The sequence below is a fragment of the Stenella coeruleoalba genome (genome assembly GCF_951394435.1).
Source record: "Stenella coeruleoalba genome assembly, chromosome: 2".
In the NCBI taxonomy this organism is placed as follows: Eukaryota; Metazoa; Chordata; class Mammalia; order Artiodactyla; family Delphinidae; genus Stenella; species Stenella coeruleoalba.
The window spans coordinates 120,116,855-120,261,033 of NC_137147.1; the positions used below are offsets into that span (position 1 = coordinate 120,116,855).

A 144,179-nucleotide genomic window follows, 5' to 3' on the forward strand; every position below is an offset into this window, starting at 1 on the left:
GGAGCGAGCGGGACTATCCCACCCTGAGGCCAAAGCGTCTGTCTGCTTTGTGTTGAGGGAGCCCTGGCTCAGCTCTCTGGTTAACTGGTTTGGGGGGTGGGTGGGGGAGAGGATGCTTTAAAGGAGCTCGCGGGGTCCTGAAGTGCGGGGGCTTCCCTTCCCTCTCTCCCTAGTTTGCTCCAAAGAGTCTCAGTTGGAGAGGCCTGAAATAAAGTAAAGGAGGAGCTGGGGGGTGGGGACCGAAAAGGGTCAGCGGAGGCAGCACGAATATCCCTTGTGCTGTGGCAGAGAATACGAGCCCCCCACGCGGAAGGGGGGTGGGGTGCAGGGAAAGGGGAAGCCCAGGGAACTGCGAGGCGAGCCAGGACTTCTCCGCTCCGCAGCAGTCGGAGACTTCCCGCGGCTGCCGCCTTGCTCCCCACCAGGCAGCCCTGGCTAATAACGCCCAGGCTCTGTGTCCCCGCCCGCCCCATCTCTCCTAGCTCCATCCCTCTGCCTTACTAGCCCCCTCCCCACCTCTTCCTTCCTTCCTGCAAATGGGTGTTAACGTAGGTCTTTATGTTCTGTCTATAACTAGGATGTAATCACGCGCCCCATGCCTCTCTCTAAAAGCATTTAATAAATGTCTATTAAAGCGCTACATATGTAAGATGAATTTAGTGGCGCGGCTGCCTCCCTGAATCCGAACGGTAATGATGGATTTATCAACGGGGATTCGCCTTCAGCCCAGCAAGGGAGGTTTACTCAGCAAATATGTCGTTGAGCACCCACCCAAATACAACCATTTGACCCCCTGCAGGCGTTACCCACCTCACCCCTTCCGGCCCCTGCCTGGTGGGCCAGGGTTGCCCCGGGGCCAGCGACGGCCCGAGGACCAGAGGGGCACCGCCCCTCTCCTGGCCTCTCGCCCCCTCCTCTGCCTCCTCTCGGCCTGCGGGTCTCATCTTTTGGCGAGTGGGAGACCTGGCTTGAAGGTTTAGATGTGGGCAGTGGGTGATAGCAATATTAGAGCACATGACGAAGCGTGGGCTGTCTTGGTGTTGCCGACTCACATCAGTGGGCGCCTTCGCGCTCCTGTTGGTTTTTAGGGGGTAGCAGTTGTTCCTGAGAGTGGGCTCTTGAGCACTCAGGCTTTGACCAAATCTTAGGTTGTGAGATCCTCGCTGGGCCCCCAGCCCATCCCTGGGCAGCATTCTAGGCGAGATGGCTCGAGGACAGAGACCTCGGCCCCCAGGCCCTCCGAGGGCCCTAAGTGTGTCCAGAGTGGGTGCCTCTAGTGCCCACATTCTCCAGGCTCCCCGGACCCGGCCAAACCAAACTAGAGGCGGCTATTTTCCAAGGTTAGGGTGTAGCCCCCAAGGCAGAGGACAAAACTTCCAAGTCTCTTCCCCTAAACAGATCTGGCCTCTCTCCCACCTGCCCTGGCAGGGCCCACCGGCCATTTTAAAGTTTCTGTGGCTGTGGATTTTATAGAATTTGGTTTGGACTGTGATTATTAACGCGCACAAACCCCGGTGACCACCACTTCTTTCTTTTTGTCTTTTATCTTTCTTTGCGAGGGGGAGGAAAGTGCTGGCCTGTTCCGTCAAGCCCAGTTCGCATTTGCTTTGGCCTCTGATTTCTTTCTTCTTTGGAAATTTCATTGAGATGTCTCTGTACTTCGCTTGTCAGTTATCTTTGTTCCTTTTAAATAAAGGGCTTTTAAATGGACTTATTGCTCCCAGCGTGGGTTCCTCTCTCTAAATGTTAGAAAATTGTGCCATCTACCCGCTATGCTGAGTACTGTCACACTCGGAGACCTCGGGGACCTCCGGGCCGGCTTCAATGCAGCGGTGTCAGGGGCCGCGGGCGGCAGGAGGAGGGGTGGCTCACGTGGATTTTTTACAGATCTCCGCCTGCAGTCGGCCCGCGTGGCCACGGCAGGGCACGACCAGCAACGCGCGCAGCCGCCGGCTTGATGGCGGCCGCGAACTTGGCGGCTGCGGCTGATCCGGCACCACATCACAGGCGTGGCTGGGACTCTTCCCTTCTCAGAGATGCCCCGGGCCGCGAAGGGGAGCGCCGGGGCTGCTTTTAGACCCGAACAGCCGCTGGGGGTCGGGGATAACAGTGGACAATGTGGGGGGAGGCTACCAGGGAGGGGCCGAGGGGGGGACTTGGCCACGCCGCTTTGGAGCGCTCCTACCCGCCTCCAGCCCTGCTGTCTCCCTCGGGGAAGCCGGGCCGAGGCCTGCGGAGAGTCACAGCCGCCAACTGGCTTCCCAGCCTGGGTGAGCGAGAGGAGGGCTCGGGCCAGGCAGTTCGGTTGCAACTTTCAGCTCTGTCTTCTGGAAGGCCACAACTTGCTTTGCTTTAGGGGAGTGTAGTTTAGTTGGACCAAGTTTGAACGAATCAGAGGTCTGACGTGGGGTCTCCTCGCCCCGACCCCTTCTCTGCAAAACATCCCACCCGCAACCGCAGGTTCTTTTTGAATGAGTTAGAATGGATTAACAGTTCCGATTTTATTATGTGGCTACCCCTCTCAGATGCCTTTCTTTTTTTAAAAAACCCATTAAAAGTATTAGCTAAGATCTTCAAGTGTCATTTGGGTATTTATGCTTGTGTGTGGGAGGGGGTGGGGAAATCTCCGATACGGTTTATGACTTTTATTACATGTTTCACACTGTTCGAGAAATGGAGTTTTAAACAACATACAATTAAATCTATATTGCTCTTTGGAGAAGGGCCAAGGAACTCGACAGTCAATTAGTTTAGATCTTTTGATACTTGTTGCTAAAATCAAAGTGTGAAACTACAACCCCAATGTAGAGCTGCTTCCCCATTTTCCTAAGGTCGTGGAGCTACCACATAAGAAATGGCAGTGGCTTTTTTCCACCCCGGGTTGTTTTTCCTGATAATTCTGCACAGATTATTCTTTTAAAAAATCAGACTATTTTCTATGTTTTTCCCCCATTTCTCTCATCTCCTGACTTTATCAGCCCGATTTAGTTTTTAAAAATACATTTACTTTTAATTTGTATTATTTGAAAGTGAATTTTCCATTCACCCTCTCTCTCATCCCTCCTCTCCTTGCCTGACAGTAAGAAGGGAAGCCAGGTTGTTTAATAACCACAATAATACAGTGGTTTCCAGACAAAGGCAAAATTAAATTCCTTATAACCACAACAGGACGAGAATCGGGGATTCATTCTCCACCCCCACCCCCCCACCCCCGCTTTCTCTCATCTCTGTCTCTTTCAATAAGCAGTTTAGGAAATAATCTGCATTGAACAGAAACTGCTTCCTCCTTGAAAATGTCACCGTTCCCACCTCCCTGACTCTCTCTGGGCCAATCCCCTTGACTGCCTGGTGGCAGTCTGCCTGTCCTTGGCCCGAGCAGGGGCTGATGGGGGTGGGGGCGCCTATGGAGACAGAGCATCACGAGAAAGCGGTGGGGTCCAGCTCGCCTGTACCGGGCCGCTGAGGCAGGGCTGCTAGCAAGTTCCAAATAGGGGCTTGCGAATTGATTAGATAATTCTTACTTCCCCTCAGCATCTTCTCCCTATAGACACCCAGGTTTTCAAAATGAGGGGGAGGGGTCTGAGGTCTCATATCTGTCCCCCCATTTTCTTCTCCATTTTCCAGGCTGGGTTGCCCTTTCACCAGCTTCATCACTGATTTTAATACCCTGTGGCTTTGGGACTGAACAGGCCAGTCATTGAACTGTCATCTCCACCAGGTTAGAACATCCAGAACCTCCTCTCTTCTCCAAAAGAAAGGTTCTGAACCGAGTGAAGTGATTGGGTGGAATGTCATTAGCCTCTCTCCAGAAGCCTTCCTTTTCCTCCCAGGGAATGAGGACTCCCGGGTGGGGAGGAACTTTGCCTCCACCAGTGCTGTGGCCTTGCAGGGTCTGGGCCTCGAGTTTCCACCCCGTCTTGTGCCCATCCCTATGCTGTGGCCCTAATTGTAAGGAAGGTCTGGGAAACATTTTCTCTGCTAATTTTATATTTCCCCTTTCCCCCTTGCAACATTAAACATAATTTTGCGCTGTCACTGTCACTAAGATTGTGGTTTGTTGATGTCTCTACTTGGAAACATGACCCCTTCGCCTCCAACAGGGAGTCCTCCCTGTGCAGCTTCTGGGAGGCCCCTTCTCCATCCGGGACTTCAGGGTTTCTGGAAAACCCTGAGAGAGAGAGAGAGAGAGAGAGAGAGAGAGAGAGAGAGCGAGCACGGGAGAGAACTGCAACAAAGGCCAGAAGGGTCCCTACCAGAACCCCACAATCATTTCAAATCCCCTTTCCCTATGACAGCAGGGGCCAATGTGTTTTTGATGTGCGTTTGGTTGTTGGCTTGTTTGTTTAATAAAATCTGTGTGTGTGTGTGTGTGTGTGTGTTTTAATGTCTCAGTGTCTGTGATGTGTAACCATAGCCACTCCACTTTAAAAATTTCCCTTCAAATTTCTTTTTTGCTTGTTTGTTTTTGTGTCTGTCCTCTTCAACCTCTCTCTGTTCTTTATCCCCCCACGCCCATATATTTTCTTTGCCTAAGCAATAATCCCCTGGCCCAGTGACCACGTTCCTGGAGATAAAATCCATTTATCCCTTGTGTTGCTTCACCAACGCCCAGTTATCCGGGGCATTTGGTGACAGACTGGAGCAAGAGAGATGAAGATATTTTTTATTTTGCAGGCCCTGCTCCTTTCTTTAATGTGCCAGCCTGGAGGGGCTTGGGAGTTAAGCAAATGCACCAGGGTCTATGGGTTTGATCTCTGTGCCTGGTTGTGGTTCTGGTTGCTTCTCATCTGTTTTCCTTTTCTTTGGAAGAGCTGCTAGCTACTCTGCACTTTCCACAACAGTGTTTCAGAGCCTGTGTGCACCAAGGCTGGTGAGTTTCAGGGCGATTATCTCATTTCGCTGGTGCAGAGTGAAGCGGCTTGCAGCCCCTGGGTCAGGCATTCAGCGGAGGGCCCATGTCACAGACCCAACCCGAAGGTTAATTTTCCCTCATTAGCATGTCCATAGTTTGCTTCTAGCCCAGGATCTCAGGTCCTTGCTGTGTCACCTCCCTGCTCCCCTCTCAAAGTCCCTGGTATATTCTGTCTCTCTCCTGGACCCTTCTTCACAACCTTACATTCTGCCAGGTTCCTACTGGGTTCATAGACTCTAATCACTGAAAACCCATTTCATCAATTTTCAGTTTGTCTATTTTTATTCTAGAGCCTCTTTCCTCCATCCACCTCTCTCTCTCTCTTTCTCTCTCTCCTCCATGCACTTCATTTACAAAGTATTCTGCTTTATTTGAATTAGTTCACTTCTCCTCTTTTACTTTCTCTCCCCCCCCCACCCCTTATCCTTTGATTCACTGCTAGTAAAAGCAAAAGATACAAAATGGCCAAGTTCAGCTGCATGTGCGTGGGGGGAGCCAACCATCCCAGCCACCTAAAGTGAAGCTGGAGGTTTCTAATGACAGAAGAAACAACAAAGAAAAGAGAATTGCATTTGCAGCTTAAGTGGGGGCGAGTGTGTTTGTGTGTCTATATCTGTGTGTGTTTTTAAGATTTTTTTAAACTGCTTTTGTGCTGACTTGACAGAGGCGTTTGCCGAAGCTAGTCACAGTATAGGAACTTTGAGTTAACCTCTTATATCAAATGAATCTTCTCATTTAGAGACCAATACATCTCAATCTCTAGCTACGTTGTGTAGACCCAGCCTGAGCTCAATGATACAAGACTGGGGCTTATAATAAAGACCAGATAAAGTTTGCCAAAGTTATTTTTTCCCCTCCATCCTTTTTTAACTAATCTAAAAAATTCCCCCATCTAACAAATAAAAGTTCGAGGAAGTAGCAGCTTTTCCTCAGTGAGCAGAAGGTTGGGGATTTCTTTACCTTTTCACAGCAAGCCTGTTGACTGAAGTGGTTTTCCAAGCTCAGACGCTGAAATGATTTATAGTTTTTCAACGTCATTATTTTGGTGTGTTGTTTAGGTGGGGCTGAGACAATCTAATAATCAATGTAAGGCTGGGGGGAGGGGATTGCCTGTGACCAAGAGGAGAGTTAACACCAGAAACATGAAAGCCAGTCCGGTCTCCAGGGATGGAATTTGGGAAAGAGCCTGCACACGTCTGCTCCTGGGCTATAAAGAAATACATTGTTAACAACAACAAAACAGACAATGCCCTGAGCTCTGCCTTGATTCAGAGCTGAGCTACTTTCAAGATTTTTTAGCAGCACTGTTCATTTTGATGGGGTTTCTGGGCCATTTGAAATTCAACCTTTAGCCAGCCTGCTCATGGGGTATGGTTACAGAATTCATTTTCTGATTTACTACCCCTCCTCCTATATTTTCTTTATTTCCTGATGGCCTCCCATGAGGCTAATTTTTTTCCTTTCTTTTATATTTTCCAGTTTTGTTCTCCCCACAAACGACTCAGTGTTTTTCCTGTTTCTACTGATCACTCATTTGCTTCCTTTCTTTCCTTCCTCAAGAGACAGAGGAAAATAAAAAGCATGGGAGGGGGATTTCCAAATCGTTCCTCTCTAAGTGTTATTAATTACTGTTACAAGGCAGGCGATTCTTAACTAATAACAAAGTTGTAAATTATCCCTGACTTTCAAATATTTCTCATTTGTCAGCTCTGATTGACTTGATTAATATTCCGTTCTTTGAAATAATTTTAGCCACACTTACAATCAGCTCTACTCATGAAGCACTGAGCAGATCATCACCCCTGCACAGGACCCTGTCCCTCTGGTTTTACTTTTCAAGTGAAGTGTTGGTTTTCATCCTGAGGTCCATGATTCTGCCTGCAAAGCAGTGCTGGAAAGGCTCACGGGTAGTTAAACTGCAGAAATTGAGTGGATGGGGTACCTGCGTATGTTCAATGATTATATGTAATTTTGAAAACATTGTTGGGGAAATTAATTGTATTGAAAGAACCAAAAAACTTCATTTCCTAGGTCTCCTAAACATTTTTTTCCCCCCAGATTCAAGGCTGAAGGAATGGATGTTTAAAGGATGCCTAAACCCGGGACATTCACCCAAGCTAAGACCTATTTCTCCTTATTCTCCTCCATACCATTTCTAAGAAAGAGCTGGTCTACTCCTAGCTCACCTAATCAGAGATGGGAATTACTGATGGGGAAAAAAGGTGTATGTTGGGAGTGGGGGGCAGAAAAGGTCAAAAGGGCTCCCGGGACAGGAGCACTCTGAAAACCCCACCTTTGGGAAAGGGGGGTTATATTTTCCAAAGGTCTTTTTCCCTTGCACCATCATATCCAGAATGCGATTTTTGAAGCTATCAATACCTGCTGCCTCCAATACCTCTGGAGTTTTAATCTTAATTATATTATTAAGTGAAGTACTGTGCTGTCAAGGAATTGAACATGATTTATGACGTCTGCCTATTAAAGAATCGATTGTGAATATCGCTACCATCATCTGTCAATATTCTTAGGCCGGGGGTATTTCTCGCTCCACGGTTGTTATTTGTAATACCGAAATGATAGACTGCAGGATAAGGCTATTTCTTCTTCGCAGGACTAGCTTTCCAGGTGCGGCGGGGAGTGAGCGTGCGGAGACAGGAAACTCCGCGCGGCCCACCACTTCTCTCACCCAGGGAGAGTTTTAAGTGTTTTTTTTTTTTTTTTTTTTCTTAATGTGAAAACCAGTGAATTCTCCTTCGGGCGCGTAGTAGAAGAAGGAAAGCCAGAGTCGTTTTTAGGGAAAGAAATAACCTCTGCAGGTCGATATCAGGAGCGAGCATTTCCGAGCTGCCAGGTGATTTGCAATGAGACCAGAAGCAAAAAAACAGCGACGAGGGAGCCCCTTTATAGGAGAATGGCTGGATGGGGGCTGGTGGAGCGGGCTAGGGCAGATACCCGGGTCGTGGCTATGCCCTTGGACTCGGAGGTGTTCAATTCCTGGGATCAATCAAGGCTCTCTACTACGAGCCACCCCTACCACGACACTTCCACCTGCTCCCGGATGCTCTGCATAGGTGGAGGCGGGTGCGAAACGCGCAGCGGCTGAGCCCGGAGGAGCCTGAGCGCGGAGGCCTTTTGTCTCCAGACAGAGAGCAGCGCCTGCTTTTTTCCACCCTCGCGGGGCACGGCACGGGGTCATCGGCGAGTCTCAGCCCCTGTTTTAGGGGGATGGGAGGGAGAGGCCATGCATGGCGCCAAAGTCCGGTTCCCGGAGAGGCCTCGGAGCGGAGGCTGGAGCACCCGTGCGGCGTGGGGCGTGGAGAGCAGCCCGAGCGCGGCCAGGGGGCGGCACGGCCTGCGCCCCGTTCCTGCCCTGGGGCCCGCACCGGGCCGCGAGGGCTGCGGAGGCCCCGGAGCCGGTGCAGTGTCCCCGGCCCCGCGAGGGAGGCGCACCTCGCCTGGAGCAGCGCCGCCGCGCCCTGGGCCTGGGCGGGAGGAGGAAGCGCGGAACACGGGGCCTCGGGCTTGGCTGTGGGCCTGGTCTCGGCGGGCCCAGCACTCGCCCTGACCCTCGCCTGGCCTTCGCCGTCCTCACGGCCCAGTCGACTTGCCTCCAGAGTTCCAGCGGGAACAAATGAGCACATCACTGAAACTGTTGGTATTCCTTTTCCCCGGCCAGAGATTTGGGGCCCACACCGTGCGTGGCCACGCGGGGCAGGCCGGATATGGGAAGAGGACCACAGACAGGGAGGGAGGATGCCATGACCCGGCTCCTGGCAGCCCGCAGTGCCCCCTTCTCACCGGGCAGAAAACGGATTGCGGGGCAGAAACCTCTATCCTCAGCCATGGGATCCCACCTAACTGGCTACCTGCCTGCTCCCTCCCGGCTTCCCTGCTCTGAGGCCTACCCTTGGCCACGATGGTGTATCCTCGGCCAAGGGTAGGCCTCCCTGGGGGGATGGACACGATGTCTGGTACATAGTAAGCACTCAATAAATGTTAGCTGTGGTTCTTATTATGAGGCTCATCCGGTTTCCTCCGTGAGCATCTCCTCTCTCCTACACGTTGATCCCAGATCAACCACCGCATAGCTGCGGTCCCCAAGCCCCCAACACGTGCCTAGGTGTCCACCAGCTGCTTCTGCCCCCTCTAAGCCCCAAAGGCACAGCCCTCCACCCCTAACATACAGGGAGAAAACCCGAGGCCCCTGCCCTTCCTCCCCCAGCGTGTTTGTTCAGGCCTGGACCACTGTGAATGGAAGACACGGAGGCCTGAAGCAAGTGTTAGCAGGTTTCTAATGCGCCCTGCCCCGGTCAGCGCCAAGGGAAGGGAATGTCTGTTAAATAAGAACTTCCTGGGAAAGGGGGTAGTGGTTTGTTTTTTGAAAGCAAACAAGAAAAAAGAAAAGACACTTCAGTGTGGGGTTTGGGAGGAGCAAGGGCAGGCCGAGACAGGGGGAGCAATAGTAGCTGGGTCAGAAGCATCGGAATGACACCTTTTTCTTCCAGAAACAAGTTCTTGGGTAAGCCTTTAATCGGCCTAGGCCGAGGGGAATAAGTTGTCATAGACAGGCCACTAAATATACATAGGACGCCTTGAGGCCGGAATTTATCTTAAGACCTCAAATAAATATCACCCCGCCTTCTAGATTCTTCTTATTATCAGTAATACTCCGAATATTGTCGTTATTGTTTTGCAAACGACGTTTCGGTCCCGGACAGCCCCTGAATCCTCAGCAGGAGCCACGCCCAGGACGGCGATCACCTGCAGCGCTGGGGCTGGGACTTTGCCCCCATCATCGTCCCTGCCCTCCTCCCCACTCCCCTTAGGCTGATTGATATTCTTGGATGTGGACCCCTTTGAAAAGGACAAATGTCAATACAGACCATCCATCCCCTCTTGCTTTCTAATTGTGTGTCGGAGCGAGGAGGGACCCAGGCGCAGGCCCAGCGGCGCGTGTTACGCGGCCTGCGTTGTACTGTAATCACCAAAACCTTGGCCTAATTTACAGCTAATAGATCTCGAGCTAGGGAGTCGGGAAGAAATCAGTGGCCCAAGGAGCTGATTTAAGCTTTGGAAGGATCGGAAATTAAGAGACTGGAAGGAGGATGTGATTCATATTATTCTCTCCCCCTCCCCCTCCCACACAGGACCAGGCGTCTCCCGGCTCGGCTTTTGGGGATGCAGCCCTTAGCTCTCCGCGGCCTGTGTCCCTGTCGCTCGCTTCCCTCGATCGGGACCACTGTGCGTCTGGGGCGCCCTTCCGTGCGCTCAGACCCCGCGCCCTCCGCCTGGCTTCTCCCAGCCCCCGAGAGGAGGCGCTGGCGCCCGGGTCGGCCTCTGATCCCTCCCAGCCGGCGTCCCGGAGCCCCCATTCACAAAGCCCCGCTTGGAGGAGACGACACACACACGCACACACACACACACGCACGCACACGCACACGCACACAGCGAAGAGGGGAGCTTGATCTTGTCTCATTGGTGTCTCGGGCCTGAAAGGAAAATCGTTTGGGTAAACAGCCAAGCTTCCAGGCTTAACGCCCGGCTCCCGCCTCCGCCCCCTCCCCCTCCCCCCTCCGCCTCCCCCACTCCCCTTCCACCCCACCCGCCACCCACACTCCGCGCCGCAGCCGGGCCCCGAGCGAGCTCCGCGCGGCGGGCCGGGAGCCCAGGGCTCCCGGGTTCAAAGGGCCGCGGCCCTGAGGGGATGCCCTTCTCGCTGTGCCCCGGGGGGCAGAAGCAGACTGCAGGGCGGTGGGACCGGCCCGGGCCACGGTAGGAACCGCGAAACCTCCCGCTTCCCTAAATAGAGCTGGTCCCGCGGGAGGGCGCCGGGGAGTTCGGAGCCCGGAGGGACCTTTTCGCCAAGACCAAGCGGAGGCCGACCCCCGGGCCCAAGCTGGGCCTGGGCGGCCCCGGCGGGTACCCTGAGCCCCGGCAGGCGTTCCCAGGCAGGTGTGCAAGTGTGTGCACGACCGCGGGCGGGGGCGGTGACCCTCTGCAGGCCGCGTGGCGCTCCGCACACCCCGGGGTGATTACCGGGTCCCCACCTCCCTCCAAACGGGGCGGCTCCTGGAAAAGCCTTTAATCTGATATGAAGCGTTTTCCGAAGTTAGATTCTTTCCGAAAGGAGAGTTCTTCACTTAACTGACTGTAAACATAATGAATAGTTATTAACATGCAAAAAAAAAAAAAAAGCAACCTTTGTGGTGTTTAAAAGGTTACTGCTCTCTCCCTAGCTCATACTCTCAAGCATGGAAAGAACCTTGAAATCTGAAAATATTCTGATTAGATTATTAGACTTGATTATACGGTGACCCCCCCTTCTTCTAATGAAATTCCTCTCTCTTCTCCTTTCCTCTCTCTCTTGTTCTCTCTCTCTCTTTCTCCTTCTCCCAGTCTCAATCTTGCTCTAATCCAGGAGTCATTAGCAACACCCTCTGGCTACATGTTTTGCATCAGTGAAACATTGTGACATAGTTGTAATACAAACTCTGTCGCCTTGCACTGCATCTTGCGGTAGGAAGTGTAATAGCAATAAAAATCATTTTTCATCTCTAGGCATTATTCGGTGGAAAAAACAAACCCCAGAAAATCTTAATGTGAGAAGTGGAGGGGGTGGAGGAGAGAGAAATGAAAGGAGGGAAGAGAAGGAGGGAGGGAGAAAGAGAGAGAGAAGAAAAACCTTTCCAATTTAGACTGCTCGAAACTAGAGACACATCGATTCAAGCATATTATTTTCTCTGCTTTCCTCTTCTCTGGTTTTGTCCCTGGTCCCCATGGCTGTCCCTCAGTGGACCCCTGGACCCTCTCAGGAATTGCCTCTTAGTTCCCAGGATATCTCAGCAACTCCCTTCTCCCCCAGCACAGCATCCCTTTGGGCGAGAAAGCCCCAGGACTCCCAGGGTCTGGGCCACCCCTTCTCAACTGTCTGGGGTGAGGAATCCTTATTCAAATCCTGCTAAGAAATTGGGGCCTCTTTCCTGTATTGTATCTCAGGAATGTTTCCTTGCCTGATGAAGAAGGGACAAACCACCCAGCAAGCCAACCTGTCTATTTTCCTGACGCAGCCCTATAATTTCTGAGCAAGGGCTCTCTGAGAGCCTCCTAATCTTCAGTGAGGAGTACTGCCTCCTTTGCCTGCTGGCCCTTTGGGAACTCACCCTGCCAACTTAGGGAGGGCAGAGTTTCAGAGAAATGGTCTCTATGTTGGATTTGCTTAGGCAGGGAAATGCAGGGGCTTACACACCACCACGTGCACACTCCCCCACCCCGCCCACACCATAGTTCCCAGTTCAGCAATCATTCCATATGGGATCCGCCGAGTTCCTTTAAACAAAAACAAACTTGCGTCAAAACTAAATTAGAAAAAGTTTCTGTACCTGCCTGAAAACAAAGAAAACACACAAATTTTATCAACATAAGGTATACACTCTATTTTTAACAGGAAAAATCTTTTTTGTGTGTGAAAATATTTTACTATAACCCTATCTCTGGGACAGTGCACTTTGAAAACAAATTGAACAAATTCACATATGAGTTAAATTTTCTGTATATTTTTAGTTTTGTGGGCTTAAGAGTAGGGCAAAACTCCTAAGTTACCAACTGGATAAAATAGGGTCAAACTTGCACCTTAGAGAGAAATGCTGTGTGATTTGTAACTCTTGCCGTTCCTGTTTTCACTGGCCCACAGGTGTACAAGTTAGGGGCTGCATTTTGTGGTTATTTTGTCAGCAGAGCCAAGGGCTGCAGGGAACAAGTCCCAGTAGGCTGGCGACTGGCATGGCGCAGCCCCCCTGATGTCCGTCTGATCAGAATGAGTGGATTTCGGTGGAACTCGTAATTGGGAAGGGATGACTTCATAAGCACCCGCCTCATGGGAGATATCTGCATTGGCCACAGCTGAGTGGCCCGAAACACACGGCGGCCCCAACCCGTGGCAACCCGTGGCCTCCGAGAGGACATCGCTCATTTATTTTATCTTTTCTATGAAAGCAGCATCACAATTTAGACTTGGAGATATTGTACTTATATATTTGTTCCTCTTTCTCCTGTTATTTGCCCTTTATCCCAGTGCAGACATTACGGGATATGTCGGTCACAGATCACGGGTTTTAATTGGTGGGAAGAAGGCCTGCGCGTTTCGGCTTCTCTTAAGGTTTAGATGAAGGAAAAACTCCGGTGACGGTCAAGTTAGGCAGGAGGCTGGGCGGCATGTCCGCGTAATTCCAGTTTCTGCAGCGAGGTGGCGCTCCAGGGTACGGCAGCGCGCCGGGCTGTCCGGCGCCGAGCGGCGTGGCCGCGTTCCCGCAGTGAGTCGGCGGCCACCGAGCATCGTTCACGCCGGCTTCCTTTCGCCTCGGCGTCAAAAGTCGGGGAGCGCTCAGACCCGCTAGGCCGACCTGTCCTCGGGGTGGGCGAAGGCCCGAGGCCACGACGGGGAAGCTGGCGGCGGCAGGGAACGCGGCGGGACCCAGGCCGGGGCACATTCCGGGCGCCTTGGCTCCGGGGAATCTCTGAAGTCCGTATTCGCGGTGGGACCCGGGCGGGGCCGGTGCAAGGGTGCGGGGCCCGCAAAGCCCGGGGACCACGCGCGGGGTCAGCCTTGGTCCAGTCGTGGAAGGCCGAACCCAAACACACCGAAGGAGTCGCCCAGCTCCTTCTCCCCGGGCTCGGGAGACTTCGCTTCTTTTTTCTCTCCCCCTGCTTTTTTTAAAATTAATATAAAATAAAGGAAAGAAAATCTAATGCATTCGTTATTGGTTTGTCCCCAAACTAGGTAGTTTTCCAGTTTGATAGGTTTTTCTTTTTCCTTTCCTTTCCTTCTCATTCTTTACATTTTTCCCTTTCGTCCCCCCCCCCCCGTTTTTCTTTCTTTTCTTTCTTTATTCTTTTTAAAACCTACTTCTGAGAGCTGGTACCTTGTGGGTGGGTGAGTGAGAGAGAGGAAGAGAGAGAGAGAGAGATTAACACCAGCCCTGGAATACCCAGAATTGGGCAAATGGCAGCGAAATTGAAGAAGAAACTATTTTGATTTATTGAACTACTTCCATACATGCGATTTCATTTTCACACAATTGCCTTCCGTGGGTATCTCACAAGCTCTAAGTCAAAGACGACTGGGAGGAAATGCTTTTCACCCTGTCACTCTCAACTTGTGGTTGTTGGGCCCATTACGACCAGTTTGGAAAAAATACTAGAAATAATAATACTAATAAATAGTCACGATGAACAGCATTTCCATCCTGCATGAACTTTCTCCTACGTAGCTCTGTGCCTGGATCTCTGGGACCCGGGCGACACGCGCAGCCATTTAGGCTGGGCCCTCTTTTCAACAGTTTGATCCACTGGAGGGCCCTGCCTCGAGAGCTGCCCCCTTACCCGGTGGCTTTGGGTGCCCGGCCTGGGCCCTGGCCGCCACCGGGAAGCTTTCCTGAGGCTGCACCCGGTCACTGACTTGTCACCAGCTGCACTTCTTCTTTTAGTCCGTACTTTTGGCCACCTCACCTTCCTTGAAGTTTCCTGGTATAAACGCAGGAAATTTCGGCATTAGGAGTCTGCAGAAACTCAGAGGGTCAGGTCATGAGGAATGTTAACGTGGCGACCAAGGATTATAAACATGATCTAAAAGTCTCTTCCAATTCATTTCTTCAAGTATTTATTTGAGTTAAGCGATGAAAAGTGACAGTTGTGAAATAGACAGCTTTTAAAAGTAATGAAGTCAGATGAGGATTTAACCTGTCGATTGCTATAAATCAACTTTGAAAAAGACAAATTAAGAATATTACTTGGGCGCCTAACCGCCAGCATTCGCTGTGCGGGCTGCAGACCCTGAAATCTGCTTGCTATTGCCCTGGGAGCAGCGGCCCCGCAAGGCTCTGAGATTGGAGCTTGGCCCTTGGGTGACTGAGCGGTCCTGGGACTTGCGCTGCCTGAACATGACATTTTGGCAGAGGTGGGTGTCCACTTCCCCTCGGACTTGGGCAGATTTGGGCCACCGCAGTGTGTCTTGGGCAGGTGACCCCAGCCCTCAGCACAGCTGGAAGTTCAGAGGGGCCGCCACCCACAGTAAATGCCATGATATAGATGGGCGCTTAGCCCAGCTCCCCGCCCAGCTGAGGGTGCCAACTTCCTCCAGCCGAGCGGAGAAAGACCGGGGCCTGCCTGACCCCCAACCCTGGCCTGCCTTAACTAACCCTTTGGAAATGGCGGCAGAGGCAGGGAGGAAGGTGAGGAAGAAGAGCAGGAAACTAAATTTCCCAGGGGCCCAGGGATCCTGGGGGTGGGGTGGGGAGGGGAGGGGAGGGAGGTGCTTCGGGTTCTCAGTGACATCAAATGGCCTTATCTACAAGGGAACCCAGAAAAGAAAGGGACCGAGACAGGCATCCGGAGGTCTTGTGATGGGGAGAACGATCTTAGTTCTCCACCTGCCCCAGTCAAGGGGTTCAGATATGGCTTCTAAGGAAGGTGAACTGGTGGGGTGTTTTGAAATAAACTGGACACAATTTCTTGGAGATCTTAAGTTTCCCACAACTGCAATTTTAGTCAAAGCCAGGCTTGGGGGGACAGTCCCCTTCCCAGTGACTTCACCCCCAGGTCCCCATCCCACCCCAAGTCTGAAGGAGCATGCCCGGAGCTTCTGGCCCTCTGGGTTAGCTAGGGTCTCTTTCCTCCAACACTTCTCCCAGATGAGGAGGGCATAGAGGTTCCCCCCTTTTCCTTTGCCCCTCTCCGACGTTGCTTCTTGGAGAAGTCGGGCATCCGATATCCTCCCGGGAGAGGCGCCGCTCTGCTGGAGCACCAGCAACAGGTCCTATGCACTTTATCCCCTGAGTCCTCCACCTCTTTCCCTCTCCATCCTCACTTCTTGGGTCAACTGAGAAGAGGGAGTACCTCTCTTTTGCTCTGTCCTGGGACCACCGAGCGCAACCCAAGGAAAGTGAGGAGACGGCGCCCGAGTTTGGGGGCAAGTGCCAGGCCACTTGGCTCTTAGAGACGTTCTGTTGCCCCCGCCTTAGCCCTGCTCTGAATTCTGACTCTAGGCTGGAGGCTGTGACTCAGAGGACTGAGGATGAGACCCAGGAGAAAGTGATTGGGAGAGAGCGCGAAGAGGACCACACCCTCCCCAGGGACAGTCACTAGCGACGTGGGGGCAAGTTGGGCTGGTGGCTCCACTCGGCCCATCGTGGCCTGCGACGCCACCTCGCGGCCTGGGGGCCTGCTGCCGACCTCGTGCAGCGTCCTCTCCCCCTTCAGGTCGATTTCCCTTCTCTACAGACCGCGACTCGGGGAAGGAGGCGCCCCACCCGGGCGCACAGGGCTCCCGCACTTCCCGCGCCCAGCCCGCCCTCCGGGTCAGCCGGGCTGGAACCCGGCGGCTGGGACCCCGCCGTCGGCTGCGCGGCCACCACCCTCCGCCCGCCCCGCTGGCGCCAGGGTTCCCAGTGTCCCAGGCTGGGGCATGAGGGGCACAGGGCACGTCCGGACCCGCCGGGGTGGAGGGTGGAGAGCGGGGACGGCAACTTCCAGTTTCCGGCCGGGCGGAGGGAAACTCGTCGGAGGGGGCAGGTAGAGACTCCTCCTCCACTCCGCCCCGAGGCAGCCGGACGCGGCGAGCAGCGCTTCTCCGCCCGCCCGAGCGTTTCCATAAATCAGGCTGCTGGCAGGCTGCTAATTAGCTCAGGCCGAAAAGAATAGGAAGAGGGAGAGTCCAGTAGCGCTCGCTGGGGTGGGGTGGGAGCTCAGTAGGTGGGAGATCAGAATTTCCCGGGGACCAACAGGAGAGTCCTTGGGACACGTCAGCAGCCCCCGCGGAGGCCACTGCAGGTCACTCCCTCCGCCCCCCACCCCCAGCCAAGGCCTCCAAGCTGGGCCTCCAGATCACCAGCCCCCAGCACTGAGCGCACCTCGATGTTCGACCCGGCCCGCCCACCCACGCCGACTCCCCCTCTACCCCTCGCTGAGCCAGCCCCGCGCTAATTAACTCTCCCCTCACCCCCTGCAATATCGCAGGACTTTCACAACTCATCCCCGAATGTTTCCTCAAGGAGGGTCAGTCACCTCAAGGCTTTTGGAATAACGGGGTTCTCCCAGGGATGGAGGATGGTGTGGGATAGGATGTTGTAAACCTGTTCTTCCTCGCCCAATGAAAAGGCTAGACGGGTCATTCAAGATTAGAAATAACAGTAAAGTTGGATTATTGATTTCCATGTAAATCCAGAGCAGAGGACGCAGCGAGTGAGAGCAATTACTGTTTATTTTCTCTCTTTTCCTCCACTACCCTTCTCCCGGTCCGCCTGGCTCTGGTCCCCCCGCCACCCCCCCCCCCAGTCCTCCCCGCCCTCCGCCGGGAAGGGACTCTGCGATGACATCACCGCGGAGACGCGCGGCCTCCCCGCCCCCGGCCCCGGGACCCCAGAGCGGAGATTGACAGGTGTCGCTCGCAAGGACAATGCTTTCCAGGTGTCACCATCACAGTCTCAGCCCTCTCAACCTGCCCTTTCTACCCCCTTCACTTCCAACTCTGCTGCCCCTCTATTTCTCCTCAGAGAGAAGCCCTCTCATCCGCCCCCCCCCCCCCCCCCCCGCTCCAGCTCCTCGCATCTGGGCAACGGGGCCCGGGTCTGGAGATGCGGGCAGGGGTGGCGGGGTCTCTGCCTGCTGCCTGCCGCGGGGCGGCTGGGAGATGCCAAGACCATCAGTAAGGGGCCAGGCGGCGATAGCCCGAGTGGGCAAAGAGGGAACGTGTGTGTATTTTAAAGGAACCAGAGCGGTCTCTGGACTTCCCTGCCTTCGCTCTCCATCCTCTCCCCCACCCCGACAGACACACACACATAATATAACAGACGCGAAGATAATCCTGCCATCTGGCAAATCCCAAATTTGGCGACCAAGCTCTGAAAGCCACGGCGAAGTGTCATCCTGGGAGTAGATGCCTAGTCCTGCCCGGCTCTCCGGAGCTGGGACGAGGGCTCTGAGGTCTGCGCCTGCACCTGCCCGTACCTCGGCTGGATCCTCTATCCCTGCCCGGACCCCACAGATTTTGTGAAGTTTTCCTTCCTCAGTGGACAGAGGCTCTGGGGGTCGGGAATGAGGACGCAGGAATTTTGCCCCCCCCCCCCCCCCAGTTCCCACCAATACTGCTTCAATGAGCTAAAACCCAAATTCGGCTTCATTATGTAACACCAAATGTAATTTATAGCTGGGCAGCCAGTCGGCGGCGATTTAGATCATTTGGTGATAAGGATCACACTTATTAGATTTCTTCAAAGCCGATGGGGGTTTTCTTTTTTTTTTTAAAGGAGGGCATTTGTGCTAAATTGCCCAGTGCTGGTGTGATAACTGTCAAAAGTTTGACATCAAAAGAGCTAATATTATTCAGTTACTAGAGAAGCTGTCTGTCTAAATAAGAATATCTTAATTACTGCATGACAAAGGTAGGAAGGGGTCGGATCTGAAAAGGGGAGAGGCATTCAGCCACTCCTTTTGATGCTCTATCTATATTAGACCAATGTGCCGCTCTTAATCAGGCCTAGTCCGATTTCTTCTCCTCTCCCCGTCGGTCCTCTGAACTTTATAACTATATGTAAACACGTTGTCAGTGGGGACATAATCTCAGGTTCTTATTAGAAGAAATTTCCATCCTTTCCCGTTCTAGATTAGCAGTGGAGTCCCTCCATCAATGAAGGGACTAAGGTTTCGTGGACAATAATGTGGCAATTGTTGATGGTTTGTGACCCATAAAATGTGGAGGTGACTGTTCTGGCTTTGGTATGTAATTATGCAAAACACTTACCATAAAGGCTTGCCATTCGATCTAATGGCAGTCCCTGCGGTCTATTTCAAAAAGGGAGGGTCTATGTACAGAGAGAGAAAAGTAACATTTGTTTTAACACAGGTTTTATGGGGGGGATAGATAAATACAAACACATCGCAACGCCGCCCAAAGTATTTTTTCGAGTCAAATTAAAATAATTACGAGGGGATTTAATAAGTTAATCATAGCAACACGGCCCATCCAAACACAGAGGGAGGGTCGTTCAGGCTTCAGCCCACCACCTCCCCGACCTGGGACTGGGTTTGTGGGTGGCGATTCACCTCCTGCTCATGCAGGGTGGTGTGCAACTCTGTCTCAGCTCAGTCCACCTGGGCGACTGGCTAGGATCTAAAGCTCAGTCTGGGGCTGAGATTGGGGGAGGGGTGGGCTAAGTCCCCACCCCCAAATCTTTTCCACAGAATTATTTGACAGAAGGCATTTTAATAAACCAGTTCTCTCCCAAGAAGCCCTCCCCCACATTCCCTTTGCCTCTAGTGCCCTCAAGCCCCCAGGATTTAGGGGCCCACAGAAAGGCTGGTGGCAGGGGATGCCGGGGCAGGAAGGGGTGCCCGGCTGATTTGGGTAAGATGTCTAAACGCAGCGTCCAAGCTCAGGGTCGTCAGCTCGGGGGCCGACTTCCAGCAGCTAAAGCAGCACCTTTCCAAGCCACCTGAGGGTTTTTCTTTTCTTTCTTTCTTTCTTTCTTTCTTTCTTTCTTTCTTTCTTTCTTTCTTTCTTTCTTTCTTTCTTTCTTTCTCTCTTTCTTTCTTTCTTTTCTTTCTTTCTTTCTTTCATAATAGAAGGAATTAAAAAGGGCTTGAAGGAGGAGAGGTGGAATGAGATGGGAGGGTGGTCACCGGTCCCGACCCAGCCCTAGCCGCTGGCTAAAAAGCAAGCGTTTCTCTGTAATACCACGGGCCCCCACCCTGCCTGGAGAGGAACCCCCCGCACTCGGATCGGCTCTGCGTCCAGCTCGGCGGCCTCGCTGCCCGCCGCGCAGTGACGTTGCAGTGTGAGCCCGGCAGAGGCAGGCAACAGGGGATTTTTTCAAGGGGAAATGATGATTAAAAGGGAGAATCATCTAAATATCAAAGTGACATATGGGGAGACCTGGAAAAAATATTTAAGCTATTGAAAAGCAAATAAAGAAGCAGGCACTTAGGCTGGGAAATTAAATGTTATGTTTAAGATGGTGCTTTTGTGCGGGCTTGAAGATTTCCGATTCATGTACACATAATAAACACTCAGGTTTGTCATCTGGAGGTGCAAATCTGAAAGATATTCCAACAAATGAAGTGCTGGCAGAGAGAGGAATAAAGAGATCGGCGCCTGTCAGGGGTCAGGCAGCCTGAGATTGCTTCTAGAGATCTTTTGAAAATTTCACACGATTGAAGGCTTAGGGGCTTCACTGTGCTTGCATTTCAAACTCAGATCAGTGGGATCACAATCAAAAATAGAGGTCTGGAAAATTTTGATGCAAAGATGGCCACGGGCTGCAGCATTTCGCTCACTAGCTCACTCTCTCTCTCCTTTTTTTTTTTTTTTTTTCTTTCCAAGACAGACACCCTGACATGGCTGTGATCCTTTGGATGACAGAGTTGTCAGAAAAGAAAGAGAAAATTGCATCTTGTCTCGTAACTTCCTTTCAGTCAAAGGAATTTAGGATCTTATTTCCAATAACAGAGAAAAATGATTATTTTCTGGCAGGCAAAGGACTCTAGCTCAGAAGAGTTTTGGATTTCATGATTAGTTATTTACTCCTAGACATTTAGGTCTGGGGTCTCCTCTTCATTTATCCAGAGTATTAAGATGATTTCTCATTCAGCTTGTGTTCCTACATTATATTAAAATTTCTTACCACTGTCAATCTTATGCAAGTTCGGGTGGATAAACAAAAGTATATACTTACACATACATATGTATATGCACACACAACTGTAATTGTTAAACCTGGAGACTGGCCTAGCTGCTTCATATTTTGTGGGATTTCGTGCTCACTCATATTTCGTCCACCCCTCAAGATGTCAGCACTTTCTGATTCAAACAGGACACAGGAAAATCAACTGTCTCTGTGATTGATCCATGGCGGGCAGGGGGAGAAAATAAAGGAACTGGGGAGGGTGGGTTCTATGAGAACAGTTCTAAGGAACTCTGAAATGGGACCAGGCTGAGTAGATGCAAAGAAGCTGGTTTGACAGGGCTGTAGAAGACTTTGCGAACAAGCATAAATAATGCCAATTATGCTAAAGTTGGAGCCATCTAAAATCAATTTCTATTAGTTGGGCAGACTTTAGGAAGAGAAAAAAAACAAGGACTAATTAATCATCAATTTGCCAATTTTAATTTTTACCTAGCTGTGTTAGACAAACGACAATGTACTTTGGGGAAATAATCTAAATTATAGTTGGGTTTCATTAAGTCTGAGACCAGGATGAGCAGAAATTAGATTGCTGAGAACTTCTCTGAAGGGCATGTATTAAGAGCAGTGATCCCACAGTGGAGGAAGAGACCGGAATAAAGAATGTCTCCTTATCCCTGAATTATGGAGTCAAACCACTTAAGAATGTGTGTTCTTTAACAGGTGGGCAGACAGGGAAAACTGTAAGAGTTGCTCTAACTGGTTTCACAAGTTCAAATCCTTGATTCCTCTAGTTTCTGTAAATTGGAGCAGCCGCTGCCAGCGCCTTGGAGTTGGGGAGTGGCGGCAGGACCCGGGAGGCCGCTGGGCCGGTGGGACAGGCCTCAGCTGTGGAAGCTTTCTCTCCTATGCCAGGCCGAGGGGGAGAACTTGGCTTCTGGAGCCCCGGATTTAGTGATTACAGAAGGAAGGCGGGGAAAAGTAGACTGCCCCTCAGACCTCACATTTAGAGCCTTAGCAGACACCCAAGTTGCCAGGGCAGAACGTCCCACTCTGGAGGTTTAAGGAGGGAGTGGCCCCATGTCGACAGGGCAGCCGCTACTCTCAGATCAGCTTCTCCACTATATATATTTTCCAGACCCACAGTAAAGGAATAGACAGCAGGTCCTAAGTATAACTTTTAAAAACTTGAGCAGAGATGCAAACGAAGGGGAGCCTTCTCTTTGCAAGAGGGCCACCCACTGGGCTCTCAATCTCGCTCTTTTTCTGTCTTCTACGAGGGACCAAGGCCCCCAGCTGGGCTTTAAAAGCGGGGTTTTGCACAGTGAATACGGTGGGGCCTATCCTGGCTCCCAGGAAAATCGCTTAGAGTAAAAAAGGGCAGGCGGGATAACGGGCAGAAAGCAGGGGAGGCAGGAGGGGATCCTTGGCCGAATGGAAACTGTGCCGCCTCCGAGCCGGAGCCGCGCGCAGGCCCCAGCGGGGAGGGGCACAGCGGGGCGAGGATTCGGCGGAGATCAACGCCACCGTGGGCGCGCCGAGTGCCCGCGATAGCCCCTGCGTCAGGCTGGAGAGGGTTCGAGGCTCCTCCGGTGGGACGTGGGAGTTCTTGGGGTAACCTTCCCTGCAGAATGTAGAGCTGGCAGGAGGCTCCATAAAAACAAACAAACAAACAAAAAACATCATGAAGATGCGGTCTTGAGGGCCGCCTGCTTTGCCCACAACAGAGGGGTTTTCTCGGGCCTGAAGGGGAGGTGAAACTCATGCATCTCGGATCCCACCTGGGACCCGCGAGGAATGCCCCTTCTGCAACCTATTAACCAGGAACTCCGGGACGGGGTGGGGGGGAGGTGGAAGAGGGCGACAACTCCAAGTGAAAGGCTGCGGGTGACCTCCCGGTCCTCATGTTCTACCATCTCCAGTCCTGGGAGCTGAGGACACGAGTAACCTTCTCGCCGTCCTATTCTCGCCTTGAAAAAAAAAAAAAAAAAAAGAGTGAGGTCACAGGGGAGAACGGCAAAGTGGAGGTCAGAGGCTTCAGGGAGCTTGAAAGGAACCCGTGCCTCTAGGTTTTAAAGCATACTAAGCCGAAAACAGCCCAAGCGCCTCTGGCAGCCCATGGGCCAGAGCTCGGTATGTCTAGGACAGCGCGGGCGCCGAGCACTCTGCTCCCGAAGCGTCCCGGGCCAACCCCTGGGCTGGGCCCCGCGCGCCTCTGCCTGTCCGGCCTTGAGTCAGGAGACCCTGAGTGCACCCCTCTTCTCAGCTTCTGGATCCCTTCGGACAGGGTGGCTGTGGGGGGCGCTGCCAAAGGCAGGGAGAGCGCGGGGCTCAGGTGGACAGCTCCGCGGCACTGGAGGTTGGGCGCCCACGGCCGGGGCCCCATTCCAACCCCTAAGCCGCACGCTCTGCCCGCTCCAGGAGTGAGACATGCAAACATTCCCGGGCCTAGCCGAATGCTGGAGAGGGGAAAAATGGAGCGACCAGAGACATCTTCCGGCTGTGTTACCACTGGCGCGGAAAACTGAGCGTTTCCAACGTTGGAAACCTCCCGTGTGCTGGGAGAGACCGGCCTCGCGGGGCGGCGAGAAAGCAGTCGAATTCCGTCATTGCCATCTTGACCTTTTCTAAAATGATGTTTTTTTAAAAAATTATGAAACTAAGAACTCCAGGCGAGGCAACTCCTTTCTTCCCGTTTTGATACGACATCCACTAAATAAAATCCGCTTTTAAGCCGTTTATACTCTAACTTCAAAGGAACACATGTTAATTTTACCTTTATTTAAATTATTGCCCGGCTGACTTGTGAGGGGTTCTTCCCCTCCTCCAGCCCTCCCTCTAGATTTTAACATATGGAGTACTGTAATGATTCAGCACCACTCTGAAAAGCAGGCAGCTTTTTTGTTGATATCATTAATTAATATCACTTTTGTTGAGATTGTTAATTTCATGGAACCCTCTTTAAAGTTTAGCCTGAAATGCACGTGCCAGGACACAAATGGCGAGTGTGTCGGTTATCTCCAATGACCTCTAAGTGGCGACACACCAGGAACAGACCCGACGTCTCCCTGGGTCTCCATGGTCTGCTCCTGCAGACCATGCCATGTGGGATTTCGTGGCACGATCTCCTGGTGCCCATGGCTCCTTGATCTAAGCCCAGGCATGAATATTTTTACGCTAAGCACGCCCAGGTGACCACACTCCCAGGTGGTTTGCCACTTGGGACTAAAACTCTGTTCCTTGAAGGCAAGGGCTGTAGACGTGGAGGGAAACACGGGGAACTTCAGGCGACCTTTTTGACACCACGTCCAGTTTCTAGGATCTCGTGCCAATTTCTCAGTGTGTTTCTGTCCAGATAGACTAAGTTCTTTGAGTTAATTAACCTGTGGTCCAGCTACGATTAATACAGAGCGAAGAAAAGACGGAAAGAGGGGGAATTAGAAAGAGGAGAGGGAAATAAATAGCGTGCCTTTAGCGGCATTCCTTTATACCGGTCGGCCACAGTTAGTTACCGACTTTCCAGCCGCGAGGACGCTATGCGCCATTTACTGTAATTGAATTGCTGTTATAACACCTTTCAGAGGGACAGCAATGCGTTTCAAAAAAGTTGCGCGCGCGGCCTGAGGCTGCCTGTCCTCCTCCTGCCGTCGTCGGCCGCCCGCCAGGCAGAGCTGCCCCTCGGGGATTGGGGACACAGGGCTCGATGTGCCCCCGGGCGGAGCTGGAGGAACCCGGCCCCTGGTGAATCCAGCCCAGGGCGTCCGTAGCCCGGCAGATACTCTGGGACTCTGGGGATACAGGGGACCCCGAGAGAGCCGGAACCCGAAGCCTAAACTGAATAAGGGATGAGGCATAGGACCTGGAATTGCAGAAACTGGGGAAATCAGTATGCGTCGGGGGTAATCTCCGAGCCACCAAGGCCTCTGCCCTCACTCTTCCATTGGATTTGGATTCTCCGGCGCTGCCCGGGGTGCTTAGACGGCACTACCTTCCCCTCCCCCATCCCCCAGACTTGGCCTGGCCTCTCTGGGGACCTGCTTGCCCTGAGGAAAGAGGAAAGTTTCCTGCCCAGGGCTAGGAACCAGAGGTTGGGGCCGGGTGCTGAGATGCCCTGTCGTGTGTCCCCCCCACCCCCACTCCGACTCTGATAGACCTCCCCAGCCTCGGATTTTGGCCACGAGGTTCTGGGCAAAGCCTCGAAGGCAGCAGGATTCATCACCTCGGTCTCTTGGCAAAAGCCTCTGGCTTCCTTCCTCGTCTCCCCTATCCCTCAGCAGTGTCCTTGCTGAGACCTCAGGCCCAGCCAATTCTTTTCTCCAGTACCCCTCACTCCCTGCTGGCCCGCTCTTGGGCTCCACACAGCTTTCTAGGCGCAGAGAGCAAACTTTATTCATATGCGTATCCCTCCCAGCCCCAGGACAGCCAAGGTCTCCCAGCCTTCAGCGCAGCCTTTGGCTTGGTCTCCAGGAGAGTAGCAGGTTGAGAGAGAGAAATGTATGTGAGTGTGTGTGTGTAAGGGGAGTGCAAGGGGATCTCCCCACCCTACCGCCCCGAGTAAGATCTCTATGGCTAGTTTAAAGAGGCTAGGAAAAGAGAAAGGTGAAAACTAGAGGCTAGACTGTGTTTCACAGGCCCTGGGAGGTGAACAGAGTACTTCTGGGACCAGAGCACTCGGTGGCGAGAATAACCCGCGGATCTGAGCATCCTCAGACTCATCTATACGGGTCAGCCAGGGAAGCTGAGGCTCCCCCAACCACCCAGCGCCGTACGGGCGAGGATCAGTGAGGCTCAAAGAACTGTCCAAGGAGGATTGGGACGGAAACCAGAGGGCAGAACAGGGTAGAAGGAGCAACTGCTCGAGGGGAGAAGGAACGCCCTGGGGTTTGGCCCTCAGCGACAGAGTGGGGAAGCCTTATGGCCTTCGTTTGGGGTACACCTAACCGGTGTGTGTGTGTGTGTGTGTGTGTCCCTGCATACGCGAGGTGGTGGTGGTGAGAGGGAGACACTGGGGGGGCAGGGGGAAGGGGTGGCTTGGCATGCACGCACATCAGTGTGACTCCAGTTGACCTTGTCTTTTCCTGGGGGATCTCTAGCTTCCTCCGGGGCTTGCTAGACATAAAGTTTTCTTCGGAACCAAAAAGTCTATTGTTCTCGGAGGCATCCAGCAATGAGAGCAAGCATGTGCTCTGCGGCCCTGAGAGCTGGGGTGCATTCACCCCTTCCCCCACCCACGCACAACACCTCACCGCCTACGTCTGCTTTTCTGCAAAACCAAGTTCTTTGCCTTTCCGGTGTGGCCAGGAGATGGGATGGGGAGGATACCTTGCCCTTGGTCTCCCGTGGCCTCCTGAACAATTAGGGGTGGAGTTAGGGAGGGCGATACAATCTGCAAGAACTCTGCAAAGTGACTTTAATGGGGAGGCCTCGGGAATGTTGGGGGTAAATTGCCTCAAGGCTCAGTTGAGAACAGGAGAAAAAAGCAGGTCCCATCCGCCGGTATCTGGACCCAGTTTTCTTTGCCGGGAACCGAGGTCTCTTCGGTTTGCGCTTCGGAGTCTTGGAGACAGAACAGGTTCGCGCCTGCCTCGCTCCGCTTCTTGGCGAGGGCGAGGAGGTCGCCCCAGGGAGAGAGGACTACAGAGCGCGTTTAGGAGTCAAGGGCAAAACCTCATTCCGCTCACCCACTAAGGGTGCTAAGGGACGCAAGGAGGGTTAGTAGCAAGGCTTGAGGTGTGGTGGTCTGGCTGGTATGAGACTCCCCTTCACTTGGCACTGCAGCCAAGGCTGGGCTTGTGAGCGACTCGGCTCCCGTTCCATTGCTGGGCTCCATGTACTCCCGCAGCCCTGACAAAATCCACATCCTTGCAGTTTTGACGTTCCCATTCCTAGACCTTGCTCAGGGGTGATTTTCGCCGGGTATTAACCTTTGCGCAACAAAGTTGATTGCCAACAGCTAGAAAGATTCTTTAGGAAGAGACATGGACAGAAATAGAAATAAGAGGACTGAAGTGAGCCATGAGCCCTGCACGAGGCTAAGAACCTTACTGCGTTATCTCTTTACATCCTCACAACGCTGCCCCCCCTCCCCCCACCGCCAGACATAGGTGCTACCCTTTTCTCCTTTTTGCTGCTGAAGTAGCTGAGCTTCAAGGAAGTTAAGAACCCTTACTAAGTTTAGCCAGCTAGCAACAGGCCAGGCCTGGATGGAACCAGGCCAACTTTTCTGGAAACCTGCTTCCATCCCAGACTGGACTCAGGAGAGAAACCTGCTCACTTGGAGGGCTAAATGGAACTTCTCTCTGGGACAAAGTGGTGCTTTTCCCTGGAGATCTGTCCCAGCCCGTAGGGAGCCAGGAAAGGGTTTTCTAGCAGGCACCAGCCAGTGGACCACTCAGTTGAGAAGTAGCAAGCGAATGGGCCAGCAATTTCCCTCCATGGCACAGCCTGCTGCTTCCAGGGCTGCGAGTCAGTATGACCCTGCATTTCCTGTATTTCAGAAATGAACCAGAGATGAGGGCTTCCCTGGTGGCGCAGTGGTTGGGAGTCTGCCTGCCAATACAGGGGATATGGGTTCAAGACCTGGTCTGGGAAGATCCCACATGCCGCGGAGCAACTAAGCCTGTGCACCACAACTACTGAGCCTGTGCTCTAGAGTCTGCGAGCCACAACTACTGAGCCCACGTGCCACATCTACTGAAGCCGGCGCGCTCTAGAGCCCGTGCTCCGCAACAGGAGAAGCCACTGCAATGAAAAGCCCACGCACTGCCACGAAGAGTAACCCCCGCGCTGCATCTAGAAAAAGCCCACGCACAGCAACAAAGACCCAACAGCCAAAAATAATAAATAAATAAATTTATCAAAAAAAAAAAAAGAAATGAACCAGAGATGCTTACTGTGTCATGTGTCCCCCCCACAAAAGAAGCACGGGATAATTATTCCTTTTTAAGAGCCCATTAAAAGAGCATTTCAATTTGTAAGGGGGGTGGGGGAGAGGGAGAAAGGAAAGAAAGCACCTGTGACACTGGGGCATATTTATCCTGGAAGATGAGCACAGACTGGCTGCAGCAAACAGTGAGATTTGCCACAACAGAATAAACAGTTCCATTTCAAACATTCTGACATGCTTCCTGTTCTGATGGGGAGAGATGCTGATGCAAACACAGTCAAGAGAACTTCCCTTTTACTAAGAAGTCCCATTCCCCACAGGACCCTAGGAAAATGTTCTCAGGGTAGAGCAGACAGTCGTCCATTTACATCACCAGAAGTACCTGTTTGCAGGTGCTAAGGGACGCAAGGAGGGCATCTCCCTGCTTTTTCCTTTTAATCTATTTCCATGGTCTTTTCATGGAGTTCATGAGGAATCAAACCTTAGCACTGCTTTTTTTTTTTTTCAACTAGGAAAGCAGATTATGCCTTAAGCATAACCGCAGCAGACTTATGTCGTAGTGATGATAGAGAATCATTAATTTTCCTACCAAACTGGTGTGGGTAGTATTTGACCTAACCTTTTTTCTTTTCTTTTTTAGTTTTTCTTTTTTTCAATTTTCTCATGAGGGTGAAGTGAATTTAAGAAAATACTCTCCTTAGAATCTCTCTCTCTCTCTCTCTCTCTCTCTCTCTCTCTCTTTCAATATACATATACATGTTACATCTCCATGAGTCTACGCATCTAATAGTTTTAAGGCTGATGTGGGAAAAAAAAAATCAGTGTACCTAGTTAGCCATTTTTTAAAACTTCAAAACACCGGAATGACAGATAGTATTCAAGTCTTCAACTCATAGGAAGGAACCACCTGTGTGTGTTACTCATTTGGAAGGAGGTGGCCTGTTTGGGTCAGCCAGTCCTAGGGGAATATTATAAGTCAAGATCAGCTGCGCCTACCTGGTGACACCCCAAACCTATTCTGCGTTTAGAGCTTCCTAGCTTGGGAGGTGGGTCATGCATGTTGGGAAGAGGTGGAAGTGTGGGTGAGGCTGTGGGTATAGCATGGAGAATACAGGAATCTAGTAAGAGGGGGAAGAGTGATTATATTCCTGCTCTCCATGGAAACTTTCTCACTTATGCATTTATTTAACACCCACTTATTGAGTAGGTAGGATGTTCCCAGCATGGTACAAGGCACTTGTGGACACAAAGATTAGTAAGTCATGGGCCCTGGCCTCTAAGAGTTTTTAAGTCTGTGGGAGAGAGGCAAGCAAACATGACATACTACTCTCTGATAACGGGTACAAGGAGCTTTGGAAGCTTGAAAGAGGGTCGGAGAACTGCTTGGGAAAGATGTCAGAGAGAAGGTGATTTGATCTGGGACTCAGAAGGTGTGGGAGGTGGGGCAGAGAAAGGTGAGGAGGAGAGAGAAATGGGAACTCTAGCTGGAGGGGGCACAGAGTAAAGGTAGGGAAGGTCAGACCAGGTTCTTATGCCTCTGGGGGGACAATCAAGTTCATTGTTCCCTGGATTATTGGGGCTTGTGTAAAGAAGACGAGATTACTCACATAGTTTTTTTTTTTTTTTTTTTACATCTTTATTGGAGTATAATTGCTTTACAATGGTGTATTAGTTTCTGCTTTATAACAAAGTGAATCGGTTATACATATACATATGTTCCCATATCTCTTCCCTCTTGCGTCTCCCTCCCTCCCTCTCTATCCCACCCCTCTAGGTGGTCACAAAGCACGGAGCTGATCTTCCTGTGCTATGCGGCTGCTTTCCACTAGCTATCTATTTTACGTTTGGTAGTGTATACATGTCCATGCCACTCTCTCGCTTTGTCACAGCTTACCCTTCCCCCTCCCCATATCCTCAAGTCCATTCTCTAGTAGGTCTGTGTCTTTATTCCTGTCTTACCCCTAGGTTCTTCATGACATTTTTTTCCCTTAAATTTCATATATATGCGTTAGCATACGGTATTTGTCTTTCTCTTTCTGACTTACTTCACTCTGTATGACAGACTCTAGGTCCATTCACTTCATTACAAATAGCTCAATTTCATTTCTTTTTATGGCTGAGTAATATTCCATTGTATATATGTGCCACATCTTCTTTATCCATTCATCCAATGATGGACACTTAGGTTGTTTCCATCTCCTGGCTATTGTAAATAGAGCTGCAATAAACATTTTGGTACATGACTCTTTTTTTTTTTTTTTTTTTTTGGTGCATGACTCTTTTTGAATTATGGTTTTCTCAGGGTATATGCCCAGTAGTGGGATTGCTGGGTCATATGGTAGTTCTATTTGTAGTTTTTTAAGGAACCTCCATGCTGTTCTCCATAGTGGCTGTATCAATTTACATTCCCACCAGCAGTGCAAGAGTTTTCCCTTTTCTCCACACCCTCCCCAGCATCTATTGTTTCTAGATTTTTTGATGATGGCCATTCTGACTGGTGTGAGATGATATCTCATTGTAGTTTTGATTTGCATTTCTCTAATGATTAATGATGTTGAGCATTCTTTCATGTGTTTGTTGGCAGTCTCTATATCTTCTTTGGAGAAATGTCTATTTAGGTCTTCTGCCCATTTTTGGATTGGGCTGTTTGTTTTTTTGTTATTGAGCTGCATGAGCTGCTTGTAAATTTTGGAGATTAATCTTTTGTCAGTTGCTTCATCTGCAAATATTTTCTCCCATTCTGAGGGTTGTCTTTTGGTCTTGTTTATGGTTTCCTTTGCTGTGCAAAAGCTTTGAAGTTTCATTAGGTCCCATTTCAGAATGTATTCTTAACTTTGCACGTGTGCCAGAAGTATGGGTACCATTGGCTTCCTCTTCAGTGCTTATGCTTCTCTCAGAACAGATGAAACCTGCTGTTTTGGTTAGTGCTATGCGTCTCTCTCTCTCTCCCTTGGGGCTGGAAGCCCCTCGGAGGCTGAGAGTAGAACTGTATCATTTATGTTCCCGGTTCCTGGCACAGTGCCAGGCACATAATAACAGCTCAGTCCATTCTCAATGAATGAGTGCTGCAAGTGTAAGAATGTTGGCTTTTAGTTTGTGTTCATGATTGTTAGAGAACATCTCTTTATGTTTATCATTTTGGGTTTTTAATTGTGATTGCATAGAGTAATCACAGTTACAACTAGTTCTCATAAAATCTAGTTCTTATTCATGGTGGGACTAGCCTGTTTAAGTGAAAGGCATGAGCACAATAGTTTTTAAACTGTATCCCCTGCCTTGACCTTGAGCAGTCACCTCCAAGACACTCAAGAGCCACAAGTTTGAAAACCATCATACTAGAAGCTTCAAATCAATGTTGTCCAATTTGCTGCTCTAGTTATTCTCAGCATGATTGTTAGGCTTAACTGTGCTTCCTATTGTAGTCTTCCTACCATTCAGAACCATAGTAAAATTTCATACAACCAAAACTCACTTTTTGCATACGTTTTGCTGTTGTTGTTGTCATTTTATGTATAATTTAGACATTGGCCAAGATACTTTCTTAGTTGGACTAAAGTGAGGTTAAGAAGATACCTTCTTCTTCCTAAGACTTCTATGTAACTTTTGGATGACCTAAGGAATGGCAATAATCTGGGTTCTTAAAAGTCAGTATCTTATGGCCACTTACCCAGGGAGAGGACAAGATCTATGTTGGAAGAGGGATTAATCTAAGATGTTTTGATGCCCTTCTTTTGTACCACTGCTCTGTGTTAACATTTTCCAACATAGGCACCAATTAGATCTTGGAAACAAGCATGAAGAAAAGCATAAAATGAGATCAAAACATGATCAGCTCCCTCTGAATTCTACCTTATGTTTTAGCAAGTCTATTGGCTCCTTGGCTTGGAGTAATTTCAAATTCCCACTGGCTTAGTGGCAAGATATCTTCTCATTCTTTTCTAAAAACACTATTCCTTAAAAAACAATTCCTGCCCACCACCTTCTCTCTCTTGTGAATTCTCTTTTTAGAATTCAAATTGCAAAGAAATTCAGAAGTGAAGTAGAATACATTTTTGAGTTCTGTGTTCATTTTTGTTCCTAGCTCTAGGGAGCAGTAGAATTTTTCAGTAAAGAAGTTTATGGTTTTTGTTTGCTTTGAGTTGAGGAGGCCATGTTAACCTTGATAATCATCTCAGAGATGCTGTGTCTTGGTATCCAGACAGCTGAGGTACTGTACAAGTATTAGCCAACCATGGGTACAAGACTCAAAAAAAGGCAAAACTTTGAGGGCTGTGGGCCTCTCGAGGCAAGGACAGAGTCAAACACTTCTATAGCAATATCAAAATATGATTTCCAGAGAGCCCATGATGAGATATTCAAATGGGATTGGATGATACAAATGCAAAAGATGGGGAATCCAGCTTTAGGTCAATTGCCAACCCTACTGCACTCTAGTGGCTCTGTGAAGACTATAAAAAGTAGAGACTTCACTTTTGGGATTCTGATAGGAAACCAATATAGTAACCTCTCCCATCTTGGAGAATTGTACTCATGCCCACATGCCTACACCTAGTGATCTTGAAGCAGGGTTTCAGTTCCCGGCCAGTGATTGAGGTCAGGTCCCAGCGGTGAGAGCACCGAATCCTAACCACTAGACCAGTGGTCAGTGACAAGGCTCTGGTCCTACGACTTTGCAGAAAAAGAATTCCCACAAAGACAGAAAGTAATGAAACAAGTTACGTATTTATTAAGAGAAAAAAAGAGTACAGTATGTGTGGATAGACACACAGGCGGGCTCAGAGAGAGTGGCGCCCTCGTGGCAGTTTAAATCACTTATATGGTGCATTTCTTCTGAGTTTCCTTTGGCCAATCATTTTAATTTGCCTGGTTCAAAGTCCATACTTGGTATATCTTGGGAACTTCCCATGTGTGCATGTGCATCTCTTAACCAAGATGGATCCTACTGAAGAGACCTATGAGTAGACTTAGCCACTTAGCATCACTCCCCTTTTGACTTCCAAGGAGCCTTTCTGCGCATGTGTAGTTGGGGGTGTCTCCTGACTTCGAGAATGAGGGATATGTGGCCTTTTATCTTCTATCTGGGCAGGGCCCAACCTCCTCTCTCAATTGTCCTGTTATTCTGGTCTTGAAGTATTGGTCCATAGTGAATGAACTCCAACTGTTTGCCCCAAGGGCCCATCTATCTCCTGCTTCACTAGGAATCTAAATATTATTACAACTAATGTATCATCAATTTATTATTCTCAATGCATATATTTCTAAGAAATATTAAGAAAGGAAATTATAAATTTATAGATTAAAGAGATAAAAATTATTTGAATTTAAAACCTGGGATGCTAGTACATTTTCTTTTGTTTAAAGTACGGCTGCCTCAAATGAACCTATCTATGAAACAGACATAGGCTCACAGACATAGAGAGCAGACTTGTGGTTGCCAAGGGGAGAGTCAGGGGTGGAGGGACTGGGGGTTTGGGATTAGTAGATGAAAACTATTACATATAGAGTGGTCCTACTGTGTAGCACAGGCAATTATATTCAATATCCTGGGATAAATCATAATGGAAAATAATATAAAAAAGAAAATATATATGTGTATAACTGAGTCACTTTGCTGTACAGCAGAAATTAATGCAACATTGTAAATCAACTATACTTCAATAAAATAAATTAAAAAAATAATAAAGCATGGCTGCCTGTGCCATCTTTACTCACTCGAGATGGCCTGTAATAATCTTCCACGGTAGCCAATGAAAAAGTTCTTCCTGTGTTGCCAATTTAGTGAGCATAAATTACTGGGAACTTTATATGGAATAAATTATGTTCTTAAGCCTTCTCAGATGTGCAGCCAATAGAGATTTTAAAGCAGAAAACAAAATGCAAAATTTAACTTAAAGGGGTATTTATTGTGTTTGGAACTCTCTCTGGAGTTGTTTCCTCTCTACCTCTGTGAGGGGATTACAGGGGGTACCTTCCGACCTGAGGCTTTCTTAGCCACACGAGGCTCTTCAGAAACCTGCACGTGGTTTGCTTCTTAGATTTAAATAAAGTGACAAGGAATATTGCAATGCTGATGTGGCAGCGGGCCCGAGGAGAAAAATGAAGAACTCCGTTTGAGTCACAGACAGGACAAACAGGGAAGGTGTCACTGACCCCAAATGTGCCATTACCCGACTTACATGCTTTAGTTGAGAACCCTGTGCTACCATCTTTTTTTGTACAACCACTGTAAGTGCAACTCATGGGTACTCATAAATGCAAGGTAAGCTTAATTGATTTGCGACTTTCCACATTGCTGATGATGAAGTGGTGCTTTGGCTGTTGAAAGGTGAGGGGAACTTGATTTCAACGTGGAGATGAGATGCTGCATTCTCTAAACTGACAGATGGAAATTCTGCTTCAGAATTCATTATTTGATGTGAAAGACAATAGTGAAAATTTGAATCTTCAAAAGAGTGCAATGGGTCAAAATACAGTCAGACCATTAAAAGTTAAATGAATTGCAACGTGGAAAATCATTGGGAAATGCATTTAGGTGGCAGCTTCTGGGTTCCCTGATAATGTTCTTCATAGTCTTTTCCATGTCATCTTAAGTTTTCCTCATTCTCTTTGAGCTACTGAGGTGCCTAACTAGAACTCTGGGTCTACATAATACCTGACACATGAATGGAAAATGACATTCCTCATCTAAAGATACAAAATATGGTGATGAGGGGTGGATGCTTTCTGGGTCTCCTATGGGGAGGTCAAAACTACATGGCTATATCTAGTTTATTAACAGAAAATTAAGTTACAAAATGGCACATGTTAATTGTAATAAGCCAAACAATTAAAGTGCATGAAAATTTTTTTTAACAGTTTCCTTTCTAATCAACTCTCCTTCATGGTTTTCAGATTGTATACATGGATTCTCTGATGCTCCTCTCTTTAAGAGGTGGAGTCTAATTCCCAGAAATGACATAGAACTATGTTGGAGACATAGACATGTTGGTAATAAAAAGCAATTGTGGCTTCTGATTTAGGTGCAGGCTCTCTTTTTCTCTCTCTTGGACCTCTGGCTCTGGGAAGCCTTACAGAAAAGTCCACATGGCAAGGAACTGAAGTCTCTGCCAAGAACCAGTGAGGAATGGAGGTCTGCCAATAAGAAAGTGAACTTGGAACCAGATTTTGCAGCCCAGTCAGTATTAAGATGACCTCAGCTCCAGCCAATAACTTGACTGCAACCTCACGAGAGATCCAGAAGCAAAAGCATTTACTAAGCTGTTCTCAGATTCCTGAGCCTCAGAAACTGTGAGATCACAAGTGTTTGTTGTTTTAACTTGCCAAGGTTAGGGTTAATTTTATACAACAATAGATAACTTGTACATCACTAAGAAGTAACTTGCACAGTGTCTGGCATTGGCTAGAAGCCTAATAAATATTTGTTGAGTGAATGAATTAAAATGAATAAATGAAAAGTTTAATTTATGTCCTTCCATATCATTCCATATTTTTTTATAACCTTTTAAAAACTAGCTTCACAGAAGAGTGTTTCTGGGAGAGGATCTCTTTAATTATTAAAAGTTCTGTCATGCCACAAATATTTATTGCTGTTATTTTTGTCAATGAACCACTCTTCCACTGTGAAATACTTGTGAGCCCATTTGAGCATCTGCCAAGCTTTCATAAAGAAGTAGTTATGGAAGCTCTCTCTGTTTAAAGAAGTTAAAAACCATATTTGGGGTTAGGTAGACACAACTGACCAAGAAAAGTGAAGGATTACTGGAAGGACAGAAATTATCTCTACACTGACATACTCAAGGTATTCATAGGTGAGAATGAGACCAATCACTGAACTGAGGGATATAAATAGTGCAAAACATTCAACAGTGAATGTGAACAGTATGGGGGAATGTGTCTCTCTCATTCTCTTTGTGGTGTGACATGTGGCTGGAGCTGGCTTTTGGGTCAGATAATCTGGCTCAGAATCTCCCCTCTTTCACTTACAAACTGTGAGAACTTAAGGAACTCATTTAATCCTTTGAAGCCTCTTTTTCTTCATCTACACATTAAGCAAGCAAATAGTATGATACAGGATTTTTAAACAGATAAGGCGTGTAAAAGGTTTAGGCTATTCCCTGGCTAAATTTTTGAAGTAATGCACTTCAAAAATTGTTTGTTCCTTTTCTTAAGATGAGTTGTCATGTTTTCTACATGATTAGACCACTTTCCTGCTCACAACTGTCATGTTTTCCTGTCAGTACCCATGTGCCTGTCAGTACCCATGTGCAATATGTTGAGATTGTCTGAAAATCTGGAGTCAAGGAGAATAATTAGAACATGGTTGGACTTCTCTGCTACCCTAGCAGGAGCCTAGTAAGAAGAAATAAAGGTAGCATGGACACATTTACAGTCTTTAAGGCTGGACTCTGGAGAAGATGCTGAACCCTCATGCTACTGTTCTTTCTATTCCATGTGGCTTTCTGTAGGTGTTGTTCTAACTTTTGACTGGTCTTTCAAAGAGACCAAATGCATTTAGAGGCTCCTCTTGCACCATTAAGGTAGCCTTGATGGTTGGTTCTGCCTGCATACCTCTAAGCTGCAATTCTGAGGTTTGAGCTACCTGGGCCATTGCAGAGGTAGTTGAGCCAGAATATTTCAAGGCTGTTTAGTGACAGACAAGTCAAGAAGTGGTTCTCTCACTCATCACTTGGCTGCTTCACCTTGACTTGGCCATACTTGAAATTGTATATCCCTTCATATTCTCTTCTCTTTTCTTTTTATCTTGTTCATCCTTCTCACTTGGCCAGTTTCTTCTTCTACTCTCACCCATCCCCATAATCTCCCTCATTTTTCCCCTCTCTCTTTCCCTTCTATCCACCTCCCACTCACAGTGAGGTAGGAGAGAAGAAAACCAGGAGTGAGACTGGAGTCATTCTGGTTCCTTCCTTTCCTCTCTTCTCCTTACTCATGCTGTGTGCTTCTGCTGCAGAGGTACTTTGGAATTTGTCAAGCAAGTGAGTTTCTAGGTAGATCCCAGTTATATTTTAGATAGAAATCCAGGGCTATGTGAGGGTCAATTAAACATACTTAAGACTCTTAGGACAGTGGACAAAATGATCTTTCTCATTGGGCTTACTCCTTGGCTAGAAACACACCATTATTCCTATTCTCAACTTTTTAGTATTTTCCTTGAATGGGTCTTCTGACCTTCTGGCCAACAAAACAAAACAAAACAAAACAAAACATGAATACATAAAATTTACCATTCATCAACCAGTTTGAACATATTCCTTTATTACGAGAGTAAAAATATAATGAGCAGAGCCAGGAATATGAAGTTATTTATTAGATTTATTAAAATATCTCATTATTCAAGCACTTTGGGACACATCTGCAAATAAATATGACCAACAATTAAATGTAACATTAATTATATTAAACCTACATTTCTATTCTGTTCACTTTTACATTAACATGTGTCTTTCATGTTTGACTTCCATTCTTTTTTGATATTTAGTAAGATAAAACACATCTTTTAATTTTTTTTTTTAAAGTCCTGGTGGGAGGAATTGGAAGATATAGTCAAGACAATTCTGTAGCATGCCCCTTCCTGGGGGTAGAGAAACTCCATTGAGCATCTCCTTATCTCTATCTCTCCTTGCAACTTAAAAAGAAAAATATCCTAGAAGTTCTGGGGGGTTCATAGCTTCTTTTTGCTCTAAATCCATTATTTTGGCATAGAAAACAAACATATATGCCTGGCAATTGTAGCAGTGAGAGTTGAGAGAAAATTTGGAAATTATTTTATTAGTCAGGATAAGCTAGGTTCTGCAGCTGTAACAAATTAGCACTAAAGTATTAGTGGTTTAACTGAACAAAGGCTTATTTCAGTTGCATGTTGGCAAGGGGATTCTATGCCATGTACCTACTCAGAGGCCCAAGATGATGGAGGCTCTGCCATCTATAATCTTGAATTAATGGCATCCTCTGTGGCCATAGCAGGGGAAGAGAGTACTGGAAGTTCTCATGACCAGAAGTAACATGTAATCTTTCTTCTCATATCCTATTGACCAGAGCTAGTCACCTGGCAAAGCATAACTACAAGGAATGTGGGAAATATAGTCTTCTATGTGTTTGGAAGGGAGAGGAAAGCCAGATATTGGTGAGTGCCAGTGATGTCTACCACATTACATAATTCAATCCCTTCAAGAAAACCAAGGACTAGAAGGGGCTTTGTCCTAGGTCACAAAATAAGCTAGTGGCAGAGTCAATACTAGAACTCAGCTCTTTTGATATCAAGTATTATTTCTGCTGTTATTTTGACAGTAGTTAACTCTTTCCGCTATGGAAATTAATGGTACAGGAATATTGCAGAGCTACAGAATATGTAGAATAAATCGTCAAGTGTGAATGAAGAATAATGACCTTGCTGTGATTTTAAATTATCTTTTTCTATCCTACCTCAGGCAAAGTTTATTTTCGGGTTGTGGCTTAGAGGATTTCCAGGTCATATCTTCTAGTACCATGAGGAAGGGAGTCTTCCCTCTCTTACTCAAGCAAATGCGAGTTTTTTACACTAGAAGTAGTAACGATATCCTGCATGTGTTGATACCTAGACACAAACTTCTCAAATCATTTTCAAGCATCTTTTCTCATGTGCTTTACACATAATGTACCAGAAATAAAGAGGTTGGGTGTCACTGACTTAATTTTACATATACCCAGGGCAATGACATGATATGCCCAAGCTCACATAGCCCGTTAATGGTGACCTTGGGACTAAAATTCAAAGCTTTGATTTTCAAAACCAGTACTAGAGCACAAGCTAGTTTGCTTTCATTTTTTCCTGGCATTGTGGATTTCCTGGTGTGAAAGAAATAATTAGGTTACTTTCTCCAAGCTTCAACAGCTTTTCAGTGGCAGAATGAGGAGCCTAATTTGACTCTTAACCTAGGATGCTTTTGCTAGATTCTTATGTTGAAAAAAATACAATACATGTTGACATCTGGAAGATGTTACATTGAGCCTCAACTTATATCTCCAGTGCTCTTTTGAAATACAAAAAAATTTTTTGGTCCTTTTGGTTTCCTTAGCTGGGAATAATAATTATAACTAAGACATGTGTTTAAAAGAGTGCCTCTTGGGCTTCCCTGATGGCGCAGTGGTTGAGAGTCCGCCTGCCAATGCAGGGGACGCGGGTTCGTGCCCCGGTCCGGGAGGATCCCACATGCTGCGGAGCGGCTGGGCCCGTGAGCCACGGCCACTGAGCCTGCGCGTCCGGAGCCTATGCTCCGCAACAGGAGAGGCCACAACAGTGAGAGGCCTGTGTACCGCACAAAAAAAAAAACAACCAAAACCAGTGCCTCTTATATTGCATGTGCTATATGCATGTTTGCTCTTACTATTACTCAATATTCTGGAATAATCAAGAACAGAGGAGGAAAATGAAACAAAAGGAGTAAATCCAGCTCTACAAATTCTCTTTCTATATCTACTTTCTATTCCTGAGAAGCCATCAGAGTACTGACAGACAATATATGTAATACACAGAAACTTTGCACAACTGATACATCTCCTTGGGTTAGTAAGGTTGCTTTCAGTTGCAACCATTAGAACCTGAGTAGAAGCTGGCTTGATCAAAAAAGAATGTATTATTTCAGGCAGTGGAAAAGAACAGGGAAGAGTTAAATGTGTAAATAAGCCCCTAGGAAATTATTTTTTTATCTTTTGACTCTGCTTTTCTTTGTGTTGGCTTCATTCTCAAGTGGATTCTCTTCAAGTGGCAGCAAAGATGGCTACTAGTACCTCAAAGATTATAGCTTCATAGTTTAGGTTTTTTTCTCAGTAGTTGCATCAAACATTTCAGGGTTAACATCCATAGGTCTTGATTGGGTCACATGCCCAGGCTTGGAAACATCACCATCATTTTGATTGGTCAGGCCTCAGTTACCTGCCAACTGCTGGGCTCAATGGGTGGAGTCAGCTCTATTTAAACCTTAAGGACTGAGAATACAGAAAGGGGGTGGTATCTCAACAGAAAATCAAGCTTTTATTACATAAAGAGGGAATGGATGCTGGGCAGAGAAGAATTACAGATATCTATTATAGTACTCAACTATATACTTGAGTGTTCAACAAATGCAGGAGAGAAAATAGATTATTATAGGCAAGGGTGTTATGTATGTTGAAAACAAAGAGAGTTAGGATGTTAAGGACAGGTGGAAAAATCTGATAGATGAAATTGGATCTCAAGTTACCTTCCTCTCTTTAACACTACATTTTCCCAGAGCTTTGCACACGTAATAGAGGAAGATAACATCTTTTTTTTTTTTTTTTTTTTTTTTTGCGGTACTTGGGCCTCTCACTGTTGTGGCCTCTCCCGTTGCGGAGCACAGGCTCCGGACGCGCGGGCTCAGCAGCCATGGCTTATGGGCCCAGCCACTCACGCGGCACGTGGGATCCTCCCGGAGCGGGGCACGAACCCGCGTCCCCTGCATCGGCAGGCAGACTCTCAACCACTGCGCCACCAGAGAAGCCCGGAAGATAACATCTTTTACATTTTCATTTCTTATAGAAAAATGTACTGGGGGGAAGGTGTATAGGCTATAAAACAAGATTTTAAAACCTTGTAAATGATCAGTTTTCTCCAAGTAAATAAACATGGAGATGCTGGTCTATTCTTTAGATAAGATCACTTTTCAATCCCCAGTAAATCCCTGTTATTCAAATGGCTTTATCTTTGCTTAATTTGTAAGCAGTGCTGGTCCAAAGCACAACTGCATTCAGAAGAGGAACCTTGTTTTTGATATTCTAATTTTCTATACATGCCAATTACTGTTTCCTCAAGTCTGGAGTGCAGTTATGGGACAGCCACTTCCTTCTTCAAATCACATCCATTTATCTGTGTGGGCGAAGTCCATCATTTTCATCCATTTATCATATCTGGTCCATCATTTTCATCCATTCATCATATCCACTTACCATATCAACCATCATATATAAAATATTCCCTAAATACCAATTAAATTCATGCAGATCCATCAGCAGATTATGCTTGTAAATAAACCCTGCCAACTGATATTTGTATAGCACATTCCTGCTTCCTAAGTTCCTGCATGTAAACCATCTCACCTGATCGTCATGGGAACTTTGGAAGTCAGGTAGGGCAGATAAGAATATTATTACTCTCCTATCAAAAATGATGAAGCAGAGATGGAGTGATCTACTCAAACTGATAACTAATGTGAGTTTTTGGAGTCCAGGCCTCAGGTTTTTCCAACTACATCTTGTTATCTGAGTTTGGGTGAGGGCTGTAGTGTAGGCTAGAATGTAAGAGGAAAAACTCAGGAATGAATGAACAAGCGTTTGAATACTGACTGCTGATTGTTAGTTGTATGACCTTGGGCAAATTTCTTAATCATTTAACCTCAAATTACTCAACTGTATTTTTTTTTTTTTTTTTTTTTTTTTTTTTTTGCGGTCTGCGGGCCTCTCACTGCTGTGGCCTCTCCTGTTGCAGAGCACAGGCTCCGGACACGCAGGCTCAGTGGCCATGGCTCATGGGCCCAGCCACTCCGCGGCATGTGGGATCCTCCTGGACCGGGGCACGAACCCGTGTCCCCTGCATTGGCAGGCAGACTCTCAACCACTGCGCCACCAGGGAAGCCCTCAACTGTATTGTTTTAATCATTCCATACCTCATAGGAATCTTGTGATGATTAAATGAAATAATTCATGGACAATGCTTAGTAAAAACTCTGAATGCAGACTGTGCTTCAATAGTCTAGATATTGTTGTTATCATATATCTCTAAATGCATATTTAACCTGCATTCACAATGAGAAATAAAGAACTGAATCATTCATCTGGATTGTTCCATGCTTCTGCCTCTATTAACTGCATTTTTCAGGTATGAGTGAATTGCCTGAATCAGTCTTTTACCTCACTATGCTTGCGTCTAATTGCTTGATCTATTTTTTTAATTTGATTTTATTTTTTTGAATGCAGTAAGTTCTTATTAGTTATCTATTTTACACATATTAGTGTATATATGTCAATCCCAATGATCTATTTTTTTCCCTTTCTGATCATCCACCATAAAGCCAAGTATATATTATTTGTACTCAAAAGGTTATAAGATTAATGCTACTTTGCATATTCTAGGAGATAAGTGTAAACTCTGCAATATGATTAAACAATTAAGTTTAGACTTGTATATAAATATCGCCACCACCTATTGGAGTCTGGTTTTTTTTTTAGACTAAATAAGTCTCAAAGAAAGTATTTCTTCCATTTTACTTTGTTTTGAACTTTTGCCAATTCAGCCTGCATGATAGATTTTCTTAGTGTTTGTTTTATAAAAAGTAAACCGATTATTTCCACACAGCCCCAACATGGTTCTTCTATAACACTGACTTCGCATGTAATAGCCAAAACGTCCATTTCTTTTGAATAGACCCTCATCAGCAGGTGATTTTGTAGAGTAAAGGCAAATGGAAATAGAAAGCATGTTCCTGAGAAAGGGCAGGCTTTCCTGTTGGTCTTGAGGGTTTCTTTCATTTCAGTGTGTCAGAATTGATGCTCAGCAATAGGGAGCAGTGGCCCATGGGCAGATCCAAATCCCTGCCAAGAGGAGCTTCCGGTCTAACGGTAGAGACAGAGAGCCGGAAATGAAAGGTGGTGACTGAAGGATGGAGGCTGTGAGCACGTGTACGGGGAGCACCTAGCACAGATTTGGTAGGGGGGGTTTCTCAGAAATGATGACATCCAGCGAGAGGGCTGATGGATTATTGTGAATTAGCCATGCAGGGTTTGGTGTGGGGAGAGAGGAGGCAACTATTCCAGGCCAAGGGAAGAGCAGATGCAAGGTCTGTGAGGAGTGAGCAAACTTAGCTGGATTGTGGAGCACAGAATTTAAGGAGAAACCTGGCAGGAGGGAAGGCAGAAGAAAGGGCAGGGACGAGAATGGGGAGAGAGAGTAACAATGGAAACTTCTCCCATTCCTACACCTAACTCCACGAAAGAGGAAATGACCTCCGCTGTCCCATTCTGTCCTAGGTGAAAGATGATTTCCTTTAAAACCCAGACTTTCTGGGTATTGAAGGAAAATAACAATGCCTGAGCACTACTATATACCAGGCACAGTTTTAGTTACTTTATATTGATTTAAACAATCCTGTGGTATAGGCACTATTGTTCTACCCATTTTATAGGTGAGGATATTGAGGCAAGGAGAGTGAAATGACCTGCCCAATGAACTCAGCTGATGCCTTTCCTGGACTGAAACCCAGGGAGCTTGGCTCCAGGTAATATCCCTTCCACAAGGAGTGCTTGTAGCAGTGAGGTGTCCCATGAGCTGATTCAGGAATGCCTGTAGAGCTTCCAACAGTGCCATAGCAACTATAGAAAATTCTCCTGAAATTAATGTATTAATATAAGACATTTACTCTTTCGTTTTAAAAATTTGGGGGCAAGACAATGTTTTAATAAAATGTGCTTATGAAAATAAAGATGTCCTTAAGCTCAACTTATAACTACTATTGCAAGTTATGGAGGTTTACCATGAAAGAACTTCCAGACACCTTTTCTTTACTTTTGCTTTTTCTTTAACATGAGTAATGAAACTAGAGAGATCACTGTCTGTTAAAGTCAGTAACACTTCCTGGTTTCCAGGAGGTGACAATGATGACTTTTCTTTGCCTTTTCAGTGCTGCTACACTTCGTTGAACTTCAAGGACTAGGTTTTATTATGACTTATTCAGGATTTTATTTTACTTTGTAATTTTTTAAAACAAAATTTCTCCTTTTTGTAGGTGGTGTGACATTCTTTTGTCCCCAAATGAAAATGCAGGTTCCAACCATGCCTGAAATGCCTTTTTTGAGTGTCTCTTTCAGAAGCTCATACATTAGGATATCGAAGGTGCAATATGGCTTTTGAAGCACGTGTAGTAGCATAAAGTGAAAGTCTAGAGAATACACTACATTTTCAAGAAAAAAAGTTAAAGAGGTGGGGCAGATTAAATAAAAAGAAGCTTATTTTAAACTGTGATGCCTTTATCCAGGGAGTTTGTTACTGACCTTCTACCTGACAACCTCTGAATTAACATTGCCTTGCTAACATTTCCAGTGCATGCATAACTTCTGACTAAACTCTACTTTCCATTGGGAAAAAGTGATGCTTGTTAACTGTTTTCAAGTTTGGCAGATTTACTCTGAGAATACTGGTCAAAATCAGATTCAAGGGCTTCCCTGGTGGCGCAGTGGTTGAGAGTCTGCCTGCCGATGCAGGGGACACGGGTTCGTGCCCCGGTCCGGGAAGATCCCACATGCCGCGGAGCAGCTGGGCCCGTGAGCCATGGCCGCTGAGCCTGCGTGTCCGGAGCCTGTGCTCCGCAGCAGGAGAGACCACAACAGTGAGAGGACTGCGTACCACAAAAAAAAAAAAAAAAAAAAAAAAAAAGAGAAAAATCAGATTCAAAAACAAAAACATCATGTAATATTTATATTATCAGAAAAAATGTTTTTATGAAAAATATTTTAGGAACATCTATAATTAGTTCCTGGAATAGTTTTTTTTTTTTTTTTTTGTATTGTTTAATTTTTTGTCTCTGTCAACAAATGTTTGTCATATTAGATCAGGTCATTTGAACTTTACATCCTATTTCCACTTTCCTTCCAGGACATATGAGCACGGGCAAACACTTTTTAATTATCCTGATCAAGGGTGGGGGACATATTTTTGCTGACCCCACTTGTAATCAACTATGATCTTCTAGAAGCAGGTGAATTGATTGCTTTTATCTTCTCCAACTAGTCAGAAGAGTGGGTCATACATTGTTCTGCCCTTTTGAAAAATGCAACTCAGTGATTGATTTTATGACTGCCTGTAGCAGCAAATTCCTCAGAATGAATTCTACCAGGTGAAGAAGTATTTCCTATAACTGGCTTTAAATTTCTTTAACATTAACTTCTCCGAGTGGCTCAATCTCTTATGGGACAATGTAATAAGGATCTATCAGCTTCACTGCCCAGTACCTATCTTTAATGCCTAAGTAAATCTCTTATTTTCCAGCCCTGACTTAGTAATTTTAACTTTTGAAATCTCTCGTCATGAGTGAATCTACACTACTTGGTTTCTTGCCCTGCTCTGGAGCTCTGCCATCCCTGAACTACATTCTTTAAGGTGAGAAAGTGAAAAATGGAGACAGTAATGCAGATGAACATGGATTATTCTCCTCTATAATGCTATGGTACTATGCTCGCTCTTATTTTTTTATCTTCTTGATTTCTCTGAACAAAAAAAGGAAAATTCATGGAAGACAATGGAAAGTTGCTTTGAAAATTTTTTTCTAGTTCATATTCACATACAGTGCAATGTTCCCTTTTACAGCATTATACAGTTGGGGATTTTTTATCCTTTAGAAAATGACCTAAAGGGGCTTTGGCATTAATTGTTCTAATTTCGACATCCCCTGGGTGTGGGGTGAAGCCTTCTTTTTATTTAATAGAATAGACATCTATTTTATTAAATAAATGGAGATCTCAAGCATTAGTTACTAATGAAATCAAATTATATATAAAATGTCCAACTATACAAACACCACATTTTTCTCTAGATTTTTGCCAAGATACACCTCATCTCCATCTGCACCCCCAAATAATATTATTTCTAGTGTCTTTCTTAGTTATGTAATGTCACTGTCAATTTGGACTTATTTGGTGAGAAGAAAACTTCTGTAAGATTTTCAAACCTTAAGTGAAAAAATTATATTTTAACAAAACATATTTTGTGATTTATTTATTGAGATGTATGTGAGAGAGATATGATGCTTTGCGCTTGTTTAGTAAATTGGCTTTGAAATTATGTATTTAAATTGTGGAGGCAGGACCCAGAAGGACCAAAAAAAAAAAAAAAAGACACATTGCGGTACACACTGAGGCAAGAATGGTTTTAATTTTGTTTAATTATGGTGTTTCCATGAAGAGGAGATGATAGAGGAGGGAAAGAAAAAGAGGAGGGGAGAGGCCACATGGTGGGGGCTATGACAAATTAGGAATGCCTCTGCAGTGATGTTTTTTTTGCCCTTTCTCTCATGTTCTTCCCTCCCTCCCTCCCTCTTTTCCTTCCTTCCTCTCTCTCTTTCTCCATATCTTCTCTCTCTTTTACTTCCATCAAAGATTATTGAGCACCTACCATGTGTAAAGATTGTGCTTCCGTCAAAGATTATCGAGCACCTACCATGTGTAAAGACAGAAATAGTCTCTGAACTCAGAGCAAGAAACATGCAGTCAAAAAGCAATCGCATGAAGTGCCTTAGAAGCCATTGTATAGGAACCAGTGGAGCGTGGGTAAAGAGCCCACGTCTTAGTTGAGGGGGCTGTGAAGATTTCCTTTGGGAAGCCGTGTTCAAGCTGATGCATGAGGGATGGGTGGAAGTCTGCCGGGAGAAGAAGGAGTTAGGAAGAGAAAAAGTCATCCATAAAGCAAACAGGGTTTGTGGCAGACAAGCTGAAGGAAGTCGAGGAGGGCTGGAGGGTTGAAGGGCAGTGTTCTAAGGAAGAGTTCACTAGTGAGGACATCAGGGCTTGGAGTGCCAGTTATTGCTTTGAAAACACAACTAAGGACAGTGTTTGGTGTTCTTTTCCTTAAATCTAGTAAAGATTAGATAGACTTGAAATCATTACAGTAAAATACTTTGAAGTCGCTTTAGGATTTCAAGAAAGAGGACCATTGGAAATTCAAGAATACACCAAACATCTGCATCCCTGGAACCTCCTCCCTATATGAGGACCAGAATATGGGATATGGGCAGCCCTGGGGGACTAGCTGGGTATAATGGCAGTTACTGTATCTGTAAACTGGCAGAGGCTCACCTGGTGTGGAGAGATTCTTTTCTTTAAGGGTACTCCTTTCAGCATCAGGCACATACAACTTAGAGATACCATAGACAACTCCTTTCCAGATATGGAGTACTATATTTTTTAAGGATTTTTTTTGATGTGGATCATTATTAAAGTCTTTCTTGAATTTGTTAAAATATTGCCTCTGTTTTATGTTTTGGGGTTTTTTTTGGCCACAAGGCATGTAGGATCTTAGCTCCCTGATCAGAGATTGAACCTACCCACCCTGCAATGGAAGGCGAAGTCTTAACCACTGGACTGCCAGGGAAGTCCCAGATATGTAGTACTTTTAATACTAGCTCTCAAAACTTTTTTTTTTTTAGTCAAAACCATGAAAGTCATAAAAATTAAACAACATTTTAGCTTTCCCATGCAGGGGGAGTATCACTCTGTTGACAATGAGTAAAAATTAAAGGTCAGAGTCAAGATCCCCCTGCCCATCTTCCCACTGGTACAGAAAAATAATTGCAGGGCTCTGACTGCACCTGAAGGCAAAAGCCCCAGGGCCCCTCCATTCATCTATCCACGTCTCCATGACTGACAGGAGAGCAAGGGACATTCAGCTTCAAGTTGAGAACAAAATTTGCTAGAATAGGGCTCCTTGGAGCCCAGCATATTTCTGCCTCATGGAGTCATGATTTACTGGACACCAAGAAGGCAATTTGAGCCCGCATCCTTCTTCCAAATATTCTTGATGAATGAGTTTAACATCTCAGTTTACTAGTCTATCTGCTTATATATCTTATTTGATCCCCTAATTTTATTTTTGTTTGGCCTAACGAAGGCAAGTGGTCAGGAGAGGTATCTAAGATATAGGTGCTCTTTTGCAAATGTAAGAAAGTATTCTGAAGCTTGGTTGAGGAGTCAGTGTAGGGTCCTAGACCATCATTCAGTTTCTGGCCTTAATATTCTTTTATACCAGAAAAAATTAAAGTTGAAGCAGAAGTTATATGCCGAATCATTACAGAGCCGTGACTCACCCACGTTCTCACAGAGGCAGGGAAATGCTTTGGGTGCAGAGACAAACAGCACGGGACCAGTGCCTTCATTCTTTAGGTTGATATGTTGCTTAAACATTTGAAACCATGTTTCCTCAAGGGATATATAGATCAAAACTCTTTTGCTTAGACATATTTTAATACAGTTTGTATTAATAATTAAATTTTTAACTTAAAAGAGATTCTAAACTGAAATTGTTTTATTAAAATACTATATCTGGGCTTCCCTGGTGGCGCAGTGGTTGAGAGTCCGCCTGCCGATGCAGGGGACACGGGTTCGTGCCCGGGTCCGGGAGGATCCCACGTGCCGCGGAGCGGCTGGGCCCGTGAGCCATGGTCGCTGAGCCTGCGCGTCTGGAGCCTGTGCTCTGCAATGGGAGAGGCCACAGCAGTGAGAGGCCCGCGTACCGCAAAAAAAAAAAAAAAAAAAAAGTTAAAAAAATACTATATCTATCTATCTATCATCTATATTTGGGGGAGAAGGAGAATAGGGGTTAGGATAATGTGTGTGCTAATTCAGATTCATAGAGGCCAATCTGATATTTTGAGAGGCTATCTCCAACTTCATGTGACACCACTAACCGAATAGCCACATTTGTGGAATCCCCTTGTGCAGGCAAAGTGCTTGTCAGGCAGGGATATCACCATGTCCCCTGGATCCTGGAACACTTCCCAGAACCTTTTCCTGAGTTTTCTACAAAGAAGGGACTCAAAACACACTTGTTGAACTGAATTAAATAACAGAGCAGCACAGCTGGTGGCATCTAAGGATGCTGAAACACTCAACCCCAGTGTCCATGCCTGAACCCTGATACTACTAATTTCTTTCCTGCCTATTTCCCGTTCCAGATAGAAGAATATCCATAACTGGGGTAGTCAACTCAAAACAGCAATGATGACAACAATAGTGCAGTAACGACCTAGACTGAGCACTTACTGTGCATCAGAGACTGTGTCAAGCACTGATTTTCTGTGATCCTTACAGCAGCTGGAGGAGGTATGTTGCTATAATTATTTCTGTTTTACAACCAAGGGAGCTCAGGCTTAGAGAGGAACTGCTCAATTTCATAGGACTAGTAAAGGGTGGAGCCAGAAGTCCAGGTTGGTTACTATTGTCTGATTCTTGATACTGTGCTGTTAATCATTATCCAAACTCAGCAGGCTGGACCTTAAAGCCCAGAAGGTTTTAGAAAATCTAGATAGATTTCCCTGGGCCCTAGCACATCTAAAGCAAATTTAGAGTGGGAGACCTCCCCTTGGGGCCGATTCTTTCATTCTTTCCTTTGTCCTTCCTTTCTTTTTCTCACAACTCTATTAAGCTGTGCCAGGAACTGCAAGACACTTGTGTGCGTGTGGGAGAGCGGAACGAGAAAGACCCTGTTCATTCTGATCCTCTGCCGTCTTCCTGTTCTCACAGGACTGATGGGCTAAACAGTCTTAATACCTGGCTGTCACCATCCCTTTGGAAGACTCCAGCAGACCCACATGTCCTACAGTTCAACTTTTCTAACCTACCTCTTTGTAATTCCTAAGTAGAATTCTGAGCTCTGTTGTCATATTTCAGTTTTACAGTTACTCCAAAATATTTTGATCTAAATGTGCCCTTAATGTCGTGCTTTATTCATGCGATATGACTTACGTTAGTGACTGCTTGCTTTTGAGCCATATGCCCTGAATAAGTTATCAGGTTTCATTGTTTACCCTTAGTTTAAAAAAAATTCCATACGCTCTGACCTCATGACACCTAAACCCCGCTCATGCAGTTAAAACAGGAAAACTATAGTTATCTGATATCGTGAAGGTAAATCAGCTGGTCGAAACACTCAAATGTTTCCTTTTCCACTGGTGTGAGGGCATTGTGGGAGTCATAGATTATTAGTCAGGAAAGCATAGGAGAGAATTTTTGTTTGTTGGTTGGTTAATTTCCAGAGTAAACCCAATTCAAACATACAGTACAGCGCACTTATTTTTCATTGTTAACACATATAATTATGTCATCCTAGAAGAATTGCCCAAAGAAATAGAAAAAAACATTACCATATGGATTGTTTAATGGCCCTTGTCCTGCCTGCCTGTGGAACTGTCTGAGAAAGGAAAATACATGAGCATTAGTCAGGCCCTCGGAGTGAGGAGGCTTCTCACTGTCAGCAGTGCCAGGTTAGCCGGGGTGTCTGTGGAGCAGGCTTTGGCAGGCTACCAGAGAGAGGGCATTTCATAATCCAGGACTTACCCCGGAGGATTCTGAGCCAAAAAGACACTGTTGAGAGTCACGGGCTAGAGTAGAGCGAGATAATTTATTCTGTGGACCAAAAGCTCCGCACTTAAAGACATTTCCTTTCTAGTTTAGGCTTCCTTTTATTTTAGCTGCTGCACATTTTTTTCTCACCAGATTTCACAACGTACAAAATCATTCTGTACCTGAGTGAATTGTTACACAAATTCATCACTAAAGAATATACTGGCTATACGGGTGTGGGAGGTGGTGGTGGAAGAGATGCTGGTGTTTGTAATAAGATATAATAATAATGAACTTTTACTGGGCACTTTTACTAAGTGATGCGCTAAGACATGCATGAGATATCTCAGGTAATGCTCAGAACCCTAGAGTCTGGGTACTATTACCAAGTTAATTTCAGTTGAGGAAATAGAAGCATGGAAAGGTTAAGTAAGTTGCCTGAGGTCACAGAGCAAGTAAGTCACCAAGGCAAGGCATGAACCTCTGTAGCTTGATCAAGTTCATGTTCTTAAGAGTTACTCTTTGTTCCTCCAAATGGCCCCAGCTCTTGCCTCGGTGTCCCCCAAGATTTGTTCTGGTTCTCCATATTTGCTAGGGACCTATTGTGCTAACTAATATGTACTTTAAAACTCCAAGAAACACATTGGATTAGAAGACAGTTAGGCAATTTCTTACAAAACTAAACACACTCTTCCCATATGATCTAGCAATCACACATTCCTTTATATGTATTCATATGAGATGAAGATTTATGTACACACAAAACTTTGTACATGGGTGTATATAGCAGCCTTATTCATAACTGGCAAAACTTAGTACTTGTCAAGATGTCCTTCAGTAGGTGAATGGATAAACAAACCTTGGTACACCAGACATTGGAATATTATGTGAAAATAAGAAGAAGTGAGCCATGAACAGACGTGGAGGAAACTTACATACACTGCATGTAATTCCAACTATATGACATTATGGAAAAGGCAAAACTATAGAGACGGTAAAAAGATCAGCTGTTGCCAGAGGTTTCATAAGGAGAGAGGGATGAATAGGTAGAACACAGGGAATTTTTAGGACAGTGAAGCTATTCCATATGATACCCTAATGGTGGATACATATTATTATATATTTGCGAAAACCCACAGAACATACAACACCAAATGAACCCTAATGTAAACTATGAACTTTAGCTAATGATAATGTATCAGTATTGGATCATCAATTGTAACAAATGTACCACACCAATGCAAGATGGTATTAGGTGGGCAAGGTGGGGAGGGGTGTGAGGGGATATACAGAAACTCAAATTTCCTATAAATCTAAAATTCCTCCAAAAAAAAGTCTATTGATTTAAAGAAAGGGTGTTGGTGAGTTTGGATGGGAGGGGCTGGGAGATAGGACTGGAGAAAGAGGTTTTATCCTTTCCTACCTTTTATATGTCGATTTAAAATAAATTAAAATTTAAAAACCAGTAAAGGAAAGAATTCTGAACTTTGGGCATGATCCTGAGGCTATGGCTTCAAGTTTTGTTCCTTTTTTTTTTTTTTTTTTAGTGTAAAGTAATTCTTTTTTTTTTTCTTAAACACTGTTTTAGTTTTTAATTTATTTTTTTTGGCTGTGCTATGTGGCTTGTGGGATGTCAGTTCCCCAACAAGGGACTGGACCTGGGCCACTGCAGTGAAAACCTGGAATCCTAACCACTAGGCCACCAGGGAATTCCCAAGTTTGGTCCATTTTAAATGATGGAGTCTTGGTCTCCTGTGTTCTTGATGGAATAGAGGAGCCATGCTCAGGAACAACCTGTTTGGTCAGAAGGTGGCTGGGGTAGAGGCAAAGGGTGTTAAGTTGGGAATTGCTATAGGTCTTCATGCTGCGTGCTCTGACCCTGCTCAAATCTGCACATTCATCTCTTCCTCAGAGATCCTTCGGAGAGCCCATTCTGGCGGACCAGTTTGCACCCTGAGCTTGCTGAGATGAGACAATGAGACAACTTCTTTCTTGGGAGAAAGAAGAGAAGAGCAGAAGGCAAGGGGGAAAAAAGAACAAAGAAAGAGACAAAGGAACAAAGGAAGAGAAGGAGGGAGGGAGGCAGGGAGAATAATTTTGGTGGGCCAATCTGAAGGCTGATATAGCTTCCCACTAAAGGTTTGGTCTTGGCAAATGATGCTGGAGAAAGAAGGAAGGGTGTCTTCAGATTTTCTAGCAAAGATGGCTGGAATGTTTCCTAATCGCTCTCAACTCCAAACCTTGGAAAGAACATTAAACCAAAAAGGGGACTAGCTCATGTCTGTTGCCATTTCCTGCATATTCACCACCAGGCCTGGTTGATGCCATTAATCATACAATGTGTCCATCTGTGTGCCTGTCACTTGAGCTACTCCCTATGGTCAGAAAAGCAGATGACAGGCAAATGCCAAACTCTTGGTTGTGTGGGTCTTCAGTGGTGACTCTGGGTAGAGAAGTTACTTCTCTCTGCTTACATTTTAATTTTCATTATTCATTAAATTTTCTAATTTACTGTGCACAATGAGGCAGTTATGTTTAGAGAGAATGGAATGAACCCAAATCCATTTGGCTTCCTTGCTGAACTGAGGACATGAGAGGTTTTACATATCTCTGGGCAGTTGATATAGTAGAAACACACACACACAAAACCTCATACAATGAATCAAGAATAGGGGTTGGGCTTCCCTGGTGGCACAGTGGTTGGGAGTCTACCTGCCAGTGCAGGGGACACAGGTTCGTGACCCGGTCCGGGAAGATCCCACATGCTGTAGAGCGGCTAGGCCCGTGAGCCATGGCTGCTGAGCCTGTGCTTCCGGAGCCTGTGCTCCGCAACGGGAGAGGCCACAGCAGTGAGAGGCCCGCGTACTGCAAAAAAAAAAAAAAAAAAAAGAATAGGAATTATCTGAACAAACTAGTTTTCTATATAATCATTCAAGGAATGTTTACTTTTATATACAGAATCATCTAGGACAAGCATTTTATTTAGTTGTGTTACACATAAATGACTTAAGACTGGAAATTTCCAGTTCTTACCGACTCCCCATCTTCCAGGGAGATTATACCCATGAACTCTAATATGTAAGAGAATTGCCCAAGTTATGGAATATTATTTTCAACATGAAATTTTATTTCAATATGTGGACCCCCAAAAGCCCCAATAAAGTTGAATTATTGTCTCAATGTGATGTTCCCAGAAAACCAGGACTTACAGCTCCTTCCCAGGCAGTTTTCTGAGAACTGCCTGACTGTTTCTGCAGCTGCTGGAGGCTGGCTTCAGGGTTCCTTTGGGTTCTTTCAGGATGAATCTTTAAATGGCACCTTAGTCTGTCCTTAAAAGCAAACTCCAGAAAGGTTTGATTCTATTTCTAGAAGTGAATTAATTATATCAGGAAGGAAACCATACATTCCAACTCTCTACAATCTCCTTCGGATTTCGAGACTCATTTTGGATAGTGAAGCACCTTCCCTGAGTTTTATTTCATCCATTTTCTTCATCAGAAGAGGTGGACTTGGGCTGTCTACCCCTACCCACTCTTGCTGGGGTTTCTCACCCCCACCCAGTGGGAGGAAATCATGAGAGCAATGGGCATGAGTTATGGTCCCAAGACAAAGGAAACTAACTGGGCATCATTCTCAGCGTTGGCTTTGTTCATGCCATCCTCTACCAACATAGCCTCTAGATCCAGACAAAGGATCTTGAACAATGGATTTTTTTCCAAAAGTGAATATTTCACACATTTCCAAAGCTCTCAAGCAACAGTAAACCACTGCCCATTTACTGAAGGCCTGCTCTGATTCAGCCACCATGCCAAATGCTCTACAAATTTTGTCTACAGTCTTACTGGTACTATTATTTCTGTTCCACAGATGAAGATTCTAACACTTAGAGGTGTTATATCATCATCATCATCATCATCATAAATAGCAATAATGGTGATTTACACTGATGAACTCTTTTTCAGAAACATGGAGAGCCATGTTATTTCCTGAATCCTCAAACAAGTTTGTAAATTAAGGACTGTTAATACCCCCATATCACAGATGAAGAAACTGAGGCTCAGGAAATTAACTGATGTGCCCAAGGCCATAGAATGCATCACATAGAAGTGTAAGAGGTAGCTTCACTCCAAAGCTTTTGACTTTCATTGCTACAATTTCTGGCTATGCAGTGGAGTAAAAATGAACTAAAAATTAATTACAGAAATATTTCATTAAGAAGAAAAGGGAAAAGTTAGGACAAAAGAGAATTAAAAAATCTCGCGACTGGAAACTTAAATTTTGGAACAATTAAACATTCTTACTAATAAATGTTATACCACATTAAATACAAATCTCTTCAGTGTCAACAACAGTGTCTGCTTTAGTCTCATAGTCAGAGGTCTTTTATCTTTTTTTTCTTTAAAAAAAAATCTTTGGGCTTCCCTGGTGGCACAGTGGTTGAGAGTCCACCTGCCGATGCAGGGGACACGGGTTTGTGCCCCGGTCTGGGAGGATCCCACATACCGTGGAGCGACTAGGCCCGTGAGCCATGGCCGCTGAGCCTGCACGTCTGGATCCTGTGCTCCGCAACGGGAGAGGCCACAACAGTGAGAGGCCCACGTAACGCAAAAAACAAACAAAAAATAATAATATTTTTCCAAAACTTAAAACAACTTTAATATTTGTGAAAGTAAATGTTAAACAATAAAAGGACATCATTTTGGAGTATTACAATGACATATTTTTCTTAAGAATATGACTCGTGTACTGCTTTATAATAACACTCAGGAAGTAAAAATCATTTGCATGAACAATAACTTGGGGTTGTAGGGATTGTGTGTAAAGTGAAAGGAGAGATAAATACTTTTAGAGGTGTGATGGTCTTCTCTTAGGTATAATACAATAAAATATAATATTATCCACTAGGGAGAAGAGCAATACTTCCTACTTTGGACCAGGTGTTACCAGGTGTGATTCTTGCAGTTCCTATTACCTCACATTCAGAACTAAACACATGCAATTCATCTGACCTACAGAGGAGGGGATGAAAAACAAAAAAAAAGGTCCATTTTATTGAGAAAAGAAAGATATATGAAAATAATGCTTATTTAACAAAGTGTAAAAAAGCTCTTGGTTCATTTTATTTGTTGAGACTGATAAGTCTAAGAGTCTTTCGTGGATTTTTATTGATGCATTTAGAGCACAATGCGGTAAAGTGCAAGAAAAAGCTGCAGGAGAGATGCAGTTGCACACCGCGCCACTCAGAACCAAAAGACTTCAGCCTGCTTACTTTTCATGGACTTGAATCAATCTTTCTTCCTCCAGCATCTCCATTCTGCCCCCTCCCTACGCACACGTGTGCACAGGCATTGCAGGAGGGAGGGAAGTTTATTCTCCACAAACAATTCGCTCTTTGGCCACTCTTTGAGCGTGTCAACCAGGTTGCCAATTCTGATGTAGACACCTGTCCATTTGGAACAGGAATGAAAACAGCCACTCATTTCCTAGAAACCATCAAACACCCTGTCAGGGAACAACAGCTCTCCATTAACTGCAATCTGGGCAAGACATGAACGGGTCACATCGATAGCCAATTACCAATCCTCTGAGCCATTCAGCTTCCTTCAGATTGATGAAAGTTCCTGATTCTTTCATTACAATACAGTTTGAGGAGGGTTATCTTTTAATCATGGTGATAATAACCTGCTAAAACTTTAATTTTTGTTGAGCAATTGGGTTTTTAAAACAATGCTAAGCAGAACTTGCAAATAAGGGTATAAGGCCAAGCCATATTTTAAGGTGACTCCCTGAATGATATCTTCATTGTTCAAACAACAACAAAAATGATTTTAACCACATGGCTATTGGATTCTGGAAAATTTGCATAATTTCAGATAGAAGCATGCACATTTTCCTGTGTGTGTGTGTGTGTGTGTGTGTGTGTGTGTGTGTTGGAGGGCTCTTAGCTCTTTATCTTGTTCTTTGTCCTTTGTCTTGCAAGACACTGGCTTGGTGTTTCTAAGTATGACATCCTCATGAATCCTGGGTGCAAAATATTTTAGGTTAGTGCTGCCTACGACTTTCAGATGAAATGTCACCATTGAAGTGAAATTTTTGAGAAAGCTGGGTCCCAAGTTTACGAGCTCCTCTCTGGCACAGGCTGGAGACTAATGTGGGTTTAATGTTGTTATGAGCCAGGCGGCTGAGCGGGGTAACAATATGAGTCTGTTGGACATGTCTTCTGGGTTGTCACGTTCAATTTGCACATGACCTCTTGGCCAAAAAATGGGAAAGAAGTGGTAGAATGTGGAACTGAAAGCTCATATTATTGCTTTGACAGCTTCACTCATCTAGAAGTAATGCAAAATGCAATTTATATTTATACACTCTGACCTCCTGCGCAGAGAGGGAAAGTATCTAATGATGGGTCGAGGTAGTGGAGGAAGAAACAGATCTGAATACAGCTGGAATTTGTCTACATTTTTGCTTTTCAACCATTCAATTACAGTCAAAAGATAAATGAAACACGAACAGTGCACTGGTGAGGTAGTGACACAATTATTTTATAGTGACTGGGTTCTGGCTTTGAGTCTTGGCAAAGGTGGTCCCGCAACACGCCTTATTTCACTGGAGACAGATAATCTGTCTGCTCTCACTGGACAAAGGCCCTCTGCTTGTAGGTGCGTCATTATGCCCATCAGAGAGGAAAAAAGACACCAGCAAGTCAGTGACACTCCGGATTGCATTTGGAAATTCTTGAGAGGGGCTGACACGTTAATCCTATTAACCAAGATAAATCAAGTCAGGCCTGGTGGTAACTGGGGCATTATTCACTTTCGAGTGGAAATAGGCAGTGGGCAGAAAGCACCATTTTCTTTTGTGCATCAGGAAATGTACTGGCTTTTACATGCTCCCAAATAGCTTCCTTCTGAATAGAGTCTATGAGCTAAGTGGGGAGAATGGGACTATAATTGTCAGGATCCTCAAATATGTCCTGAGGATTTCAGAACAGGGGTTTAAACGAATACCGTTTCTAGGATCTACAGCCTCATAGTCTCTATAAAAGTAGGACACACGGGGAAAAGGATTCTGGCTTTGTCCAGAGATTAAAAGGGACAATAATCTTCACCTTCATAAAGGCAGCAGCTCCTGAATGGCTGATGGCAAACTATCACTTGAAGATGCCCACATCAAAGGTTATACTAGAGACTCACAGATCAACCTTGAGAAATAAAGAGACATGGGAGATTGCAATAAACAATGCAGTAGAGTATTCCTAAAATGATTGCTCAAACAAGCATTTTTGTCTATATTCTTGCTAATTTTTTCTTAACTTTTATTCTTTGGGTGATAAAGAGTCTCCACTGCTCAAGTTTTCCTAGATGTATTAAACTTCTCCCCACTATGTCCCACCAGTGCTTTCTGATGCAGAAGACAGAAATACGTTTTCTTCCTTAACTGAACAGAATGGACTTTTATGTGGAGGAATATCAGACAACCCAGACTCTCAAATCAAACCTTCCTACTTTCCCTCTCTTATCACAGCTTATGACACAAACTCTCTACCACCTCCCACCCCCCCAAAAAAAGGAAATCACTTGCAGATTTCAGCTGGTCCATTTCTGCAGGTTTCTTTTAAGGAACAAAATGTGGTTTGGGTTTTAAAAATATTGTTTCTAAGGTTTTACTAACTTCCCAGTGTAGAAAGAAATTAGCAGAGAGTGTGTGAATTGGAGAGGGAAGGGTGCAGGAAGTCGGGAACCTCAGTCACACAGGCCAGAGTCAGGGCACCTGTCTCTTGGGGATGCTCTGAGGAGGTAGGATAGCATGCCTAGGGGTAAGTTAAGAATAGGATGTTTCTGCCTTACAGCTGGATGAGAATAATCTCATAGCCACTCTTCCTTTGTGGGTCTTTGAAGAGGAGTTCTGGGATTGGACATGGGGCCCTAGAGGTCAGGGAGGAGACCATCTCCATGACACCGGACATCATCTTCATGAGGGAACTCCCTACTTCCTTGTTTAAACAAATAAACCCAGGACAAAATAATGTGCCAGGGAGACAGCTGCTGAGTTTTTGGTTCCCCTTTCACAGTTACATCTCCCCCCTTACCTTCTCCCCTAATCCCTCTTTCCAACTGGGTGACATCGCAGACATTGATTCTCCTCTGTCACAAATGGTGGAAGACAAATTGAAAAATGGCTGGGGACACCCTGACTCCCCTCAGCCACCTTGGGGTATTCCAAGGTGACTTCTCTGGGGGTAGTCAGGTAAGAAGAAATGGGGCAGCTCTTTCTAAATACATAATGGTGGCAAAGAGGGGTGTTCCAGAGACCTGGGGATCAGGGACCCCTCAGAAGGATGTGAAGCCGGAGGTCATGTTCAGGGGCACTCACTGTTGCTAGGAAGACCTCGTACCTGGCCACCTGGGTGGCCTGCGGGACGGGACACACCATCTCCCTGCTTTTTGCAGGGGTGGGATGCTGACGCCGGTCCTGTTGCTCTCCCTCATTCCTGGTGAGATGAAATGGCAGTTCGTTCACATGCCGGGTAGGAAATCTCGAATAAATCTTCCTATTTTGATTTCAGGCTTATGAAAACAATTATGGTACTAATTAAAGATGGTTTGAACCAGTTAAATAACCAGCCTAGTGAAAAGCTCATGGGATGCTGGCGGGAGTGACCTGGGTACCGTTCTTCTATCCCCATTCTGTTCTGTTCCTCTTGGCCAAGCCCCCCACCCCTTAAAAAATTAACTAAAAAGTGCAAAGAGGCTCTTCTCATTTTGAGGAACACACCTTAGCAGCACGTGTTCGCGCAGCCTCCAGACCCAGAAACTTCTCCCAGAGCCGCGGGGCCGAGCCCGGGAGCTGGGGAGGCGGATCCCCCGACCGGAGACCTCGGAGCCCGAGGCCAGAGGAGGCCGCGCGGGCCGGTGTCCCTGGCCGGCCCCGCAGGAGTTAAACCCGGAGGCAGGCAAAAGGGAGGCGGCCGCGTCTCCTTTTCTCGGCCATCAGTTGGAAATAGAACGGCTGCCCTCTGGACTTTAACTCCCGCCAGAAAAGGCATTTTATTACAGGTTATGACAAGTTGCCGAGAGACACGGAGAACTCAAGAAAGAGCTGCGAGCGGAATAAAAAATGCCCGAGATGTTTGGGAGACAGAGCGAAGACGGCTTCAAATGATAGGTGTTAGCAGGACTCGGGATGGAATGTGCGCGCTCGGCCGGGTGGGAGCGGCCGCGTGGGGATGGAGACGCCCAGGCCCCCGCCCCCCGCGCCGCCCGCGCCCGCTTCCGACCTTCCCTTCATCTCCTCCAAGAGTCAAGCCACTGCTGCGACCGATCGTCCCAGAAGATTCGCGCCAGCCCCCTCCGCCCAAATTTGCTACTTTGCGTTTTTTGATTATCTGCAGGAAATCTGCACCTTCCTGTCCTTCCCGGGTTCTGTTTCTTTCTGAACCTCTGTGAGAATAGGGATGTTCCTCCTATAATCTGTGTTGTGCCCCATACACACTTCCACTTTCAGGTTTTCTGAGTTTACATCTTCTCACCTAGTTAAAACCGAAAAGAAAAAAGGAAATCAAGCAGAGAGTTCTATTTTCCACGAGGTGGGAGATGCGCCTTTTGGGGTTTCTGCTAAGTCAGTCCCGCAGTCTTAACAGCTGCTCAGGGTCCCGCTGACGAGCTGATTTTGCAGAGTGGGGAACACATCCCCCTTCTCCCTGGCAGCCTTTCAGATGCTTTTCATCACCCATTGCCAGTGGAAAATAGTTCTGTCTCCGTGAGTGCTCAGACCTGCAGAGCCCTGCCCTGCTCTGAACTCGCAGTGGGATGGAGGACTCCCAAGAGAACACAAAACCAGCGCCACAAATGCAAGTGGAGCTTGGTCTGAGGATGCCAGTTGAGTTCCAGGGGGGCAATTATCTGGAGAAATGCAGGAGGAAAAGTGTGGGGGGCAATGGATTCCCAAAAGGGAGAGATGTTTATCCAAATTCCATTCCTATTGCTCAGATCTAGAGAAGACATCGTTAGTAGTTTCAGAAGCAAGCCTCCCTCCAAAGTTCATTAATTTGCAGGTTTTGAGCTCAATCAAAGCCAGAAACAAGAAACTTTCTAACAGTAATACTTTGCACACTATGGTGAATACTTAAAACAACCAAAGAATCAAACAAACCTACAGATCTTTCTCTTCCCTCTTCCACCTCCTGGTTAAAAAAAAAAATCTATGGAAATAAAAAGTGAACAACTCTCTGGACCTCTATTACTGAGGAGGTAGAGAGAGCAGATAAACTGCAGATATATAGCTGGCGTTTGTCGCTCACTATTTCCATCCTTTGAAGGAGGGCTGGGTCCTGCCAGGTGTATGAAAAGTTGCTTAAGTTCTTGCCTGATGGTTGAATCCGATAAATGTAACAACTTCCCAAACTCGTAGAAAGGCAGTTTCTTGGAGTGATGGTCTTGAACATATATGACCCCTTCCCCTCCACTGCCACCCCGTGCCACAGACTAGTGCAAACACAATTTTGTTTTCCCAACCTCAATCCAATCTCTTACTAGAAGTTTCTTGCAGAACTATGTATCCCCTCATGTCAAAGTGTGCCTGATTTTTATAAACTTTAATTGCTCTCCCTCTGGAACTCTCAGTTAACCCTCCCCTCCCCACAACAACTTGTTTCAGATGTATAAACAGACCTTTACTGCAAATTTGTGACAGAAGTTGGAGAAAGTTCATAGAAAAACAACTGAGACTGCAAAGCAAGTCCTGGGCGCTCACCGTGTGCAGAGCAACTCCTGCAAAACTTACATCAAATGTAAAGAGCCGTGAGAATAAGTGGGATAGGCCCCTGGAAAATAGAAAATTTGTGTGGCATGAAGTTACAAGATGAATAGAATGAGAGATGTTATTTATTTTTCTGTCATGATGGGCCATTTGTAGTAATAGTACCTTGAAGATAAAACCATATTTCCCCAGAGATCCATTTATTTGTGTTATTTTTGTTTTAAACTGCTTCAGAACTTTAAAAAAGCAAAATTATTGTTCTTCAAATGCCTGTCCATTGGCAAGACATCAGCTAGAAGTTTTGTGGAATTCTAGGACTCTTTTCTTAAAATATTAAAATATAAAAAACTTTTAGCCTTCAGGATGGAAAATCTTCCTCTAAGGTTTTGTTTTTGAAAAAAATTGGGAGAGAGAAATTGCAAACGAAATCACCCCCCTGGCTTGGTCTGTGTAAATTGGGAATCCTTACGAATCTGCTGGGGCGATAGGAAAACGCAAACTGAACTGAGCTCAGTGCCCATTCTTGCCTTTGGCAAAGTCTTAACAGGTAAGAATCAATATTTCTTTTTTTCTTCTCTCTTCCTTTCTAGAATTGGGTTATATATTAATTTGTCTTCCAGAATCAAACTCAAATATGCTTAAAATTCATGGATTTTTTACATGTTCTTGTCCTTTCTACCTGTGGTGAAAATAGCAAATTGTTGAGAGTAAAGAAAAATCGCACATCTCAAACTTTCCCGTACATCCTTCCGAAAAGAAAGAGAATAGAGGGATTTAAGGAGAAGGTATGTGAAGCTATCACCAGCAACACCCCAGAAAAAAAAATTGTAAACATAAGAAAAGTCATCTGTAAGAAAGTTAAAACCAGAGCCATCACCTGTAAGTGAAATTGCCCTGCAGAGGTGTTCTGTATTGTGACGGGGGCAGGGGGAGGAGAAAAGAAAAAAAAGAGAGAGAGAAAAAGAGAAAGGAATCACCACTTGGCAGTGAATAAGAAGGAAGGTACTGATGAGCAGGGAAAGGGGACAAATTTGTAAAGAGAGTTTAAGTAAAACTCGGCAAAGTCCCTAGAAATATTTTTTGCCCCCCTATCTTTACAAATCTTCCAGGCAGCTTGGAGAAGAACTAGAAAGTGAGGCGAGGAAGATGAAATGAGGAACTCTGAGGAAGGCTGGGGCTGCTTCAGCCCCTTTGTAAGAAGCGCAGGGGCATCTCTTTTTACGGTTTTCCTCACTTCTGAGGCTTGGAATAATAAACTCAAGTGGCCGCCCGTCAGTCAGTTCCTGTCCATCTTCTTTAGCAAACTTGACATAGTGGAAGAAATATGACAAGTGACTTATTAAAGAGGAGCTAGTTGACTTTTAACCCCGACTGCCTTTCTCAGACCCCATTACCTGCAAATTTATCTAGCAATAAATTACCAGAATTACAGGGTGTGCCAGTGAGGAGGAAGAGAGGAGAAAGCAAAGCCGGGATTTTGTGAAAATATCAGGGAAAAGCAGAATGTTTTACCTTCCTATTTGTGCCACTTAAGGGGATGAGTAATATGTTGCAGAAAACAAAGCACTCCTAGTCTAAGAAGGGGGTCAGTTTCTCCGTACCAGAAAGCAGACAGAATTTCAGGGACCTTCAGCATCGCCCCTCCTTATATCCCTCTGATTCCCAGTTCCTTCCGGCAGAGCTTCTCAGGATTTTAATTCTTGTCATCTTTAATCCGATTTAAATGAATTTTTAACTTTATGAACAATAATCATATAAAGGGCTCTTCTCTGCCTCCCCTTCCTCCTCCACTTCCCCCTTTTTTTGGATACAACTCCTGTTTTTACTCTGTTGCAAACACTTCTCAAAAGGGAAGAAACATTTTCCATGTACTTTTAAAGATAGCTCAAAGACCCTCTCTAAGTCGAACTTTCAAAACTTTGAAAACGTCCAGGGACTATTTAATTTAGGTAACTGATAACATTATAAAAATCAGCAATAATCATTCAGGCATTCAAACAAAAGTTTCTTTGTGCTAATTGACCAGCCATTATCCTGGGGGGCTTGAGTAACTCGGCAGCAGTTGTTAGGCTAAAATAGGAAGGGATTTTTGAACACTTAGGGGTTTCTTCTTCTTTTAAAATGAAAAAGAGGAAAGTTGCTGTCAAAATAATAATAATAATGGTAATGATAATAATAATGATGATGATTATTTAGTGCTTTGGGCATAGATTTGTATATCCTGTTGCCAGGGTGAAGGCAATAATTGAATCTATCCCAAATCTGAGTGATGGAGTAGTCAGAAATGACTCCATGTGACAGAAGAGCCAGGAGGCAAGTGATGGATACTATTGTCCAAACGTGACCCTCCATTAACACCACCTATCAGCATCTGGATCCTGTCACTGTGTCCCATCCCAGAGCCAAGAGGGCTGCCTGGCATATTCCAAGCGCTTCAGGGGCTTCCAGGCTGTGCCTAACCCTGCATCAACTAAATGGATGGAGAGGCTGACCCAGACCTTGCTCCCTCTATCTCCACTCGCCTTACTACCCCTCTCCAGGCCCATTGTTGGGCAGGTGTTGGCAATTTGCTCCTTATCGCGCCTCTGTTTATGAGGGCTTTTTATTAATAACAAAGGGAGAATATTAATTAACACAATAAAATGAAACAGTTTGGAGAATCCACCAAATAAATCTTCTCATTGTCTAATTGGAGCTGGAGAGAAAGGGGAGGAGGAGGGGAGGAGAAGGCAAGGGGAGGGGGAGGGGAAGGTACAGATGACCTACTGGGTGACAGGCACAGGTTGGAAGGGTGACATTTTATTGTAAGCCTCCCAATGAAAGGAAGAAAAGGAAGGGACCAGTCAATTTAATGCAGGGACCAAGAGTGCAAGGGTGTTGCTAAGAGACAGGGATGCTGCTAAAGTTCTATCAGAAGCACTACTCTGACCTTATGCAAATAGAGGCGGCCAATGCTTTGTGGAACGGCTGAAAATTCCACCCCCTGTGTCACCAATACCTGGCATTGAGCCTTTTATTCAAATGTTCTCTAAAAACACACACAGAGGATGTGACACAGCATGACACATTTTAGAGGCTGTAAAACACACACACACACGCAGACAAAATGGGGGGAACACTAATAATAGTCATAATTTTTAAAAACCAGGGAGAGAAATCAACACCAGATCTTTCTGTGGAAATGTCTCCCATCTTTACCTTCTGGCACTGTCGCTTTCTTTTAGCTGAAAAGTGACCTAAAGATTCAGAAATTGTCTTCTGGTTGCAGAAATGAAGCTTATTAAGACACCACTGTGGCTCTCAAAATAGTGTCTTAATTTACATCCCAGGGGTGTGGGGAGGGGATGGTGTGACGGGATGGGCAGGGGGTGTGAAAGCCTGGTGCAGACTGGACAAATTACATCACATGCCCCCTCCCCAACTAATAAAGTAAGTATGCCTTTCCTTTCATTTTAACTATCCACCCTAGGACAATGTTAAGTGCAAAAGGTGAGAGGCTTGGAGACCAGTTGGTTCTCCCAGGAAGTTGACTGTCCTTACAGTTATATAAAGGCGGAAGGCCCGACACACCTCCGCGCGCGTCACTTGGGTACCTGCGGTGGAAGGGCCACGGGTGGGTCCTGGACTGGACAGGCAGGTAGGTGGGCATGTATCCCACGCCACACCCCGCCCCACGCGCCCCCGACGAGGCGTGACTGTGAGCTGCTGCAGAGGAAGATGCTTTCCCTCCGCGTCGGTGTCGGAAGGCGCGCCTCCAGCCAAAGCTGGCTGTTGTCACACGCCTGACCCCGCCGCTCCGCTCCACTGCGCGGCCCTTGAGAGGCCGGTGGGAGAAACCCGGCCCCATGAATCAGTGTGGGTCACCCTGGAGCCTCGGGGTTTGATATTCTCTGGACCACTTTAGGCGGCTGGACTTTGGGGTCAGGTTTGTGCACCAGCACTTCCAACTGTCCAGGCCAAACTCTCCCTCTCTCCATCTTCCTTTCCCTCCTCCCTTTTTCACTCCAGATTAGCATTTCTCCCCCTCGGCTGTGTCACATCTAACAGGGAAAAGGAACCTCGTTTCCTAGGACAATCTGCCTCCCAGGAAAACCACCTGACCTTAGGGATGGCAATCCTGAAAAGTTTCAAACAGGCGATTCTCACAGCTCTTCGCGGGACTTTGTTCCCCTGGGGCCATCCTCCCTCCCCGCCCCCCCCCCCCACCCCACACCCGGACTGCAGCTTTGGGAACTCCGGGAGCTTCGGGCTGGGGGTGGGGAAAGCCGGGAGGAGAGGCCCCCTAGACACACCCCTGCCAGCCCTGCAGCCCTAGCAGCCTACACCTAGGACTGGCTGCAGCCAGAACCCAGTACCACCTGCAAAGTTCTGCTGGTTCCTGCCTCCCTTCTCCCGAGGCCGCCAGCTGCGGAAGAGGAGAAGCATCTCCAAGTGAGGGCAGAGCACCAACACACACAACTTTGCAAACTCAATTTAACCAGCGATCTTTTTTTACCCACTCCATTCCCTCCCTCACTTTTGATTACAATATTGATAAAATGCCCACCAGTTCACATCTTTATGGTAATAGTTGCAAATGAATACATTTAACTACTCGGGGGGCGTTTCCAGCATTCAGTGGCAGATAACTTCCCAGGGCAACTTCTCCCTAGGACCCTCCCACCTCCCTTCTTAATGGTGGGACTTTTCATAATGGGCACAATACTATTAAAATTTCATATTAGCAGTGTGTATGGTGAACCTTGTAATAGGAAATTCAATAGCTGCTGTAAATATTAATGGAATATGAAATGAAGCCACAGCCTCGACCAGCCCTGACAGTAAAACCGAGTGGGCAAGTGGCGGCCCCGGGGCAAGAGAGGCCTTTCCTCTTGTCTCTCTCGCTTTATTACATTAGCGCGGGCCTCTCCGCGCCGGCGTGGGCTCAGAAGCCGAGGTTCCGGGTCACCCATGACAAATGTCTCCGTGTCTCGCCAACAGGCCCCGCCTGGCCCTGCCACTCCATCTGCCCAGCAGGCCCCGGGACAGTGCTTGCGGGTGTCAGTTTCAGGTAAAGAGCTCTTGAAAGCGCAAAGTCTCCAAAAGGGTTACAAGGATTCCAGCGCCTTCTCAAGTCCCCGCAGCCCCGCTGCAGCCACCGCAGAATGGGGTCTTCGCCTGGGGATAGAGGGAACCCCAAGCAAGTTTTGGGGATTGAAATAACTGTCAAGGGCGGCCGGATCTGTACCTTCCGTCCTCACCTCCATCCTTCCCCGCCCCCTGCCCAAAGGACCGGCCTCAACATTGGACCTGGGGCTGGGTAGGGCGTCTGGGAGGGGACTCGGGGAGGCCTGCCCAGGCCGGTTGGCCGCGTCCCGGCGCGTTTCGGGTCTCGATTTGTACCCTCGTGCACTCAAGTGGCAAAGGCCGCCCGGGCGATCCAGCGACGAGGTGGGGCTGGGGGCGCAGGGGGCAGTTTGCAGTGATCTCAGATCGCTCGGACTCCAGGCCTTGTATCGCCAGTGCAGCCCCTGCCCGGGCGTGGGTCTTGGGAAAACCGGAGGGGAGGGAGCGCGTGGACGCGGGAAGAGTGGCGCGACCCGGGCCGCCGCCGCCAAGGTTGGATCACTTCCGAGCTGCGGTCGCCGCCGAGGAGGGTCCGGGGAGGCGCGACGCGCTGACAAACGTGGCAGTCAACACCTCCAGCTGCCCGGGCGAGTTATTTCAACAGGCTGGGAAAGATCGGTATTTTGAGTGGCAGGCGACGCCTTTCCTCACTTTCAGTATTTATGTTGTACCGACAGCACTTAGGAGAGCTTAGTTTTAGATGGGACATTAATCTTCACTTGTTAAGAGATAGCTTGTCAGCGTGGGCCCGGGGCTTTCCCACTCTCTGACGACGCCATCCCCATGCCCAGCACCCCGCCACTCCCCGCCTGGCCCGACACGGGCGCACAGTGTCGCAGGTCCACGCGCGACAAGGGGACGGGACGAACCGGGGTTAAACTGGAGCAGGGCGACGGCGTGCGAGACGCCAGAGAAAGATTAAAGTCAAAATCGACTGAAATGACAGCCCAGCCTGGGTCCTGGCACCAACCCCTGTCATTTTTGCCTGTTTGCAAGTGGAGAGAGGAGAGTGCTTGATCAGAGCGGGGAGCTTGTTAAGCCACAAAGCACGCAGGCAAAATCCCCTGGCTGCGAACTCCGGGCAACTATTTCCCTTTGACTGACCCCCCGAAGCGTCACCGCTGTGGAGTCACCCATCACCTCCCCCTTACCACCAGCTCTACGGGATCACTTTTCTCTTCCGTTCACTGGGGGCTCCCCACTTTTAAATGATTTCCTCTCCATTTTTTTCCCCCAATTAATCCAGAATAGTTCCTCATGTGCTCCAGATGCAGCAAACTGCCGAGCTGAAATGAGCTGAAATAAGAATGGAATTGCCATAACGTGGGTTTGCTTTGCATCAGGGGTTTCACTGCGGGAATAGTTTCAACAAGGCATCCACCTTTTCGAAATCCGTGGAAAAGCTTCAAGTGAGGTTTGCATTCTCACCGACCCTCTGGCCAGTTCTCCCACCCTCAACTGCTGTTACTTGTAGCCCCCATCCCCCCAAGTTAATAGCTGTGCCTCACTGTTTCTTTGGTGCCATTATCTCTTCTTCCTTCCCCCGGGATCGTGCATCTTCTTCCCCCTTGCCCTTTAAGAGTTGCACTTTCAAAGTAGATTAAAAAAAAAAAAAAAAGGACAAGAAATGGATATAGGTTTTGTAAGTGTTAAATAACTTTCTCAGCGTGTATTAAAGGAAGACTGTATTTTATCAACAGCTGATTGATGCAGCCGTGTGATCCTGTCGGTTTGTCTATAGTATCATATTTATTTAACCTGCTGGGGGACTGTGTTCAGGGGCAGCCTGTTCATGCTGACAAGAGCATGCACATTACACACTACCCCAGGTATTTTGATTGATTGTTCCCACCCCAAAGCCTTTGGTTCATAATTTAGCACAGCAGGTTTTGCATCACAGACTAGGTTTCAAAAAAAAAAAAAAAAATCCTGTAAGAGATTTCAATGAACAACTACTGCCAAGAAACCTGCAACCCCCAAATATTTTAAATACCTTCTGAGATGGTTCAGTTTGTGTAATTACAGGGCACACAACCTTTATTTGCCCTGATTCCCTAAGTGTGATTAGATTATTCATTTTAATTTGTGGCTGGACCAACATTTCCTTAACTGAGGATGGCACGGGGGTGGGGTGGCAGTGGTGAAAATGTCGAATAGTGTGGGCTTTTCTTTTCTTCTCTTTTGCTCTCTTTCCTTCAATAACAGGTTTGAGATGTGGAAGCAGTAGAAAGGCAGACGAAGTGGCTCTTTTGCACTCTCCTGGGGTTGCTTTGGGAATTAGTTCATAATGTCCTTTGGCAGTAGACTAGACTTTTACTACCTCTCTATCCCCCAACCCCCCTCACCGTACCCCTGTGGGTGAGGAAAGATTTTTTTTAAATAAGTGACACACTCTTCAGTGTGTGGAATAAACTTCTTAATATTTGTGTCTTTTCAAGTAAATAATTTCAATGATCTGGGAGCATCCTTGTGGTTCTGAAATTTGTGATCTGAAATAAGAATTACCTACTTAAGGACCAATGAATAATTACTTCCTATGAGATTTCTTTAAAAAAGGAGACTTCCCCTTGACTCTTTTTTCAACTAACAACAACAGAGTACACATATATGTGTACTAGTTAACTATGCTTGAAAAATAATATATATTTTTTGCTATAATAAAAATGGGATATATTTTTTGTTCATCTTCTTGGATTATTATTATTCTGGCTAGCAATGGTTTTTTGTATGTATGTGTGTGTAAAAGTGAAGTTTCAAATGTGTGCTATTTTCCAGTAATAGAGATGCTGTTTATTGTGCTTGCTATTTTTACGTTTGTCCTTTAGAAACTCTTGGAATGACTCCTGAAGCCTGGAAAGGCAACCTTAGCACTATTATGTATCTCTTTGTCCATCAGAGTTTCATTTTGTCATTCTAGATTAGACGGGAAGATCCTTACCAAAGTGGTTAATTACATATATATATATATATATATATATAAAAAATGCTGCACTAAGGTGGGGATTAATAACATTTTAAAAAAAGATGTTAAGTGGATAGTTGCCCCCCAATAACTGAACACATTTAAAGTGTTTTTTTCCCCTTCAGCTCAGGTTAATATTGGGGGAAAATTATATATCCGGTGATGGCAGGGATTCCAACATTTATAATTAAAACTTTCTTCTCTGTCCATCCATCCATCATTCATTTTTCCTCATTCTTGCGTATTTTTATTCACAAAAGTGTACCTTTTGGCTTGATTGTGCACTTTATAATGATGGTAAATAAGTTAACCAGGGTGATCAACACCTCCCATTTCAGTTAATATTTCCTTTTATCAAATACCCCTTATATTTGGAGCAGCTTTGGAGACCCTGATGATAAACCTTCATTGCTAATAATATCATATTCAGCAACTTATTTTTATCCCTAGATGTTGCTATTTACCCTTAGATGATGTTTGATGACAAAAAACCAAAATGTTTGCAAAACTCTAGGAGATGCATCTTTCTGCTGAGAAAAACAGCCGTGATCAAAAGTCAGTACAGACACAATACCCAGAGAGAAAGAGAAAGGGCAGGCCGACAAAGGAAATATTTATCTGTGACTCAATGGGCAGCAGGGTGTAGTAAGGCAGGTCAAGCAAGGTGAAGAAAAGGCCAATTTGTTTGTGATGAACCAAATCTACACATTTTAATCACTTGAGCTAAGGAGTTTTGAGATACCTTGTGAATCAACTTGCAACCATTTTCCCAAAATGTTTTAGTTTTGCATTGGTTTGCATTGAAAATAAACCTTTTAAAGCCATCCACCACCAGGTTTCTTTAATAAAATGTACATTACCCCTAATAAGGAAGAAAATACTTTCACATGTTGCCTGTTTCCTGAGGAGACAAATAAATTGGGTCCTATTTCTTTTCAAGGGGCTCCTTTTTTACCGTGATTAATACATGCTCACACCAGACACATATACAAATGAACTTCTTTGAAGTTTAGTCATTTCTTAGCTGTGCAACCCTGGACAAGTTACTTCATTTCTCCTTCCCTCAGTTTCCTCACCTAGTGAAATTATAATAGTACCTGCCTCAGGGGTTGCCATAAGGAGGGTGTTAACACGTGCAAAGTTCTTAAAGCAGTACCTGCCATGTACTTATATCTAGATTTGCATCTGCTATTATTATAGCTCATAGTATGCATTACTGTGTTACTAATATCACTATTGACAACAATAGTTTTAATTTTGGTCACCTGGATTATTATGACTAGACCTCAAAACTTAAACTGTAAATTTGAAGTGATTCTTTTAAGGCATTGTGCTCAAATCTGCATTATACTGAAGTGCAAAATTGTCCCTAAACGGGCAAAGTGATTACTATCTTTCTCCCTGTCTCCCTAGGCCCCAGACACACTAAGTAGCCTTCTATGTAAATACCAAGCTAAAATGCCACTCCAGGGAATTGTGGGTACGCTACTGAAGCATTTGTACATCAAATCACAGGAAGACTCCACCAAAAGTCTGTAAAAAGGCAAACAGCTCTCCAGCCACTCTGCTAAGGATGCCAGCACGCCCTTCCTCATTTTTGTCTTACGTATCTAAGTCCTTCATAGCATATGTTAACATCCTATGGGTTTTATGATATGCTTTTTTCATGTGCCAGGCACTGCCCTCTGTTAGACTGTTGAAGCCGAACAGAAAGCAATGTTTCCTGATAATAGGTTAGAATATCAATTAAAAATCAGAATCTTGATGTGAAAATGAATGGAATTAAATAATAAAGTTTGGGGGGGGGTTGGATTTGTCCACATGTTGACTTTTGAAATTTAGACAAAACCAGTTTCAATTGGGAATAGTATCACCATTACCTCAACTTTGGAATATCTTTCTTTTTGTTTTTGAGCTGATCTGTTGCCACTTCAGAGAGTAACTTGAGATCAGAGCTAAAGTGAAACCAGAGCGCTTGAAAGGCTGCTAACAGCACTTCCCCCTTCTCTTTAGGTTATCCGACATGGATACAGAATATGACTTGCTTTTGTTACAATTAGATCACAGGACCTCAGGTATGAATAGTTTTCATTTTATGTCACTCCCCAAACTAAATCATGCAAACAAGGCCGGACAGGAGCTGGTGTTTTCTTACACGTGTTAACATTGACCTTGCCACTTAGAACCACACCTCTCATTTCTTTAAATCAGAATTCCATATCCCTTTCACATCTTTTCTTTTCAACCTGCTCCGTGGTGTAAGACAGTCTGTTTCCACTCTGTACATACACCAAAAATCAATGAACTTCTGGCAGCTGAACATTTTGCAAGGTTAAGATCCCCCAAAACAGGCATGTGTTTGCTCATCCACTAAAATATTTCCTCTTATTTTTTTTCCTTAACGTTTTTATTGGAGTATAATTGCTTTACAATGGTGTTAGTTTCTGCTTTATAACAAAGTGAATCAGTTATATATATACATATGTTCCCATATCTCTTCCCTCTTACGTCTCCCTCTCTCCCACCCTCCCTATCCCACCCCGCCATCCCACCCCTCCAGGCGGTCACAAAGCACCTAGCTGATCTCCCTATGCTATGCGACTGCTTCCCGTTAGCTATCTATTTTACATGTGGTAGTGTTTATATGTCCATGCCACTCTCTCATTTCGTCTCAGCTTACCCTTCCCCCTCCCCATGTCCTCAAGTCCACTCTCAAGTAGGTCTGCATCTTTATTCCAGTCTTGCCCCTAGCTTCTTCATGACCATTTTTTTTTTAGATTCCATATATATGTGTTAGCATATGGTATTTGTTTTTCTCCTTCTGAGTTACTTCACTCTGTATGAAAGACTCTAGGTCCATCCACCTCACTACAAATAACTCAATTTCATTCCTCTTTATGTCTGAGTAATATTCCCTTGTACATACATGCTACATCTTCTTTATCCATTCATCTGTTGATGGACACTTAGGTTGATTCCATGTCCTGGCTATTGTAAATAGAGCTGCAGTGAACATTGTGGTACATGACTCTTTTTGAATTATGGTTTTCTCAGGGTATATGCCTGGTGATGGGATTGCTGGGTCATATGGTGGTTCTATTTTTAGTTTTTTAAGGAACCTCCATACTGTTCTCCATAGTGGTTGTATCAATTTACATTCCCACCAACAGTGTATGAGGGTTCCCTTTTCTCCACACCCTCTCCAGCATTTATTGTTTGTAGAGTTTTTGATGATGGCCATTCTGACCTGTGTGAGATGATATCGCATTGTAATTTTGATTTGCATAAAATATTTCCTCTTAAATATCATGTGTCATTGATCTATTTGATTAAAAAAAAGTGAATCTCAGTTGTTTAAACTCAGCTTCAGTGTTAAATATCTTTTCACATTTTAATTAATTTACTCTTAGATCAGAGAAAGATAACTTTAGAGAAATAAGCACACCTTCCTACATGTCTTTTCAAGATTGTTCCATAGATCTAGAAGGATCCTGTGACTTTCTCATATTTGGACTAATAATAGCTTCAAAGTTGCCTAAAAGGTCAAACAAAGATATTAGAATGTCCCCAGAAAGGAAAACACAACATGGTGATCTGTTGTTTCCTGTATGTGAATGCTGACATTTAAGGGAATATCATGGCTCTCCTTTAACTCATATATACATTCTTTTTTAAACATTGCTCCCTTTGAGATTTGCAAATAGTTAAACTAGTTTACACAGTTCTCTTTTTTAGCGTTCCTTTCAAGTGCAGCTCTTAAGTAAGCAGACACGTTAACTTGCCTTCCTATTAGACAGCTTTTTCTTTACTGCCTTTTCATAGCACAGCTATCAAAAATAAGATAATGCCCAAGATCTGGGACCTAATCAGCTTTCTAGCTGAGTTTAAAAAGTCTGGAGGCTGTTTAAAGGTAGCTCTGGTTATGTGTGCGGGCCTACTGCAGTGTTTGCACTGCCACATTTTGATGGAGAGGGTAATGTGTTTGCTAGATAAGGTGAAAGGGACCAGCCAAAAAAACAAGGCTCTGTTTGATAAACCCTGACATATTTAGCTATTTTTCACACACATGAAAGGAAGCTTTAAAACCCTAAGGAAAATAGAGGTGTCCATTCAAGCACACTCATGTTTATCAAGACAAAAAAGGTAAATAAAGAAAATTGGCATCTTGTAGTCTATTAATTAGGTCTAGAGCTTATCATTAAATTGAAAAGCTGGATAAAATACAAGTCTATTTCTTGCTGTTATTTGATGTGAAAGTTCAGTTCTTTAAGTCAGTGTACTTTGGAAGGACAGTCATTTTGTTTGGCTTGTCTTGCCCTGGTAGAAGTTTTGAGCCCTGTATAAAGGAGTTGATGAATTGAAGTTAAACTTTTAGAAGGCTGATTTGCATAAACTTGAGATGAGAACTCAGTTTGAAATTAGTGTTAACATACATGATGACATTCTTTGTGAAGTGACCTATAGCCTGAAAACAGATTGATAAAGCCAGAATAAAAATATGCCGCCTGACATCCAGTACTTATAATTAGGCCAGTTCTAAAAGCCCAATTAAAATAAGTTCATACATAAAGATGTTTTAAAATAAAATAGCTTTACAATCTAGAATGATTAAAGAATGCTGGAGGTGAACTATTGACTGCCTTATACTAATTTCCCTTTTCTAGAAAAGTAAAGGAATAAAATATCAGGAAGTTTCACAAAATAGAGCTGTCTCTCAAAATAAGAATTTTAATGATGTGAATATAAAGATAATTTGGGGCTCAATATTTTTTTTTTTTTTTTTTTTTTTTTGCAGTACGCGGGCCTCTGATTGTTGTGGCCTCTCCCGTTGCGGAGCACAGGCTCCGGACGCGCAGGCTCAGCGGCCATGGCTCACGGGCCCAGCCGCTCCGCGGCATGTGGGATCTTCCTGGACCGGGGCACGAACCCTTGTCTCCTGCATCGGCAGGTGGACTCTCAAGCACTGTGCCACCAGGTAAGCCCGGGGCTCAATTTTTATGCTGTGATTACTGTAAGTTAATTTAGGAGGAAATATAAGCTCTAAATCATATCCTAGTAAAATTTTCTATTTTTTTTTTTCTCTAGGAAAGGTATGTTTCTGATTTCTTATATTTCTAAATTGAAAGTATTGAAAAACTGAAAAAATGGCCTCAAAAGGTTAGTTCATCTGTAGAACATTTAAAAATATAATCACTTGAATCTTTAGAAATGTGTTTCTTCTATATATTAATCATTTAAAACATTTTTATGCCTTAGTGTTAATAATCTATATAAGTGTAGATTTTTAGATGAATTTAATGTCAACTGGGGATTAATGTGAATTAATTAAATTGACAGTGTCTTCTTTAATGAGAAAAAAGGATTTAACTTTAACACAGATGATCTTAATAAAGCTTCTCTCTACTTGTCTGTATTTTCTGAACATTAGGAATTATTTTTATTAGAAGGTGAATTAATTTAATAACGGCAGAGTGGCAAAACATGAATTAAATCAAGTGATTTCGAACTGACTTTGTTATTGTTATGGAAGTTGCATAATCAAGCCAAATAACTTTCAATTAAAAAGGAATCAATTTGTGTAAGCCATTTAAAAAGAAAAACATAAATTGGAGTTCACATTTAATTTTCTCTTGAAACAGTCATTGGACAGAATTTGAAATAATATTTACGATGGAAGGTAAATGTTCAACAGGCTTGACTCTTTTCTCTAAATAGTGAAAATTCACATCTCAGAAATGCATTTCCAATAAAATTACTGTCCCCAGAGATGCAGTACCATAAAGTAAAATTCTAGCAGAAATCTGTGAGGTCTCTGGAATTAACTCATCACTACATTAACAAAGAGACATAAAACTCCAAGCACATACCTGGAGTGTATAAGGTCTCATGACACCTCCCGTATAAGATAAGATGTCAAAAGAAGATGAAGGTTAGTTGAACACGCCAGACCACCTTGTAGTTCTTATTCTTTATTTTGAGGGGTATTCATTGGAATTATAGGCTATGTTCTTTTTCAAATTAAAATTGCATTTAGTTATAGTTATTTTTAAAATGAAGATGGAGGAGGAATGCAGGGGGTACAGGGACTAGCAAAAACAAAACAAAATCAAAGCCCAAACCAAAACACAAACAAAACAATCCAGGCTCTTTTCCCTTCTCCCACTTTTTGGTTTTTTTTTGTTTTATATTTTTACATTCCCAAATACAGCCCACATTTTAATGGTCAAAGGTCATGCGTAGTGTCTGCTACCCAGCCCCTCATTAAGGCTTCTCACCAATGAATACTTAGCTGTCCTTCCCGCTATTCTGTCAGGACTCTTGTCTTGTGTTTAAGGACCTAACAAGCTAATCTCCCAACCCCTGCATTTTCAGGTGGATGCGTGCGAAGGATTATGCATTTAGCAAGCTGCTCCTGACGTCTCCCAAGGTTCATCTTCCAATCAGTCAGATATGAGACTGAGTCTAAAACAAATTATGCAATGCTTTGCTTATTAACTTTAAACCTGAAAATACAGTGTTCTAAACCAGGAATCTCCCAATTTAAAAAATATTGTGCCCAGATCTGGCCACCAAATTGTTCCAGGCCAGTAAGGTTTTTACGAGTGGGACTGCCTCGGTCCCAGTTCTGGCTTTGCCAGTTGAAGAATGGGTGATAGAATCCACTTTTCTGCCTTGTTGAGAATGTGAGAGAAGGGATCCAAAGTTCCTAGTCCTATACCTGACACAGAATAAGGTTTTCATAAACGACAAATCTCATTATGACTCCTAAGGATGATGGCCAAAATAGATCTCAGTTCAGAAACAAAATGATTTAAAGATCAGTTCAGGTACTATTGGGTGGGATGTGCAAAATGTCCCCAAAGAGCTTTCAAAGGGAAAGGGGTAGAAAACAGGCATTGCAGGTAGTGGATTTCGGTTTCATAAGGAAGGACTCTCCAATAATTAGATCAGTTTAAAAACATTAAAAAAAAATGACCATGTCGTCCGTCAGGGGTGGCAGAGGGAGGATAATTGGATTATGTTGGGGCCGCACAAATCAGTGCTTCCTAAAACTGGTTGCATAAAATGGAATCACCTGGGACACTTTAAATATCCACGTTACAAATATATTAGAAATGTCTTTTTTGCACAGACATAAGCACAGCATTTACACGTGGAATGTCATGGTATTTGTCAGAAATGAGACACTTTGTCTAATACCAAGATGAAATGCAGTCAATGTGAGAGCAAAATTGTTGGCCTTTTTGATTGTTCCCTGTGAAACTCAGCAAATCACATTGTGTATCCTTTTCCAAATAGCACTCTGATATGGGAGGAATCTGATAAAAGTGAATATCAAGAAAAGTCACAGGAGAAAAATATGCAGAACCATAATACAGAAACCATCTCAAAACTAGCACCCTGGCCCAAATTCTTTTTTTCTTTTAACGAGTGATATTGTAATAATGGCTACCATTTATGTAATACAGTATTCTGTTCCTAAATTGCAAACTGAATTTGCTTAAACTCTCTGACACTAAGTTTACTTCTCTGAACAGGGGGTGGAGGAGTTGAACTAGATCAGGATTGGTCAAACCAAATGCCCATAGGGACCTGATGGGGACTATAGATGGATAATATAGACCAGGTGCGATAATTGGGAGTGGTGGGGACCATGGTAAAATGGAGAGAGAGGTTCTAAAGAGTGGCACTTCTATTTGACGCTTGTTAAATGTGGCCTTGTGGAAATGCAGGATTCAGCTTTACCACAGTTTTTGATTTTCAAGGTGACGTGGAAATTCAAAATTTCAAAATGCGAAAGCAGCCATTTAAAAAATTATTTTGCAGTTCCAAACAAATAATCCTGGAGGCTAGATCTAGCCTGTGGGTCACTGGCTTGTTCCATTCAGACTGGCTGATAGCTACAGGTACCTTCTGTCATTATATTCTCCAGCAGTGCTTCTCAAACTTTACCATGTTTAAGAATCACCTGGAGAACGTGTTACATCACAGACTTCTGGCCTCCACGGTAAGAGATTCTGATCGGCACTTCTTACAAGTTCCCAGCTGATACTGAGACTGACTTTGGCCAGTGAACGTGCAAGTGGGCAGCCGGTCATAGTGCTGCCCCCACTGGCTTAGTAATTGCTGGGTATTCACTTGTGGATTAATTCAGGGAGTCTCCCTGAATCCTCTTCCTCTGTTTCTTTTATTTCCCTCCCTCCCTGTATCAACATGAGATATTAGGGATGGACGTAGCTGACACTTCTGCAGTGGGACAGAGGAAGCAGGGCAGTATTGATATTGTTGGATTCAGCCTTGCTATCTTGGTAGGAAATGCTCAATCCTATTAATCATGAACTAATTATTTTAAGATTGATATATAACCGACATATAACATTGTATATGTTTAAGGTGTGCAACACTTATATGTTGCAACATGGTTACCACCATATCATTAGCTAACACCTCTATCATGGCACATAGTTCTCATTTCTTTACTGTGGAGAGAACATTTAACATCTAGTCTCTTAGCGGCTTTGAAGTATAGAATACAGTATTGTTAACTATAATCAGATTAACTCTCCAGAATTTGTTCATATTTTAACTGCAAGTTTGTACCCTTTTGCCAACATCTCCTCAATTCTCTCACAATCCCCCCACTCTTCACCATCCCCAGACCCTGGTAACCACTATTCTTCTCTCTGTCTCTACAAGTTAGGCTTCTTTAGATTTCACATATAAGTGAAATCATACAGTATTTGTCCTTTGCTGTCTGATTTATCTCAGCACAATGCCAAGGTCCATCCATGTTGTCACAAATGGCAAGATTTCCTTCTTTCTCATGGCTGAATAATATTCATAAATATATATATATATATATATATATGTGTGTGTGTCTATACGTACATGCACACAATGGAATTTTATACATACACACAAACACACAGAGATACACATACATATATCATTATCTTATCTGTTCATCTGTCAGCAGACACTTAGGTTGTTTCCATATCCTGGTCATTGACCACAGTAAACATGGGAGTGTGGACATCTCTTTGAGATCACGATTTCATTTCCTTTGTATATACACCTAGAAGTGAGATTGCTAGGTCATATGGTAGTTCTGTTTTTAACTTTTTAAAAAATTATAATTGACATAACATGTTAGTTTCAGGCATATAACATAGTAATTCAGTACTTTTATTCATTATAAAATAATCACCACAATAAGTCTAGTTACCATCTGTCACCATACAAAGTTATTGCAAGATTATTGACTAAATTTTATATGCTGTACATTATATGCTTATGACCTTTATTTCAGAACTGAAAGTTTGCACCTCTTAATCTCCTTTACCTATATTGCCCATCCCCGCCCCCCGTGCAATGAACATAGGGGTACATATATCTTTTTGAATTAGTGTTTTCATTTTCTTTGGATAAATATCCAAAAGTGGCATTGCTGGATTGAATGGTAGTTGTACTTTTAATTTTTTTGAGGAACTTCCATACTGATTTCCATAGTGGCTGAACAAATTTATTTTCCTACCAACAGTATACAAGATTTCACTTTCTCCACATCCTCACAAATACTTGTTATCTCTTGTCTTCTTGATGATAGCTATTCTAACAGGTGTGTATTTCCCTGGTGATTAGTGATATTGAGCAACTTTTCATCTACCTGTTAGCCATTTGGTTATCTTCTTTGGAAAAATGTCAATTCAGTTCCTCTGCCCATTTTTTTTTTTTTTTTTAGCGGTACGCGGGCCTCTCACTATTGCGGCCTTTCCCGTTGCGGAGTACAGGCTCCGGACGCACAGGCTCAGCGGCCATGGCTCACGGGCCCAGCTGCTCCACAGCATGTGGGATCTTCCCGGACCGGGGCACGAACCCGCGTCCCCTGCATCGGCAGGTGGACTCTCAACCACTGCGCCACCAGGGAAGCCCCCATTTTTAAATAGGATTATTTGTGGGACTTTTTTTTGGTTATTGAGTTGTATGAATTTTTTATATATTTTGGATATTAACCCTTTATCAGATATGTAGTGTGCAAATATTTTCTCCCATTCCATAGGTTGCCTTTTCATTTTGTTGTTTCTTTTGCTGTGCAGAGCTTTTTAGTTTGATGTAGTCCCACTTGGTTTTTGCTTTCCTTGCTTGTACTCAGTCCTGTTTAGAAGATAGATTCATCTCTAAATACTTTGCAGATAACTTGCTTCATAAATAAGTTTATCTAATGATACATGGGTGCCAGGCAATGTGCAAGGCATTTTACCTATGCTACCTTCAGTCCTGACAACCTTTTCTGAGGTAGATATTCTCAGTCCTAATTCACAAGTGAAGAAATTGAATCTCAAAGAGGTTAAATAACTCATCCCAGGTCACACAGGCACTAAGTGGCAGAAAAGAGATTTAAAGCAAGAAGGTTTGATTCCAAAGCCTCTTTTGGTGATACTTCCAAATTTATATGCACACACATTATAATAAAATAAAATATAATATAATATAAATCATACCTTGCTCCATAAAGGATTCAAAGGGATTAACAAAAATACACATTATATTGCTAAGTAAAACAAATTAGAAGCAAATACAATAAAGCAAGAAGGAAAGGCAGATGGAGTACAAAATAGCATTCCATAAAGTCCTATTCCCCTACTCGTGTTGGGTTATGAACTTGACTCTGAGCTCATAAAGGAAAGGTAGTCTCTTAGGCTCTAAGGGTATCATGTTACAGGGTGACATGGGCCATGTGAAGGCAGAAAGGAAGCAAAGTGGATGAAACGGTCTCATTTCCGAAATGAGGCCCTGACCTTGTCTCTATCCTTACTACAGGATGTCCTTTTGGGTTTGTGACTCCTGAATGCTGAGGTGCTAACAGATCTATCTGCACCTGAGACATGGAGAAGTGATGGGTGATACCTAAGAAGAACACTTGTTGCTAGTAACCTAAAGCAACCTGCATGGGATTATAATCTGAAGCCTGGGATCTTGTCTATTTGATTCCATGTATAATTTATCTGGCAGAGCACTATAGGCAGAGTTGTAGTTAAAAACAGTGTCATCAAATTGATGATATTGCTTCAGGTTAATTGCTTTAAATCAAATGTACGATCATGTCCATCACACACTTCAACACTGAAAGTCCTTCTTTGATTTTTCGTTTGTTTTAAGGTTCATTAAATTTGGTTGGTTGAAACATAGGGAGGGCTTTAGGGTGGATGATTTCAGAAGAGAAAGAAATAAAAAGAGCCATGGGAAAGAAACAAGGTAAACACAAGACAAGAAGTTTTTTTGTTCAAGGGCAAGGAAGTTATCTCACACTTAAAAAAATTCCCAGAGGGACGGGCTTCCCTGGTGGCGCAGTGGTTGAGAGTCCGCCTGCCAATGCAGGGGACACGGGTTCATGCCCCGGTCCGGGAAGATCCCACATGCCGCGGAGCAGCTGGGCCCGTGAGCCATGGCTGCTGAGCCTGCACGTCCGGAGCCTGTGCTCCGCAACGGGAGAGGCCATAACAGTGAGAGGCCCGCGTACCGCAAAAAAAAAGAAAAAAAATTCCCAGAGGGTTTATTTGCAAGTTTCCTTATCTGAAAGTGAGGGGCTTGGTGTACTACTGGTGTTTGATGGAATAGAGATGGGCAAAGGGCAGGATCCTCAGAATGCTATAGCCAAGCATCCACCCCAGAGGTAACCAGGCATCTTCCTCAGCAGCCTTGCATTTCATAGGTTGGCGTCATCTCTCATTCTCATCCTGTAGATGTACACCGTGAAGCTCAGCCAGCTATCTTCTAGCAAGGAGTTCAACCCAGGCTGGAAGGCATTTCCAAGGAATTTACATCTTCTGCCAACTGGATTACGTGAGTCATCTCTCAACAGCACATTCCAGTTCTAACATTCATGCAGTGTTGTCAGGCATTAATAAGGAGACTGGCCTTGGTTTTACTCTGGGCTTTGTACATCTGCCACATCCATGTTTCCTAACTTCTGTTTTTTTGTTTTTTGTTTTTTTTTTCCTTTTTGGCGGTATGCAGGCCTCTCACTGTTGTGGCCTCTCCCGTTGCGGAGCACAGGCTCCGGACGCGCAGGCCCAGCGGCCACGGCTCACGGGCCCAGCCGCTCCGCGGCATGTGGGAATCTTCCCGGACCGGGGCACGAACCCGTATCCCCTGCATCGGCAGGCGGACTCTCAACCACTGCGCCACCAGGGAAGCCCTCTTCTGGGTTTTAGAAAATATTTGGCAGAGGCCATCCCATCAGCACTTGCTTTTTAAATTAAGATTGCAATAGTAACTTCCCAATATGAAAATATGTCCCTTCCCATTTTTGTTGAAACTTGTTTGGTTAGTGCAAATCAAGGAAAAACAGGCAAAGAAACAAACGAAGTACCTTTTGAGGCTTCCTCATTTGCTGTGTGCCATAGTTTGTTCTCACAAGATTGACTTCTGGCTTCTCCCATAGGCTAGCTCAGCAGCTTGCCAATTCTTCAGCAGACCGTGCTTTGGTATCTCTGGGAACACGATGCAGTTAGGGCTCTTCCACATACTCTGTTCTGGGTGCTATTGTTTGTATTTCAGAATTTATAAGCAACTCAATAACTAGAAGCACATTTTAACCAAATGAGTTTTTTCAAAAGCAAACAAACAAAATGAGTCTTTTCAAAAAGAGATGGTATCAAACACAAAACCAATCAAGGCATATATGTATCCTCCAGCCTGTTTAGTCTGGGGGCTGTGTTGGTGGGTGGTAGATACACCCTGTGGTACCCACCCCTTAACCTTCCAGCCACTTTTAATTCTAGCTTACACCCTGATTTCCCTGGAGATCCATCTCTTCTCCATAATCGGTTCTTGGGGCTCTGGTGGAGCCCCAAGATGGTGGCTCTGCCTCCATCATAATTCCTGTCCATGGCAGTTGGTCCAGGGCTTGGCAAGCGGTCCATCAGAGCCAACAAATGCTTTTATCAGTAAGATTGTTTGTTTTTCAGTGAAAGACATCCAAAATGAGAGTGGCTTCAACAAGATACAGTTTATTTCTCCCTCATGGAAAAGTCCTGAGGTAGACTGTTTAGGGCTCATATGCAAGCTCTGTTCCAGATTTTTTTAAAAAAGAAATTGGCATACTGATTCTAAAATTTATATGACAATGCAAAAAGCCTAGACTAGCCAAGAACATTTTGTGGAAGAAGAATAAAGATGGAGGGCTTATACTACCGATTTTTACTGACTTCAAGACTTACTATAAAATCACAATAATTAAGCAGTGTTGTGTGGGATAAACCAATGGGACCAATAGACCAATGAGACAAAGTAGAGTCCAGAAAGAGACCCACACTATGAAGTCAGTAAATTTTACACAAGCACACAGAACAATTCAGTAGGAAAAAAAAAAAAAAAAGGAAAGTGTTTTCCATGAATAGTTCTGGACCAATTGGATATCCAAGTAAAAATATGGTAATACATCATATACAAACAATAATTCCGGATGGATCGTGAATCTACAATAAAAGCAAAAAGTATGAACTTCCAGAGAAAAAGAGACTATCTTTAAGAAGATGGGGTAGGCAACTTTTCTTAGACTATAAACGCTTTTTAAAAAAGATAAAAATTAAATATAAAAAATAAATTACTTCATCAAAATATAAGGCCTGCATATCAAGAGACATTTCTAGGAAAACGAATAGAATTTTTTGGTCTCCATTTTACAAAACTTTGGCATAATTTGGACTCTTTAATATTTAGCAAAATGTAGAATTTTTTGAACCTTGCTTCAAAAAGGTGTACTTTAACTTGCTTTCTCTCTTTTGTTTTCTTTTTCACTATTAAGCATAAACATTACTCTGTGGCTTTTACCTCTAAAACCCCAGATTTGCTAACTTCAGTATCATCAGAATATTATTTGCCTTTCTACATGTAAGAAGACTCAGAGCCAGTTCATTCCATCTATGCAATTACCTCTCTGTCTGTAAAGATCTCCACTGGGATTTCCTTGGAAATATTTCAGTGATGGCTTCATTTTGCAGACAAAGGAACCTGAGAGAATAAAATACTTCCTGGAAATTTGACAGTCTTGGTGTTGAAAAGTTAAGCACCATAAATTTAACAGATGCAAACAAACTAGTCCTTCTAATCCTGATATAAGAACATCCTCTGAATTCCTATTTGATTGCTGCTTCCGAGACAGGCCTCATTGGAAAGCATTTTCTGTCCTTAGGTTCTTTCTTTGCAATACCTGAACGTTGCCAGTTAAACCTGTAGGAGGATACTTTATGAATAGCTTTAAGAAATGGGGCCTGCATTTAGCACAGCAAGAAGATACATATTCTTTCGAATAAAATTTCTTAAAGTTAAAAAAAAATTCTTAAAATTTCTAAAATTCTACCTTTGCTGTGATTAAAACATAATAATGTTAAAAGGAAAGAGAGCTAGCAGATAAGGGAATTAATAGGTGAGGAAAGAGAATGTCTTGTCTCCCACCGATGGTAGGTAAGTATGGCATCTGCTTTTCTAACAGGAGTTTGCTGACACTGCTATCACTTTGCATCCTCATGGTGGGCTGTGTTTTAGGAAGGATTTTCACAGACATGGCATTATTCAATCCTATAAAAATGTTAGAATTCTGCTAGTTTATAATTATCTTCTGGTTTTACGTACCTTCTCCCCATGTAAACCCTTCACAGTATTGTGATTGCTAAAGCCCCCTGAGTGGGAGCTTATTCTGATTTTCCCCCCAGTAACATTGATACAATTATATTTTAGCTTCATGAAGCTCTGTGGATTCTTCATGTATTTGACTGTGACCACCCCATGTCTGAGGTTGTCCAGAATCCATTCACAGTCCTCAAGTACCCAACCTAGGCAGTGTTCTGGAACTGGTATCCTGACAGAGAAGTCCAAAGGGACAGATCTTCCTTTTCTCTGTCCCAGGACAGACAGGCTTGGGCATGTGTCCCAAGCCTTGCAGACAGATGGAAGAAGAGGTAAGACTTCTTCCTCCCCAGAGGCTGCCTCTGGCCAGGTGATTCCTACAGTGAGGGTGGTCCTCGTGGGCCTGCTTCTACTGTCCAGAGCTACCTCTGTTCCCGTCTGCTTCCAAACCTGGTTCTACAACCCTCCTGAAAATATCCTGTGCTCCTAATCTCCTTCCAACAGATTTTTTTCACTTGTCATTAGCCAGAGTAATTTTTTTGTTGCCTCCCTCAAAGGACCCATCTATGTAAGTTCTCTTTTAGAAACATGAACCCACAGTCACCAGATCAAGTTTGTGGAAGTAGTTTGTTAGTTGGACTGAGAGGAACTTTCATAACAATACCCTGATTCCCCTGAGAAGAAAGGGGTAATTTGTTGGGAGGAGAGGGGTCTAGGATTTTTACTAAAGTAATGATATTTTCACTTCCATTCTTAAAATTTCCCTACCAGTCATAAAGAAGAACTAGGTTGGGCTTCCCTGGTGGCACAGTGGTTGAGAGTCCGCCTGCCGATGCAGGGGACACGGGTTCGTGCCCCGGTCCGGGAAGATCCCACATGCCGCAGAGCGGCTGGGCCCGTGAGCCATGGCCGCTGAGCCTGCGCGTCCGGAGCCTGTGCTCTGCAACGGGAGAGGCCACAACAGTCAGAGGCCCGCATACCAAAAAAAAAAAAAAAAAAAAAAAGAAGCAGGTTGTATATATACAGGATATCCCAGAATTCTGATTTAATATCAAATAATGCATGAAACTGACCATTTCCGAAGTCGTCTAGATAATAATCGTACCTAGGATTTTCCAGGTGTCATAACCAGTGTTATGGTAAACACTATCCATTCATTATCTCATTTAATTCTGAAAACAACACAGTGAAATACTATTATTATCTTCATTTTACTGATGAAGAAATATACTCAGAGAGGTTAAGTGAGTTGCTGTTATGTGGCAGAGCCAGCATCCAAAGTAAGGTACCAAGCCACACTTTATACACCAACTATGCCACACTAATATAATAATTATGCACTGGATCATAAGACCTGTTTTCTGATTATACAGATTGTGGAAATAATCTTATTCTTAATGTTTATTCTTAGCTCCAACCACACATTTAATTAATAGATTTCCTATTTATTTCATTTGTTTATAAAAATATGCTTCGCTTTTATGATTAAATGACTAAGTGGCAGGGACTATAACTTACTTAATTACATGTTGCTTAATTGGTGTATTAGTTAATTATATGGAGTTAATTTTTAAAATTAAGTAATTGTATTTTATAACATGTTACAGTTCTGATGTCAATCATATTTCTTTGTTAATTTTGAAACTGTGACTCAAGCATTATTAAATGTATAACTAGTTAATTTTAATACTAAAATTACTATAGGTTATTAGTAAGATTATACATACAACACACACAGCTCATATTTCTTAAAACATTTATTTACAATATATGCAAAATATATTAAATATTAAGAAAAATCTGAAAATAACTTCTAAAACTGAGCCTCAATTTTGAGATAAGTTTGGAAAGTTTGTTATTTTATTTTAGCATTTCTTTGTCTTAGTCTTGGTCCTTTTATGTAAGCAGAAATGATTCTAGTTTGAAAAACCTACGGGGAGAAAATGACTTAACTATGTTGTCAGCTTCTTTAGGACAGGGTCATTGTTTTATAATCTTCATATGGAATAGCTCCTGGCACAATGAAGGTATGTTGAATTTGAATTTTGAATTTAAGTGAAATATGCTGAAAATTTCACATTAGCTATACACATTCATCTGAATTTTAGCCAGCAGTTGCTATCTTGCACAGGGGAATCATTAATAATGTTTTTGGTGAGATTATTTTGGTGACAGTACAAAATGAAATATTCCTTCTCCTTTGAGTTTTCTGTTTCAGTCATGCATGGCACAGTCTTTAGGCAAGTGTCTTGGATACAAATGAAAAGTATAGAATTTATTCTCATTAAGATTTCTGTTATTTTATGGGGCAAGAAATTAATAAATTTATCTTTTATTTTTGTAAGGACAAAGAAATCAAAACCCAGAGAGGTTGAATCATTTACTAATATCACACAGCTAGCTACTGCTTGAAGTGGCTATTGAATGTAGTGACTCTGGGACTCAGTTCAGTATTCCTTCTACTGCATCTACCACAAAACATATTAAATGATTAGAAAAGAAGTATTATTCATTATTGAGTTTAACACTCCCTGACTACTTTCTCAATTTAGACCCTGATTCAATGTATAGAATGCATAATGAAAGCAAAATTATCTAGTAGATTCTTTTAGGATAAGAATCCTATGAAATATATGAGGTATTTCCAACACTCAGGATGAGGAGAGCTCAGTTCTCTCACATACTGCTGCAGAATTATAAGCTGGTACAACCTTATTGGAGACGGTTTAGTATGAGTTATCAACAGTCTTAAAAAATTCATTCTCTTCAATCCAGTAGCTTCATTTCTAGGATGCTATTCAAAGGGGGAAAAAATACCCTGAGAAATGCACACACACAGGTACACACACATATACACGCACGTGTATTTATCATAGCATTGTTTAAAACAGCAATAAATTGGAAGCATACTGAATGTCCATCAACGGGCGTTGGTTCTGATATACACTTACCACTGACAGGAAAAGAAAATGCAGGCTTTTAATTTCTTGGTAGCTAATTGGATGTTTTCATGAGGCCCTAACTTATTGGAGGGCAAATGTAGTAGTGGGGTTGGTGGTGGGTGATTGGACTTTCAATGTACCATTGAATGGACTTGTCTTATCCGTTTTTTTGAACTGTCTGGAAAACTCTGCCTCTTTGGGGTCAATGGCAAGTCTTGAGTTTCTTTCCTTTCCTTCTGCTCCTTTCCAACATAGCATCTAGGATGACTTTGTGGTGGCCAGGGATGGAAGGGGGGCTTTACAAGACATCCTCTATATTCTTAGTGGTCTTTGTTCCCATTTGGTTCTTTTGGAGTAGTATTCTTGTGTTCTCTGTTGGAATATTTAGTCTCAGGTATTTGCTCTTGGCCTCAAAATGTGACCCCAATTCATTTTCCTCTTCTTTGCTAGTAAGCATGTTAGGCATGTGGCTGCCCAGAGGGGGCTTAATTTTCCAGTGGTCCTTTGCAGGTAGATATGCCCTTGTGAGTAACAGAGTAGGACAGAAGTGATATTATGCCACTTCCATGCTGGGGCCTTAAAACGTTGTACCTACACTCCTCTTATTTTTCTTTCCTCTTCCCAAGGGCTGGAAAACTGATGTAGCTGTGACTGAACTTTGACCTTGAAATAATGACTATGAAAGGGGAAAGGAATTTGGGTCTCCAAATGGCCAAATGGAGCTCAACAGCCCTCCCCCGACTCAATATTGTTATGGAAAAGAGAAATAAAAATCTTCATTCTTAAAGTCATTTCAGTTTGGAGTATTTCTTGCTTCCTTTATCTCACATCTTTTACATTTGTTTACTCCTTCATTTCAATGGAACACATTCTCTGATAGCTTTCTGAGAACGAGTGCAGGAGGAAAGTTTTAGAGACATATCTAAAAATGTCTTTATTCTAGCCTTTAACTTTATACTTAGTTTGGCTGGGTATAGAAGTCTAAGTTAGAAATCAGTTGCCTTAAAATTTTTGAAAACTACTCCAGAGAATAAACTTCCAATCCTTTTTTTCCTAGGGTTAGTGTGGGATATTTTTGGTTATGTGATCTGGGGAGAAGATCTAGAAAACTGACTTATTCTTAAAGTGTTTTTTCAGCTAATTTCTGTTATTTTACTGTTTTAATCTCCTCTCCTTCCCTCTCTCTTACTTTCAGAAATACTTGATGTGACGCATATTTGCATTCTTGGAGATCCTGCCATATAATTCATATTTGGTTCACATTCTTGACTTATGATTCAGTTTTCTAGGAACTGCTAATTCGGTTATCAGTCTTCCAACTGCTTTCTAGATTCAAAAGTTTAAGTGCTCTAATATTATCTTCCATTCTCCCTGTCTTTGTAGGCTTACATCTTTAAAAAATTCTTTTCTAACATTTGGTTGGTTAGGGTAGTGAGTGAAAGTATATGTATATGATTTACATATACTTATTTACTTAGGGAAATAAGATTTACCTAAGAATTTGGAATTCTTCCTCATTTTCTTACTACTAGATTTTTGCTACATTATAATTGTAAATATTTTATTATTCAAACTGTAGTATTAAAAGCATATTCAAAAACTATTTTCTTAATGAAAAAACAAAACTGTTTGAATGTATAAGCTTTTCAGCTCATGTTCTATTTCCCTCTTTCCAATTTCTGGTTGAGAAAAAAGAACTTGGAGAACTGTTACATCACTGAAATCAGGGATCTTGGATGTTTTATGAAGAACAATATTTTATTCTTACAGTCCTGAGGAGTACTGTTTTGGTTGTGTGATGCATTGGAACAGATCACACCATTCTCTCTCTCATCCTCTCTCTTCTGATCATGGCATATGAATATGCAAAAATAGATGGGATTGGGGTTGCTGTCCTGGATTGTGGAACCAAGTGAAATAGAACTAGAAATACCATGGTGAAAAGTCTGATCTCAGAAGTAATGCTAACTTTTCTACTGAAATAATGAACTGCAGACCCAACAACCCTCTTTCTTTCTCTTCAGGAGCCAATGTGCCTTCTCCAAAGGCACCCAAGTGTTTGGAACATCACAGGCTGTATGTGGTTTTCCCAGTATTTGGGATGATCAGCCATCTTGGTGACAAATGCATCTGTGGGATGGTTTAGGGGTTCTAGAATTTCAGGGTGGGAGGAGCTTTTAGGAGATGTCCAACCTAGCTGCCATCAAATGCTTAGGTAATATCCATCACATGAATGCCAAGACATTTTGTGGGTGGAGATTGAAGACTTCCAGTGCAAATACATTCCTGAATATAGTCAGGTGAAAGTTGTCTGTGAGAACCACAGATTTCCCTTTCCAGGCTGCCATTCTCTCTCCTGATACCCTAAGCGGTGGGCTTGCTCTTTGACTCAATTGAGCCTTCTAAGTAAGAGATCAAGAGTGTCAGTTGTACCATTTTGTGGGTTACATGAATTTTAGTTATGGCTTCCAGATCCCTGAGGCTTCGTTTTCTCATCTGTCAAATGGAGCTAGTGAAGAGCTGCTTAAAGAGTTGGAATGAATAAAAAAAATGCTTAGCACAGAATGTGGTAGCTGACACTATCCTTAAGGGAGAAATTTTGTGGCAGAAGTCTTACCTGCTTGCTCATGAACCTGCTACAGGGGTTTCTGCTTGCTTGCTAAGCTACCCTAGACTGCAAAAAGAAAATTACCAATCCAAATTTTGATGCATCAGTTGATATGAGCCTTAAATATACTTCAGGATTCCTGGGCTACTCTTGAAAATGTGTATTTATTAATCAGCTTAGTGGAATAAAACATCTTTTCATCATAGGAATCGTGGAATCCTGGTGGAGAAGAGTACCACAAGATGAAGGGCAGGTCCAGACTTGGATGATCAAATGCAAAGGTGAACATTTTAATCAATCTTGAGTTTGTTTTTTTACAGGTATAGGAAAAACAATAAAATAAATTAGGCACTTGAAATCAGGTTGTTATATATCCAGGAAAAACAGCTAAGTAAAAAGAGAAGCCAAAAATCCATCAGAGGGGTTATTTTATTTGCTCTGGAGGTGTCTCTGCACATTTACATGGAGTGAATAAGAGAGTGTCTTATTACACCTGTAATAGTTTGAATGTTTTTGTCCTCCCAAATTTCAGATGTTGAAATATTCACCCCCAATATGATGGTATTAGGAGGTGGAGCCTTTGGGAGGTAATTCGGTTGTGAGGGTGGGATCCTCATGAATGGGATTAGTGCCCTTATAAAAGAGACCCCATAGAGCTCCCTCACCCCTTCCACCATGTAAAGATACAATAGGAATCAGGAATCAGGCTCTCACCAGACACTGAATTTGCCAGTGCCTTGATCTTTTACTTCTCAGTCTCCAGAACTGTGCAAAATAAATTTCTGTTGTTTATAAGTCTATAGAATTCTGTTATATCACTCTGAATGGACAAAGACAATACCCAAAGGTAGAGCATATAGCAATATTTCCAGCAATCTTTCCAGCCTGAATATATATATTCTTATATTCTGATTCACTTGAAATTATTATTAGATTAAAAAATTGGAAATTATTGGGCTTCCCTGGTGGCACAGTGGTTGAGAGTCCGCCTGCCGATGCAGGGGACACAGGCTTGTGCCCTGGTCCGGGAAGATCCCACATGCCGCGGAGCGGCTAGGCCCATGAGCCATGGGCATTGAGCCTGTGCGTCCGGAGCCTGTGCTCCACAACGGGAGAGGCCACAACAGTGAGAGGCCCACGTACTGCAAAACAAAAAAACAAAAAACTGGAAATTATCATTTCATTGCTAATTTTAAAGAAATGAATGTTCTAATTACTAAAATGATGCTGGCTACATGACAATTAATCTTCTTTGTCTTTCAGAATTTGGTCCAGTGACACTAGCCTGTTTACAATAAGGAAAGTAGACTTTATGTTTGATTTAGAAGAGAGGCTATATTTTAGAAGACTCTATTCTTTAGTTTTTAAACAATATTTAAAGAATGTGGAGAAGTAAGCATATAAGTTAAGGGAAAAATCAACTTAATTATTATTTAGAATGTGTTTCCAATTTTGTCAAGAATCTGCATTTACATATGAGCATAGAGGGAAAAGCTGAGAGTTTGTGCTACAAAATGTATACATGGCTTTGATGAATACTTTACACATTTTTTTGGATTTGTCATATTTTCTATAAGGAACATATTTTTTCTTTATAACCAGGAAAAATGTTGTTTATAAGAGAATTTTCTTTCTCAGTTTCTGCATCCATCTTCAAACACATTATTTTTCCATTTTAAGTTGGGTCCTGATTTTTATTAAATTAAAAACAAAGATTCTAATAAAGCCATTATAAGTTGTCCCTTGCTTTCATAAATTCTCCTTTGGGTGACATCTACACTGTTAAATTATTCTTGATTTCTTAAAATAAGATCCAGCACTTCCCTGGTGATGCAGTGGTTAAGAATCTGCCTGCCAATGCAGGGGACATGGGTTCGATCCCTGGTCCGGGAAGATCCCACATGCCGTGGAGCAGCTAAGCCCATTCGCCACAACTACTGAGCCTGTGTTGTAGAGCCCGCGAGCCACAATGACTAAGCCCGTGCGCCATAACTACTGAAACCTGCACGCCTAGAGCCCGTGCTCCATAAGGGAAGCCACCTCAATGAGAAGCCCAAGCACTGCAATGAAGAGTAACCCCTACTTGCCACAACTAGAGAAAACCCGTGCACAGCAACGAGGACACAATACGGCCAAAAAATAAATTAATTAATTAAAAAACACAAACAAAAGTCAGCTCAACCCCATAGGAACATCCCATTGGATCAGAAAACAAACTTCATTTTCTTATTTTGGTGGCAATCAAAATGATTTTGATCATGTTGCTGCAAAGACCAAGAACCAGTGCTGTGGTTACACATGGTGCTGAAGAGCCGGCTAGGATTATTTTATTGTGGGAGATGATGGAATATTAAAGCTAGAATGATCATGTGAATCATTCCAGAAGAGAGAAAAGCTTAGAAAAGTTGCCCAAGGTTTCATGACTAGTCGTCAGCTGACCTACCTGAGATATTCTAGCATCTGTTATTCCAAACCGACTCCACAAACCATTTACTCTATTTCCACATCCCCAAATCATGTGACATGACTTGAAGGGCTTGTTTAGTAGAGGCTTCAGGTAAATAGTGGCTGACTTTTGTCGTTTTAAGATAGAGGGAAATCTTTCCTCAACAATCATTTTTTCATACAAAATGTAAATTAATACTAACTCTCAGACAGGAGGAGAATTTTCAGTGTCTTGCCCACTTCAGAGGGAGTTACCTACTTATTTATCATAAGCAGTGAGTATGGTGGTTCAAAGCCAGTGTGTTTAATTCTGAAAATGAGTTCCTTAGTAACCTATGCTGTTTCAGTTAAATTTTTTTTTTCTTTCCAGCTCTTGCTATTTTATTTTATTTTATTTTATTTTTTTAACATCTTTATTGGAGTATAATTGCTTTATAATGATGTGTTAGTTTCTGCTGTATAACAAAGTAAATCAGCTATACAAAAACATATATCCCCATATCTCCTTCCTCTTGCATCTCCCTCCCACCCTCCCTATCCCACCTAATTTACTCTTACAAAAATAACTCCGGTTCCAGCTTCAGAAGTCCTGGGTTAGGGTCCATTTTCCCCACATAATAACGGTATGAGCTTGTTCAAGTTGTTTAACTTCCCTGGTTATCCAACAATAAGGGGCTAAATAATCATTTTTAAAAAGTTTTATACTTAAATTTGTTATTATCAAACGGCTCTCCCAGTTATTTTAATTAGAGCAGCTTAAGTATTATGCTTCTGAAGTAGAACATTTTGTTTCCTTTGCCCTCTCTCTCACATACTGACATGCTGACACACACCACTCCTCCTCTTGTTATGAATCTGTACTTAACTCTAGGGTGACATGCTGCCATTCTTAATAGGTGCCTATTAGGTGGAAGGATGAGTATCTTTTAAGAAGCAGTTGGAAACTCAGTTGGAAAAGCACAGGAAATATCAAAATGAGAAACAGCCAAGTTGGGACAAGAACACAGAGTGAAAACTAAATGGTGTCTGTGTAAGGTTCAAGAGGATTGGTTAAATTCACATCATCAGCCTGCTTTCTTTGCTGTTGTGTGCATATCAAGGCCACCTCTCAGGACGGTGTGCAAGGATCCTGGGAAGACAGGAGAGAAAGGAAGGCTGAAACCTACCCCTTTTGCTTGTGCCTGTGCTTGTGAGAGGGGTCACATTTTCCTAATTTGTACAAAGGTATCAGATGGGTTAGTGGTAGAGCTAGTCTACATTTCAGCAAAAACAACTGTGAGTAAATATTGAGTCACTGACAAAGAGTTGATTTTTGTTGTAGATTAAGCAGGGCAGGAAATACCTAAATTATAGCAGGGGTTTAAGTTAGATCAAGGAGGTGTATCCGGAGGTTTTGAAAGAAAAGGTGGACTGCTATCTTTCTAAGATGGTTCTAGATCCTCTATAATGCCGGTTTTAGGGACCCAGCAGACTTCTTTGAGATCACAGAGTCACGGCAACAGAACTCTAATGTCTTCATTTTTCCTGTTTCCTTAAACACAAGCTAAATTATGCTCACTATTGAGTTAGCAGAGTGAAACATATTATTACCAATTCACTTATATAAGGATGCTGAGATTCAGTGGCTCTGAAATATCACGACAAATATAGAAAATATAACCCAAAATGTAAAAGGTACAATTAACACTTCATCTGATTTGACTTTTGTGAGTGGGGTCTGGGCGTGCATCCTCCTTACTAAGGGCCTAAAATGGTTGCAAATGTCCCTTGGCCCTGTTACTATCTGCCTCCAATCTTTAAAAAGGGTCCTTGGTGCCTGTTAGTTAGGAAGCAGGCAAAATAAGGTCAAATAAAAGTCAGACTAAGGTGGGCTGCAATTTCTCTTCTCATGCATTCCAAATTAAGAGGGAATGTAAGGGTTAACTATAAAGTATTCCACCTTGAACTCCCACACTCTCTTTATCTAGCACACCATAATAAAAGATCAAGAGTTCCTGCTTATTATCTTATTTTTCCTGCTTGCTCCACCAGGCTAAGGCCCAGTCTGGTTATGGATTAGCATGGTGATCGATAGTAAAGCCTGCTGTCTCTCTCGGCAGGGGAAAATGAACTCAAAATGCAGTCAAACTCTTATTGATCAAGAATATAGGTCTCACTTTCATTACGTCTGTCTCCTGATAACCCACAAATAATGTGATGAGTTGCTAATGTCTCTGATTTTCAATGGACCCTTCACCCCTCCTGTCTGCACATTGCAGCTTTTATTTTCATCTTGATACACACTCTGTGTAATTTATGGAGCACTAACTCTCACTCTCTTACCGTCAGACCTGGTCAATCAGAGGTAATCATATCCCTCTTCACTGGGGATGCGGCTCCAGCGAGTTCAAAATATAGTTTTCAAACATGCCAAGGAAATGCCATATGCAGCCGACTTCTTTTGGGGACAGAGAGATGCAAAGTCTTCTTGGTGAAGCAACACTCAGATTGGTGGTGACCTTCTCAGGATCTGACCTGCTTCTACTGAAGTAGCCCCTGACTTGGCAAACTTAACCGTTCAAGTCTCTTGTATGACTAATCTCGTCTCAGTTTCTGCTTCTCAGAGGACCTGATCTGATGCAGATTCTTTTTACCACTGTGAATATTGGCTCTCAGGGTGGGCAATGGCTGTGGTGTAGGAGAGGGTCCCCTTTCCCCTTGGTCACTTAACGACCTCAGAAAGTTTCTGTTAAATAGCTGTAGAAAATACCTCAGATAAATCTAGTAAAATGAAGGTGTTTCAATATGATATTGTGTTGATTTCTTCAACTAAAAGTAGTGTGGTATGACAGAAACAACATAGCTTTTGAGTCAAAAGCCCTGTTTTCAGAGTTCTGGAACTTCTACTTATTTGATAGGGAAATGAGGCTGTAGTACTTGATAAAAGCAGACCACTTCACATTTGTGTAGAAAATTTTCATCTGCTGCAAGTTAGGAGAGGAAAATGGAATCAAATCAGAGTTTTAGGAAAATAATTACTTGCAGAAGCAAAGTTACTTTTTGATTTGTTAATAGCTTCTTATGACTTTTTTTTTTTGTCTGAAACTTGTTGCTTTTTAAAAAGCAAAGTAAAAAAAGAAAAACTCAGCTTCCGTCATGCATCATGTCAGGTATCGAGTTTATAAAGAGGTCCTCGAGTATAAAACAGCATCCAACATGGGTATAGGACAGACTGTGCTGAACTTTATTATTTTCCACAGTCGAACTGTTAAAGTCAAATTAAAGCTAGCAACAGTTGCTTTACCTCTCAGATCTAAACTAAGGGAATGCTCAGCTAATTGAATCCCTTTTGTGAGGAAAGTCAGAGTATTTTCTGCTGACAATCTGATTAAAATAAATCAGAGTGATGCAAGTAAAGTCCTCTTTCCTGGAGGAAATACCAGATGACCAACAGCAACTAAAGTTATGAAATACTCTGCTTTTGGTTCAGCCGATAGAGTCTGAACGGTGTTTTCCAGCTCCAGTCCAAACAATTTGTACACCTGTTGAAAAGAAAATAAAATATGACAGTGGTACAGAGTCTGGGGGATTAAGCTGATTTGTACTGATCTCTTAAAGCTGAGGTAATTGCAGGTCTCATTTTCCTCTTTTGTTCTGCAGAGCCGCATTTGAAATTTGACAAGAAAGTCCTCTCTCCCTCCCACTTTTTTTTTTTTTTTTTTTTTTTTTTTGCAGAGGACTAGGTGGAAATTTCACCAGATTTCCCCCTTTCCTCTCTGCTGTGTCTCCTTTGAAACGCTCTGGTTTCCTTTGGCTCATGAAATGAGATAAAGGGAAAACCAATCCAGTGTAGACTTTTGTTTACTTGGCAGATTTAGGAACTACCCTGGAAGGCATGCTCTTTCGCTTATCGTTTTAAAAAAATCCTGAGATCAGAAAGCCTGCAGAATGAGAGGCAAGTGTGCTTGGTTTTGGCTGGTGAGAAAGCTTATACTTCTTTTGGTAAACATGGAAAGAGAAGTCACTCAACCAGTCCTTGTCCCCTTGTCTGCGTGTCCCCGGGGTGTGCAGTGTCATATACATTCAGGCTCTGATTCGCTATACTTCTCAGGCTGAACGTATGCTACTGAATACCTTTGATGTTGCCATAATTGTGTGTGTGATCTTCAATCATGGATGTCATCAAATTTTATTAAACTTAATATAGATAAAACCAAGACATTATTGATTAGTTCTGCCATGGAAACCTCCCAGGCTTCCTCGTAGAGTGGTTTTCTTCTGGGGAAGCTGTCTTTATCCTTTCGATAATACTCATGCCCTCAGAGTCAATGTGGCTTCTGAGTTTTCTTTTGAAGCCCACATCAATCATATAATTAAGACGTCTTAATACAACTATAGCAATCTCGCCATATTGCGAGCCATGCTTTCTGGTCTGCTGGTGTAATTCTAATTCATGCCTCTCTTTCATGTGGGCATAATTACTGCTGTTCTTTGTTTAGTGTTTTTCGTGGCATATTTTCCGTTGATCCAGATTTAGCCAGATAGACCCTTATTTGGATTTCAACTTTTCTACCTTATTAATAAGATTAATTTGATTCTGACAAAGGAAACCGTCTCCTCTTTCCTTTCTCTAGACATCTTCTCAGCTATGCTCTCCATAAATGGTGTCTGGTTGTGTCCAAGTGACACCAAACATTCAGATGGAAGATGAAGAATTCGGACAACCTTCCAGACGCCCCAGGTGATCAGATGTTTAGTAGCATGGAGGCAAAGCATCCAGATCACTGACTTAAAAGCAATTATTTTTCATCAGGGTGTTTGACATTAGGCAACCCATTTAATTTCCGACTTCCGCCCCTCTGTCCTGTTTTCCACTCTGTTATCCAATCTTTCAGTCTCTTTGTTTTTCTTCCCCTTCTTCTCTGTGTTCGGGTTGCACTTCCAATCCTAACAACTACTATGAAATTGTGGGATGGAAGGCAGGGAGGGGCAGAGTGGGGAGCACCATTGTGGGAATGAGCTCTGAGCAGAGTGGTGGTTCTAGCTGGGTTTCTAGTTAGTTGTATCTTTATGCTGTGGGACATACTACTTTGGGTCTCAACCAGGTATCTGCTTTTCTCAAAAAGAACTAGACCTACTTTCAGATGAAAATATTGAATCTCCCTGAAGAAAGAGCCCTTGGTCTTTGTCTGAATAAGGTTAACCTCCTGCTGAACTTGAAGAAAAAATCTAACCCTTCAAACACAAGCAATGGATTAATAATCTTTCCTTCTTTGTGTCTGGTGTTTAAAGCATACAGTTCTTAGCTTAAATAAGATCATAAAATATCCTCACCCTAGGTTCTTGTTAGAGAATTATTTCATGAGATGTTGGCAGTTCAACATCTGCTAGAGGTTTGTTCAAACATCTCATATTCCTCTAGAATTAAAAAAATAAAATTAGCCAGGCCATTTTGTCCATCTTCCTAGAGTCACACCTTCCCTGAATTGCCCATTAATGGTGTGAACCTAGTCACGCATGCATATCTACAAGGGAACATTTGGACAAAGTGTGTGTACTGCTTTATTAAAACTCTAATAGATAGTGACTTTTTCACAAAGACCATTTAAAAAGAACCAGCCCTACTTTCTGACGAGTTTAGTTTCCAGAAGAAGTTTTGCCACTGAAAACTGATGCTTAACCTTTCTTTTAGCAGAAAAGTAAAACGGTTCGGCCAATGCATGTCCTGTTGGATCTCAGCTACCAGGAAGCTGTCTTTAATTTGTCATCCATGCTGAGCCTCTCAAGGATGTGAGAGCGTCTATTTCTTTTGCTGCCTTTGGAAAGCTGGTTTATGACCCTAGCTGCAAGTTAGCATTTTCTGAGCAGTTTTTAAGAAATATTGAAGTCTGAGATCCACCTCCAGACATTCTGATTTAATTGATTTTGGCTAATTTGGTAAACCCTTTCAGAAGCTGATAGAGTAAAATTACACAAGAAACAAACTATATTAAATTGTATGTTAAGAATAAGACAGAATATATATATATACATATACATATACATATATACATACAGAATACAAATAAGCAAAGAAAATAAAAATAAAACAACTGGCAAGAGGGCCCTGGACATGCCACTTAACCTGCCTGGCTGTGATTCCTCATTGTAATTAAGGCCCCAGGTGCCTCAGGGCCTTACAGCGGTCTGGGCTTCCCTACCAGCCTTTCTCGGTTCTCTGCCTCTCATCCTCCAGTTGGCCCAATCTTTTGTGCCTCAGATAATTTTTAATTTAAAAAAATTTTTTTTATTTGCGGTACGCAGGCCTGTCACCGTTGTGGCCTCTCCCGTTGCAGAGCACAGGCTCTGGACGCGCAGGCTCAGAGGCCATGGCTCACGGGCCCAGCCGCCCCGCGGCATGTGAGATCCTCCCGGACCGGGGCACAAACCCGTGTACCCTGCATCGGCAGGCGGACTCTCAACCACTGCGCCACTAGGGAAGCCCTCAGGTAATTTTCTATGCCTGCTGTTTCCATTCTTCCCTTCTCAAGACCCTCAAATGACTTCCCATTCGCTTCTGTGTCATATTCAAATTATCACCGATTGGTTTCAAGACATTTAGTCAGGCAATCCTTTTGTGTGTTACTTTTAATCTCTCTCCTTCCTGCTCCTTTTGTGGCCGTCAGAATCATCTTCACCAAGCAATCCTTGTCACTTTCTCTCTCTCTTCTTCTGAACAGCTGCTTGCTTCAGCCTATTGGAGAAAACTTTCCAGGTTATGCCCACCTGTCTTCAGCCATCCTTTCCATCATCCTAGTGTTTCACTCTTCTGGAAAACCTCAGCTACCTACTGGTGCTTTATAATCATATGACTGGGTTTTGCTGGCGTGAGGACATTCAGAAAGTCAGTGGGCAATTGTTCAGGGACCCATCGAACTCAAAATATGTAGAGGTGACCAAAAGAGAATGGGATTTAAAAAGCACAAATGGTGTCATTTGTATTCTCTGAACTCTATCCAGGTCACTTGGTGGTTCCCCCAAATCATTAATCAATAAATCAATTGTCCTCACTCTCCTCTTGCACGTTTCCTTAGCACTACTCAGTAAGTCTTTAAAATGGAAATAGAATCCAATGCCCTAGATTTGAGGCTAATGTGATTAATTTCTTGTTGCAAAATATGTCAAAAAAAGGATCCAAGAACCAAATTGTTATTGTAACATGAATTCAGATCTCCTGAGATGGATTTTCTAGTTTCCAAATGCAATTGACAATGGGTCACCACATCTCCTGTTTTGAGTTTGTTTCCAAATTGTCCCTCAGATAAAAGGGGAAGAAAGAAATTCATCTTACATATCAAGTAGCCTCTAGGCATCTTTCATTACACATAGTAAGCATTTAATACATTTTTGGGAGATGAAGTAGAACCGTCCTTTAAACGTTTTTTGTCCCTTGGCCTACTAGTAGCAGGATCACTGGTTAAGGATTGTATGTGTGTATGTGTGTTTGTGTGTGTGTGCTTAGGGCATGTCTGTTAAGGCTCAGGCTATGGGGCTTCACACTAGATTTACTGAATTTTAACATCCGCTGAGGAATTTTTATGTACACTAATGTTTGAAAACCACTGCTTTAGGATAATATTCAGATATACTCTGTTATAAATTTTATTCATAATTTATCAACTTAGATAAAATGGGTATCTAATTAAAGCCTTTTCCTACATTTTGCATCTCCACCGACATCCTATAATATGCAGTTACTAAGACTCTGAGAAATTAATCTTGTACCAAATCTTCACCATTACTCACATTATAGGAATAAAATCAGAGTCACATTACAGGAATAAAATCAGAGTCACTTTCAGTGTGGTCCAGACTGTTAGTGAGCTAACTTGTATTTTTAGTTCTCTTTCAAGCCTGACATCCTATCCTTGACCATCAAGTGAAAGAAATCAAACAGCATACAACACCAAGTATTTTAAACAATTTTTAGTTCATAGAGACTTCATATTTTAAGAAACAATATATATAAATGACAATACATTCAAAGGTATACTGATTTGAAGCTAACAACTACCAACAACTACAATATAATAAGCATTAATATTAAGAAGGATGAGAGTAAGGTTTCTGACTGTTCTGCTAAAATGTTCATTTTTATGTTGTTCTAAGTGGATCATGATAGAGCAAATGTACCATCTTTATACCCATAGGGGGCAGTGCTTATCTTGTTTGCATTCTGGCCTATGTTGGGCCACCTGGGACCACTCCACATAGTGAAGGTACCACTGGGAGAATCACTTGGGAAAGAAAAAGAAGCCCAAAACACCACAGTCACACATATTTCCTCTTAACACCAAGTCAATGACTTCACTAAAGCTTTATACCCCTTAGAGAGTCCCGTAGCCTACATGTGACCCAGCCACCCTATGCTTTGGCTGCCTAACCCCTCCCTGGAGAGCTGGCACGCTTATTGGGTATTTACATTGCATGTTCACCACCCGACTGGGAAATTAAGTTTGCTACTGGAGTTTAACTCTATCTATTTAAGCGTTTCTCAAAGACCTTTAAGGCCTTGGAGAAAGAGAAAGGCAGAGCCAAATATAGCTGCTTAAAATAAATGGCTTTAAAGTATATTTGATGAATTATGAACTTTTTGAGTGAAGTGCCAAACGCAGGATATCTATCTATCTCCCTCCTTACCTGTCTTTGGAATGGTATACACATCATGAGGTTATATTGTCAATATCAACAGGGAGAATCCAGTGCAAAGTGCTTAGCACTGTGCATGGTATGTAGTGACCAACAGACAACAGTTCCTATTATTGCCGCCTTTACTGCTATTTCTACTATTAACTACATCTTCAATGTACAAAAACACAGTATCAATTGTCTAGTGTAATTTAAAACTGTGTTGGATTTCAAAACTGAATATCTGAAAACTTCAACTATTGGCTCTCAAGGCAACCCTGGATATGAACTCCGTTTTTCCAGGAATGGGGTGCCCACCCACCCTTAAAAAAATTGAGTCTGTTGTCTGCTATAACTGGAGGAGCAGGCAGAGATTTTACAGGATGGTGGAAAGGGAAAGGCATCTTTGGGCTCTGGTTCTACCTGACTAAAAGTGGAAGTGATTCCCTTGATGTGGTATTAAACCACCAGAGGGGCAAAACCTCCTCTCTCCATGTATGTAGAATGACTTTCAATTCCAATGACTCCTTTATAGTCTTCTTTTATTTTCTTCAATGCATTGCTTTTATTTTTGTCAACAAACTGTGTCATTTACCATAGTAAGAAATCTCCTGTTATTCGAGGTCTTTATCAGAGTTCCTACAAATCAGGTTAATTGGTGATCAACAGAGCTTTTCTGCCTTTAATGAGGCCTAGTAGCCCAAGGCAAGGCCTACCTCTTGATAAGGGACTTTCTTTTTTCTTATTCTGAACTCTTTGATCACTTAAAAAAAGAAAAAAAGAAAAAAACCCAGGAAGAACAACCACCAGGAATGTCATTGTTTTTTAATTGCCTGATTACCAAATGTTGGAGATAAAAGATAGATGTTCTCAATTAATAACATTTACATAGATTAGCATCACTAACAAGCCTCATTAGTAACTGCTGATTTTTGTTTAGATGGTGTCCCATGTCATTTGCTCTCTCTCTGGTTGTGCAATCGAATGCACCTTTAGTATGACAAAACATTGCCTTCTAATCTATTTCCGTTAATCAAACAGTAAGACATTTTAATACCCAGCCAGGTTTTTAATTAAGTAAAAGTTAGTATTACCTAGTGTAGATTTAACAAAAGGTTTTATGTGTTAATAAAGTCCAGAAACTGTTTCTAAACTCTGGCTATATTTTATAGAGCCTAAACACCATCATCGGGTTAATCACAACACAAACATCTGCAATCACATAGATGAGCATCATAGAAATATAGTCCTTTTACTGAGTGCCTGCCATGTGCCTCTCACTTCACACATATCAACTTCTTAATCTGCCAGCTATGCTGTGAAGTGGGGAATATATGCATCACTACTGTACACACAAAAATGGAGACTCAGGGAGTTTAGGTGAAGTGTCTGAGATCACTTAGACTCATCTCTGAGTTTTAAAGTCCATGTTCATTGCACTACGTACAGCTTTCCATATGCATCCAGAAAAAGAATTCATTGATATTCCGAGCAGAAGCAAGTGTTCAGAATAGCCTACAGCTAACCATGAGTCATGTTTTAAACTTCATCATTCTTTTTTATTTATTTTATTTTATATTTTATTTTTTAAACATCTTTATTGGAGTATAATTGCTTTACAATGGTGTGTTGGTTTCTGCTCTATAACAAAGTGAATCAGCTATACACATACACACGTTCCCATATCTCTTCCCTCCTGCGTCACCCTCCCTCCCACCCTCCCTATCCCACCCCTCTAGGTGGTCACAAAGCACGGAGCTGATCTCCCTGTGCTATGCAGCTGCTTCCCACTAGCTATCTATTTTACGTTTGGTAGTGTATATATGTCCATGCCACTCTCTCACTTTGTCCTCATCATTCTTAAATCAGTTTATTACAAGAAATAGAAAAATAACAACTACAACTAATCAATAAATCAATATGTTCTGTAAATAGAAGGATTTGAGATATCTAAATTTATGATCTATGAATATCAAAAATCTAAAAATCTAAAGCTTAAAGATCACAAAATATGTACAAATTTTATGTCATTATAAATGGATAGGTATACTACGTCAAGAGAGGTTTTCTCCTCCAAATATTTTGGCTAAAATATAAAATTATTGTTTTTTACATCTTATGGGATAAAATATATGTCTCATATCATGATAAATATTTCAGGCAGGAACAGAATGTCTTCAGACTCTAAGATACCTATTTATATTTCTTACAAAAACAAATATAGAAGCCACAAAATGGGTTAAGAAACTATCAATAATTGATGAAAGCTTCAAGGGAGGGACACATTTCAAAAGACCCAAGAAAAAGACACCCTAGTATAGATCTCAATTTTAAAAAATGTTGATATTGGTGGTGCAAAAAAGACGGGATACAGATTTTTCTACTACTGTTTCAAGAGGGTCCTGATATAAACCACCAACTCCGTTTAAACTTAACAGATTAAACTTCATAAGCAAAATATCATGTCTTTTTCTAAAGGACATAAAGTCTTTTTATTTTATTTATTTTGAAGTAGGATTTATTTATTTTTTTTTTGCAATCATAAGAGGAAAAATGACTATTCTGAAATCCTATGTCCCAATCTTATAATGTTTTCTATTTGACTTTATAAAACCTAAAATGAGTAGCTTGAATGAGAAGAAAGCATATGCTTCAAAGTGGGCATCTGGTCCATTGCCCTTTTGTAGAGTTCAGTTTCGGGTGGTTACAACACATTAGTGTATTTCCTTCCTGCTGGCAGCCTCTATCAATGATCACCCTAAAACAACTTTAGCTAATTAATTTTCCTCTCTTCTTTTTTCTCTCCATTCCTACCATTCTATTCAACTACTCTTCTTAGGATCACTGATGAACTCCAAAAGACAATGTCTGACTCTCTCTCTGTGTCTCTCCCTGCCTTTGTTTTTCTCGGCCTCTTGGCAGTGTTTGACATAACTCATCATTCTCTCTCCTTGAAACACTTTCTTTGGCTTCCAGGCCACTACTCTCTGCTGGTTCTCTTTTTCTCTTCCTCACCTCTAAATACTGGTGTGCCCAGTAAGGGCTCAGTCCTTAGCCCTCTTTCTTTTCTTTTTCTTTTTTTTTTTTGCAGTACGCGGGCCTCTCACTGTTGTGGCCTCTCCCGTTGCGGAGCACAGGCTCCGGACGCGCAGGCTCAGCGGCCATGGCTCACGGGCCCAGCCGCTCCACGGCATGTGGCATCTTCCCGGACCGGGGCACGAACCCCTGTCCCCTGCATCGGCAGGCGGACTCTCAACCCCTGTGCCACTAGGGAAGCCCCCCTCTTTCTTTTTATATACACTTTCCTTAGGTGATCTCATTTACTGCCATGTCACTAGGTACTATCTAAACCATTATTCTTTCCAGGTTTTTCTCTCCAGCCTTGACCTGTCTTCTGAGCTCCAGATGCATTATCTAGATGCTTGGATTACAAATCTTCTCCTGGCTGTCTAATAGGGATCTCAAACTTAATGTGTCTAAAACACAAATCTTGACTTTCTGCCTCCAACCTCGACAGCCCCCACCCTATCCTTCTCCAATCTTCCCTGTGTTAATAAATGGTACCATCCACTCAATGGATTAGACAAAAATTATATTATCCTTGATTCTCTCCTCTCCTTCACTTTTCTCCATATCCAATCTGTCCACCAAGCCCTATCCCCTCTACCTTCAAACTTCACCCAGAATTGGACCATTTCTTGCCATGCTAACCACTAGCTTCCCAACCTGGACAAGAAGCAAACAACTACAGTGCCTCTTTGGCCTTAATTTCCAGCTTCCACTTTTGTCATTCTATAATCTTTTCTTCATATAAAAGAATGAACTCTTAAAGATGCAAATTAGTTCAGGTTTCAGCTTCTTCTCTGATGGCTTCCTATCACCTGTGGAGCATCCCTTCTTGACCCCTCCAATTTCTCTCACCACTTGCCCAATGATTGCTGTACTCTAGCCTCGTGACATTATTTCTGTGTGTTGCTCAAACTGACCAACCTCTGCTCAGGCGACTCTTGTAGTCTTTCTTCTTGCCCACTCTTTCCTACCATTCAGAAATCTGCTCACTTCCCCAGGGACTCCCCAGACTATTTCCTCTCCACCCCCAACTTTATTGAGATATAACTGACATATAACACTGTGTAAGTTTAAGGTGTACAACACGTTGATCTGATTTGCTGATATATTGCAAAATGATTACCGCCTTAACATTAGCTAACACCTTCCACACTTCATATAATTACCATTTTTTTTTGTGGTGAAAACATTTAAGATCTGTTTTCTTAGCAACTTTCAAATATATGGTACAGTATTATTAACTATAATCACATTGTACATTAGAAGCCTAGAACTTATTCATGTTATAACTGGAATTTTGTACACTTTGAACAACATCTCCCATTCCCCCACCCCAGCCTCTGGTAATTACCATTCTACTCTCTGGTTCTCTGAGTTCAATTTTTTTAGATTCCACATGTAAGTGATACAGTGGAATCATATAGTGTTTGCCTTTCCCTGTCTGACTTATTTCACTTAGTGTAATGACCTCAAGGTTAATCTGTGTTTTCCATTTTCTTTTTCCATTCATCCACTGGCAGACACTTAAGTTGTTTCCATATCTTGGCTATTGTGAATAATACTGCAATGAACATAGGACTGTAGATACCTCTTTGAGATCTTGTTTTCATTTCCTTTGGATATATACCCAGAAGTGGGATTGCCAGAACGTATCGTAGTTCTATTTTTAGTTTTTTGAAGAACCTCCGTACTGTTTTCCATAGTGGCTGCACCAATTTACATTCCCAGCAACAGTGCACAAGGCCAGACCACTCCCTCTTTAGTCCATCCTCTTACTGTGCTTCATTTTCTTTATGATATTTATCACTATGTTACTTTTTTTGTCTATTCTTACAACTCTAGTACCTAGAATAGTGTCTGGAATGTAGTATGTGCTAAATAAACATACGTTAAATGAATAACTGAATGATTGCCAAGTTAGAGGAGAAGAAATTACTATACGCAGAGGTTGAAACCTCCCTGAAGTTTTTGTATTACAGAAAAGCTTACTATGCACTTACCTCTTCTGCCTTGATGGGCTCAATCTAAGCCCTGGCACAGGGACTGAGGCTCTGTATACCCTGGAAAGAGCCCCTGTAGCTACCCTGGCTTCACAGCCTTGAAAACCGCTCAGGCTCTGCCTCCTGCCCCTTGATTTAAAACCCTCTTGAATTTGTGATGCTGTGAACCTGGATTCTCTTTTCTATCTGGTCAGAGGGGCAATAGATTTGCTCTAGGAACTGAGCAGATCAGCTTCTCACACTCCAACCCAGTAGAGCAGTTCAGACTTGTTAGCCTTAGTTGTTTGTGTGTCTCTCTACCTGGCTTTATGTTTCCATATGGTTAGACTTTTATATTGATGGATCTCACTTCCATCCAGTTAGAGAAATATGAAAATACGCTTGGATTTTTAACCTCCCTTACAGGGTTCCAATGTTAGCCTTGATTGAGGCAGTCATGGTATGGCGTCTATGTACAATGCTTAGTACTCAATTTTTCTTTATTAGTGAATATTTGGGCAGATTCTTGCTCTAAATCTATCATAAAATATACTATTACTTGTTTTCACTCTAAAAGTTTGTCCATAAACATTAAAGTATACTTTGATTGTAAATGAAAGATCATAGTTTTCCAGGGACTTTAAAAATTCAGAGAACAATGTATTTCAGTTGGTTCATCTTGGTATTTCTCTTTTGACTTGCATTTAAAAAATAAAGTTCATGTTTCACTATGAAATTCAATACATGCTCATTTTAGAAAAAAAGCCAAAAATCAGAAAATAGAAGGATTAGTTCCATTTAGTCTCACTATATGTAATCACTATTAATAAAGATGTATATTTCTGATTCTTATTTTTGCTATGTATTTGAAACATAATTGTGATCTTACGAGACATATATAAGAGAAGAGAAAATAACATTTACTTTTTTTGATCATAAAAATAATACATAATTATTGTATAAAATTTGGAAAATAAGTGAAAGAACTTATAAATCTATGTTTTTAGTTATAAAAGTTGCACATAATCATTATAGATATTGGAACATTTTATAAAACAAACATAAAAGTCATCTTGAATTCCACTCAACATAATAATTATTATTTACATTTTATATATGCCATTCCAGACATTTTGTGTTGTGTATATTTACATATATATACATATGTGTACATATATATAAATTATTTGAGCTGTAAAGGAGAGCATACCTTATATATAAATGTTTAAGCATCATTTGTACAGCAAAATCCATGAGTCCTACTCAGAGATGACATGAAGAAGGGCTAAATGACAGAAATATTTCCAACAGGTAGTTTATTTATCTTTTCAATTAAAAAAAAAGCTAATGAAGTGGCTATACAATATGAGGTTGAAAACTGCAGCAAATCATGATTCAAATTCTTTGGCAGTGAAATTAGACAGTCTATCCTCAAGGTAATTCTTTTTTGTGATTGGGATTTTTTTTTTTTTTTTGTCTAATGATTCTCTTAGCACCTTTCATCAAGCTGTTGAGTCATTATTGGATTGTGTGGTATTTTTTTTTTAGGCATAGAGTTTTTTTGAGAAAATTATAAGATGTATTATATTTTCTAAAATTAAAAAAATTCTACAATGTTCTTTAAGGCAGCAACTGGTCATTTTCACTTTTGCATTCCCAGGACTTAGCTGAAACCTGGCTCGATATATGTTTATTGAAATGAATGAGTCAAATAAAACATCATTTGTAAAGTGCTGTTGATATCTTTATTGTCCTCTTTTTAACAGTAAAATTAAAGTATATTGATTGCCAAATTTCAAACAGTACAAACATATTAACTCAGAAGGTGAAAATACCTGTAAAACCGAATCACTGTGAATGCTTTTGTCTCATTTCTTTTAAGTTTTTCCACTAACTAAAAGAGATGTCCCTAAGAGCCATACATTTTTAGCTCTGAGCATCTGGGTAGCTGTGGCTACCCAAGTTCACCAGTAGGACTTTTGCATGAACCCACTGGCTTCGACATCTCATCTCAGGGTCTTTGGGTCAGAGAATAGATCACTGCCAAAGCACCTAGGAAACTTTTGGCCCAGTTGCTTGGCCTAGACACAAACCTCAGGTTCCTCACTTGCTTTTTCTGACCCTAATATTTCATTTGTACAAATACTCTTTTTCTACTAAAGAAAATAATATTATTTTTCAATCAATGAGCTTCTCTGGAAATAACACTGAATAATAAAACTAATAATTAAAAAAGATATGAAATCCAATTGATATAATCACTTTGGTGGATATTGGATTTGATATTGGTACAATAAATCCTCTTTTTAGTTTTGTTAAATGAAATAAGTAGTTTTTGTGGTAGATGTTATACCCAAGATCTCTATATATTATGCAGACTAGAACACATATGTACAACACTCTGACACTTAAAATTAGCTTGCTTCTTTACTTAGTTATCTAATAAAGACAGCAATCCTTATTCTCAAACTATAGTGTCAGAGGTCGATACAGAAAAACATTTTCTAATTATTATTTTATTGAATGAGCAGTTGCTAAAAAAAAAAAAAGGAGGTTTTAAATTTGCCACACAAAGAAATATCTACCTGGAAAATAAAACCATACAATCTTCTAGAACCTCCAGAAGCTAAGTGATTTGCCTAAGGTCACCCAACCAAGATTAGGACACAACTCTCCTGGCTCCCAGACAATTGCACTTTTGACTCCACCACTGGACTAGTTGCATAGGTAATGGTTGTTAACTAAGCCTTGAAAATTCCTGGATCCATCATCAGGTTCTCTAACGTAGGCTGTGGTCCCAAGCTAAGTATCTTCATGAACCCATTTGAGAAAAGGATTAAACTGGCTGACAAGTTTAATGCTGTTAAAAAGATATTCCTTTTATTAAGTAAATTCTACAATTTTGTGTGGGTGTCAAAACCCAACAGATTGGACTACTTATGTCATCGGTAGCTGTAGTTTATCAGTTGCGCAATGAGATGAACATCTTTTTATAACCTTAGCCTCATCAACTTCCCTGTGACCAACCCCCCCCAACAATTCCATAATATACGAGTGAGTCGTTTATAATATTCTATAATGTATTAATCTGGATTTGTAGACTCAAATAAAAAATTCAGTTCAAAAGGAATCACTTTACTATAACGTGTTAAGCCTGGTTCTGAACAAACTATGTCAGGAGTTGCTGAATGAGTCTTTGTGATGGTCCTGGGTTGGACCTCCTAGCTTTTTCTCATACTAGATGTGTGACCTGAGAGGGTTACTCAGATTCCCTAAGTCTCAGGTTCCTCACCTGCAAAGTGGGAGATTAATGATACCCAAGTCAGAGAGTTATGGTGAAGATTAAGTGAGATATGGTGTATAAAAGGCTCAGTAGTTTCTTCCATATATTTTTCACTCAATTCACAGTAGCTACTAATAAATAACAATGGGCAGCTCAGGATAGCCAATAACTAGTATTAATACCATTAAGTATTAGGATATATGAGACAACTCCAGACTGCAACTTACTATGGAGACACTGGTAGAAAAATGTTTTAGACTGAAAACTGATCATAGGGACCCACTTCCTATTGATTCTATCATCTGTGGGATTAATGGGTTGTTGCTGCCCTTTTTGGTATGGAACACCGAAACTTCCGGTCTCTATTCTCTCCCTCCATTTTTTTTTGTGTTTGCAATTTACAGAAGCTAAATTATAATTAAAGTTAGCTGGAATAATTATTTTTCTTTTCTAGGCACGGTGGCCCTCTACTCTGCTATGCTTTCAGAACACTAATGGCCCAGACATCTGTGAGTGCTCACACGGCACACTTCCACCCATTTGCCTGATAAGAGTATTCAGTGATGACACTGGATTTGGAGGTTGGAAATCTTGCCTCAGGCCTTGGAACTAGATACACTCAAGTCACTTGAGTATGAAATTCGTAAATCTTTCAACTTATTTATCCATTAGTTTTGGATGTTTGGGAAAACATTGCTAACTTGGCAAGTTTTCTTAGAAAATCAGTACACTTAAAACATGGCTCTGAGTATACTGGAATTAAAACAAACCAAAAAAACCAAAAAAAACCCAGAATCACTCAGAATGCTGAGAAATGATCCCAACAAAATACAAAGGTTTAATTTCATCAGGGAATTTCTAATTAATGATGTTTGAGTGGGTTTTAAATTCCCCTAACCACATTCCCACCATCCTTACTCACCATTTGGGGAAGGTTTAAGCCTTAGGGCATCTTTTAGATGAATACTAGTAGCCACATTTATGCAGAATAGAGCAGCACCAGTAATGCAATTATAGCAGAAAAGAAACCCTGCATTCCCAGGATACTCACTCAAACTCCATTACAATGTTCCATCCATGTTTCTTTGTTTCATTGTATTAAAAAGTAATAGTAAATGGCTAACACACAGTACAAGACAAAGTCTTCATTTAATATTTCCCTTGGACAATCAAAGAGGAAACTTTCTTGTTTCCATGTGGGTAATGTTTAGCATTGATATGTGCAACTATTTTTCTAATCAATGATTTCCACAGCAGGGAGGAGGCTGTCTTGCCTGTAAAGCTACATTGGGCTGATCCTTCAGTAACAAACCTGGGAAAGATGCATTCAGTTAACTCTGGAATTCTGTTGTGAGGTGCAAGAGATTATTTCTAGAAGGGTCTTAGTGTCCTTGGAGAGCTGATTCCCCTCAGCAGGGTGAGCAGCTCACAAATACAGGTCAATTCACTCGCAGTAGGATTAGGTTTCTATTTTGGCTGCCAAGACTCTCTGAACTGTCTCGCTACGCTGGTGCATAAGTGTGTGTGGGGGGGTTAAGTTATATGGAGACCCAGTAGAAAAGAGATTATAATGAAGATGAAAAGGGAAAAAGGTGCATGGTAGTTCAAGGGTTACAAGCCATAGAAGGTATGTCCACAGACTCTCCCACGCTCTAAACATCTCTGTAGAAGTGCATGTTTGGAAATTGCCACATTTATTATTTTAAGCTTCTATGATTTCTGGTTCAGAGACTCTGGCTTTGTGACATCCTAAAAATTGTCTTTATTTTATTGCAAAGGTGCTGTGAACTTCTTAAAGTAAATTAAAATTCCTTAATACATTAGCTATATAATGTATATATGTCCCTATGTGCTCTTAATCTTAATATTCTAGAAGGATCTATTCTTTTAAAGCCATCTAAGACTAATAAGTCATGGTGGCATCATAAAAACTGGGTAACAAGTAGTTCTGATATAGAGAGATTATTGAAATGGTGATAAAAACCAAGACTGCAGTAAGCAATTACAGGTTTCAACAGTGCTATTGTTACCGAATGCAAGTTTGTGTGCCGGGCACACAGTGAGGTTAAACAAACCAAAACGTCAGAATTTGGAGCAGAGAAAGGTTTATTGCAGGGCCAAGTAAGGAGAGCAGGTAGCTCATGCTCAAAACACCTGTTTGGTTTCACTATGGCTTCAGAAGTGTGAAATGGAATTAAAAATACTGTGAGTGGAAAAATACTATTTAAACACATATGCATATATATTTCATGCTATGAAAAAATAAGACACATCTGTAGAATATTTATTAAGAAGAGTTAATAATAACAAAGGAAAGTTACTCAGAGCCTATAAGATCTCCTACCTTCCATTGCATTACACAACTGTACTCCACCAGGTTTAAAAGATGATGTTTTATAATACCAACATTTCCAAAGATTGCCCAAGATCTGGAAACACCAGAGAATGCTCTAAAGATTCAGAGTCATGGGCACCACATGTCTTGGAAATCCTGACTCAGTAGATGCGATGAGATTGGGAAATGGGCACGTTTCTAGAAAGTCCTAAAAATGATGGTTCTGATATACAGTTGGGCTCAACAATTCTGGGTCTTGCCTCCTGCCACCAAAAAATTCAAAAACAAAGTCAATCTAAGCAAGGTTGTTCAATAAGAAAATTAGGTACTTATATTTGTTTAACAAAGGACTTCATGAAGCTTGGAAAATCTATTTCAAGAGATCCTCAGAATAGCAAAGTAGTTATTTATAGTGACCAGTGAAATTATGCTTGGTATGATATCTAGGTGTGAGTGACATGAGTTGTTTGTTAATTTAGAAAGCAGTACATTGTTGGGTTACTGCTTGGGTAGGCCATTTTTTCCCGAGTTTCAGTTTCCTCATCTATTGGGAGGAGGTTGGTCTTCTTCTGACACCAACCAGCAATGATTCTAGGGGTTGACGATAACATACTTTTTTAATGATGGAAAAATGTAAAATAGTGGCTGAATTTACCCAGGCTCAGATTGGAAGAAGATGTTCCTATTTTGAAGGGAAAATGCCTTAAGAAGAAGAAGAAGGAACAGGGAGAGGTGAAGGAGGAGGAGGAGAAGGAGGAGGAAGAAGAAGAGGAGAGAAAGGAGAGTATGCTAACAGTGTATTGAGCACTAACTCTATGCCAGGTCCAGTAGTAAGCACTTTGCTTAAATTAATTTTAATCTCAATGCAGATCCTAAGAGATTAAGTGGATCTATAAAATGAGAAAACCAAGGTTTAATAAGGTTAGTCTATGTTCCTAAGGACACATGCTAATGACTGACAGAGTGGGAATTCAAACCAGGAAGGATGACACTGTGCTCTGAACCACATTATTTTTTGGCGTCAAAAATACATACATTTGGGCTTCCCTAGTGGCGCAGTGGTTAAGAATCCACCTGCCAATGCAGGGGACACGGGTTCGAGCCCTGGTCCGGGAAGATTCCACATGCCGTGGAGCAACTAAGCCCGTGAGCCACAACTACTGAAGCCTGAACACCTAGAGCCCGTGGTCCGCAACAAGAGAAACCACTGCAATGAGAAGCCCGCGCGCCGCAACGAAGAGTAGCCCCCGCTCACCACAACTAGAGAAAGCCTGCACGCAGCAATGAAGACCCAACACAGCCAAAACAAATAAATAAAATTAAAATTAAAAAAAAAAAACATACATTTGACATTGTAGATTGGATTCAACAGATAACTAGAGACACTGCCTTATGCTCCCTTCAGAAGATGATACTGCTTATTTTGAAGGAAATACATAATTATTTTTTCTGAATTTCTCCTCTCCCCATCCCCTTTTTAATACTTCAGAACCCTGGGAGATGATAAGGTTTGAAAGCCATGCCTTGTTTGAAGTTTACCAACTTTGTCTCAAGTATCAGTCTTTTTATAGGGCACCTTGCTGCCAAATGGCTTAAAAATTTTTCTTTCCATCTGTGACATGTTACTCACTATGGTTGATCATGAGCTTGTTAAGTTTGACAACTTTCCTTTTGATAATTATACTGAAATTATGGTTCCAACAATTAAAGAAGTCAAGGCATTAAATAACATAAGCACCATTAAAGAGGAAAAAATATTTAATTAGATGACTATCCTTTCTATTGTTACTTTATTTTCAAGTTCTGTGGAAATAGGATCCCTGCTGTTTGCAGTTTCTGGTTATCTTTATCCCCCTCATTATAAATTCCTCTTACCCCACTCCTCTTAATCAGCCCCAGTGTCATGTATTTGGAAGCCTGGTTTTATTGCACATTTCACTGTGGATTCTAAGTGAAGACTTAGCCAGTAGCCAAGGTCAAGGGTATACCTTGTGAACATCACAGCTGCATCTCACATACAGGTTATGCAACAGTTACACTTCAGTGTCAGAGTTCATTGAGAATTTCCATAAATCTGATGGGTAATGTGCCAAATGAGATTAGAGAGGGCTTCATGTGATCACAGTCAAATGAAAATACCTTATGTTAATTTCCTAGTACAAGCTTGAGGCAGGTAGTTAATACTTTTTGTGAAGAGCTAGAGACACGCACAGGGAGGATATACAAGCTGTTGTCTAAATAGAAAGATGAAGCATGTGAAGTTTCTAATAGAAAATAAATGTAGACGCTGGTATTTGCAGAGTTTTGCTGTTAGGTTTGAGTCTTTTCCCTTGTGTTTTCTACATTATCTGTTGACTCTTACCCTAATTCTTACCCTAAAACACATTTTTCACTTAAATCAATTTTATAGGTTGCATTTGTATATTTAGATGTCAACACATTCTTCAAGTTATTTTGTTGCAAAATAGAAAACAAGAAGGACAAAAGAGCCTTAGCAAATGGAGGGCTGTTTACAGATTTAATCTCCAACTACTTATCCATACACACATTTTTCTTTTAAGCCTTGACCTGAATCAACCCAATTCAGAAAAGTACATTTTAAACCATCCATCTTGGAATTGATACAAAAACATTGGCTCACTTATATTTGAAAATAAAACAACATTAATATTTTAAGGCAATTGTAAGAAGAGGACTTAAGAAAACAGACCTGTCAGCTATTCCTGGCCTGCTGGTCACCCAACACCACTGAGAACACAAAGTCTTAACTTTAGTCTTCTGTCTTCATTGAATATGCTGAGAAACACCCAGATGTAAATACAATTCAAAAAATAAATGCAGGGGGTTGAAGCATCTATTATTGATGATCAGGGGCTGTTTGTATTACAGAAATTTAATTCAATCATACATTTATTGAGCACCTACCCTGTCCCTCACAAGGTCTCTGGGATTACTGATGTTGGGGATAACCTCAAGAAGAATCAGATTACTTATGCTGAAAGCCTGTAAAATCTCATTAGGGCTACAACGTCTTCATGAGAAACAAGTAGGAAACAATACCAGAAGACTCATGATTAAATGATGAAGTGGCAAATACAGGCAGACACGCTACAGATCAAAACTGGGAAGAATTGGTGGAGCTCAATGTCCTTGGGGAATGAAGCTCTAGGATGGCTTTGGAGGAAAGGGTAGGATATGGGTAAGAAAAGAAAGAAGACAAAGACATTTTAGGTGGCAAGAAAACATGAGATCAAGGGGGACAATGGGCCTGGTTTGTTCACGATTTCGTGAGCTGAGTAAGCAAAATAACATGGAAGGCAGGAGACCCTAGTTCCTGTCCTGGCTCTGACACGTCCATCCTGCAAGAACATGAAACATTTAATTAACGTATTTCTTTTATCAGTTAAATGAGAGCATCAGAGCAGCATCTCCAAGGTTCTTCCCAGCTCTAAAACTCAGTGGGCCTTGATGCTAAGCGGTTCTGATTTGGGGTCTGGAGTCAGAGAGAACTGAGTTCTAGTCCTGGCTTTAACTAAGTGTGACAACTAGTTTTTTTGTTTTTGTTTTTGTTTTTGTGGAATGCGGGCCTCTCACTGTTGTGGCCTCTCCCGTTGAGGAGCACAGGCTCTGGACGCGCAGGCTCAGCAGCCATGGCTCACAGGCCCAGCCGCTCCGCGGCATGTGGGATCTTCCCAGACTGGGGCACGAACCCGTGTCCCCTGCATTGGCAGGTGGACTCTCAAACACTGCACCACCAGGGAAGCCTGACAACTAGTTTTTTAAACACTGAAATTTTCAGTTAACTTATCTATACAATGGGGACAACAATGACATGACAGAGGATGAAAAAAGTAAATATCCTTGGCATATAGTAGGTGCCTAGAACAAGTTAGTGAGTTTGCAAATTCTGTGAAGAATGATATTTTTTCCCCCAAAGGATATCTGTTTCAGTAGCAAATCAGGGTAAGATGCATTCAGTTAACTTTGGAATTCCATAGTAGTGTGCTAGAGATTATTTCTAGAAGGGAATTAGTGTCCTTGGAGAGCTGATTCCCCCCAGCTGGGTGAGCAGCTCACACATACAGGTCAATCCACTCATGGTAGGATTATATTTTGGCTGCCAAGAATCTCTGAACCCTCTCACTATGCTGGTACATAATTGGAGATTATTGGTTAGTATCTACTAATCAATGATTACTGATTGATTAATTGATTGAGTACTCATAGGTTGAGTAAGATAGGGTTTTTTGTACGTTACAAAGACCAGGACTGGTAATTTGGAATTTATCCAATGGGAAATGAAGGCTCATGACAGATTAACAGTAGGAGGTGTGAAAAAGGAAGTGAAGTTTTCGGAAGACTAATCTGGAGGCAGGATTCATGGATTTGAGCTAGGGAAAAATTAAGCTGTAGGGAAACTCTAAGTGTGATATACTAGAGGTGGGATATAGTATTGAAAACAAGGTTTAATCAGAGAGAGATGACCAAGAGAGAACTTGAGGACTCCTTAGGTGTTGGAGAGAAACTATATACTCATGATTCTGAGCTCTGGTGGCCAGGAGATTGGTGGCGGCAAGCATAGAAAGGGAAGGTTTGGAGATGAACCCATGTTATCTCAGGTAGGACTGGGGAGGAAGCAAACTTAGATGTGAAACTACACAATTTCAGGTAATGGATGGCATATCGATTGCCTACAAGTAGCTAAAAATATGAAACTGATTAATTCCATTGATTGTGAAAGCTAGAGAGGGAGGTCTCGGGTCTCTGTATACAGATGTTCAGTGAAGTTATGAGAAGGGATGAAAGTAGAGAGCTTTGCTCCCCAACCTGGCTACATGTGACAGTCCCCTGAGTAGTGTTGAAAATACTGATGCTTGGTTTCTTCCCTGGATGGTTCTGATATAATTGGTCTGGGGTGCAGTCTGGGCATGGAGATTTCTAGACCCCCATGGGTATAGAGAGCAAAGAAAAGATGAAGATCTCCATACACTCTGAAGAGTGGGAAGCCTCTGATAAACATTAACCTATTACCTGCTTATTACTGGGTGGGGGCTTTGTATCAATATTATCTTGTACAATACTCACAACTGTTCTCTGGGGGAAGGACTCACTAACCCCAGCTTGAGATTCCGAAAGAAGGGGGGACACAAGACGTTTTGCAAGCTCTGACTCTCCAATCATTGTTTTTAAGGGAATAAAAGAGAAGAATAAAAATTGATAGCTCACATGTCTAGATCTTACTAATAGCACACTTCAACTTCTGAACCCAGTCTTCCTTTGGAAGATCCCTGGGGTGTGGGTTTTGAGGTGGTAGGACCCTGCCTCCCACTAAGAACTTCAAGAAGAAGAGGATCTCTTTTCCCCATTCCCCATCAACAGGTGGTCTTCAGCTGTGGAAGGAGTAATGAGATGGCAGCGAGGTGACCAGGGACTGTTTGTGTTGATGCCCCAGTTGTGGTAGCAAAATGTGTGGTGGTATGTCCTGTGAGGTCTTCTAACTGTATAGCCTGGAGCATGACTTCTCCTGTGTTTTCTGCTGCCTGGCTTCTTGGTTCGCACTCATTTTCTTGGCCTAGTTTTCCATATTTTCCTTCAATTCCATGAGTTACCTGATATCTTTCCAAATGTTTACTTTCCATGTAAATGAGCCAGAGTCCCATTCTCTTTTTTGCAACTAAGAACCCCAACTAGCACAAGTGCTCAGGACAACTCAGTGAGGCTTATGTCTCTTCTTAGAAATGCCTCCATGTCTCTTCTTAGAAATGAGGAAACAAATTCAGAGAGAGTAAGCAACTTGCCCAAGATCACAGAGCTAGAGAGTAGCAGAGCTAGGGTCCCCCACCAGGTGTTTTTCGCATAGGACATCATATAAGGAATGAACAGCCATAAACTTTTACAAATCCTAAGAACTTCATTATATCATTTCAGACAATAAAAATGAGACTCCTTTGACCTCAAGGTACTGCTAAGTAATATTTATTTTAGAGAAAAGAGGGAGGTTTGCCATATAACTTTTAAGTAACAGAATTAAAACCTGTTTTAAAAGAATTTTTAAAAATTGCATTGAAAGATGAATTATTTGCACACTTAAAGGCAAATCCTTCAGTTATCTGGAAAATCCTCTTAGGCAGAACACGTTGACAGAGGAAGTGCAAATTTTTCATCTAACAAATAAAAACAAGAAAGTGTTCCCCAGTGCGTGGGAGTTCCATGCATTGGCTAAAAGGAAGTGTGCACACGTATGGGGTGGGGACACGAGTATGTCTCCTGTCATCCTGTACGCCTGCTCTCAGGCAGCCCTAGAAGTGTGTGTCATGTTCCTGAAACACTCAGATGGTGATTATGACCGATTACACAAGATGCCATGTTCCCTAATCATATCACTTACGTTCCTGTGAACGGCAGTGACAAGGGTTTGAAGGGAGAAGATCACAGCTGTCTAAAAAAAAAAAAAAATCAGATAAAGCAGACAGTGCTGCTGCCAGAAGATCACACACCAGCCAGTGTAGGAGGCTTGGCGAGATGGGGTTCTGCCCTCTTTCTAACTCAGCTTAACCCCTGTCCATTCTCTTGTTTTCAGAACCCCTTGGTCACATAATGATGGGCTTCAGGCAGGTGTGGCTCTTACACTGGGTTTATTTATTATATTAGCTCCCTATTCTGTGACCATTGTCGCTTGGGTAAATTTGGAGGTTGTCACTGCCAGAATCTAAATGGCTCTTGTGAATCAAAGAAAAGTACCATGGACACCCCCCGCCTGGCTCTTCTCTGAATCAGCCCTAAGCTTAAGACACCACCTCTCCATTCTGCCACCCCGTTTTTAATCTGTCTTCAAAGAGAAAGCCAACTGTCTTGAATTGAACACAAGACGGTTCTTGAAGTCATGTGTGATGAAAGTGATTAAATAATTAATTCAAACAAAGGTGACTCCTGAGTCAGGTTGGGGTCAGGAAAAAAAAAATCTTGATTTAAAACAGTGTTTACTTGGCACGCTACGGAGAAAAAATATTTAACATGATATGAAATGACCAGGCTGGAGAATATTAACCTGTCTCCCTTGCTTCCGTAGCTCCAGGCACATTGGCCTCTTGCTGCTCTTTGAACAGACCAAGGTTATTTTTCTCTGCCTCAGGGACTTTGGACTTTCTCTTCCTTTTGCTGGAAGACTCCTCTGACTCCTCTGCCCGATATTGATCTGGGTCTCACTTCTCAGACATGTAGGGTCTTAGTTCCTCAGGGGGACCTTTCCTGACTGTTCTACCTATAAATTTGTCCCCCCTCTTCTGTGTTTAGACTGTACTCTCTTTTTATTTCTTCATGATACTTATTATTGCCTGGAGTTCAGCCACATGTTAATTCTTTGTTTTACTGTCAGTCTTCCCAACCAGAATGGAAGATCCATGGGGACAGTATTTTATGTTTTTTCTCCCTGCAGTATCCCCAACACCTAGGACAGTGTCGGATGCAGCAATTGGATAGTTGTTCAATGAACAAACCAATGAATTAATCAACTTCAAAGCCTAAGTATTGTAATCTTTTATAAGGGTAAAATGAGCTCTCCAGAAATGCTCCAGGCAGCAAAAGGTCCTATATATGCTTCTAAGTTAAAAAACTCACCCCTTAGAAGTATAAATTCAGATTTAGGCACAGACTAAACTCTTAAAAAAAATGGAACAAAACTAATGCCTTCAACTGGCTGCTTTCCCTGCTTTGAAACAAACCATTGGCCTTTTGAGCTTCCTTCTCTAAAGAGTCAAGGATGTTTATCAGAAGGCATGTATGGCTTCTACTTTGTGATGAAATATGTCCCAGGAGAAGCCTACCTCCCCTTGTGCTTTTCTGGGTGTGTATATCTGGTTTATAGCAAGTTAGCTGAAGTAGACAGATCTTGAGCCAATGTTGTAAGTGTAAGTGACAGTCAGTCTGATGGAGACTAAATTGTGCATGTGAGCCTAGCTCTAACTGGCTGTCTGGATGCACTGAATACAATTATTTGATAAGCCCTTGACCCTTCACCTGTCCAAAGTGGCAAGTATGTAAGTGGGTTTGTAATGGTAATTACTCTGAACATCTCAATACTCTTTTCCAATCTCTGCTATCTCTAGACAACCTGTCAACTTTTTCTAAGAGCCCAATCTTGATGATAAAACTCACAGTCTTAAAGTTGTTAAATCAGATAATCTAACCAGTTAGATGAAGCTGAGTTATAGAGTGAGAGAACATTCCTTCTGCCCTTAATAAAGTCATACCAGTGAGATTTTATTCATGCTACTAAGCAGCAGAAGAAGCATGGAAAAAAAATTCAAACAGTAATTATATGCAGAAATTAACAGCCCATAGAAAAAGGAAAATGCAGTTTAATATTTCAAAGCCGCTGTCATAATCTGAGTGGACTTGAATGCAAAGTACTCTTGGAGAAGTAGGAAGTTTGGACCAGGCAGTAGGGAACATAGGCATAAATGCAAAATATCTGAAGGGCATGAGTTCTGGCCTTCAGGGCAGAGGTCAGGAAGGGCCCTAGTCACCAGGAAGATACTGGGAGAGAGGCTCTCATTTCATGGACAGCAAGTCAAAGGCCAGAAGTTATTCACATATCACTGCAATTAGTGTGGGGTGAGGTTGGAAAGTGTGAGCTGAAGCTACACAGGTAGAAAATGAAAATGTCTGGCTCATGGTAAACCTGGTCTCTGGGCAGCAGGATAATTTTAGTCTGTTGAGATCCTGTTAATTCAAAGCAAAGGTAATGCATGCCTAGATAAACTCTATGAATCAAAATAGTTTAAATTGGACCTACAAGTAATTATTTCCTAGGACAAGTTAAAATTTTCAGTAAATATTTGTAATTTTTTTTTTAGTGTAGGATATCATAGAATAATTCAATAATTAATTAGGCTTAGGCATTATGGCATGGTTATAACTACAAACACAATGGAATGAATCATTAGGAATTTCAAGAACAATGAATAAGCTTCATTTAAAGTCTTCTGTCTTTATGAGAAATCAAATGGAAATAGTGTGGTTGGAAGGGACCAGAAATTGTATGAATGTTATGATATATAGAGACATAATTGCTGTCAATGTAAGTAATGTGGCTTTGCTGAGTAAAATAAGATGATTGCTTAGGGTTTCCAAAACCCTCTAAAATTGCTTCTATACCACATGTAACCACATGTGGTATAAACAAAATGTGAGTCAAAGGAATGAGGAAAGATAAACATGTAATTAAAAACAGCTCAGTAGATACTTGGGCTCATTCATTTCAATGATGGCATCTGCAGTTTATGGAGCGGTTATAGACCCGCAATATATCGGCATTGACTACATGCCATAAAACACATCAACGCAGCTTGGGCCCAAATTATTATACACAAACAATAAATCCATCCCATTACCAGGATAAATATGATAACTTGATAATGTTGGAAAGTGGCAGAATGAGATCCCTAAGTAAATAGCTATGTGTTCTTAAGAAACAAAGATTACTTTAGCTTTTAGTGCCTCCCATGACTTCTGTTCTGTTGTGTGTAGTTTGAATTAAAAGAAAGACTGTAGCCTTGAAAGCATCTATACTGATTACTGTTTGTGAATCTAAAATACATCAGTCCAACCATTTATTTGTGAAAATGAAATCTTCATATGATGAAGGTCAGTTTTAGTTGAAATTATATAATAAGCAAAAGTCAAGGTTCCGTTGCCATTAAAATTGCTCATGGAGCAAATCTTCGGTATTCTACCCTTATCCTTGAATCCTGCTCTGTATGTTGTAAGAAAAATAGTAAATGCTTGTCATAGAGTCACTATGGCTTTGAGTTTTTCTCTAGGAAAATGTTTCCAAACCTCTTCATAAACATTGTTAAATGAAATAGTCTAATAAAATAGATCTGAATATGGATTAAGAATTAGTTTTTCATCAACCATAGTCTCATTTTGTCCTTTAAGAAATGGAAAGTTTACATCAGGGACTAGAGTTAATAAGTGTTTGGGGGCGGATTATCGGTGAAACTTACAATACTATTTCATATGCTTTTGGTGTACAGAAAATACGTAGGTATCATATTCTTCTGGGTGGAAAGGGAGCAAGCAATTACATAAAAATATTATCAAAGACTTGCCATTTATAAAGTTGTTATCCTACTTTAGATAATTAGCATTCTATTCTGCATGAATGTAAAGGTTTTTTAATTGAAGTATAGTTAATTTATAATACTGTGTTAGTTTCAGGTATACAGCAAAGTGATCAGTTTTTTATATATATATATATATATATATATATATATATATATATATTTTGAGATTACTTTCCTTTGTAGTTTATTACAAGATATCGAATATACTCCCTGTGCTATATAGCAAATCCTTGTTGCTTATCTATTTTATGTATAGTAGTTTTTATCTGTTAATCCCATACTCCTAATTTATCCCTTTCCCCCTCCCTTTCCCTTTTGGTAACCCTAAGTTTGTTTTCTATGCCTGTGAGTCTGTTTCTGTTTTGTATATAGATTCATTTGTAAAATTTTTAGATTCCACATGTAAGTGATATCATATTTAACTTTCTCTGCTTGACTTACTTCACTAAGTGTAATATTATCTAAGTCCATCCATGGTGCTACAAATGGCAGTATTTGATTCTTTTTTATAGCTAATATTCCAACATATATATATAAATATATATATATATATATATATATATATATATATATATATATATATCGCATCTTCTTAAGCTAATTATCTGTTGATGGGCGCTTGGGTAGTTTCCATATCTTGGCTACTGCAAACAGTACTGCTGTGAACACTGGGGCACACGTATCTTTTTGAACTCCAGTTTTTTTAAATTTTTTTTCCAGATATATACCCAGGAGTGGGATTGCTGGATCATATGGTAGCTCTATTTTTAGTTTTTCAAGGAACCTCCTTACTGTTTTCCCTAATAGCTGCACCAATATATGTTCCTACCAACAGTGTAGGAGAGTTCCCTTTTCTCCACACCCTCTCCAGCATTTATTATTTGTAGGCTTTTTGATGATAGCCATTCTGACTGGTGTGAGGTGATACCTCATTGTGGTTTTGATTTGCATTTCTCTAATAATTGGTGATGTTGAGCATCTTTTATGTGCCCATTGGATATCTGTGTGCCTTCTTTGGAGAAATGTCTATTTACTTCTTCTGTACATATATATATATATATATATACACACACACATATATATATATATATACACACACATATATATATATATATATATATATATATATATATATATTTTTTTTTTTTTTGTGGTACACGGCCTCTCACTGTTGTGGCTTCTCCCGCTGCGGAGCACAGGCTCAGGACGCGTAGGCCCAGCGGCCATGGCCCACGGGCCCAGCCCCTCCGCGGCATGTGGAATCTTCCCGGACCGGGGCACGAACCCGCGTCACCTGCATCGGCAGGCGGACTCCCAAACACTGCGCCACCAGGGAAGCCCTTCTGTACATATTTTGATGGGGTTGTTTGCTTTTTTGATATTGAGTTGTACGTGATGTTTGTATATTCTTTTGATATTAACACCTTATTGGTCACATCATTTGCAAATATTTTCTTCCATTCCATAGGTTGTCTATGGATGTAAAGATTTAATTTAAAAAGTATATATATGAGTATGTCTGGTAGGAATGTATATATATGTGTGTGTGTGTCTATATATATAATTTTTCTCTTTGAAGACTTTTTAATCAACTTTATTAAAATATAATTTACACACAATGAAAGTCACTAATTTTAAGAGACAATTTGATGAATTTTGAGAAATTCACACAGTCATGGGACCACCACCATAATCATGATGTAGGGCATTCCCTTTACACCCAAATTGCTCTGATGTCATTAATCTCCTTCCCTTCTAGCCTGTGTCAACCAGTGATATTTATTTTTGTCACTAATGTTTTACCTTTTCTAGAATTTCATGTAAATGGAGTCATAACTTGTATAGTCCTTTCTGTTTGGCTTTTTCCACTCAGTTTAATGCTTTTGAGATTAATTCATGATCTTCTGTGTATCATTTTTTTCTTTTTTATTGCTGAGCAATATTTCATTGCATAGATGCATCATAGTTTATTTATCCATTCACCAATTGATGAATACTTGGATTGTTTTCAAGTTTTGGCTACAATACATGAAACTGCTATGAACATTTGAATACCAGTCTTTGTGTGGAAGTTTGTTTTCATTCTTTTGGATTAATAGCAAAGATGATGATTGCTGGCTCATATGGTAGATGTAATATGTAACTTTATAAGAAATTGCCAAACTCTTTTCCAAAGTGGATGTACCGTTTGTACCTTCCACCAGCAATGTAAGATACTTCCAGTTGTTTTACATACTTGCCAACACTAGCTATTATTAGTCTTTTCAATTTTCACTATTCTAATGAGTGTGTAGTGGTATTTCATGGTGGTTTTGATTTGCATTTCAAATGACAAATGATGTAGAACATCTTTTCATGTGCTTATTTGTCATCCATATATCTTCTTCAGTTATTTTCTATTTTTTAAAAATTGGATTGCTTCTCTTCTTACTATTGAGTTGTAAAATTTCTTATATATTTTGGATAAAAGTTCTTTTTCAGATTTGGGTTTTGGACAAATTTTACGCTAGTCTGTGGTTTGCCTTTTGATTTTTAAGAGTCTTTTGAAGAACAACAGTTTAAAATTTTTATGAAAACTAATTCATTAATTTTTTAAATTAATAGTTAATGCTTCCTTGTCCTGTCCAAAAAATTTAGCTTAACCAAATATCACAAAGATTTTCTCTTATGTTTTCTTCTAGAAATTTGTTTTAGCCTTTACATTTAGGTCTACCACTATCAGCTTTAGTTAATTTTATTGATAGTATGAGAGAAGCATTGAAGTTCATGTTTCACATATGGCTGTCCAGTTGTTCCAATGCCATTTGTTGAGAAGACTATCCATTCTCTAATAAATTGTCTTGGCATCTCTCTTGAAAACTAATTCATTATATATACCTGGATCTGTTTTTGAACACTCATTTCTATTCCATTGAGCTATTTGTATAACTTTATGTCAATACCATGCTGTTATGATTATTGTACCTTTATAATAAGTCTTAAAAAGAGGTAGTATAAGTTTTCTAAATTTATGTTTTTCAAAATTGTTTTGGGCATTCTTGGTTCTTTGACTTTCCATATAAATTTTAGAATAACTTGTCTATTTCTCCAAACATACCTTTTTGGATTTTGATGAGAATTTCATTGAGCTATATATTAACTTGGGGAGAATGGTGTCTTAACAAGATTGAGTACATGAACATAGTATATTGCTTCATTTATTTAGGCATTCTTTAATTTCTCATCAAGGTTTTGCACATATTTTGTTAAATTTGTCCCAAAGTATCTTATGTTTTTGTGCTGTTGCAGAGATTACATCTTTTATATTTCTATTTACAATTGTTTATTTCTAGTATATGAAAATATAATTGATTTTTAAAATATTGACCTTGTAGACTATAACTTTGTTAACTCACTATGAGTTCTAGTAGCTTTAAAAAATAATTTCTTAAAATATTTATGTAGATGATCATGCTGTTTGTAAATAAAGAAAAATTGCTTCTTTCTTTTTCAATAAATATGCCATTTATTATTACTTTTTCTTCCCTTATTGCACTTATTAGGACCTCTAGTAGAATGTTGGATTAGGATTAGTGAGAATGGAGATTCATTCTTATTATTGTTGTGAAGGGGAAATTTTTCAGTCTTTCATCAATAAGTATGATGTTAGTTGTAGTTTTGTTTTTGAGGTTCTCTTTCTCAGGTTGAGGAAGTTTAATGAGTGATGAGTAGATGTTGGATTTTGTCAAATTTTTTTTGGCATCTCTTGAGGTAATTGTGGTTTTTCTTCCTTAGACTGTTAATATGATGAGGTACACATCTTGATTTTCAAATGTTAAACCAATCTTGCATTCCTGGTATCAACTCCACTTAGTCCTGATGTAATATCCTATTTATATATTTCTGGATTTTATTTTCTAAAAAAAATTTGATAATTTTGTATTCATGCTCATGAGAGACACTGGTCTGCAAGTATATTTTCTCATAATTTTTGGTCTGGATTTTTGGCCAAAACCAGGGTCATGATGACTTCATAAAATGAGTTGGTATGAGTTTTCTCTTTATTTTCTGGAAGTGTTTGTATAATCTGCTATTATTTACTACTTAAATATTTTGTAGAATTCACCAGTGAAGCCATCTGTCTCTGGATTTTTTTTCTTAGGTTGTGGGGAAGTTTTTTAATCATAAATTTAATTTAAAAAATAGATATAAGGCTATTGACATTATCTAATTCTTCTTGAGTAAATGAGTTTGGTAGGTTGTATTTTTCAGGAATTTTTCCATATTATCTAAGCTGTTGGCTATATTGACATAGAGGTGTTCATAATATTCTCTTATTGACCTTTTAACATATTTAGGATTTGTAGTGAAGTCCACTCTTTTATTCCTGACAAAAGTAATTTGTGCAGTCTCTATTTTTTTCCTGTTTATTTTGGCTAGAGCTGCTTTTTTTTTAAGCAAACTGACTTTTCAAACAACTAACAGTTTTCCTGCTTCCCATTTCATGGTTCTCTTCTTATCTTTGTCATTTCATTTTTTTCATTCATTAGGGTTTAATTTAATCTTCTTATTCTAGTTTCTTAAGGTTAGGTCTTAGATAATTGTTTCTTTTTTTCTTTTCTAATATAAGAATTTAATGATATAAGTATTTCTCAAACACTTTAATGACATTGCTCACAATTTGATATGTTTTGCTTTTATTTTTATTAACTGTATTTTTTTTCTAATTTCCATTACAATTTCTTCTTTGACATTGGGTTTTTTAGGAGTGCATTATTAATTTCCAAATGTTTTCAGATTTTGCAGATATCTTTCTGCTATTGTTTTCTAGCTTAATTCTGTTGTCAGAGAACATACTTTACATCATTTCAATATTTCTAAAATTATTGAGTCAATATATGGTCTTAGTAAATATATGGTGTGTCTTAGTAAATGTTCTTTTTACACTTGAAAAGACTGTGTATTCTGCTGTTGATAAATGAAGTGTTCTGTAAATGTCATTTAGGTCAAGTTGATTGATAGTGTTGTCTAAGTCTTCTAAATCTCCTGATTTTCTTTCTAATTGTTCTATCAATTACTGAGAGAGGAATTTTGAAATTTCAAGCTGAATTTTGAATTTGCTCATTTCTCTTAGTTCTATCAGGTTTGCTTCATGTATTTTGAAGTTCAGTTAATGGGTACATACACATATAGAATTGTTATGTTCCTTTGTTGAATCATTATGAAATATCCCCTTTATCCTGGTAATATTGTTATGAAATTTACTTTGTCTGATATTACTATATCCAATCAACTTTCTTTTGGTTAGTATTTTCATATATATATTTCCCCATTCTATTACTTTTAGCCCATTACAATCTTTATATTTAAATTATCTTTCTTATAGTTGGTGTATGGTTGGGTCTTGTATTTTAATCAAATTTGCAAAATTTGCCTTTTACTTAATGTGTTTAAACTATTAAAATTAATATAATTATCAAATGGTTTGGGTTTAATCATGGTCATGCTATTTGTTTTATATTTTCCCTTTTATCCTTACTTTCTTTTTTTTTTCTTACTTAGTCTTGCTATGATTCTATTTCTTCTCTGTTATTGACTTATTAGCTTTTTCTTTTTTTTAGTTTTACTTTTTAATGGTTGCTATAGTGTTTACTGTATACATGTTGTCTTATCACAGACTACCTTCAAATAATGTTGTGCCACTTCATGTTTAGTGTAAAAACCTTGTAACAGTATGTTTTCACTTGCACTCTCTTGCTCTTTGTGCGATTATTATACATTTTATTTTTATGTATGTTTTAATCCCCCAAATACAATGTTTTATTAACTTGCTTTTAAATGCTATTTAAAACATGAGAAAATGTGTTTTATATTTACCCACATACTTACCAGTTTTTGCTCTTTTCATTTCTTTAGTGTAGATCCAAATTTCCATCTGTTATTATTTTCCTTCTGCCTGAAGAATTTATTTAAACAGTAGTGCATGGCTGCTGGTGATGAATTCTCTCAGCTTCTTATTGTCTGAAAAAGTCTTCATTTTGCCTTAATTTTAAAAGATACTTTCACTTGGTATAGAATTCTAGATTGACAGATATTTTTTCTTCCATTACTTTAAAGATGGTGTTCCTTATAGCTTCTGATCAGAAGTCTGTTGCCATTCTTCTTTGTTCCTTTACATAATATGTCATTTTCCTCTGGTAGTTTTATGACTTTACTCTTTCTCACTCATTTTCAGAAGTTTAGTTACAGTGTGCCTTGATATATTTTCTTTATGCTCTTTCTGCTTGAATTTTTGAGCTTCTTGTATCTGTTGTTTTATAATTTCCTCATATTTTGAACATTTTGATAATTATTTTTCAAAATATTTGTTCCTTATTCCCTCTTCTAGGGAATCCATTTACATTTATGCTAGATTGCTTTATATGTCTGATGTTCTGTTCATTAAAAACTTTTCTCTTTGTGCTTCAAGTTCACTGATCCTTTTCTCCATAGTGTCTAATCTACTATTAATACTGGTCAGTGTTTTGGTTTTTTTTTTTTTCATTTGAGATATTTTATTTTTCATCTCTAGAAGTTCCATTTGGATCTTTTTAATTACCTTACATTTTAATCCTTATTATGCTCATATGAGCTTCTACTTTTTTGAACTTCTAGAGTACATTTGTAAAACCTGTTTTGACATCCATGTCTGTTAATTCTCTTTGTCAAATCTGGATCTGTTTTTATTGATTGAGTTTTCTGCTGGTTAGGGGGGTCATATTCTTATGCTTCTTTGAATGCCTATTTTTAAAAATTGGATGTTAGGCATTGTGAATTTTACATTGTTGGGTGCTGGATTTTGATGTGTTGTTTTAAGTAGTGTCAGATTTTGTGTGGAACCAGTTAATTTACTTGAGATCAGATTGATCTTTTCAAGGCTTGCATTTAAGACTTTTGAGTGGTCTGGAGCACTCTTTAGTTTAGGGCTAATTTACTCCACTATTAAGTGATACATTTCTGAGAGCTCTACCCAATTCCCTATGCATCATGAGGTCTTTCACTATGACTGGTAGAAGCAAAACTTATCTCCAACCCTGTGTGAGCCATGGGGACTGCTCAGCCAGCCAATTTATTTTTAGTGGTTCTTCCCCTGTCCTTTGGTAGTTTCATGCACATGCCAATCAGTATTCAACTAAAAACTCATGGAGACACCACAGCAGTTTTCCAGAGCCCTCTTTATAGTAGCTCCCTCCTCTCTAGCATTCTGTCCCCCACCCCTATTATAGCTGCCTTTGCCTTCTTAAAATCTTTCTGTATGCTAATCTCTCTCTTGTCAGTTTAGTGAGACAGTTGGATTGTCTTTTCCCTTCCCTATGTTGCAGGCTGGAGACTGGAACATTGATAGTTCCTTACTTGTTCCCCTTCTTTCAGGCATGATAGTCCTGTGTTGCTTGTTATTCAATTTCTGAAAACCATTGTTTCATGTATTTCGTTTGGTTTTCTAATTGTCTAAGATAGGTGAGTAAATCTGGTCCCTTTTACTCCATCTTGGCCTGAACTAAAAGTTTCTTTGGGAGACGTAAAAAGCAAAACAAAACAACTCTTTATAGAAGTATAACATACATGCAGAATAGAGCCTGTGAGTTTTCACTTTAGTGGATTTTCACAAATTGAGCACATACGTGAAATTAACACCCAGATCAATAATCAAAGCATTATCAGTGCTCCAGTCACCATTTTTGGTTTCCTGCTAGCTTTACACCTGCCCCAATGTTAACTATAATCCTGATTGCTAATTATGTAGATTGTATTTTGCCTCTTTTTGAACTTTATATAAATGAAACATTGCAGTGTTTAGTGTCTGGCTGCTTTTGCTAAGTATTATTTTTGTAAAAGATTTTTCATGTTGCATGTATTTGAATTCATTCATTATCATTGCTGTACAGTATTCCTATGTTGACATATTAATATTGAGGGAATTTGCATGATTGTTGGGTTTTAGCTATGACAATAGTACTACCAGAACACTATAGGTTATGTGTTTTGGTGAACAGATATATGCATTTCTGATGAACACACATTAGAAGTTTACCTGCTGGGTCATAGTATATGCACATATTTATCTTTAATAGATACTACCAAAGAGTTTTTTTTTTTTTTTTTCTGTACGTGGGCCTCTCACTGTTGTGGCCTCTCCCTTTGCGGAGCACAGGCTCCGGGTGCGCAGGCTCAGCGGCCATGGCTCACAGGCCCAGCTGCTCCGCGGCATGTGGGATCTTCCCGGATTGGGTCACGAACCCGTGTCCCCTGCATCGGCAGGTGGGCTCTCAACCACTGCGCCACCAGGGAAGCCCCCTACCAAAGAGTTTTCAAAAGTATTATACCCACTTACCAGCAGTGTGTAGGGTTTCTGGTTGTTTGAGAGTCTTTTATTAAAGTCTAAAATATAGTCTATCTATCCTTTGGGAATGTATAGTCTTACTGAGACCAGTCAAGAAACAAACAAAGAAGCCCATGTGTTAAACTATGAAGTATAAATAACAGAAATATACACAGTCAAAGCAACATTGAGAAAATGGCACAGCAAAATCTTCACAGAAGAGGTGAAATTTTGAATTGGGGCCTTGAAGGATAAGATTATTTTTAGAGGTAAGAGGAAGGCAGCAAAGATTCTAGGCAGAGATACTGGCATAAGTAAGGTGGCTGAGATGCAGATGGCATAGCAAGTCTATGTGTGTGTATATGTGGCACAGTTGTGTTTTATTCTAAGATCCATCTGTTCATTTATTCACCATTTTTGGTTTCCTTCTGAATGTCAGGCCATGTCCTAGATTCAAAGTGGAAATAAAACACAGTCACCACCCTCAGGTTGCTATGACCTTACTGGGGAAGGCAATGAGTATGTCACACCATTCAGTGTAGTGTTGTGACATAGGGTCTTTAAATGTAACACAAGGCTGGGGAGCAGAAAAACTCCTAAGACTCTGGTGTAGGTCAAAATAATGTCCTAAAGATATGAAGTACAGTTTAAGGTAATGTGTTGCCCTTCTCTCGCTAGCACGCTCCCTACTGTCAGGCAAAGGAAGCTGCTTCATGTAACCAGCGAGGTACAACATGCTCAGCTGATTCCTGCTTTCTTTTCCTCATCACCCCATGAGACCAAAGGAAGCCATCAGTGTCAGCAACTTTCTTCTCCAACTGACAAACTCAATGATTTGCTCCAACTGGGTCTTCTCTGGACTTGTCTACAGCTTGCATTCCCACTTCCTCAGCAGAGTTTTCAGTGGAGTAGGGAAGAGGCTTTAAAATAAGACATCTGGATAAATAGGCATCAGAACTAGACAAAATCTATCTGACGTGCTCCTCATGAGCTTGTCATTTGGTCAAATTCCCTAAGGCCTCTGAGTCTCAGATTCTTCATCTGTGCATGGGGATGTTGTGAGGATTGAATGATATAATGCATGTGAAGCACTTAGTATGATGATTGCCACAGAGGAAGCATTTAATACATAGTTTATTATTCATATTTTTTACAAAAACTTAATCTAGGTGATATCAAATAGGTAACCAGTAGCAAATGTGTACTGACATTCGCCACCATCCCATCCATGGAAGTTTGCAGAAGAAAAGTGGGTCACCTGCTGTTACTGGGGAAATTAGAAAGATGTAGCTATGAGCAAGACTTGGGCATGGCAGGGGCCATCAAATCACCTTGATTCCTACATTTATAAACCTAAAATAGAATTGGTTGAAGACAAAATGTATTGGCTGGGTGAAAAGGGAACCTTGTACAGAATTCAACTGGCCAACTTGGGGGTCACAGTGGGGGTCCAATGGAGACAGATCTATTGTGTGCTCAAGGGTCAGATGTTCTAAATCCCAAATTGAGATGCCTAGTCTTACAATAATAATGTGCCTACGGGTACCCAAGAGTAGAATACTTGAAGTCAAATCTCCTGGGAAGTTCTATTACTACATCCACATAGATATTTTTTGGGCATATTCACTAACTTTTATGGTATGGAGCTTCTCTGAGGCATCTTATATTTTTAACTTGGATAAAAGTGCAAAGTGACTTCTCATCTAATTTTATTCCAGCATCATTCTCCCTAATAAGTAACCCAGTACATCTATTTTTATGTGCTAACACACAGACACAGACACACACACAGACACACACACAGACACAGACACACACACACACACACACACACACACAAACTTTGAAGAGGCCCTGATTATAGTTCACTGGATTTCTAAGTCAAAAAACAAACAAAACCAGGAATGCATAGATACTTATTCTCAAAAACCATTAAAGATTATTATCGTAACTTTCAATTTCTGGGATATAGATCTTTCTTAAATGAAGTGGGCTATATGTTCAGTCCTTATAGTTTATTTTAGAATAGTACTGTTATAATCTTCTTATTCTTTCCCAGAAGTTTCCTATTAAAGAACAGCTATCAGACTAACTAAAGATAAAAATAGACATGGTGAACTTCTGAACCTCAAACACTGTAGCCTTCAGGCTAAAAGAAAAGTTTGATGAAAGTGGATTGCCAAAATAGGAAGTTTGCCGGGTGCCTGAATTTTCTAGAATAAAAAGGAAATTGTGGAAATGCTACAGAAATACCAAGCATGATATAGTTTAACTTATTTAATAGTCTTAAGCATGAAAATAGCTCACTTTTCCCCTTGACCCTGGCAAATAAATATCACAGTATCTGACATTTATTGAGCATCAGACATTGTGCTAAAGACTTTTAGATATATTATCTCATTTAGTGCTCACAAAACTCTAGGAAGTTTGATAATATTATGATTCCCACTTGGTAAGTGAGGAAATAGCCTCAGAGAATGTCTGGATCTGGCCATGGTTCCTTATCTGGTCAGCAGCAGAATACAGACCCAATTCTGGTCTTCCTCACCCCAAATCACCAGAACCCATGGCAGGTGAGGTGTGGAGGAGAGACAGCTCCTTTCATGCTCTTGACTTTCTATTGAGATCCTGCTTATGTTCTATTTCTTCTAGTATAACTGATATTCCAGAGGGAGGAAAAAGCCTTCTCTGCTGAAAATCAACATGATGCCTTCAGAAACACTCTTGGGTAAAAACCATGGGTCTGTCCAGTTTGATCAACTCTTTTCACCAGTCCACCTCATACCTCAGTGGCGCCTTGGTCTGCAACTAAAGCTACCAAGAAGGCTCCAAGTGCCACCTCTCATAGGGGTCATGGCATTTTACTTGAGGGAGGGAGCCTAAAAGGGAGAAAACTTTAGTAACATTGGCAAATAGTGTTTTGAACATAGAACATTTTCCTTCTTTTAAAAATCAATGGGCTTTAATTATGGAAAATATTGTAACAAAATTAATCAAAAAATGAAATTTTGATAGAGGTTGTGTTACATGAGTGTAGGTCTTTGTCAAAACTTAACTATTGTATACCTAAGATTTATATTTCATTGTGTATAAATTTTACCTCAAAATAAGAAACTTGAAATACTGAAGTCTTAATTAACAATCTGGATGCTGAATTAAATAATTAAATAGGGAGACACATGGTAATATCTGCAATTACTTTGAAATAAAGTTCAAAAATTAGGTATATTGTTGATGGATAGAGGATAAGTAAATGCCTAGATATGTGATAAGTAAATGCCTAGACTTGTGACAACAGAAGTACATGTGACAACAGAACTATAGTACAATATTAATGGAAGAATCTACGTTTGGGTGTATGGGTATTTACTGTAAAATTCTTTCAAATGTCTTGTATTTTAGAATTTTTATTAAAATGTTACAAAAATATATAGAAAATTAGTGGAAGAAAAATACATAAAGAAAATTGTAATGCTTTTAACATATTAAAAAACATATGAGAAAAAAAACATATGAGATCTCAAACACACAGTATTTTGTAATGATTATTTTTACTTCATAGTATATTGGGGACATATTTCAATGGCATTCCTTTTTATTTTCCCCATCTTTAAAAATACTGTATCCTGGGCTTCCCTGGTGACACAGTGGTTGAGAGTCCGCCTGCCGATGCAGGGGACATGGGTTTGTGCCCCAGTCCGGGAAGAGCCCACGTGCCGCGGAGCAGCTGGGCCTGTGAGCCATGACAGCTGAGCCTGCATGTCCAGAGCCTGTGCTCCGCAAAGGGAGAGGCCACAACAGTGAGAGGCCCGCGTACCGAAAAAAAAAAAAAAAAATACTGTATCTACATACGACCTGGATCACTGCACTATTGTTGTAATAATAATAATAATAAAAAAGTGTTTTGTTGAGAACCTACTATGTCCCAGGCCTGCACTAAGCACTTCACACACACTTGCTTCTTTTATGCTATCATGCACTTAGATAATTCTCTTTGGCTGGACAATTTCCTTTCCTTTTTTTTTTTTTTTTCTTTTTTATAGAGGTAGAACCACGATTATAAACAATCATGAATGTGCACAAAAATTTAACCATAAGAATATTCATCATAATTTTGTTCTATTTGAATAAAAGATAATTTTAAAGGTAAATTTTCTTGTTGGAGAGGCAGATAGTTTTGTAAAGCAGGATTCACTCAGAGTTCCAGAAAGCAGCTACTTCCTCTCCTAGATCATAAAGCTGGATTGTGGCCATTTGGAGGCTGGTGACACTCTTCGTCCCTTGAAGCTCTGTGAAATTCCATTTTAGGGTAAGCAGTGAAGTGTTAAGCACACTTCTGAGGAAGCCACCTCTTCCTTCTCTACTTTAACAGAGGTGTGAATGAGGATTAATGCTCCCCAAATGTGTAATGTTGAAAACTTCTGATTTATTCTTAAAATGAAACAAACATCTGCCATATTGCTTTATTTAGTATCATTTCTAAAAGAAGCAGAGTCCTTAAAAATACTTTGCCTTGGGGTTGAAATGGATACTTTTATGATGCCAGCTATTTGTTGCAGACTTCTGATTAATTCTTAAAATGAAACAAGTATCAGCACGATTGCTTTATTCAGTGTCATTTCTGAAAGGAGTACAGTCCTGAAAAATACTTTGTCTTGAGGCTGAAGTAATTACTTTTATGATGCCAGCTACACTGCAGGTCGCCTGCCAGGGATTTCATACAATGTTATTATTTCACTTATGGTGGGTTGGCAGATTGGGAGATAGGGAACTCAGATTGGGCAGCAGTCTGCACATATTCTTCTTTTAAAACTTTATCATTTATTTATTTGGCTGTGCCGTGCGGCATGCGAGGGCTTAATTCCCCTACCAGGGACCGAACCCAGGGCCTTGGCAGTGAGAGCACAGAGTCCCAACCAGTGGACCACCAGGGAATTCCCTGGAGGTCAGCTCTTGGTTGGAGTGGTATATCCATTGTCCCCAACCCCACTCCCACTTCACCTGGCAAAAGCTATTTCAGGGATGGAGTATGTTGAAGACTAACATTGAATGGACTCCAGCATGTCATGATCTAGAAAGCTGTCCCTCTGTGTCCTGAGCATCGTGGTCACCATGAAAATGAATTTCTTCAGTCTTCCACCAGAGAAGATTACCCATTCATTTGGGCCAGAGCCTCAATGGGGAGGGAGACAATAGACCCAAAAGAATAAGATGAGAATTGTTCAAAATGACTCTCATAATAATGAGGTTTTTCTTTGTTTGTTTGTTTTTGTTTCCTTTTTAATTTTCATTCTCTCATGAGTGTACAGTGGGACTTTCCAGAGGTTACAAGCTGTGTGATATCACATTACATAAAATGCAGAAGCAGATATGAGAATCGGCTGTTTTTGTATTAAGCTGAACTTTAAATAGATTTGTAAAAATGTAAAACAATCCTACTCTTCTCATTGTTTTTGTTTTGTTTTGCCGAATATTATCTTCCATTAAAAATGTGTTATTTATGTTAACATGTAATGGTTTATCTGGTTATTCTAATATAGGTTTAAAATTTAACATAGATTTAAAATTAATATTTTAAACCCTTCTCAATTTTATTGTCTAATTCTGTAAATATTGACACATATAACCAACATAAACAAAAGTTCTTTGGGTTCTTAATAATTTTTAAGAGTGTAAAGAGGTCATGAGACAAATAATTTGAGAGTCTTTGATCTAATAAAAAGAGGCTAGAAATTTACTGCCAGGCTTTTAGTGGAGACAGATTGGGATCCTCTTGTCAAATGCTTAGCTTTGAGTTTCACCTAAGTGATTGCTGCTGTGCAATGCACAGAGCTCCCAGATGGTGGCATTGACCAGAATGTCTATTATCTAGGGTAGTAGACATGGAGCATGGTCTAATGAGGAGAACATTTGATAGCAACACTTCTGGTTCTGAATGATGCAATATGGTGTCCTCCAAGGCAGTGAGCATGTGAATACAGGGTCCTGCATGTGGTATAAAGCTGCAGGTGTTCTGAACATCTGTCCAGTCTTCCTGAGGTCAGTGGTAAGGAGGGAATAGAGGCTTCTCTCCATCTTGGCCTCTTTTTGTAACTCATAATGAGCAGTTCTTACTGGGTTTAACTCCTTGATTTAGTCTTTGAAACATTGCCTCTCTCTGGAAAAAAGAAAAAAGGCTCAATTATTTGCCTCAAAGATTTGTTAGACAAACACATGAAAGAATTCTCAACATCATTAATCATTAGAGAAATGCAAATCAAAACTACAATGAGATATCTTCTCATACAAGTCAGAATGGCCATCATCAAAAAATCTACAAACAATAAATGCTGGAGAGGGTGTGGAGAAAAGGGAACCCTCTTGCACTGTTGGTGGGAATGTAAATTGATACAACCACTATGGAGAACAGTATGCAGGTTCCTTAAAAAACTACAAATAGAACTACCATATGACCCAGCAATCCCACTACTGGGCATATACCCTGAGAAAACCATAATTCAAAAAGAGTCATGTACCAAAATGTTCATTGCAGCTCTATTTACAATAGCCAGGACATGGAAGCAACCTAAATGTTCATAAACAGATGAATAGATAAAGAAGATGTGGCACATATATACAATGGAATATTACTCTGCCATAAAAGGAACAAAATTGAGTTATTTGTAGTGAGGTGGATGGACCTAGAGTCTGTCATACAGAGTGAAGTAAGTCAGAAAGAGAAAAACAAAACAAAACAAAACAAAACAAAAAAAGGCCATGAAGAACCTAGGGGCAAGACGGGAATAAAGACACAGACCTACTAGAGAAAGGACTTGAGGGTACGGGGAGGGGCAAGGGTAAGCTGGGACAAAGTGAGAGAGTGGCGTGGACATGTATACACTATCAAACGTAAAATAGATAGCTAGTGGGAAGCAGCTGCATAGCACAGGGAGATCAGCTCAGTGCTTTGTGACCACCTAGAGGGGTGGGATAGGGAGGGTAGGAGGGAGGGAGATGCAAGAAGGAAGAGATATGGGGACATATGTATGTGTATAACTGATTCACTTTGTTATAAAGCAGAAACTAACACACCATTGTAAAGCAATTATACTCCAATAAAGATGTTAAAAAAAAAAAAAGATTTGTCAAATATGGTGATGATGATCCCAGACACTGTCAATAGCAGCCACACCCTTTGTGCCAGTAGAAGGTGTTGTTCCAGAGGACTATTCTGAGGTACCTTCTCCACTCATGGCTGCATATTCACCTGCTCAGGCATCACTCTGAGACATCTGAGAGTTTTCAAAATAGAGAAGCTGCTGGCTAGATTTCTCCACCCAGGGACTTGTGGGACCTAAGGTATGTGGGAATTGCCATATGGCACCTAAGCCTCTTACTTATTCACTGGACAGTGTGAGCATCTTCTCTGGAAAAGGGTGGTGTGAGATGGTGAGAGAGCTATTGCCTGAACTCCAGACAGCAGACAATATCAGAGGTTACGTTTAGCCATTCACACATCCACTAATACAATTCTGTAGTCAACGAATGTTTATTGAGCATCTACTATGTTCCAGCTACCATTATAGGTATTGGAGGTACAGCAGGGGTCATGACAGTCAGAAATCCCTGGCTTTGCATTCTAGAAAGTGACACACTCAATAGACAAGATAAATACATATAATATATTGTGTATATTTATCAACCTTGGTTGCTGTCATAAGAGGCTTGTGAACAAAGGAAAAGCCATTAATATCAAATTTACGTGCAACATCCATGGTGGCCGGACAAATGATACATGTTCAATGGCTAAACACATTCTTATTTTATATTAAGACCTTTTCTCTTCATTTCCATATGGCTAAAAGCCAGGACTCTTTTTCTAAAAAACAAAACAAAGACACACAAACACAAAACGAAAAACAAATAACAGCAACAACAAATTACTTATTAAGGAAGAGGACATGGTGACTTTTTTATCCTGGCCATTCAAAAAACACCTGTGACACTGTATGTGATACAAAGTAAAAAGACATTCAGGACCACACCTGATCAAAATAGGTGGCCATCTGAATATCCCCTCCGGGTCCCAGTTTATCTCCGATGTCTCCATCAGCTCAGGCTGGTTAAGAGTTAATCATATGTTGCGTGTGTAAATACAGGTGACACACTTTCCATCACTGGCCCACAAATTTTTTTGTTTTGTCTGTGTGGGGACCCAAAGGAAAGAATCTGGGGCAAAACAACAATAGCAACAAACACTTCCTTGTTGAGTCTCAGTCTGAAAAGCAAGGCTTACTCATGAGGATCTGAAAATCCCTCTTATTTCCCAGCTAAAGGTTCCTCTCATTATTGCTAATAATGTGAGCGAGCATCCACGAGCAGGTGGCTGGCAGCCTTCTGCCGCTCTCCTTGGTTGCCCTCTGGAACAGTTTCTTGCTGCTCACCACCACCATAACCACAGTAACTCTTGGCAAACTGAGAGCCAGAAGAGTTCCTTCTGGCTGCCAGAAAACTGGGTGTGGGACCACCTGTCTGGCCTTTCTCTCCTACTCTGCACATGGACATTTTTTCTTCTTTTGGTAAAGAGTTGGAGTACCCTTGAGGCAAACATTATTTGTTGTCAAGCAATAACCATCCCATGGTGGTTGTTGGGAAATGTCAGATACTTGTTTTCCCAAGCTCCATTGCATGATCCAATCCTAGAGTGAGATGTAGAGAAAAGATTTGTTTTGTTTTGTTTTGTTTTGGTTGGGTTAGGCAGGAAGAGGGATGGGAGCATTGGTCAGCTTCTGAGAAAGATTATTTTTCCTGTACTAGTCAAGGTCCCAGCAGGAAACAGATGGCTGATTCACACAGGATAATTAAGGAGATTTTAATAAAGTGCTATTTACACAGATCTAAGCAGGGTTAAGGAAAGCTTACAAGGGATGGTTAAGGGGACCCACTGTGGGGTTAGAGTCAGTTTGGAGTCATTAGCACTTGGGGACTGCAAGAGCATGTGGGTAGTGGTTACCAGAACCCAGAGACATTGGCTCTTACTGTGGGAAAGGGCCACCCAACAGGAGCTGTGGCCTTTGGTTGAGGTATGCTGTCCACTGGAAGTGGGACTCAGCAGGGAGGGATCCAAATGCAACTGAAAGCCAGAGGCCAAGGGAAGCTACCCAGGTGCAGGAAGGTCAGCCTCCAGGGAGTGGAGAAGGTGGAGGAGAGAGGGTAGATTCAAAGGGATAAAAGACACATCTTAGGTTCTGAAAGAGAGAGAGAGACAGGGAGAAGGAAGTCCCTTCCTCTTTCTTCATCCTTCAACTGTTGTCCCGGGAGACCGGATGATGGAAGCCAAGGTGGTGATTTGTCCCTGTGTGGGGAAGGTGGACAGAATCACATGCAAATAGACCTGGGGCAGCTGGGCCCTGGACCACCTCCTCCAGTATCACGTCATGTGAGGAAAATAAGCTCCTGCTGTGTAAATTCGTCTTAGGTATGGGTTTACTTGCTGCCGAAACTATCATCATTGACGTGGTTTCCAAAAAGGAAGTAAAGAGACTATTCTTTCCTGAGTGCATGTTATGTGCTAGAGCCTTTTCTCACACGTTTGATGTAGTTCTTCCAATAAGCCCACTGGGTGACAATCACTGTCACCATTTCCATTTCACAGACAAGAAACCCAAGACTGAGAGAGAGAGAGAGAGGTTCTGAGGTTCAAGGCTAGGCTGTGATCATGCCCAGGGCAGCTTGTGATTCCTTTTCATATTCACTGCTTAGATCTTTGGATCCTGGGCTTTCCTCTTTCTTGGGTCAAGAAAGTCATCCTGACATTGAATGATTTGGGTGTTGACCTCTGTGAAGTCTACCTGGACCCCACCTCTCCCTCTCAGAGCCTTCTGGAGTCTTCACTTACCTCATGAGATAGAGATACTTGGGGTTAACAACTTAACAAATTTTACTTTATTATTCCAGGGAGAACATAGTCCCAACCACTCAAAGGGCCACTGGAAGATCTGTTCTCCCTTTCTCTGAGCTGCTGGGATAAAGCGTGTGCCAGCTCACCTCATAACTTCCATCACTGATTTAAAAATTATTTGTTGAGTCCCAACTATGTCCCAGACAATATTTTAGCTGATGTGGATCCAGCAGGGACCAGTAAGAGCTTGTATATTAGCGTGAGGTAAAAAGCAAGTAGACAAATGAACAAGACCATTTCACATAATGATAAAGGGTCTAAAAAATGTACTATGAAAAATAGAGACTGGAGGTGGAGAGGGGAGTTCTTTGGATGTGATGTTCAGGTAAGTTCTCTGAGGAGGTGATACTGGAGCTGAGACCTGACAATCTGGGGGAATGTCCAGATAGAAAGAATGGTGGAGAAAAGACATGGGGAGTGAGTTCGGCATGATCAAGGACCAAAAGAAAGCCCATGTGGCTGGGGTACAGAGAATGAGGAGATGGAACTGAGAAGAAGTCAGAGGGAAGGGGTAGGCAGGGGCCAGGGTATATCAGGCCTGAAAGTCCATGGAAGGGCTTGAGATTTTATTCCAAGTATAAGAAGTAGACATTGAGTTCCAAAAGTAAGGATGGTCTAATTTTGATTTTACAGATAGCATTCTGGCCACTGGGTGGAGAACAGACTGGATTGAGGCAGAAGTGAAATCAGGAGGCCAGGGAGGAGGCTCTGCCATGTTCAGGTGAGAACTTGGACCCCGGTGGTCACAGTGGAAATAGCGAGTTGTGGGCAGATTTGGGGCATGTGTGGGAGGTTGAGTGTTGGTGGTGGAAAAGAGGGGAAAGAGATCAATGATGACACAGGCTTTTAGCTTCAGCGAAACCCTTTGGATTGAATGCTTCATCAAGATTTTGCCTGTGGGTGTCCTGACAACTGACATCACCTCTGCATCTGAGCCAAATCTCTGTTGAGACTCTTTCCAATTTAAGTGGGAGTTAGGTTAACACCATAGAATTTTTGATCTTGAAAAGATAGCAAACGTTTTCCAAGTAGATCCTCTTACTTTACCGTTGAGAAGAGGTAGGTGCAGAGAGATTAAGAGTTGTACGTATAGGAGAAATGAGTCAGAGTTGGACAGGATCTCAGGGCTGCCTTTCCTGCTCAAAATATTCTATGTGGATTTTTTTTTTTAACCCTAAAGATATGTTTTCTAAACTGATCCTTCATTCTCAAGCAGGAAACAGCATTGAAATTAAAAAAAAAAAACAAACTAAAAACACCAACTCAAGCAAAACAGGTTCAGAATTTTGTGAAATTGCATCTACTAGTAGTTCTGCCAGGCACTCAAAAAATCTTAACAATTTGCATTGATTCCTTTATTCAGTAACACAAATTGTAACAGTTTCACCAGCTTACCAGGAAGAGGGCAGGTGCCTGTTCATATCTGCTCAGATAAATGTAGAAAGTGGAAACAAGTTGACTCCACTTGTAACCAAGCTATGCCAATTACAGACACATTCTTCTGTTTGTAGCTTGGCCACATCCCGAGTATTGATATATATGATGTCAAATGGACAAAATATTTCTCTGGCAAAGAATCACTCACTTTATGTTTGAGTATCAAGTGATTAAAATGCCAGTCTGTAAGGGTTCATTGGAATCAGGGTTGAGAAATGTGTTGATAATTTTAAGATCCCTTAATCACATAATGAGATGGTCAATAATAGCTCCACATTTTGCATGCCTATTATATTCTTGTGCTTTATACACCTTAATTCATTCGAACATCCTTATAATAGCCATGTGGAGGGGGAAAGGATGAAACATTTGCTCATATTTTCCCTCTATTACATACTTGTTATATTTACTATGGGTGGAATATACTTCCCCATCTCTTTGATGTTGGGCTTGGCCAAAAAATTTGCTTTGGTCAATGGAATGTGCGTAGAAGTGTCAATCTTCCCCTTAGGGGCAAAGTCTGTAAGAGGTCTTATGTGTTTCACTTTATCCCACTTAAATTTCTGACCCCTTCCATGAGAAGAGTGTGCCCACATCCCAGAATGAAAACATGGAGGGCAAACCTCCAACTCATCCAAGTCTGCAGTCCAGCCGAGCCCAGTCATGGCCACCTAGAAGCAGCAGAATCCCAGCCAATAAACAGACCCATGAGTGTGAAATAAAATATTGTTCCGTGAGCTACTGGGAATTAGGGAATGTTTGTTACAGAACACTGTCACCACAACAGCTGACTAATACATTGTGTGTGTTGTTACTCCCATGTCATCATGGAGATGTTAATGGCCTGCCTCAGTTCACCCACTGGTAGGGTGCTTAGGTTCACTTGGCCCCTTCAAAGTTTTGTGCCGTCTTCCTTCAACAGCTGTGCTTCCTCCCCAACCATATGAACCTCTCTTCTTCGATATGAAGAGAGGAAGAAATTTTTATCATTTGGACTGTTTTGTTGTTGGTGGTGGTGTTATTTCTTATAAAGTATTTTTTTTTCTCATAAGAACACACTGTGGCACAAAGTAAAGGAAATGTTATGTGTACAGATACACACTCAATTGAGTGTGTATTGAGTGTGTGTACAGATTCTACACTCAATCATATTGTGAGTCAGGAGTGAAAAACGACTTCTCTATTTTGTGGAAATATTGAATTTAGCCTTTAAAAATTAGCACAGTATCTATGCATGATGTGACAAAAAAATCATCCAGAGAGGTGAATATTATTCTCCTCAGTTCAAGGGATAAATTAAAACAGGCGGGCAATTCATTTATTTTTGCTTCATAGCGAGGTAATATATTGATTTCCCCCCTCTTTCCCTTTAAATCTAAAGAAAAATCTCAAATAAAACCTAACTACATCACTCTGATTCTGAACTCTTATGGAAATTACAGAGCTATCAATATTAAGTACACTTTACACCAATTTGGAAATCTATTCTGCCCAGACATATGACCAATGTCACTCTGATATTGGGGTAGTTGAGCTCTAAATTGTGGTGTAATGTGGATTTTCTTATTAACTTATGCTAAGTTAGTTGAGATTTTTAAATGTGAAATGGAAATTGGGCTAATATTTAAAGGTAAAGTTATCCACATAAGATAATAGAAAGAAAGTTAAAAGGAAGGCAGTTCACCCAATTAAACCAGCTCAGAGCAGGTTGATTTTCAGAAAAAATGTGGTTGCCTGCATGGTGGGAATTACTAGGCAGTTCCAACTGGCCATTTGCACAGATGTGATTCTAACCCCCCAACCCCCCAATTTTATTTTAACATCTTTATTGGAGTGTAATTGCTTTACAATGGTGTGTTAGTTTCTGCTGTATGACAAAGTGAATCAACTATACATATACATATATCCCCATATCTCCTCCCTCTTGTGTCTCCCTCCCACCCTCCCTATCCCCATCTAGGTGGACACAAAGCACGGAGCTGATCTCCCTGTGCTATGTGGCAACCCCCCAGTGTTTACATTCAGTTTCAGAGGACCTCCAGGTGAAATCACTTCATAACAGTCAATTCATAAATGAGCAGGGGAAATGCTAATCAGTTATAGCAGTGACAGTGATATAGATCGTTCCTCGCTGTAGATTAGGTCTGCACTGGGCACAGAAGCCTCAGGCCCCAGTTCTCCCATTTGACCCACTGTTCCAATGCCCTGGGAGAGGCATGTAAAAGGGAGAGGAAAGGTTGACCAATTTCTGTAAAGAAATATTGCATTTGGCGGTTCTGATGCAGGGCTCTCATCTCAGGGAAAAACAGGGTGGGGAAATCATCAGGGCTGCAAAGAAGAAGCAAAAGTCTGGACCCTCACGGTCTGCTGACTTCTAATCCTGGCTCATTAAGAGACATTAGGCAAATCCTCCATTAGCTCCTGCTTATAAAGAGGAGGAGGCGCTGAGAGACAGGAGGCTGACATGCACAGCCCTGGCTTTGAAAAGAGGGAGAAGGGATTTTGCAAACTATAGACCTGTGAGTTTAATGTCAATCCTGACTGAAATTCTAGAATGGATTATTAAGAGGATGGTTTGTGAGCCCTTGACAAAAAGAAGTGGTGGTCTTAGAAACTAGATGGATTTGCTGAGAATAAATCATGCCAGATTAATAACTTCATTTCCTTTTTGGATACAGTTACAAGTCAGGAAGATGAAGTGTGTAAAGACTTCAGAAAGACAACTGATGCAGTCTCTCACCAAAGCCTTATAAAATAAAATGGAGAAATGCAAATCAGATAGTAGTAAAATTGGGGGCTGAAGGATTGATTGCTTTTTAGAGTGTTGCATGAAGAAGTATCACTATTCACCTTGAAGTGGTCTTTAATAGTATGACACAAGGCTCTTTTCAATCCATTGTCGTAGGATACAGATCAGGCCTGGTTAGTTTCTATTGGTGAGAATGGTTAAACTGGACATTTGATCTAAAATTAAACCTCCTGCTGAGATGAAATCTGGTCCTGGCAAGCAGATCCACTCACAGGGGCTGGAGGAGGAGTAGGTCAGCTGGCAAAGGCTATGGCGACTGAGGCTCAGGCCAGGTAGGTGTTAAACTCTGCTCTCGGAGGCTAGTTTACACAAAGGTAAGTGACGGTTAGTGGATACTCAATGTCTGTGACTGCCAGAACCTATTCACTCATTTTATGAAACAGCCCAAGTTTTCATCTGAGTATCCACCTTATTCCTACTTTATGTGAATATGACTCCTGCAGAATCCCACATCTAGCTCCAGGAAATATCACGTGACCCAGTCTGCCAAATTAAAGCAGCCCATCTCATGAGAGACAGTGGTTGGTTCAGGAACATGCACCTGTTTGGGCAGGTTAATCAGAAACTAGGAGATATATACCCAGCAATTTTGACTGATCTGCGTAGGAATTGGGCTCACATACTCCCTCTGCCCCAGAACATGCTTTGATGTGATAATGTGAGTCTGTGTCCTCAGTGCCTAACGTGTGGAACCTGAGAATGAAGCTAATATGGGAATAGACAGAGCCCAAGAAATGGAGAGTAGACAAGTCCTGATGACATCATCTGAGCTGTGAATTCAGAACTAAATCTACATCTGAACTACGTTGTTACATGAGATAGTAAATTCCCTTTCTTGCTTAAATCTCTGTGTGTGGAATTTTCTGTTATTTGTGACAGGAGTCCTGATTGATACATGGGATCTTCTGAGCATGTCAGTGAGAAATCAAAGAGGAGGTGATGTTAAGAACTATGGCAGAGTAATAAGCTATAATGGAAAAGAATCTGAAAAATCTGTCTCTCCATATATATATGTATAAATATACATATATATATACACATACATAACTGAATCACTTTGCTGTACACCTGAAACATTGTAAAGCAACTATACTTCAATAAAATTTTTTTTTAAAAAGAACTATGGCAGACAGAAAGCATCAGAAAAGTACAGTTCTAATCACCATGTTCGGTTTGGGGAGG

The 144,179-nt window shown here is 42.0% G+C and overlaps 1 long non-coding RNA gene across 1 annotated transcript; it reads left to right on the forward strand.

The window, feature by feature from the left end:
• Positions 1 to 10,546: 10,546 nt before the first annotated feature.
• LOC307182718 lies at positions 10,547 to 53,920 on the forward strand. Its single transcript, XR_013827244.1, has 3 exons — positions 10,547 to 10,684; positions 48,196 to 48,343; positions 51,495 to 53,920. It is a non-coding gene; the product is annotated as an uncharacterized lncRNA (long non-coding RNA).
• Positions 53,921 to 144,179: the final 90,259 nt, after the last annotated feature.